At 39.0% G+C, this 144179-nt stretch overlaps 1 protein-coding gene and 1 pseudogene across 4 annotated transcripts; one reads left to right on the forward strand and one right to left on the reverse strand.

Moving 5' to 3' along the window:
- The first annotated feature begins 24028 nt into the window (after positions 1-24028).
- FTCDNL1 (formiminotransferase cyclodeaminase N-terminal like) lies at positions 24029-101480 on the forward strand. Of its 4 annotated transcripts, none has more exons than XM_045559952.1 (6): positions 24029-24248; positions 26028-26143; positions 28804-28899; positions 30093-30245; positions 50201-50386; positions 60961-61852. In XM_045559952.1, exons 2-6 carry the CDS (start codon positions 26035-26037, stop codon positions 61395-61397), a joined length of 981 nt encoding a protein of 326 aa, XP_045415908.1. In that variant the 5' UTR covers positions 24029-24248; positions 26028-26034; the 3' UTR covers positions 61398-61852. The 4 variants fall into 4 exon arrangements, with proteins under 4 accessions (XP_045415908.1, XP_045415909.1, XP_045415906.1 ...); XM_045559953.1 differs by lacking the exons at positions 24029-24248; positions 60961-61852 and adding exons at positions 24319-24363; positions 101132-101480; XM_045559950.1 differs by lacking the exon at positions 24029-24248 and adding an exon at positions 24319-24363.
- On the reverse strand, positions 55283-56558 carry LOC123643767 (annotated as a pseudogene).
- Positions 101481-144179: the final 42699 nt, after the last annotated feature.

Below are 144179 nucleotides of genomic sequence, written 5' to 3' on the forward strand. Positions count from 1 at the left end.
AGATGCTAGGAACATATTTCCTGGGAAATTAATTCTAGAGGATCAGCTTGAGTATAGTCTCATCAGTTGACATAGCAAGCAGAGCTCAACTGTGGTGGATTAAAGATGGCTGCAAATTCTTTTGACATTCCTCTCATTGAGAGATGGGGTCTGATTCTTCAGTCCTTGAATCTATACTGGACTTAGTGACTTGCTTGACCAATGGAATACAGTGGAAATAACATTTTGGAATTTCTGAGACTGTCATAAAAAGCCTAAGGGCTTCTTATGTTAGTTAGGATCTCCTGAAACACTCCATTTTGGAGCCCCGAGCAGCCAAGTGAGAAGTTTAACTACTCTATTGGCCTCTGAGAGAGTACATGGAGAGGGACACACCTCAGCCCAGCCTTTCTGCCATCCTCATGAAGACATCATACAGTGGGTTATGCTGTTTTGGAACCTCAGCCATTGGCTGAATACCAAATGACCTTCTCTAGTCAAAGCCATATATACGGAACAGAAGGATCATCCAATCAATCTCTGCTCAAATTTCTGACTCAAAAAAAATCATCCAATATAATAAAATGATGGTTGTTTTAAGCCACTGAGTTATGGGGGATTTATTATGCAGTAACAGATAATCTTAGACATAAACAGAATAAGCAGAAGTCCCAAAAAAGGCTCCATGGATTAGTTTATGACTTTGGCAGCATCATCTTGTAAGTAACATCTAATCTTGACCAAGGATTCAAATCTCTAACCAGTGATCTACAGAGCAGCTGGGATCTCTGATCTAGCCTGCCTATGATTTTTTTATATATAGTGAGGTAAAGTCAATTTGTAATGAAGTAAATCTATTCATAATATTTAGGTTGGTGCAAAAGTAATTTCAGTTTTGGACCATGAATTTTAAATCCTTATAACTAGGCTCAAACACATCTTTATTAATCAAAATAGGAACCATTACAATCAATACATTTTTGCCAACGAGAATTAAGTTTGTTTATTCCTGTAGCATAAAACTCTGAGCTTTGGGATTTGACAAACTCTTGGAAAGCATTTTCTACATCCTGCTGGTTGTGGAAGCGTTTTCCCTGCAAAGTTGTCAAGCTGCTTGAAGGAAGTGGTAGTCACTTGGCAAGAGGTCAGGTGAATTTGGCAGAGGAAACAAAACTTCATAGGCCCAATTCATTCAACTTTTGAAGCGTGGGTTGTGGGACGTGGGGTCGGGTGTTGTCATGGGGAAGAATTGGGCCTTTTCTGTTGACCAATGCTGGCTGCAGGTGCTGCAGTTTTCAGTTCATCTCGATGATTTGTTGGGCATACTTCTCAGATGTAATGGTTTTGCTGAGATTCAGAAAGCTGTAGTGAATCAGACCAGCAACAGACCACCAAACAGTGATCATGACCTTTTTTTGGTGCAAGTTTGGCTTTGGGAAGTGCTTTGAAGCTTCTTCTCAAGCCAACCACTGAGCTGTTTGTTCATCGCTGGTTGTTGTATAAAATCCACTTGTTGTTGGCACATCACAATCCAATCAAGAAATGGTTTGTTGTTGTTGCGTACAAGAGAAGACAACATTTCAAAATGATTTTTTTGATTTTCGGTCAGCTCACGAGGCACCCACTCATCAAGCTTTTTCACCTTTCCAATTTGCTTCAAATGCTGAATGACCATAGAATGGTTGACATTGAGTTCTTCGGCAACTTCTCCTGTAGTTGTAAGAGGATCAGCTTCGATGATTGCTCTCAGTTGGCTGTTGTCAACTTCCGATGGCCGGCCACTGCGCTCCTAATCATTAAGGCTCTTGTCTCCTTTGAAAACTTCTTGAACCATCACTGCAGTGTATGTTCATTAGCAGTTCCTGGGCCAAATGCATTGTTGATGTTGATGTGAGTTGTCTCCACTGCTTTATGACCCATTTTGAACTCAAATAAGAAAATCACTCAAATTTGCTTTTTTTTTTAACATCATTTCTGTAGTCTAAAATACATATAAAACAAACAGCAAGTAATGTCATTAGCAAAAAAACGTAAAGTAAGAAATGTGCATCAAAATGATATATAACATAACCACATTTATTTAAGAATGTATTCCAATATCAAACGGCAAATGTCAACAATGCTAAAACTGCAATTACTTTTGCACCAACCTAATAATAATGGTTAGGTTTAGGATTAAATTTTATAATCATTGCTGTTATTTTTGTTATTTTAAGCACTTGAAAAGTTAAAGAGGATTTGATACTAGCTTGTGATTTAAATCAGAAAAGTTTAAAATAATTTGATGTTACACTGAAGATTTTAATTTGAAATATATAAGAGAATTAAACTTGTAAATAGTGCTTGAATATTTAAGAGACCCCTGATTTAAAACATGAATGAATTCCATTCATTAGACTTGTAATAGTTATAAATCTTAGATTTTGCTTGTTTAATTATATTTGCCTTATTGTTTAAAATGGCTCAAATCATCATATATCTTAAATTTGTCAATATAGTTTATAATAATTAACATAATTTTTTATAAATGAGGAATTAGCTGTTTATGGAATTTTAATCTGTTGAATTTATGAATTAATTGAACATTAATAAAGAATAACTGAAAGTGATTTACAAAGGATTTTTATCCTGCAGAATATTGGTAATGATGAAAAAGTCAAACTACAGCAAGTGTTGAGGAGGATGAGACCATACTGCTTGAAGAATTGTAAAGTGGTAAAATCCTTTGGAACACAATTGACGTACCTCACAACCCAGTGATTTTGCTCCTAGATATTTACCGTAGGAAGATTGCTACATGTACAAAATAAAAGATATGTTCAAGAATGTTCATGGCAACCTTGTCCGTAATAGCAAAACAGAACAAAACAAAAACTGAAAGCAACCCAAGTGTCTATTGACAGGAGGATGGATATGTAAATGGTTGTTTATTTCCATTATGGAATATTATACAGCAGTGAAAAAGGAATGAACTATAACCAACCACGTGGAATAATTTAGGTGAATCTTGGAAATACAATGTTGGATAAAAAAAGCAAATTACAGACAAACATAAAGTATGACACCATATAAATTCAAAAGTAAAAAATTAATATGGTTTAGGAATATACACACACATTTGCAATAAAATTATTATGGAAAGCAAGAGAATTATAAATACAAAAATAAAATAGGTAGTTATTTTGGGAAAGAATGGCAGGGGAAGAGGATGTGATCAGGGAGGGGCTTAAAGGGCTTCAAAGTTAATATCCCTTTTTGAAAGCTAGGTAGTAGCTATATAGATGTTTATTATTCTTTCAGGGGTGGGGAACCTGTGGCCTTAAGCCTACATGTGGCCTTCTAGATCCTTAAATACAACCTTTTGACTGAATCCAAATTTTATAGAACAAATCCTTTTAATAAAAAGATTGAATAAATTGGATATTACCAAAAAGCACAACAGTTAAGTCCTGCAATCCTTTTCACCTTTAAAAGACCTTTAGGACATTTAAAATTCAGCTGGCATAATTGATAACTTTCTTTTTGGCTGTCCTTTCTCCTTTCCTCATTGGAGGCTCCTACCATAATATCTTTGATGAATTTTGGTTTTTTACAAAAGATAGAGCTTGTTGAATATAAGCAAGTTTTGCTTTTAAACTAAACTAAACAGCTACACAACTCTCCTGACAAAGGGAATACCAGGCATGGCTCCTTGCTTGAAATGGGGAGACAGACAAATATAGGGAGAACAAGCACAAATTGATAACTCAGATTAGCTTGCTAGACATGTTTTATTACACTTTTATAATTTTTCTTTTCACATTCAATTTTTTTTCAGGACTTTTACCATTTATATGATCTCCTCCTATCAGCTTATGATAAAACATTCAGTTTAAAACTCCACATCCTGTTTTAACAGCATTAATAAGCAGATTTTCTTCCCTTGCTGTTTTTTTTTAATTTGTTTAAAATTGGTCTATTCCTCAAAGTCAGTCTTTCATCTTGGCATCTGAGTAAATGAAAAAGCCTTAAGTTATCCCTAGTGACTTTATAATGAAATTTCCTAAAACAAAATCCTGTGTGTGTATTTGTTGGCTTAAAAGAAAAATCTCCCAACTACAAATTGCCCTTTGGGTTCTAGATTCTGTGCCCTTCCCTTCAGACGTTCTGCTTAGTTCTTTTTCTTCTTAGAATTTTCCTTTCTCATGGATCTTAACGGAATAATTAGGCATGATAAAAATTCCAGAATCCCCTTACCTTCCTTTTCCTGAACTTGACATTCAGTTTCCCTCTCATGTGTGTTTGTTCCTTTTCTCCTTGTACCTTTTGTTACTTTTCCTTTTGACTACTTCCCTTTTCTGAGTGTATAACAGTTCATTCCCAAATTCCCAAAATAAACATATGACATTTAGTATTTGTTTGCTTTTCTGCCCCATATTTTTGCTGTATCTTGTTTTACTTGTCTCCAGCCCTTTTCAGTTTGTTTGTTCATATCTTGCCTCATCCCAAACATATTTTGTGCCTTTTATGAAACATTTTCTCTTGATTTTACAACTTTTTAAACTTTGACTTTCTTTTTCTTGGCCATTACTTACAAAGTTTCACCTCAGACACAGCCACAAAAGCAATAGATTTGATTTCTGAATTGTCATTTAGTATTTTATGATAAAGAAGAATTATTTATCCACATTTTACAGGTGGCTAAAAGGAGGGGTATAGAAAGGAAGATACCTTACTTTAAACCGTATGTTAAATCTGTTAGAAAGACAAACTAGAGCAGAGAACTCCTGCTCCCTCACCTATCACAACTTGGTGACCCATCACCTGGATCCGGGGTTTATCTGCCTCAGAATTCGTCCTGGGTGTCATCCTGGGTGCTTTCCTACTCCAAACCCACAGAATTACAGATTTAAAAGATGGGGTCCAGGAATCTTCACTTTTTAATAACTCCTAAGGTTATTCTTAGGCACAGTACAGTTAACAACAACAACAACAAAAAAACCCCACTGATCTAGCTCTGCTTCCTAAGATAGTGAAGGAACTGATCCTTTTTGTGAATATAATATGTATCTGGTATTGTACTCCATTTTATTCTTACCTATACATGTATTAGTTGATTTAATTCTATGAAAACCTATTAATTACAAACAAAATTACAGTTTGTTTTTTCCTGCTCCCCTCAGCTTGTTTTCATTTTCTTTCCAATATAAAAGAGTGTATTTAACAATCCGTCTTAGACAATGTGATAGTCATGAAATCTTTGTGTGAGGAAGGTAAGAGGGACATTAATCTATAATGAAGAACCACAGTGAAGAGGGAAACAATCTTCCCTGGCACCCTTTAGTCATTTACAACATTTTACAAAACAATGTAGGTAAGGAAAAAGGCTAATCTATAATCAGAGACACAGAGGTTACAGCTTCATAGGTTATACCTGTCTAGGTTACGGGTGCCTGTCATGGGACTCAGGTCCCATAATCACATTTCTTTTAGGCTCAAAATAATTTGAAGTTCCAACAATTTAGATTTTTTTTTTTTTTTTTTTTTTGAGGCAGAGTCCCACTCTGTCACCTGGGCTAGAGTGCCATGGCATCAGTCTAGCTCACAGCTACCTCAAACTCCTGGGCTCAAGGAATCCTTCTGCCTCAGCCTCCCAAGTAGCTGGGACTACAGGCATGTGCCACCATGCCCCGCTAATTTTTTCTATATATTTTTAGTTGTCCAGGTAATTTCTTTCTATTTTTAGTAGAGACGGGGTCTCACTCTTGCTCAGGCTGGTTTCAAACGCCTGAGCTCAAACTATTCTCCTACCTCGGCCTCCCAGAGGGCTAGGATTACAGGCGTGAGCCACCGTGCCCGGCCCCATTACGAAAAGTTGGTACCTGATATGTAAATTCTGTCCTATGTTGTATTAATTTAATTTACTCCCCACCCCGCCCCCCACCCAAAGAACCAGTTTTCTATCCATTTGCAATTCATCTCAACATTTCTTTACTGCTTATAAATTTGTGCTGTTTGACTCCTTCTTTGAACTGGTTATAACATCTGCGTAATTCCTTCATATGGTATGAGTAAAGTAAAATCTTGAACTTGTTCATTTTTATATCTGTATGAGAGACATGATTTTACCTTTTCCTGAAAATTATCTTTTAACAGTAGGGAATGTATGATCAAACATAATGACAAAAGAACTTAAAATTATGAATATGCTACCTTTGTCATAGAATCATGATCACATACTAGTCATAATAATTGCAATGTAGTGTTCTGGATGGGGCACGCCCCCTTTCTTCTTCCTGCTAACTGGACTATGAATGCAATAACTGGATCTAGAGCAGCCACCTTGAATCATGAGTTGGAAATTGAATATTAAGGATGGTAAGAAGAGCCTGAGTCTAACTATGAATATATAATACCAGTCCTGAACTGTTTTCAGGATTTTATATGAGAAAAAAACTTCTATCATATTTAAACCCTATAATTTGGGGTTTTCTGTTCCTCACAGTTGAACTTAATCCTAAACAGTACTTATATTATAAAATTCTAATGGTAAATATTAATGTTGTAAAAGTTCATAAAGCCTAAGTTAATGATGAGACTGTGATATTTTGATGGCAATTAATATATATGTTATCCTTTTTATAGGTTCTCAGTTATAATTATTAAAAGTCTATTTTGTGGTTAGCAGTCCAACATAAAAATTGTTCAAATTTAAAATAAACTAAAGAAGATGAAAAGGACATAGGGCTACTAATAAAATATTATTTTTGATGCCATGGTAACATTTAAAGATAACTTTGCTATATCAAAAATAAAATTAAGGGTTTTACAGGATGAATAATATATTGAGACAACAGAAGGACTCTCTGTTCTCCCAAAGTTTCCAACCAGGTTTCTGACTATTGCAGCAAGCCAAATGTCCCATGTCGGTATAAAGCACTCTAGCAGATTTAGGATTGGAATGCAAAAATTACGTTGTAATACTGGATAAAACTGGGGCTAATGGGAGGAAATATGAACTCTTGGAGAAAGTTCAAGTGTGAACTAGTCATGGAATTTCAGTTTATCATTATAATAGATACTTAGAAGAAATGTCTCCTGAAGAATGAAGGTGAAACTCCTACATTCCCGGCCGGGCACAGTGGCTCACGCCTGTAATCCTAGCCCTCTGGGAGGCCAAGGTAGGAGAATAGTTTGAGCTCAAGCGTTTGAAACCAGCCTGAGCAAGAGTGAGACCCCGTCTCTACTAAAAATAGAAAGAAATTACCTGGACAACTAAAAGTATATATAGAAAAAATTAGCGGGGCATGGTGGCGCATGCCTGTAGTCCCAGCTACTCGGGAGGCTGAGGCAGGAGGATCGCTTGAGCCCAGGAGTTTGAGGTTGCTGTGAGCTAGGCTGACGCCACGGCACTCACTCTAGCCCGGGCAACAGAGTGAGACTCTGTCTCAAAAAAAAACCAAAAAAACAAAAAAAACTCCTACATTCCCTATACTAGAAGTTGACCCATTGTACCTAGTTCTATTGTGACAGAATTTATTTCTATCTTTTAAATGTTTTCCCCTCCATTACCTTTGCAGAGGGACAGCATCATAGGTATAGAAGCTGTTGTAGTTTTTAATCTCTTTACATTGTATGTTCAGTGAGTGGGGAAGTAAGAGGGGGTTGGATTTGGTAGTCTGTAGAGAACATGAAGAATCAAATAGGGTTTGGTTTAAAAGAAAATTTAGTGTTTCATAACTAAGATAACAAGTTTTAAAGAATACCTCTTTCTTGTCATTATTGTGGAATGCAAGATGCTTTGAAAAGGTCCAAGTAGGAAATAGAAAATTGGACTTTAGTGGACTAAATGGAGGACTAAACTTCTGCATTTAGAATAAATACTACTTATATTTTCCTAAACATTCAGCCTTTTTAAAAAATATGATTTTAATTTTATGAACTTAATAAGTTGAATTTCCCACCTTTTTTATTTAACATAAATTCACCCAGGAAAATAGAGGCAGTCTCTGAAGCTATTAGAGATACCACAAACCACCTCACAAAGATTCCATTTTAATATCTTCCCTAGAGTACAAATTTAGTGAAAGCTCAGTTTCTAATTTTCCTCCTATATAATGCCAGAAGACTAAACACTGACCCTGTTGAGATCTGATCCTTTAACTCAAAGATTTCTCACTTGAGATTTGGACCATTTAATAGTGTTTTAAGTACTTTAGCAAGACATTCTTACACTGCATTTCTAATCAGGGAAACATAAAACAAGATCTGTCCTTAAGCTGTTTTACTTTGCTTTATAATGGTCTCCATTTCCTTTCATACAGCATTATCTTGATAAATTGCTGTTTTTAAAGATCACTTTTTGCCTGGAAAGTATGCAGTAGATCAGGTACTGAGGGTTCTTGTTGAGGTTGAGATTTGGGGCAAATTTTGTATAACCCCATTATATGCTATATTAATATACCACACTATTCCTGATTTTGCTCTTTGTTTCTAATTTGTATACTGGATATTTTAGCAAATTTGGCTGGGTGGATTCTCCCAACAATAAAGCATACTCTTTAGCTAAAGTAGGACTAAAAGCATACAAGAATATTATTATACTCAAAAAAATCTGTAGAGTACCAAAACTCTGTAGGAAGAAAGAGAGAGAGAGAGAGAGGAAGAAAGGGAAGGGAGGGAAGGAAGGAAGGGAAGGAAGGAAGGAAGGGAAGGAAGGAAGGAGGGAGATAACAGTCCTGTAAGTCAAGTCACATACCTTGAATTCAAATGTTAATTATTCCCAGTGAAAATTACTGTGGTAATTGATTTATAGAGGTGTGTTAGAATTTGAATCACTTACCTACATTCAACCCTAGAAATCTAGCAGTAGCTTAAAGAAAACTTACATGGTAATTTGTCTGTACTGATTACACTTGGAGGAGCACTTTAAAAACACAACACATAAAACAAAATACAAAGCAGGCATATTGCTGTGGAGTACATGTTCCTTAGAGTGACAATAACAATTAGTATAAAAAGAGCAGCGTTGGCTCCATAGAGGACTACCATTTCCTCAAAAGCAAAGGAGCAATTTAGAGGAAAGCTATCAAAATTAGTCACCATATCAGTGAGTTATTGTTAAATAATGCCCTGACCTGACTTTGAAATAACACATGGGTATAGCAATGCTACTAATATGGGCAAATGGTAAAGAAAAATTTTCTGAATTCATCTTAATTTACCTGACATTTTCTTTTTGTCAAGTAAGTTTTTTTTTTACCACCAAGAAGTCAAGAAAACACCTGTCCCTCTGTTAATTTTTTTACAGTATTAGATTTATACCTCTGTAAAAGGATTTCAAAACTGCTTTGTAATTATCAAAAACAGATCTCAAATTCTTATTTAAAAATAAAGTTAATGTCATGCCCAAAGTTATGGAGAAATTTAGAAGTGGTGTTTAAAATAGAAATTTAGACTACTGACTTGAAATCCCATGCTCTGACCACCAGACCACACGCCTGCCCAAAGATACTTAAAATTTTTACTGAGTTATTCTTCTTTGTAATTAGATGCAGTGATTAGAGTGTCTTTTGCATTACTCTGCATTTTTCTTTTAAGTCAGGGTTGTAAGCCACATAGGGCACTGTCCCTTACAAAACTAAACAAGGGATTTTCAGTTTTGCAATACAATCTCCTGATATTTGTTTATAGGTTTCACACATCAAAAACAATGAAATCTGTAATTTTTCAAATTGCAATCTTCTCATTCTCTAAGTTATGTGCCTATGAGAATTTGCAATCTTTTGAAGAGAATGTAATCTTTATGCTTACAAAATGTAGGCTTTCATATTTGGGTGCAATTACAAATCAAGGCCTTTTTCCCCATAATAATCAGTTTCTCAAAGTTGTGGGTTTTTCTCATTTGAAAATAAATTAATGGGAATTTTAAAATATAATTCATCCAGCTATTTAATCTTTTGAATCTTTAAAATTGGAAACCATTTCTATTCTCAATCCCCAAAGGAGCAATGACAGAAGATGCTGTATATTATAGTATATTACAATTTAACTTTTTCATTGGGGAAATAAAAATGCACAGCTAAAACCAGTTGAATTTAAATTAAAAAAAGAAACCTTTCATGTGATTGCTTATTGTTTCAGGTTTTTTCATTACAGGTTTATTTCTATCAAGTATTTGTCAAGAAAGAAAGTCAATTTTGAGACAGCGAAAACTCAAAGTGCTACAGATGGCTTTCAAAGGAATTTGAATTAGACAGAATTCTATGTTGCAAAAAACAATGATATCTTTTATAGCTCTAAACATCAGCTTTTAAATTAGAGATTGATCTATAAAGGAGCTAATTTTGCATAATCATTATTCATTATAAGATAATAATACATGATAGTTACTAAATTATACAGTAATTTTATGTAGAGATTTATACATATTTTCTCAGTGCCATCATCTAATTACTTAGAAATTTCATTCTAAAAACCATGAGTTTTGAACATAGGGTTTTTTTTTTCCAATTTTACTTTATTTCCAGATGAAAACAAGGCCATTCCCATTTTCCCAGACCTACTTGGAGCAATCTACAGGTATGGAGGGGATTTGGGGGAGTGAGGTGTCAATAGACACACATAAAACTTGTTAACTCCCATATAAGAAGTGCGCACTTTAAAAAAAATTATCATTGTTTTACATCATATTTATCTGGTTCACTAGTTTGGCCTTTTTTTGAGGATATAAAGAGTTTCCCAGAGGGAAAATAAAGTGGCGTGAGGAACAACAATGCCTATACAAAGGAGGTAGTCTCCCAAGTAATAAGTCTTTGTCTCTTGATCACAACTCTAGAAATTAACTGGAGTGCAGGTTCTTTGTCTAATTTGCTCAGCACTGTACCTCCAGTGTCTAGAACAACTAATGAAGGAGTGAAAGAATGAATAATAATTCCCTTGGACACCTTTTAAATCAAGTTGCCATATTAACATTTATAGTCATGGGTACACTGAAGGTAATGCCACTGATCAGTGAATGGTGTAGCACAAATATACACTGAAGATATCTGAGAGAGCAGAGCCATGGCCGGGATCAGGGAGCTTGAGGGCAAATGGCTCTCTGACAATGTGACCTCCTGGATAACCTGAACTTTTCCAAAATAGACATAAGTCATGGAAAGACTAGTGATCTATTTACTTCTAAAACCTCCTCTTAAATTTATAGGTTAAATGTGATAGCTGGGCTTCTCTTTAAAATTATACTTTGATGGGCAGGGTGGAAATGACAGGAAAATTAGATGAGGCACAGATAAAATTGGCTACATGTTGATAATTGTTGAAGTTAGGTACATGGGATTGATCATACTCTTTACTTTTGTGTTTGAATAATAAAAGTCAACATACATTCCTCCACTTAAAAGCCTAACATAATATTTATACCGCCTAATGTGTAAATATAGGATAATCTTAGAAATTCCTTCTTATGATAAGTAGATTAAGAAAATTTTTAAAAAAATGTTTGTCTTCATGACAAGAAAAATTACTTTTACCTCTAGATGCAACAAATTATGATGAGCATTAATACTATATCATTGATAGCAGGTTTTTAATGATCTTAGAAATAACTAAGGAGCAATGCATATTACTTATCTTTATGGACAGCCTAAATGATCCTCAGCATGTCTTTATACTCAGTGGGACAAAGGCTGATTAAGTCAGGGAGAGTTAGAAAAGTGACCAAATAACCAAGGGATCCCTCAATAACCCACCTGCTGCCAAATCGTCTGCAAAAAAGATTTATCTGTGGCCCCCTCATCAGGTGGTGGAATTTATCAGTTTATAATGTTTTTATGTGATTCTCGTTGCTTGATCGCGAGTCAGATTTATTTATCAAGTAAAATTAATCTCAGATTCTAGCTTAACCCTTTCATGCTTTCCATTTCTCTTAAAGTCTAATTCTTTAACATGGGATACATGTATTTCCCTGCCTCTTTAGAGGACTTTTTCAGGTCGTTTATAGCTCAGTGATTTGTGACTTCATATATAAACATTAGTCTAATATATATTAATTGATGTAAAATGAGTTTGAATTCTCATTTTATCTTTAGGCACCATTAGAAGTGATATGATGCATTTAGAAAATAAGAATTAATCAGACAGTAAAGGAGGTGGTTTTTCTTGCCCAAGCCCCACACTTTCCCACTCAAAGGATAGCTTCAAGATTGATTTGTGAATGTTTGGCATGAAAGCTTAAAAGACAGCTATATGTTACAGGATCCTAGAAGCCAGGAATTATCTCTTTAATTCATACCTTTTTCATTTTCTTATAGCACCTAATAAATAATTCTGTTGCATTGTAGACCCCAATACCTTTCTTTGCAATTATTACCATCACTACCACCACACATCCTGACATGAAAAGAAATGATTCCAACCTTTAAATGTTAATCTGAAATTTTTAAAGGCACTATTGTTAATGAACTAAGAAACACTAAAACAAAGACCACAAAAACTTTACTGTAACAGAAAAAGCTCAAAATTTAGTGAGCTGTTCACTTGAAATTATACTTTAACTCTAGTACTCATACAGTTTATTTTGTAGTTTCCAGCTGACCCCTCCACCCCAAATTTATCTACTTACAAAAAGAGGAGCATATAATTCACATGTTAGAGGAGGAAGAAATCTAATTTTGACCTTGAATCAAATTGATGCCAAAGGGAGTTTATGGTTTTCTTTACTTTATAAGCTGTAATTGCAAATACAGTTTCCTTCATGTAAAAAACTATTCCACCCTAAAATTTTCAAACAAAAATAGTTTTCAGAAACATTGGCAAAAGACATCTTCAAAGGAAACTAACTAGTTTGAATTAAAAGGAAAGGGAGGAGAGAGATGGTGGATATTTTTAAAGGGATTATGTTTTCAATATTTTGGGCACAAGATGTCTAATTTCTACTTTTTAAGAGCATTTCTCATTTAAAATTTAAAGTAGATTAGTAATTTAGATGTGCTTAATTTGTAAATAAGATAAAAATAGAATGAATGTATATAAGATAATTCTAAGAAAAAAACAGTAATATGAAAATTCTTTCTTTAAATATTAAATAGAAACAAAGTTGTCATCAGTAAATGCCATAAAATACAAAATACAAGCGTTCATATTACAGAATTAATAAAGATGTAGTAGTGGTATGAAATCCAGTATGCAAAAGTATTTTGGCTGATTATTTTTATCAGAATATTTGACAGTATAGCTTCATGTTTTATTCCAATAAATAAATTATGATAGTTGCCACCAATGCTGTTTATTATGGTGTGTCTATAGGTTAAATTTAAAATCATGACTAACTTTGAGATTAACTGACTGACTAATCACCTTTGCCGCAACTATTGGCTCATGTTCAACATAGGACATGTTGGGATTCTAGTCTTATGAAGTTAGTACAGTATTTGCACAGGTGAGATGTTAGGGTGGGGCAAGAGGTTAACAGTAAATATAACTATCATCACTTCTTGTTGCAGCAGATTGCCATCTTTACACTAATTGTCTTATTCCTTGTAAATAGATAACCCTTTGTGTGTGTGTGTGTGTGTGTGTGTGTGTGTGTTTAAAACTCTCACACTCAACTACTTTTGATTACAGGGATTATTGAACATGGACTTTTATTACCAAAATCGTGTTTGACCAATGTAGCATGAAGGAACCCACTAAATTGGTCACAAAATGTTTTTGGTGTACCTTTGAATTAAATATATGAAATATGAAATGATACTTGCAGTAATGAAAACAGGAAATATCTGAATCACTGACAGTACCTAAATATTGGGCTGAGGAAGTGCATTTATCTGTTAAATAGCCATCCTGATGGCAAAGAGAAAGTTCACAGGTTCTTATTTGTTTCTAGAAGGAAATAATTAAATGCAATAAAAACAAAAGAGCTGGAAAAGATACCCAGAAAAGCATCAAATATCCCAGAAATGACTCTGTGTCAGGACAGTCTAAAACAATAGGTTTAGAATGCTAAATCCAATTTCCTAAAGTGATAGCCAAAAAAAAAAAAAAATCCTGCAAAAAAGAAATTGAATAACTAAAACAAAATAAACCAAACCCAAAACAAAAGCAATCAGAAAATAAAGGCAAAAACAGCTTTCAGAGTTGTTAAAATTACAACAGCCATTGTGAATATCCAACAAGACAATATACCATGTACCCAACATTCTTGTGATTGTGGAACACTTAAAGAGGTAGATGTCTTGCAGATCCTCTTTGGGAAAAGACTGGGGATGTATGATTACAGTCTGTAAAATAGGAAAGTTTCGAGAATTAGAACCTACATTTTTGAACAGTAGAATTAGGATATATCCTCTGAAATTTGAAGAAAATATTTACAAGTAAAATGAAGTCTTTCCATTGTGGTATATGTGGAAAATAAGTGGTCTTAAGAAAAGTTAAAACTTCACAGATAGTATTTCCACCTTTGCTTTCCAGCAGTGGAAGTTAAAGACGGTCTCATTAGATCCCTAAATTGTGCAGGGCGACACTACTCAAATTGTTCCTTGGTGCCACTGTCAGAAAGAGAATATTAGAGCTGGGCTACACTCCTACCCAGCAGAACAATTCGTAGAATTTTAATCTATTAAGCTGGAAAGGACATTGAAGAACACCCAGCCAGCTGCCTCATTTTACAGATATAGGAACTAAGATGCAGTGAGGCTGAGTCATTTGTCCAATGTTATGCACTTGTGACAGGCTGGAAATATGGCTTCTGGATCCCAAGTCTGAAGTTCTTTCCACTACGCAGATATTGAGTAATCAGGGACATCTCTATGTTCACTCAAAGCCAAGAACCACATTGTTCATAGCATGGATTGCCTCCTTACAGACGTAAGTGCATTAAAAGGAGCTAAATGTCATTACAAATATTGTTGTGATTGTTCGATCATGCTGACCTGATCCACCTGCTGGGGCTCTATTTTTAACCACATAGGCAGGCAAAGTAGTCCACTATCCTGTAACATCATAAAATGGTTACTTTGGGGTCAAAACAATTATGTCAAAGTTCCTGTAGGAAAAGTTCTCTTTTAACACCCTTGTATTCTTACCATTTCCCAAAGTTATGATATCTCATCTTAGAAAAGAATAGAGCTTAGACGCCCAAATGCTCTGGGCTGAACCCAGTTGGTAATTCTTGATGTTTACATGTGAAGAGATAAGGAGATAATCGAGGAACAAAATCTTTCAGTATATGGCTATGCTTAGTTTCTGTCATAGAGAAAAGATTGTTTATTGGGATGAAAAATAACAAATAAGAATTTTAATCAATTAAACATTTTGCCTATAAAATTAGATTTCAATTACATCTGTTAATAGAAATGCTTTTTCCATATCGATAATCCCATGCAGGCTCCTCATTACTGCCCTTAGCGTTTTATGCTCCTGGCATTTTGTCATGAATATTTTCTTTTAAGTCAGAAAGAAAAAACTCACATGTTTAAGAAAGAGGAAGTTACTTCAAATCCATTATGTTTGACATCATCACCTTTACATTTCACTCTCCTTTTAGATTTAGGTGTATATCAAATACATATTTAGGCTGAATGCCAAATGGCTAAGTATTAGATCAACATTTTTCAGAGGCTGACATCAGATATCATTATAGAATGAACTTTTTGGACATAAAAAGAAATGTGAAATGTAGTTGTAATTACATTTTTATAATAAAAAGTCTTAGCAATCAAATTTTAAAAGTTTGACATCATAGTACAGGAATGAATATTGTCAAACTGTATGCCTATTTCCTAATATAACAGCTTACAGATTCTTATTTGTTTTCTATATAAGATTACCAGCTTTCACAGTCTTCCCTAATTTTGCAACACTTTGCTCTTCCAGTACTTCCAGCACGTAACATTTTAATGCTAAGTTATATCTGTACATTCAAAATGAATATTCATGTGCTAAACCAGTACATAGGGATGACCTTCTTTGTTGGCATGCCCCTGCTTTGCACAGGATGGTAACCTACATGGGGCAGACAGAATGATCATGACATAGGTCTGTGGTTATTTGATTTTCCAAAGGCCGAAGGGGAAGCTGAAGTTGAAGCCAAATAGTAAATCTTGGCCCAATACCAAAATCGAAGTAAAACTTCACTATGTCCCTAATTCAGAGTTTGATAGAACATTTCAGTAAGCAAAACTTATTTTTTTATAGTTTCTCTATTCTCTTTTCCTTCTTTTCTGGGGAAATAACTAGATATTTTAAACTGAAATCAGTGAATTCCTCTAAGATCCACAAGATGGTGCTATGAAGTGGCATTTAGAAAATTTTAAAAAACCTTACTACTTCTAGGAGCAAATATGTAGGCAGGGTCAAGTAAGTATCATTTAATAATATTGACTACAAATAAATACTGTTTTTAAAAGGCAATGGTAAACCAGATTAATTGATGTAAGATACCTTTACTCCTAACATTGCTTTTAAATATTCTACTGCATTAATCATCCTCTGTTAACTCTCTTTTTGATCTCAGGGTTTAAAACTATTTTGTGAGAAGATTAAGAATTGAATTTGAATCTCAGCAGGGCTAAGTCATAACGGGAAAAGTACAGGGCTGAGATAGAGACCAGATTTCTAATCCCTGCCCTCCATCTGAACTGCTACATCCAGTCATCCTTCCCTCCATTCCAGTGATTCTCAACCAAGGGCAATTTTGCCCCTGGGGGGTATTTTGCAACATCTGAAGACATTTTTGCTTTTCTTACTTAGCTGCGTGGGTGGGGCTGAGGGGAGCAGCTGTTGGCATCTAGTGGGTAGAGGTCAGGGATGCTGCCAAACATCCTACAATACGCAGGACAGCTCCCCCCACAACAAACAATTATCTTGGCCAAGATATCAATAGTGCCAAGACTGAGAAACTCAACCTATTCATTCACTTCCTTATTGGTTTGTTTGTTCATTCATTAATTAATCCACTGATTCATTCACTTATGCATGTAGTTATCTACTGATCAGTCCATTAATTCATTTCTTTAACAAATTTTTTCAAAATATCTACCATGATTGAAGACTGGACTAAGCTCTAGACATAAAAAGATAAGGATTGTCCTATTGCTATTTAATCTGACAGGGAAGAGAAATGCTTGTGAAATAATAGAACAATAATATGACATGATCAGTGTTTCATTCCTAAGTGTAAGATATTTTGGGAGCAAGGAAATTATATAATGAATCCTGGGAAAGAGGGAGGAATTCAGGAAGACTTCTCAGAGATGGGGGTTGTTTATTGACTAGGTGGGTGAGGTCATAGAATGAAATTTTGAGCAAAGCACAAGCAAAGCCAGAGACATATTATAGTCAAAAGTGTGTTTGGTGAGCATGTGTTGTTACGGTATGAAATTAGAATGAGGAGGAGGGTTGGGAAAAGGAAATGGAGAAAACCTTTAAAAACTTGAACAGGGCTACTCTGGGAAGGGCCTTGGACTTCATCCCCAAGGAATTTAAAATTTAAAATAGCAGAGTGATACTAGACATGTGGCAATCACATAACCTCTTTAGGCCTGAGTTTCACACCCTTAAAGTGTTTGATGAGAAACATGTCAGGTTCCGTTTAGCTTTAAAACTATGTTTTATAATGATAAAGTTAATCTATTAGATATATTAAATATTGTGTATTATTAGATTTATATCAGCAAAAATCACATTATAAGGAAAATATTTTTAATATACAAAAATTGTGTTACCACAGATATTTACTTTCATTATAATAAACAAAATATCATGTATTTCTACTAATATATTTGGTGTTTTAAGGCTGGACACTCTTGAGGAGATCAAGTTATTCTGCAGAGTATACACAGTCTTCCAACTGGTTTATTACTATGTCAATAATGAATGGAGGTTGCACTCAGAATAAATTTTTAAAATATTTTTTCCTCAACTTTCTCTACTATTTGCACTTCTATCAATAAGTTTTAGACAATCTAATTAGATCCAACTAGTTTAAAATATGTTCTATAGTTTGAATAATTACTTCAAAAGTATTAGTGTTTTAGAGAAATAAAGCTTTGTAGAGTCCTTTTGTGTCTTACATTAATAAATAAAGAAAACTTAAAGATGAAAAATTGTGTGAATTTTATTTGAGTAAAATTAGTAGCAGTCAAATGCTTATTTGATATAATCTGATTCTGACCTGTAAAATGTATTTTCATTACATATTTTTCATTACACATTATTATATTTATAATTTAAATTCACCTTTAAAATATGGATGGCTGAAACCACTGCTGCAGACAGTTCTGTAGTCATTCAGAATTTAAGATCATAGATCAAATGGAATAACATGAGATATAAGTAAAAAAAAATTGAATGGAGGTGCAGAAAACAAAAATGGGCCCCATATCTAAATAAATACAGAGAACCTGGAAATCTCTCACAAGGAGCACTGCCATCCTTTTGCCCAAAATAGAGAAGTGAAAATACTAATGTTAACAGTGACAGAGGCACTGGGAAGGGCAGGGCTGTATTACAGTCTTGGGAACTGGTTAATGACACAGTAACTAAGCCACTTTCATCCTTGCTTGTTGTCTGAACTATAATTGTCTACCATATTTGATTGCATCTTTTTGAATTCTCCTTCCTCCTGCCCCCAAATCTTTATCCTTCTGGTTTCTGGACCACATTTCCTAGAGTATTAATTAAAGTCTTTGATGGATCATTTCAGATTTGACTAGCCATTCCTATTTATTTTCCTCCACAGAAATTATTACTAAAACCCATTCAACAATTTACAAAGTAATGTGGATTTTCCACAGTACTTGCATTTTAAGACTGCATCATGGGCCTTGTTTCAAGACAGAGGGTTAATTTGCAAAAGATAAGAACTTCCTTTGATGTTATAAAAAGGGTTTCAAGCCCAAGAAAAGTGGTGGAACTAATTTGTGGTTTTCAAAGTCACTTTAGGGTTCACGGAGGGAGCCGTGGAAGAAGCGGGGGCAAGGTGCATGGCTGCTGGGACACCTCAATTGCTCACCCCACTCCCTGCTTCCATCAGAAGCTCTGCTTCTCTCTCTGTGGCCTTGTTCCAGGTGGGACATCCTTTGAACAAAGAGCTATGAGGAGATGCCAGATGATCTCTAAGGTCCCTTCTGCCCTAGGAGTTCTTATCTTCAAATCTTTTCCAGGAGCACAGACCTTCAAGCTAAAAGAGTTGAATAATAACTGAGAGTCACAAGGCAGGATAAAGAAAACATTTTTAAAAAACAGTACCAAAAATTCATCTTTTCCACTTCCTAAGAAGTTAGACATTTTTTATTTAAACATAATTAAAAAGGTACATTTTAAAAAGTTAAATCCCTGCAAACACTGAAATACATAGTAAAAGACAAACCAACAGGAAAACTTCATTCAAACAGTCAATTTGAATGTCCTGCAGAGACAGGGGCTTGGAGATCTAACCAAGAGCAGACAGAACTGGGGCTCTTCAGAAGGGCTCCTTTCCAAAACAAGGTATGTCTCTGAACACCCACTGGAATTAGGACATGGCAAACATTAGATGAATGCTTCTGTTCAGGGTCTCTGATTCCTGCACATACAGGACTTTACCCTCTGGGTGTCAGTAAGAGTTGACATTCATTTGCATATACATACGGACATTAAAAACAACAACAACAATAATACAGAAGAGTCTACAAGTGCAGAGAGCATGACAGGCCACTACTGTACTGTCACAAAATGTGTCATCTTTGTTAATGGAAATTGGTAGTCACCACCCACTGGTTGGAATTTTTAAGTAAATATTTATTGATGAAACTCCTTAACACAACAAAAATTTATGTTACTTAGGGGAAAATGTCTCTAAACATTCATAATATTTTTCTGAATATAGTGATACATTTTGTATAATATGTATCATATAATAGCTTTAGAAATAATCTTAATGTAGTCCCATAAGTTAAAACAAATTTTCAACACAAATTCAAAGTCAGTTTTAGGAATTGCTTTTCATCTGCAACATAACTAATAGTTACGAAAAAACAGCTTTGGAGAGAGGCTCTAGGAAACATTTCATTTCATTTCATTCTATGCCTAGGTTCCATAATAAAGGATGACTTGCATGACTGTACAACCACATGGAAGGTATAAAAAGGCAAGGAATGAATTGAGGGGTGGGTGGATCATAGACTTTTAACTTTTGGCTAGTTACATGAGATATTCCAGCTGTGAAGGAGTAGAATGCATAACAAGTGATTCCAATTTAAACTGATAACTATGCTTACATTCTAGTCTACCGGTCTTTCACGATAAAGGCATCAGCAGACTAAAGAGAAAGAATCCAATCCATATTATGTAAAGGCAAGGATATTTCCAAAATATTAAGGTGAAAAATAAATTTTTAATTCTAGAAATTCTGTGGTCCTCCCCCTTCATTAAGACAAAAATGATTAGAGATCAATGTGTGTAATTAAGACACAGTTGTATGGACAAGGGAGGTGTTTCTGTTAGTTGCTGTAACTTCTTTCTGGACATCAAGCTCCTTTTCTTCACTTAAAATAAATTAATAGCATAGCTTCTGCCACTCCAAACTAAAAATGGCAACAGTGAAACCCATTTGCTGTTTTAGACAATGATTAATAGGATACATATTTCATAGTATCATGATACAAATAATTTAAAATTCACAAGTAATGAAAAACACTTCTTTACCTAACTTGTCCTAGAATGACAACTAAAGTCACTTTTTTAAATCCCTCGTTTATTAGACCACATTTATATGAAAGAAGAAATAAAATCTTTTCATGTTCCATGAGGAGGGAAGAGGGATGAAGGCAGAATGAAATTTGACATAGTGCAAAAACATAGTGGAAGTGAAATCTTCAAAGAAAAAAGTTGCATTAGGAATTAGTCTTTTTTGTTGTTGTTCTTTTACCTGTTTAGCCACTCAGTAAGGAATTAGTCTCTCTAAGAGTATTTCTCTACTCATGTTTTCCTGAACACAAATAAATGCTAGAAAATGAAAATAGAATATAGGTAAATAAAATTAATATAAATGTTCGTTAAAACATTTTGAAATCTCACAGCACAATAGGAAACCTAATTATCATATTCTGAAATGTATCAGGTAAATAGAGTTGATTCTTTTGTCTGTTCTAATAAGGGTTTGTCTTCTTTTGAACTAAGTTGGCCTTCTCCTATATATGGAAGTCTAGAAACTCTTGAACAGACTACAAATTATATGTCTCCGCTGGCCTCGAAATTTCTACCCTCCACGTTTCTGGTTTTGTTGCCCATTTTGGGGGCAGAAAAGAGGATGCAGGTTGGGCAGAGTGGTGCAGTTTCCTCTCAGCCCTACAATCAGAAACAGCCAGCACAGAGGGGAATGCAACCACAGGCCTGAGTGGAGGGCAAGTGCAGGGTGGGATCCTGTCTTTTTGATATTTTGTTTGCCACAAATTTCTTTTTTGCATTAATTTTAATTTTTAAAAATATTGCATCAGTGAGATTTTTGGCACCCACTTAAATTTTGCACCCAGGCGTGAGTACCTCACCTGTCTCACCCTAGGCCTGGCCCTAGTCAACCAGCACCCAGGCTGTGGGCTCAGGTCGATCTGAGGAGCCACAGCGGAGCACAACCTCTCCCTTTTCCCCTTCTCAGCTCAGATGGGGCAGAAAAGGCTCCTAGAACTAAGTTCTCCCTGCTTGCAAAAATGAAAGTTAAGGGTTAAGAAAAGTGTCCTCTTTGCCTAAAAGGGAACCAATCCATGTGTTAAGAAATAGCAGTTATCACCGATAGCACTGACCCTTGGGAACTTTAGCTGTTCTCTGTTCCAGTGCTTATTCGTTTCTGGACAGGAACCATAACGAGCAAAAGAACTAATGCCCTGAAGGTGGACTTAGCAGGAGAAACATGGAGTCAGAATAATACATTAACTCAAGAAGTATGAAAAATCTCTCCAAAGAATCCTAAGTTAAATAAAGATGAGAGACTTGATATACACACATTATAAATGTGACATAAACCTCTTTTAAATAATGAAATGGGCAGAATTACATGTGGTACTAAACTAACACCAACAGTACCTTTTCATTCTTGAAAAGAACAAAATAATACGTTCAGTCTATTGCTAAACTACTCACAGGCTGGGCTGGTATGTGTCTCCCTGTATTTTCCAAAAACGTATACTTACTGTCCTCAGGCAGGGGTAGCCACTGCACACCACGAAAAACACTGGGGCCCTGTTTTCTCTCCTGAATAGGGTGGAGAAAGGGATGCTTTCAGAAATATTATCTTACTCAATGCCCCAGTAGCCTGTAAGGGAGAGATGGTCTCACACAGAGGACTGGGAGACACTGGGGGAAAGCTTCCCTTCTGGCAATTGCTACAGCTAGAACCATGAAGCCCCTAGGTGTTGTGCTGTTTTCTCTGCAGGGTATGGTAAGACTAGATTTAATGTTACCATGCTGTCTCATTTTAGCAAGCAGTGTCAGCATATAATTGTTCGGAGAGGTGAAATACAGGGGCTTCAGTTCTTTGCCCTACCATGGAAGGAACTTTTGGGCACTGCAGTACTTTGTGGAAAATGGATGCTAAAGCTACAGGCAATAAAAGGTCTCAAAAGGAAAGATGAAAGTTAGAGACATCAATCTGGTTAAAAGGTCTCAAAATTATCCATTGAATGCTGACATTAGATGGGCGTTGGTCTTTAGGTATTAACATGGATATATATATATGTGTGTGTGTATATATATATATACTTTATGCATTTCTATGCAGGTTTAGTATAAAAACACCTAAATATATATTTAATTCCATAGGATCCCACAGCACTTTGGGGATTTAAACAGATAAGCCAACCTCAAAGGGACTGATTCTTGCAACTAAAACACAGACACCTCTGGGGTGAAATGTGGCAACAGTTTGACAGGCATAGCAGTAGCTTAGGCCAGAAAGGATTTATCCAATTAAAATTATGGGATGAATTTTGGCTGGCAGAATGTAATTACCAGCCTTGGAATGGATCCAGGATCCTGAGGTTAACACCCCTCCTCTTGCCAACCACCCTCCTACCTGCCAACACTCCGAGATGGAGAAGGCTGGATTTGACATAATCGCACATAATACTGTTGTGACATCTAAGTACAATGATGATGATGTGAGAAGCATCATGAACCTGATTTTTTTTAACACTCATTATGTTACTTATTTTTATGCCACATTAGGCTAGAAACCAAATGTCCACATAAATGTTAATTTCCTCAAATCTGTGTTTAAAAATTATAATTAGAAAATAAAAAATAGATTTAAAAATTAATTTATGCCGTCAAAGTAGTTATTTAGTGATTATTTCACTACAGGAACAAAATTGGATCAAAATGGTGACATTTAATCCTTGCTACATAAAAAAAAAAACAGGTCTTGATTTTTTGGAAGAGAAATGTGTTCTCAAGGTTGACTGGCCTAGAAAAAAAAAGGAAATGAGTAAGCCCGGTTCATAGTCGTTGTAAGTTTAACTACACGGGTACGTTCAAGTACTCCTTCTGGCCTGGGGTGGGTCCAGTTCATAGTCACAGGCACTCGCGGGCAGTGATTTCCCAGGAGGGAATTTACTAGAAGGGGGTGTGTGTGTCCCTCCTAAGGAAACCAGAGAAGAGCCCCCTGCTGGTGCATGATCAATGAGCAGAGACCTCATTAGCTTCTAATGCCCTTTAAAAAGTCATTCATTTGCAAGAGAGAATTGCGGAGAGTTCCGCGATAAAGAAGAGCAGACGGAAAGGCACTACTGAAAAGAACGAGCAGCTTTGGGGACGCGGGGCCCGCGGCGGCGGGACGGGGAGGCCGAGGCACGACCCGGGCGGTGCGCGGCCGGGGAGCGCGCCCGGGCGCCCGGGAGGCGGAGCCGGCAGCGCAGGCTGCGCGCAGGTCTCGCGCGGCCCCTGCGGCTCGGTGCCCGGGCCGCCCCGCCGCCCCTCGGCGCGCGCAAGTCGGTTCTGTCCGCAACCGTGGGCGGCAGGCGCGGCCGCCGGCTGGAGAGCCGGGCCCGGGCAGCGAGCGCCCGCCGCCCCTCGCTCCCTCCGCGGCCGGAGCCCGCGCGCCCCCGCCCCTGCCGCTCTCCGCGGCCTCCTGGGGCCCCGGGAGTCACTCGGGTTGCCCTTCGGCCCACGTGGCGCTGGGACACTCGGCCCGGGAACCGAGCCGGGACCGCGCAGGAGGCCACAGCGGCGGGTCCCGGCGCTGAGCACGGGCTCCCGCTGCCTCTGCGAATCTCCGTGCGGCCCCCACAGTGCCAGTGGGGGTGCGCGCGCCCGGGCAGGTGAACTGCTTCACTTTCTACTTGGCAGTTGGGGGACCGAGTTTCTTAGTCACTCCGGGCCGGGTAGAGGGGGGCGGGAGCAGTGTTCTTGTCTGTCACCGGAAGTCATGGAACGGTAATTGAAGGGATGGGCTGGGCGGACTAGTATATCACTGTCCTTAACCACGGAGTGGGGGGGCTTGCGTTTGGGTCCCTTTCTTAGAGGAAAGTGCTGACCAAACTTCTGGTACTGCAGCTCATTTCAGCTTTTGCTATGAAGGTGAATTTTCTAACACCATCTTTGTGTGATTTAGCTGTCCACAGGGAATCAAAATGTGGAATGAGAGGATGAAACTAATCCTTTCTTTTGCACTGTTAGGGGTTGCCATAAACACCATTTGTTAAAAAGCATAATTATGTTGGGAAAGTGCCTGATGAGACAATTAAGCTACATAAACACACTGAAAACAAATGAAAACCAGAAGACGCCCACACCCCTTGTGTAAAGCAATTTTTTGTTTACATAGAAATGAAAGGTCTGGGCTGCTTTATTACAACAATGTTATTAATGTCTAGAAAAACCTAATGGTTACATTTTTATGAATTTTCGGTGATAGATGATGGTCCCAATATGAAAACCTGCCTGCAAATCTGCACTAGCCACGAAGCCCTGAGCTCCATCTAGGTTCCGATGGTTAGGCCACCATTCCCAGCGAACACAAGCCAGCGGATTTATTCATGGATAGAATTATTATTTGCACCAGAGAACTTTTAGCTTAAACTCTGAAGTTTAAAGTTTGTCTCAGAGTTGCACACTATTCACTGCAGTATTCCCCACATGGGGAACATCACCTGACACAAAATGACTCTCATCAAATATTTGTTAAATGAATTTCATGAGGGCCACATTCATTTTAGTTATGATATTTAAAAGAGGCCAAAATTATGATGTCCTGATCTTGAAAAGGGGCATTATTTTCTTATTATTTTGAGATATTTTAATTCCTTTAAATCATACTATAATTTGAGGTACGTAAAAAATGCCATTCTCCAATACTAAAAAGCTTCAAAGCAACCTCCAAAACTTGTGCAACAGTCCATTTTCAACAAAAGAATCAGTCACATTTTTGGCATTATTGAGTAATATATTTCAGAGTATGTGCCATTTTTCAGTCCTGTGAAAAGATTTAAACTGATTTGGAAACTTTGGAGATCAAAGTACAAGGAGCAACTTAGACAATCAAACAGTTGTCGTTTAAAGCACCCAAATGGGTCTCTTTTATTTGTTCATATAATTAATGTCCGTGGCATGGCCTGTGGAGATACTTTTTCTTTTTGTCACAGAATAGTTTTTGTAAGAATCAGTACATTAAATAATCTCCCTCATTTCCCTTTTTCTGTATTTCTCCAGTAAGTCTAGTTTAACAAAAACAACAAAATGCCTATTAAACAGTACAGACCTCAAAAACAGGTGAGCTAAGGAAGATCATGCTTAAAATGGGATAGCATACTTCAATGAAAAGTTTCAGACATGACAGAATTCAGGCTGAGTAACTTGCCAGGTATTTTCCAGTGTTGTTACTATGTTCATATGTTCATATGTGCGTGGCCACATACACATGGTTTTCTATTTGAGTCAATCTGAGGATTTTTTCCTTAAGGTGTTTGCTAGGAATGACATAGTGAAGTGTTCATATTATGACTGCCTGGTTTCCAAAAAGTTATGATTTTTATGGTTAAAAAAAAGAAAAGAATCAACTACAGAGACTGAAATAAAGAATCATTTTTCTCCTATTCTAGAAAAATCATGTCCAGACTGGGGCTCCGTTTGGCTGCCTGTTTACTAAACATTTCAGAAGCCAGAAGAAAATACATTGTTGAGAACATAGCAAAAGCAGCTCTTCTTGACAAAAATGGTAGGAACAACAGACAATTGAAGCGAATATTGTAATGTTTTGATAACATAGTAATTTTTGTACTCTGCACAGCATATCTACAGAACACTTTTCTTTCTTTCTTCCTAGATTTTCCCCCTTGTTATAGCTTCTTCTGCACGACTCCAGGATGCTAGGATAGATCAGTTACTCAGATGTGCACATACGCTCTTTTCCAAATGCCTACGTACACTCAGCAGTGCAGCTCTGCGAGTCTCTGAGATGCACATTGTTCAGGATATTGACAGGCTCCTGAGGAGGATATATTTACATAAAAGTATAATGTTTCCCCCACGGGCCATTTATTTGATCATTAATAGAATGAGCGTAATTGTACCTTCTGCTATTTATTCAGCAGGTTAAATGAAAAATAAACTTGCCAAGTACCAACTACTTTTCAAAGCACTCCTGCCAGCAGAGCCCATGCTATCATTACGGTATTATTATTTCTACTCCATTTTCTCTGCATAAAGACCCTTAGGCAATTGCATTTAAGTGATGCCCATAAGATCACTCAGCAATTCAGTGACAGACTGGAACTCAAGCCTCCTTACTTCCTTGGCCAGTATTACTATGAGAGAGGCTACTCTCTCTTCACCCTTCTTAAAATGTTCATGTGATGGCACACAGCTTCGATATTATTTGTATTTACTTTCACACACACACACACACCAGTGCATTTACAGACTTAAAATTATTTAAATGGAATTGCTTTGTTATTAAATCAGTAGCTTCTTGGCAACAGGTGAGCATTAGGGTCACAGCCCTAAAGCATTTGAGATAGTATATTTTAATTTCTGATTGTCATTTTTGATGTGATTACTGCTTTTCATGACAAAGAAGTGTTTTCCCGCAACCTCTCTCTAACTATGAGCCCATTTAAGTTACTGTCTTGCAACTTGGTGAGAGCTGGAAATGGCTATGAAAGTTCCTGATAATGGCTGATAAGGAAACTTCTTTGGAGTCAGTATGCAGCTGTGCTTTTGCATGCTTTTTGTGGAAAGAGCCAGCTTGGGCTCTGCATTGTCAGAAACAGTACATCTAATGGGATTGAGTTGCCTGTCTCTGTGATTAAGTCAGTGTGCAGAGACATTTGTGGAAGACATACACTGATGGACGCCTGGGTCTCAACTCACAGTTTTTATCAGCTTATTAGTGGCAGCGGCTCAAATGGAATTATATTATAGCTATTATACTCCATTACAAATACCAAACAATTTACTTCTGCTGAGATTCACACTGACAGCTCCTCTTGCCAGCAGTAATTTTTTCCTACATGCATGCTTAAGAAATTGCAGGAGAGAGTGTTTCATTCTTTCAGCATTTGATTCAATTGAATCATATGAAACTGAGAATAAAAGCTTTTCAGAAGAAGATTTAGGATGAAAAAAAATTAAATGATATCTCTTTTCTTTCAGAAGCTAGAATATGTTGAGAAACTACATAAAATAGAAGGTTGCGTGATCTTCTTGCTTCATCTTTGATAGTTTTAAAAATGCAGAGAAGGTAGCACTACTTAAGAAAATGAACCTGTTGTTTTACAAATATTTTAAAGGCACTTATTTTTAAGTGAGTGGAATAAAACTATATAAACTATATATTTTTTCTAATTAAGCAATGTGAACACATTTAAATGGCTTAGAAAGGTCTTAGGTAAAGGAATTGAATTATAAATTTTAGACCTACACCAAGGGCAGGGCTCTATAGATGCTCGTTTGGCTATCAGTGAGTGACATATGTTTATCTTCTCACATTATTAAAATTAATAGTGTAGGGCTGCCGTAAGCTCTGTAGTTCCTGGTTGGAACTTATTTTTCCTTTCCTCTGAAAAGATTAATTGTTAAGCTGCCAGGGAGCAGGGGGACAAGGTATAATAGCATAGCTAAAGGTTTAATTACCGCCTGAAAACTTTTGTCCTTCACTTTGAATTTGGTTTTGTAGGCATAAGGAGGACTTTTAAGGAGCCTGAGCCGGGCTTGTAAACTTCAAAAATAACTTTGGGGTTATGTATGGCTGCCATACAAGGGAATGGCAGCTTTCTCCTCCAGGTTACACATATTCAAGTGAGTCACAAGCCACCAAAAGCTGGAAGTTGTTAACATCTGAAGGCTGTTGGTGGCCTCTGAAAAGGAGATGGTGGAGTCAACAGTTTCTAATGGACAGGTGCATGTGTCACAGAAACCTCTGCTGTAAGCACTAATTGGGCCGATTCTAGTTTTTCCAGATGTCAGATCTTGACCCAAATAGTCTGCTTTCTGGGTTTTGGAAGGAAATATTGACAAGGCCTAGGGGACGAGGTTGATAAGGAACAGAATTTAGAGTGATATGATTTGGCCATTGAAAATAGGGGCTACCATCTTAGACTAAGTTAAGAGCACTTTGGCAAATTCAGTACCAAGTCCGAGAGAAGGTCTCTTACAGACATCAAAGGCTTGTGTCTGAGCCGGGCCACCGGGTTGTATAGTATGACACTGTAAGAAGTGAGCATTACTACTCACAAATTCCGTGCTTATACAATGTTACTTCCAAAGGTACCCCAGTATTTTTTTTACTAAACTAAATTTAATTATATTAGAAGAAATAAAGTATTAAAGTTTTATCATAGAAAAACATGTTTTGTACTTTTGTTTTTTTCTTCACAGGGCAGAAACATCCTGAAGTGACAGTGCTCAATATATTTTCTGATCAAGACTATAACAGATCAGTCATTACAATAGCAGCTTCTGTTGATAAGTTGGGTAAGAATTTCAGTTTTTTTCTTTACATATATGTCCTTTTTTTGATGAAGAGTAGGCTTCAGGTAGAGCTGAATGTTCTATGATCATTGATTTCCTGTGTAAATCTAAATACTCCCCTCTATTAAGTAGTCTATTATAAAACTATATTTCATCATTTTTCTGAACATGTATATCTCAAATATTCTCCATTTCTTGTTTATTGCAATGAATCTTGGGGTCCAAGATTTAATAACATTCTTTAGCTGAAGATGATCACATATCCTTTGTGCATTAGAAAACATCTTCAGGCTTTCCCCTGTGCGGTAATAGTGTTAAAATCAGCCTCACCTTCCCTGACAAGGTGGCATGGAATGAAACATGCTAAACAGTGTGTTTTGTGTTGGGAGTCTGAGCTGTTGAGTTGGGCCATGGGTTGAGTTGAAGTGGGCTCCATGTCTCATAGGGATGTTGTAAGGTTGAGTAGAATAACTTAAATTAGAAGAATCAAAATTGTTTAAACAAAAACCTGTATTATCTTAATATCCAAATATTTTCAAATAAAGTTCTTTTCAACTTGGCAGATTGTTTTCTTTCAAAAAGTATGTTTTCTTGGACAAGAGAGGGAAAAGTTAACTGGTAACTCCATGTTATTTTGAATTAACATAAGATTAAAATCTGCTTTTATCTCTATTGGTAAAATGGTTATACTGTACTGCTAATAAAAACTCAGATTACTAACAGAAAACTCTTCTGTGTCTATAATATGTATTTACATATAATAAGTCAATGAAAAATCTAATTACTGGATAAGAGCAAAACTAATATGCTTTTAAAAATTTATGTTTGTGTGTATATTATAATTACTCATAAAGCATTCTGAAAATGACAAGGAATTTGATCAGATTAATTGGAGAAAATAGAAAAAAAATCTAAAATAACCAATTGTAAAAAACTAATAATGTAGTATAAGATCAATACACCTCGCATAATTTGCCCACTTTGGGGAGAAAAAAGCTGGAAGACATGAAGTTTTATGACTGTTGAGAGATGGGGCAAGGTGGGGGAAATGTTGGCTCTTTTTTATTGTTTGGGATGAAAAAATCTTCTTTACGGATTACAAAAGAAAAGCAACCAGTGGGACAACAAAATCACAGCTTTTTCTTTAGATGCAATTGAAAGCTTAGTGATTGTTTTTCACAATTTTACATTTTTAGGCAGTGCTGTTCTGGCTGCTTGCTTGGAGGCCTTCTGTGCTATTGATATGGAGGTTCAAGAGGGAATCCACCCTTGCCTGGGAGCCGTGGACCTCATTCCGATTTACCCGCTCTCGGGTGTTGGAGTGGAAGAGTGTGGAGTGGTGGCAAGAAGTAAGAGAAAGTTTGAGGTTGTGTGTTATTCCTTACTGGAAACTTTTTACAGACCAAAGCAGCTTGTGACAATCTAATCACTCCTCAACTCCCTGGGAAAAGTCAATCTTGAATTCTGTCAGCAATAAGTGTTCACGGGTGGCAGTGTCGCACTGTGTCTTTGGGACCCATCCTCCTACTTTCCACCCCATGACATTATGGAACGCTAAATGCTGTGAGATGTGGCAGAAAAAAAAAATTATCAATAGTCTTGTCCCTTACAAATTCACAGGAGAGCACTAGGCAACCACGGTAGTGTCTAATGAGTCCCTTGGACTCTTCAAGGCAGAACGAGGGTGTGTTTTGCCCATCTGTGTCCTATTTTCTTGAGCGGGGGTAATGATGAGGTTGAAAAACCACTTAAATGTTAACTCCTACCCTTTTTTCCTCTGATTTTTTTCTTTTTCCCCTATGTACAACTCTCTCTAAGATTTTCTTCAGAGCCGAACTGTCACATGCATGATTTCAGCCCCAGGGGTAAGGTTAATTTGGAAAATTTGAGCTGTGTCACTTGAGGTGTTTTTGAGTTAGGCAAATTGGGAGAAAAGAAAGACCTTTTGCCGGACCGACTCTCGCTGTACCGCGGTTAATTACGAGATGCAGAGGCTCTCAACCTTTGGGGAAAAGTCCGCCTTAGGATAATTGCATTCTTTTCTGCGTGACCTCAGAAACCCTCTATGATGTTGCCTCATTTCTAATTAATGGTGAATTGTCTAACATTTGGGATGTAGATTTGGACTTTTCGCTGAGCTACATCCAGCACCAGAAATAGGAAATGCGACTTGTTTCCAAAGGAGTTCCTCACGGCTTGTGCTGCATTTTAATGTGACCTGACAGTTGAGGGGTTATTTCCCAGGGAAACCTCGGCCCCACATTTGCTTTACTTTTTAATCCAAGAAAGAGTTAAAATACAGGATGGGGGGAAAATATGTTTCACACAAAAATGAAGAGTTCAGAATTGTCCAGACCAGAGTAATGATTTTAATTGTCTTCAAAACAATTACAGACAATTACATTAAATCTCAAATTAGCTGGTACACGAAGTTCTTCATTCCATCAGGACTCGTCCACCCCAGATGTGCGTCCTGGGTGGGAGACGGCTGCGAATCGCTGGGCCTGGACGCAGCGTTTCTGCCTTCCTTGCCCTTTGCTTCATTGGCAGCTACTATACCTCATGATTTAAACATGGACATTTCTAATTAAATGAGAGCTCAGCTGCATTCTTGAACTAATTTATAACATTTGATTTGAAATGTAATAGCTTCAATCTTCATCTGATTAAAAACAGTCATATACTGTACATGGTTACTATTTTGATGCTCCAACATGCAGTTTTTATTTTTACATTCCCTTTTCTACACAGCTGTTCATCTAATATCATCCAAATTTTTTTAAGTTTTTTTTTTTTTTTTTTGGTAACAGCATGCTCAGGCATTCTTATGAGGCAGAAGTATTCACATTCTAGGATCCCGCTGTTCTCAGAACAGTGAAAGGATGTTTTTCACTAGAATCAGGCTTTCCCAGGGAAACCAACTTTAGGATAATAATGTAGCTAACCTTCTTTGGAGGAAGGGCAGTGGATAGCATCCTGGTGACATAAAAGATAGTTAATACTTTGATAGATATGTGTAACTTATATATGCTTTGTATGTAAAAATGCTGAAGAATATATTTCAGAACTTTTGGTTATCAGTTATAAGCTTGCTTATTAAACCTTAAGGAAGGGGTTTTTAAGGTGGGTTCAAAATTGGTGTTCAGGGGATTTGTAAGTATTGTCAACATTTTTTACAAGGTTTTTTTTTTTGTAGAGACAGAGTCTCGCTCTGTCACTCAGGCTGGAATTCAGTGGCCTGGTCATAGCTCACTGCAATCTTGAATTCGTGGGCTCAAGTGATCTTCCTGCCTCAGCTTCTCAAAGCACTGGGATTACAGGCATGAGCCACTGTAGCCCGTGGAACTCTAGATATCTGCATATCACACTTACATTGGTACTTCTTAGTTTTTCAGTTTTAGGCATTGTCTATTGACTCCTCACTGCAGAAGATGAGAATTTACCTCCCTCTTACCCCTCCCCTCACCTCCAACACACACACACACACACACACACACATATACACTTTCCAATCCTCCCTCTCCATATATATTTATATCAAAATTTGGATCAATAGTGGTTATAACTATGTAAACACTACTCACAATGAATTATTTATTCATTTATAGAATGTTATTATTTTACCTTTTCTGCATAACTTTTTGTTTCTGCTGGAGTTAATCATTATCTTTTTGATTATGTTTGCTTAGTGTTTTATATACTTATCGCTGGTATAACCCTGGATTCTGTGTTAATAACTACATCTCTCCATGTATTCAGATAGAACACTCCATGCAGTGAGGGTTCTATTAATTTCATCTCTTAAATATCTTCTAGAACCCTCTAACCTGTTTCAGTTAGGACTGGTTGCCCTCAATGTGTTAAGGATAACTGTCACCATGGGATCTCCCTTTGCCATCATCTTGAGTGTTCCCTTCACCTTTCTCTGTGTTAGATGCCCTGGTCCTAAACCTGAATCCCATGTCTTCTCTCTCTCTTTTGTTTTCTTTCTTAGTTTATGTCCTTGTTTTGGTGGAATACATCCTCTAGTAGCTTTCTAAAAAAAAGTGAAGTATGTTTTTGAGACCTTGCCTCAAATGTCTGAAATGCCATTATTCTATCTTCACACTTAATTGTTAGTTTGGCTAGGTATAGAATTCAGAGTTCATAATAATCTTCTTTTATTTTGAAGACATTGTGTCATTGAATTCTTATTTCCGTGTTGCTATTGAGACTTCTGAAGCCATTATGATTACTGTTCCTCTGTACGTGATCTGTTATTTCTCTCTGAAAGCTTGTGAGATCTTCACTTTGTTTCCAGTGTTCTGAAATTTCTGTGATATGCTTTTGTATGAGTCTTTCATCCATTGTGCTGGATACCTGGTGGCCCTTTTAACCCTTGGAACTCTTGTCTTTCAGTGCTGGAAATTCTCTTGAATTATTCCACTGATGATTTCTACCGTTTTTCTCAATTCTTTCTGGAAACTCCATTATTTGGCTATTAGAACTCTTGTACTGGTCCTCTGTATTTCTTTTACTATTTTTTTATTTCAAAATTTTACGGGGGTACAAACCTTTAGGTTACACCCAAGTCAGAGCTACAGACGTGCCCATCCCAGACAGTGCGCTCTGCACCCGTTAGGTGTGTATATTCCCATCCCTTCCTCCCCGTCCCAACTGCCCGACACCCAATAAATGTTACTTCCATATGTGTTTCTTTTACTTTCTCTCTTATTTTCCATCACTATATTTTTATGATACTTTCTAGAAAATTTCTTTTATATCCCAAGCCTTCCATAAGTTTTTAAACTTTTTCTATATTAATTTCCAAGTGCTTTCATTTACTTTCTATATGTTCCTTTTATTTTATTTTTTAAAATAACATCCTGGTTTTATCTTGTGAAGGCATCATCAGTGGATAATTTTGGCATTCCTTCTTCCTGCAATGTCTCCTCCACCTCCTTGCCCCTCCACACTGTTGCTTTTTCCTGTTTATCTTAAAGGCTTTCCTCAGATATCTGATGATCCCTGGTTGGCTGCTTACTCTAAGAGGGGCTGCTAGAAGGCTGAATCGATACTCTGAATATGTAGGTGGGGTTTATCAGCTGTAGGGTGATCGGGCTGGGTCGTTTCTTTGGGGAACTCCACTTTAATATTTTTTGGTCTTTTCTCTTGAGCTGTTCAAGTTCCCCAGAGAAGGGCCTTCTAGTCTTCAGCCTGGAGTGTAGACACAGCTGCCAGTGGTTTAGAAGCTGACTGGCAGAAGAGGGCTAATTCCTTTCTTTTCATGACACATCACTGCCTTCAGCCGTGCCCAGTATTCCCCAGCCCAGACAGCTCGTGCTTTACCTCTTGCATCCTGCCAGGGTGGGCCAGGGCAGTATCTGTCTGTGTGGAGCAGGGAAGGGCTTTGAGTGCTGTTTAAACAGGTTTCCCATCAGTCTTCCTGTCGTGAGCTCCGCTCTACCTTCCCTCCCAAAGTGGGGCCATCAGTTCTGACCATGGTCAGGTGTCCGTGGTACAAGTCAGGCTGCTTCTCTGCTGTCCCTCTTGCTGCCTGGGGTCTTATTAAGTCACCCACCACTTGTATGTTGGCTCTCCCACTTCCAATATGATTGCCTCCTCCATTTCTGTTTGTTTGAGAAAATGCTTGAAAAGAAATCTCTTTACCATATTTTTCTTGGGGTTTGTGGAGGAAGTGAAACAAAAGTAAACATTTGGATCCACATTCCCATCTTTTCCTGGAAGTCCTTACTTCTCTAATTCTTAGTGATTTTTAATTATCTTGGATCCTTTCAAGAACAATGAATCCACCTAATTTGGAATTGTTGGTAAATTTACAGGAACACTCATTCTTCTTTTGTCTGACTTCTAACTCAACATTGGAGATATTTTGTCTGAATTTCTGGACTGCTATAAGTTTTTCTCAATTTCTCTGCAGGATTACTGTGGACCATAGTGCTTCTTATATGTTTTCCACATCTTCCTTACTCAGTGTTTTTATGTGCAGGAGCCGATGTCTCTGTGATATGACCCTTTTGCCTGTTCACATACAACCTTCCATGAGAAGGATTGAGTGAAGAAGGAGGGGAGGGGTCAGGGTGGAAGGTTCTTAGGCAAATTCTCCCAATGGCTTGCCAGTGAATATAACCTTACCTAACATGTAGGTTCTTAATATTTATCTTTAAGAGTCTGGAACACAGTTATGAATTTTGTAAATGATAACAGAAACTTGATTTTTATTTTATGTCATTGATCAAGTGAAACAATGTTTGCACAATGTCCTATAAATTGAAGTTATTATTTAGAGGACTGGAAAGATGAAATGCTAGCTACATAAGTTATAGGAATAAAAAAGTAGCTCTCACACAATTGATTTTTATTTTTTTGATTTATCTTAAAATATATAAAACATTAATGAATTTGATTGGAATTATCAGCCCTATAGATGTTTTTGAAAGTATTTTTGTGATTTGGAGGACGTGTGCCATGACAAATTCACACGGCAGTCAACACTTGTGTGGTAATCTTGAGACCCTTTGATTACCTTATTACAGATTGTCAAAACATGGGCTGATCTGGCAAATCAGGAGCAACTTTTCACTTTAAGAATTTCTACTCTGATTCTCCAGTTGCTATGGAGATTGTCTCATAAAACAGTATTGGATTTGGTTGAGATCAGTCAATTTAGATTCTGGGTCCTGATATAGTTCTTGCCACCATATCGGCACTCCCCTCATTGCCACAGCATGAAAACAATAGTCGATTTTACAAGTGTGTATAAGCATATTTAGACTTAGTATTTGGTTTGAGAATCATAGGATACTGCCACCATATAAAAAGCTGAAAAAACAAGGGATGGTGCATTGGGAAATTACTTAACATTAAGATTGATTTCCAGTGACTTTAGTACATTTTAACTATGAAGGAGGTCACCAGGTTGTTCCTGAGTGCATATTGCCACAGGCTTAATAAATGCAAGAGGATTTTAGCTACCACTGTAAAGCAGAGGTACTAATGAGGAAGGAGAGGCCAAATGGGAGAACCAGGATAAACTAACTTGATCTGCCATAACAAGCAGTTATGGATGAACCTAGCCATGTTTGGAAAAGCTGCATTCTTTTCTCTCACTTTGGCTCTGTAGCAACCTGAAATGTAAGCAAGTTAACACCCTGTGGGGCAGCCCTTGGCTAGTGGGGCCTGGAGTCGGTGGGTGAATGCTCTACTCCTCTTGCCCTGAGATGGACAGTTCTGAGGCCCATCCCAGCAGAACCGAACCCCAGTTGCTCGCAGCCGTGACCAGCTCGGTAACACAGCCTGCTATTGGCTTTTTCTCTTTCCCTGGCTCACTCTTGATACATACTGAATAGGGTTTATTGAAATATTGACAAGAATAAATGTTCTATAACAGTCTCCTAACTGGGACAAGTAGGTGGAGTGCTTGAAATCTTTCCTGCCTGACTCTATACTTCTTACAATTCTTTCCCAGTCTAGAAGCCACATACAAAATTTATAGTTCAAGACTGGGAGTCCCCCTTCCCCACCAACCACTTCAGCTAAAAAAAGGGTCTCTTGGAATACTCAGGCTTAAGCCTGGGTCATTGTGGGAGACATTAAACATTCACCTCTTACTAACAAAGCAGCCCAGGGAGGCCTTGAAGTTTAGGGGCTTTAGGTTATCTGATTGTCAGCAGATAGCTGTATCACCCAGAGGTTGATATTTTATATGATTGTTGATGGTTTTCTAGAGAATGTGGACCTGGTAGCAGATTTATAGCAGGTGACTGAATACCATGCACACTTTCTGAGCCCAGGCCCTCTAACCTTGGAGATGCTTTTCCTGAATTTCTTTTCTTTTTTATCCTTCCTTCCTAGCATTTACAGTGACATCCAGTGGCAAGGCCACTAGGAGCAATGAATGGGTGGAAGAGCCAAGTTCACTCTCTGTTGCTGTGGGGAGTGGGCTTTGAGTTGAAAGCTGTGTGTACCTCACCAGTATGTTGTCCAGCAGAGGGATTTCTGGCCATCTTCAAGGCTTTGCCATGTCCCATCTGAACTACTCTTTGAGGCACCCTCAGCTTCTGTATAGCCCCCCTGAAAGACAGAGAGAGAGAGGTCCTTAGCAAGGGGTGAGCAGTAGGAGGAAGTGAAAGGCCCAACACCAATCCCACCCACTCATTGTAAGTACATGTATTTGCCCATGAGTTTCTGCCCATTTTGCCCATGGTAAGAGAGCAGAGTAAGAGTTTAGGAGCTGAACAACCTGAGTTCAAATCCCAGATCTGCTACTTGTTTAGCAACTGACTTTAGAAAAAAATTTTAGTCTCTTTTTCAATCTTTTTAGTTTTTGTATCTATAAAATGGAAGAATAATATCATCCTGTCGGGATGGTTATGAGAAACAATGCCTGTGTGTAAAGCCCCTGGTACTCTGCCTCCTGCTAGCCGTTGTTTTTTGGTGATTCTCTATGGTCTTGCCCAGCAGGGTGCTGAGCATTTGGGGCCCAGCCTCCTCCCTTCCACCATAAAGAGAATGGATCCCTCTCCTCTGCTTTATGTATCAAGATTCCAAATACAGTGCTTTTGGAGAAAAGGGATTGCATGACAAGATGTTAGGAAACCACTTGAGCAGGAGCTGTCTAAAGTGTTTTCAGCTCTAAAATTCTAAGTTCTATAGCAAACACCTTCTCTATCAGTTCTTCATATGCAAAATGATATTCAGTACCTATTTCAGAGAAATATTATGAAGATAAATGGAGAGGTATTTGTGAACATCCAAACAGTACTGGAGTGCCTGTTATGTTTCCATTTCCTACAGTAAATGCTGTTGTGACCATCGGAGAGTATAATAAAGTACCTTCTCCCAACAAAGCTGGGGTCATAAAATCTGTACATGAAACGATTAGAGAGCATCATAGGACTGAATGAAGTAAGTTACTGACTACAATATAAGTTAGATATATTAGGTCACTCAGGAAAGTATAATTCTTTAAAGAATGATATTATGTCTGCACAAAGTGATAAATATATCAGCATATGCCCTGCAAAGAAATAACAAGCTTCTTGTATATATATCTCCATGAAAGTATATGTTATATATAAGGAAATAATAACTTTCTTGGATTGCTGGATATAAAATACATATGTAAAATATGCCTCAAACTCCTAATGTACCAAATACTTTCATGAATATATCTCCATGAAAGCATATGAAATATTAAATGTTTGGGGGCACATCATTCTTTTGTTTATAATAAGGATAGAGGATAGGTCCAATGTTTTCATTATATAGCTGAAAAACAGACCTAGACACATTAAGAAACTCTCTCTTAGTTTTCTATAAAGACAGCAGCAGAAAAAAGGATCCTCACAACCATTTATTTGTTATATTAGTCCTTGCCTGAAACTTTTTAAAATTAATTCTCTTTTTCAAAATTTTAAGCACTATAGGTAAGGTTAAAATTCACTTCTGATCCCCACGCACATTCCTGGTTCCCTGAATCACCCCTTGTCAAGTTATGGTTGAGTATAATGTGCCCCAATCCAGCATCTTCTACATGCTTTTACTTACATATAGATATGCTTTGGGAAAACACTTCTGAGACCATGCTTTCCTCTAAACTCCACAGCAGCCAGCACAGAAGAGGACTTTTGTGACCAAATGTGGGGTTTTTCCCCACACACTAAGCAGCAGACACCAGCTGGGTGTCCTCTAATTCAATTCTGATACTCTCGACCTGGAGAGATTGTCAGATCCCACAGGGGCTCAGTCCCCAAGACACCCCTACCCAAGATACCTGTCACAAGTCCAGATCTCCAGAGCTTCTGACCGACCCACCAGGTTCAACTTGGGGTTCCCGTGACCTTCTCTCTCTTTGGGTTCGGTTAATTTGCTGGAGCAGCTCGCAGAACTCAGGGAAACATGTTTGCTGATTTATTATAATGATTATACAAAGGATACAGATGAAGAGATGTGTAGGGCAAGCTATTGGGGGAGGGTTTCAGAACTTCCATGCCCTCCCTGGGGCGCCTCCCTCCAGGAACCTCGTTGTGTTCAGCCATCCTGAAGCTCTCCAAACCCATCCTCTTGGGTTGTTATGGAGGCTTCATTACATAGGCATGATTGCCAACTGTGTAGAAATGTGATTGGACAAAAAGCACATGATCTAAACCCAGCAAGGCCTGTCAGATTCTTCCTGGCCTCTTTATGTAGCATTCTTTCCTCCAGGGTATGGGGCAGGACCCTCTCTGGAATGAGAGTCTTTTGACCCACAGTCAATCAGATTAGAGCCCTGCCTTTGGCAGTGAAAGGAGGACAGGAGAAGGTCAGAAAGAGAGATTCTATCTCCTGAGGCCTAAAACACCTCAACATTGCAGCAAGGACTATGGGAGTATGAAACTCCATAGGAACTGTGGATGAAAACCGATATGTATATGATAGCACCACTATGTATACCCACAAATCCAATATAGTATTGCTTGTATGTATTTGTATTACAAATGCTATCATACTATAACTTTTTTAATCAGGAAGATGTCTCAGAAATATATCCATCTTATTACATATGGTTCTAGTTCAGGGGTGGGGAACCTGTGGCCTTCTGTGTCCTTAAGTGTGGCCTTTTGATTGAATCCAAATTTTTCAGAACAAATCCTTTTATTTTTATGAGTACAGTTTTGTTTGCCTTTTATATTTTTATTTTATTTTTAAAATGAATGTATTTAAAATGCCAAAGAATAAAATAAGTTTCAACAAAATAATCCTCCCAGATCCACTGGCACAATTAGCACATTAGTCAGTGATAAGGGCTAAACTGATCGCTGCTGTGTTCATGATTTAGTTCTGACTTCCCCTGCTTGACTGGCGCCACTACGGAATGAGGCTGGTTGTTGAGAGTTTATGAGAGCTGAGTGCGCCAGTCTGTTATCAGCTTTTGACAATGGTGCACTGTTTGTGTTTGAAGTGGAATTTGTGAATAGTTGCACAGCTCGACAGTATTTTTTAATTCTGTCTGCTTAACAGCTATGTTGTCAAAGAAGACCAAGAGAACACCGAAGGAAGAAAACAGATTTTTTAATGAGGATTGGGAATTGCAATAGTATCTTGTTTCTGCTAAAGATAAGATGATTTGCTTGCTTTGTGATACTGCAGTATCAACATTAAAGAAATTCAGTGCTCATCATATTAATTCAATGAGCATTATAACACTCATAAGCACCACAAATACTTTAAATTAGAAGGAGAGGCATGAAAGGTAGTATTGCAGAAATTAAAAGATGAAAAAGCAAAGACAATTCTTTAAAGCAGCAGTAAGACCTGGAAATAATGCCACTGAAGCAACTTACAAAGTAGCTTATATAGCTGGGGGGGAAAAGGAAGCCATTCAGTGACGTAGAAATTATGAAAGAATGCATTGTCAAAGGTGTAGGATGTTTAGACCCTGATACTGTCTCAAAGTATTAATACAAACAACAGCCTCTTTCAAGGAGAACCATAACAGATGGGCTGCATGATTTGGCCTTCAACTTAACAGAGCAACTTCATGCAATACTTCAAAAGGAAAATATACATTATTCAATTGCTTTCGATAAATCAAGTGATACTACTGACTCTGCACAGGTTTTATACTTCATTCAGGTCATAACAGAAGATTTTCTTTGCTACGAACAGTTACTCACTTTGGGCACTCTTGTGGACAGAACATGGGGAAGAGATATCTTCAACAACTTTCAAGATAAATGTTGAGAAGTTGGACTGAATTTGGTAAATTAAGTGAGTGTATGTACACATGATGCACCTTTCATGACAGGAAAACATGAAGGGTTTATTGCACAGATAAAAGTATTAACAGATCCAGATGCTCTCATTTCTTTTCATTGTATCTTGCATCAGCAACATCTCTGTGCTAAAGCTACTATTTTAAGTGACACTTTGCAACAAGTTGTAAGTATTGTTAACTATATTCATGCAAATGCAACATGGCCCGGTCAGTTTCGTAACATGCTAAAGTTGAAGGATGAGGTATTCAGTGTGGATTTGCCGTATCGCAAGGACAGGGGTTAGCCAAAATTTTATCGCTGCGAGAACAGATAAATTTTATGAAGAACAGAATCAACAATATGAATTATTGAAAGAATATTTCTGTAAAACTAAGTCTATATACGATCTGTGGCAAAAAAAATCCAAGCATATCAAAAAAAGCTATCTTTCTTAAAAACACTTTTTCAAAAGGAAATTTTGGATGAGCATTTTCTCCAGTTAGCAAAGGTCATTGATGAGCAGGATGATACATGTGAATCATTTGAAGAATATGCATCTGTTATAGAACTATTAATTGGAGAATACAATGATGTCACACTCAAACTAGCGTTTCAGCCTCACCTAGTTGATATCACCAAGGCACCTAAAGAACTGCAGATGGAATTGATGGAGCTCTCAGTAGATAACATTTTAAAGTCATTGTTTGATGCCAAGAAAGATTCAATTGAAATATAGAAAAATGCAGTAGAATACCCACGCCTTTGGCAACATGCCTAAAGAATGCTTTCTTGCTTTTCAACCACTTACTGCTGCAAAGGTACATTCTCCTACGTAACCCAAATCAAGATGCCCTTAAAGTTACAAATGGCTGATACCCATCTAGAGATCAACTGAAACTGCAGATTCCATGCTGCAACCAAATATTTAAATGCTTTCCAACAAAAAACAGACACAACAAAATCATTCAAAGGTTAGTTAACGTTAACAAATAGTTTTCATTTATTGAAATTATTGAGTATGTAGTAGATTTTTACAAAATAATGTACATTTTTAAGTATATCTAATTAAAGTTTCTTGAATGCACCCTTCTTTGATAACAGCTAAATTAATGCGGCCTTCCAACATGAAAAGGTTCCCCACCCCTGTTCTAGTTCATTCTTTTTATTATTTATCATAGTATGAATATTTCACATATTATCTAGTCCTCTGTTTGTGGGAATTTAGTTTGTTTCCAGTTTTTCCTACTGCAAATAATGTAATGATGAACACCCATGAATAGTCTCTCTTGTGCACAAATGCAAAGCTTTTTTCTAGAGCAAATATAAAGGAATGGAATTTTTAGGTTCAAACACTTAAAAATGTTTTTTTGCAGATTAATTTTACATGAAAATCAATCAAGTGCTTATCCTGACCTCATTTCCATAATAGATAACAAGTTTTTTTCTTTGCATTTTATTTTTTACTGCCGTGCCAATAATAAATTGACAACTCAGAGATGCAAGTGAAATTATTTTTTCTTAGCAAGGCCTGTTCATTTCAAATCATAGATGTTGGTATCAGCATATCATTATTTGTAAGCTTATTTGGCCTTCTGAAGTGAAACATGACAGAGTAAACAGTAGCATTCGGTGATGTACAGTAGAGTTTTGTTGTTGCCCCCTCCCAAATTGTTTTCTGCTACCTCAAGAAAGAACAGGCAACAGAACATGTCAGTTAAAATGCGATTTAGGAATTGCACTTGATCTCGTTTTTCAGCCTAATGTTTCTGTTCTTTCATCATAAAGATCAGCTGCATTTTATTTTTTCCAGTCCCTTAGAATAACAGCCAGTTCTAGTCAGCATGTTTAATGTACTTCTCAATGATGTTCTAGCACAATAAATTTTTGTATCTCGTGCCTGTGTACATATGGTAAAAATTTCTTCACGTTCTAGCCATGTGGGGGAGGAATATTGCGGTTGCTTTGTTAATGCAGTGTTTGTGTTGGAGCGGTTACGGCCCCACGCTTTAACTCAGCACTGGGCATAATGAGACGGCTTTGATGGTGGTGTAAGAGTCTAGAGGGATGGTCACAGCTTCACACTTCAAAGCCGAGCATATGGGGCGAATACTGGTTAGCTTTGTACTCTTTGGGGATGCTTGGGAGACAATTCTCAACAGCTCTGTTTAATGAAGACATTGGAAAAGAAATGTTCTATCTTTAAAATAATTTTGAATTGCAAAAAGAGAAATTTCTACCACCCCCCTTTCATAGACTAAACTGAGAATAATTTTTCCGAGTCTGCACTTAATTAGAGGCAGTGCAGCATCACACTGCTACACTGTATTTCCAATGCCACTCTTTTAAAATGTACTGTAGTGAGATTAATCAGCCAGTTTTAGTTTATGTGTATGAGTTTAGGCAAAAACTTTTAGGGCTATCTGTTTTATCATCTGGGATTTTTACGGCTTCTGGTGAAGAATTTTTCCCCCTTCTCATTAAAAAATACATAAGTTACAAAATCAACTAAACAAAAATCTTGGCTATATTAAGAGAGCTATACTAAAACTAGAAGATGCCTGTAAGATTTTAAGTCTAGCACCCAGTTTAATTTTTAGATTTTGTAATTTTTCACTTCTACTTGATTTGAGTATCAGGTGATAGGGGTTGGAAAATACTCTTTTTGATTGGTATGTGCTTATGAAAAGATTTCATAAATATCATTAGACTTCCGGTGTAAGAAGAATAATGACAAACCACATATTCATGTTGTAGGTCACTGGAAAGAGAATTTATTCCCAGAGAAAAGGGAATGACAGACTTAAGGTCTTTTTTCCAAGTTGTGCATTTTGGCTGGTATCAAACATGTAATAAAACTAATGAGTTATGTTCCTTGAGCTGCTGAAATGCAATTCTGTTAAACAGTTCAGTTTCAACTCCGTTTATATCAGTAGTCTAAATTGCTCCGGAAAGAAACTAAAGCAGAAGGGAAAAGGATGATATTAAATACCACTGTAGACATGAAGTGTGTGTTAGTGTAAAGTAGGCAGATACATTTAATTAAGCAGATTCTTAAGTACTGTCTTCATGTACTACTTTTAGAATTGTGTATTCCCAGTAAAATAGTACATTTCAGCCACAGCTCTGTCTGTTACAGGCCTAGAAAAGACATTTGTGTTAAGAATATGAAGCTTAAAGTTCTCATCGCACTGAGAAATGCCTCATTGCATTGATTCTGCTTTGCAAAGAGGAATATAACCAAACTCATAGACATCTCTGAAGTTGAGACTGAAAAGAAAATGCTAAATATATATGTATAGAAATGGCTAAAAATATTTTTCTAGTAAATAATGTCAGCCAAACATGAAGGATAGAGTATATTTTTTAAAAAAGTATTGCCATTAAATCAGCCCTTTCAGAATATGACTAGAGAAAATGGAAACATCCAAACTGCTAATAATGGTGGTGGGAGAAACTCAAAATGGAAGAAAACCTAAAAAAATAGGTCTTTTAGTAAAGAGTGATTAAGGGAGCTGCAAAAGTTTTGTTTTGCCTGTTTCAAAACTGCGTGATGGCATCATATACTCCTTCTGAACAGGTGATTCAGATGTAAGACCAACTGGCATGGGTATCTCTCAGATACCTACCTGCCATAGGCCCTCAGGTTGGAATCATTAAAAACACAAATGTTATTTCCTTGAGTACAAAGAGTATATTGTACTGTCTTCATCACTAAATATCATTTTGGCCTTTGTTGTCTATTCATTGTAATGAGAATAATATAATATTTCATTTTCTTGCTTCATTAGAGAACAAAAATCAAATTGACTTTTTCCACCATGAATTTATGTAGAAGAGATCATGGTCGAGAAGTGTTGTTAAAATATAGGGTGATTTCTAGTAAGTAGAAACACGCCAGTCCAGAAAGGTATCCAGAATTTTCAGAATTCTGATTCACTTCAATGGTCTAGGCTGGCAAAAGGTAAAAGAAGGTAGTATTTACTGAGTAACTACTATATACCAGACATTGGCTAGACTCTTTTCCTAGTTTATCTAATCTCTCTATCCATTCTATGGGGTAATTTCTTTTTTGTCTTTTCTTTTTTTTTATTAATTTCTGTTATTTTTCTCTCCTTTCATCTCCCTCTTCTTTCCTTTGGTTTTACTAAATAATTTTAAAGCAAATTTCAAAGATCATGTTATTTTATCCCTACATAATTAATATGTATCTCTAAGCAATATGGCTGTTTTCTTAGATAACCACAATACTGTTACCATACCCAACAAAATGATAATTCGTTGACACCATCTAACACCCATTATGTAATCTGTGCAAACGTCTTTCTTGTTTGAATCTAGATCTAGCTGGTTCACACATCACATTGATTGTTGTATCTCTAAGTCTCTTTTGATCTAACCCAGTCCTCCTTTCCCCACATTTTTCCTATCATTTACTTGTTGTAGAAGCTGGGTCAGTTGTCCTATAGAATTTCTATATTCTGAATCTGTTTGCTTCCTAATGGTATGATTTCATTTGTCTTTGTCCTTCACGTTTCCTGCAAACTCCGAGTTAGCTCTAGAGCCTTGATTGGTTTGAAGTTCAATTTTTTTTGGCAAGAATTCTTCAAAGGTGGGCTGTGTGTTTCATACTGCATCACATCAGGAGGCCGTGATGTCTGGGTATCTCACTTCTGGTGATACAAACATGAGTTGCCTTTGTCTGCCATTGTAAAGTTCCTAATTGACTTTTCATGAGGGTTTCATTCACTGATAGTCTTTGCCTAAAACAATTATATTTTTAGGGGTTGCACCATGGTGATTTTCTGATCCTATCATCACTCCCACATTTATTAGTTGAATTTTTTTCTATTGAAAACATTCTTTCTCTCATCAGCTTGGGCTAGTCTGGCTATCCTGAATACTTTTTATACAGGAAGGGGAAGATAAATGCTTTTGTAAAAAAATTTTTTGTTTGGATTGACAAATTTCTAGATAAGGAGTTGGTGCTTTAGAGGAACCTTCCCCCCGACCCCTGCCCCCATTTTACAGATAAAAAAGTTGAAACTCAGAAATGTCAAGTAAATTGTTCAAGATCCCCAATAGCTAGTAAGAAGCAGGAATGGTATTCAATTCTGCATCTTCTCTCCTCAAAAGTGTGTGTTTCCATGAGACCAAAATGGACCCCTGCCCTCAAAGTCCCAGTTGCAGACAGCTTGGGGTTGCTGCTACAAACATCTCCCAGTGTTTTTCCCTTTGAGACTAAGCTCCAAGAACCCTCCTTTGCAGGCATAACTTACGCCGTACTCCAGAACTGTAACTCCAAAGGGAGGTGTTGGTTTGGATAGGCAGAGAGCTGGACAAGGCCAGAAAACATGTCACGGTACTTAGTAGGAGAGGTTTTTAGGACAACAGTTTGTGCTTTAGGCTACTGCAGCAGCCAAAGTATGAGTCACTCCAAATTATGGTTGGAGCAGATACACAAGAACAGAATAGTCTGGAGAGTTGTCAGATGTTTAGAGGTTCAGATCTTACCTTTCCTAACAGTTCTCCTGTTTCCCTTGCCTCCCCCCACTACCATTTTAGATTTGAGGGGAGAATTTAGCTAACTGTCTAAACATTACTTTGCAATTCCCAAACCTCCATTGACTATGTCCCAGCCACCTGGCCTCAACCACCCCCCTGGAGCTACGGCCCTTTACTGCTGGCATACCTCATTTTATTGCACTCTGCTTTTTAGTGCACTTTGCAGATATTACATTTTTTACAAATTGAAGGTTTGTGGCAATCCTGCATTTAGCAAATCTGTAAAGGACATTTTTCCAACAATATGTGCTCACTTTGTGTCCCTGTCACATTTTGGTGATTCTTGTGATATTTCAAACTCATTATTATTATATCTGTTATGGTGACCTGTGATCAGTGATTTTTGATATTGCCACTGTAATTGTTTTAGGGTACCGCGAACTGCACCCATATAAGATGGCAAACTTAATTGATAAATGCCTGTTTTCTGACTGCTCTGCTGACCAGCCATTACCCTGTCTCTCTCCCTCTCCTTGGGCCTTCCTGGTCCCTGAGACACAACAGTATTGAAATTAGGCCGATTAATAACCCCACAGTAGTAGCCTCTAAGTGTTCAAGTGAAAGGAGGGGTCGCATGTCTCTCACTTTAAATAAAAAGCTAGAAATGATTAAGTTTAGTGAGGAAGGCATGTCAAAAGCTGAGACAGGCCTCTTGTGCCAATTAGCCAAGTTGTGAATGCAAAGGAAAAGTTCTTGAAGGAAATTCAAAGTGCTACTCCAGCGAGCACAGGAATGATAAGAAAGTGAAATGGCCTTATTGCTAATATGGAGAAACTTTGAGTGGTCTGGATAGAAGATCAAACCAGCCACAACATTCCCTTAAGCCAAAGCCTAATCTGGAGCAAGGTGAAAACTGAGAGAGGTGAGGAAACTGCAGAAGAAAAGTTTGAAGAAGCAGAGTTTGGTTCATGAGGTTTAAGGAAAGAAGCTGTTTCCATAACATGAAAGTGTAAGGTGAAGCAGCAAGTGCTGACATAGAAGCTGCAGCAAGTTATGTAGATGATTATGCAATTATGAGAAAATTGATGAAGGTGGCTGCACTAAAAACAGATTTTTGATGTAAATGAACCAGCCTTGTATTGGAAGAAGATGGCATCTAGGACTTCCATAGCTAAAGAGAAGTCAATACCTGGCTTCAAGGCTTCACAAGACAGGCTGACTCTCCTGTGAGAGGCTAATGTAGCTGATGACTTTAACTTGAAGCCAATGCTCATTTACTGTTCTGAAAATCCTAGAGCCCTTAAGAACTATACTAAATCTACTCTGTATTCTAGAAATGGAACAACAACGCTTGAATGACAGCATATCTGTTTACAAAAGGATTTATTATTATTATTATTATTATTATTATTATTATTTTGAGATAGAGTCTTGCTTTGTTGCCCAGGCTGGAGTGTAGTGGTGCCACCATAGCTCATTTTACCCTTGAACTGCTGGGCTCAAGTTATCCTCCCCTGCCTCAGCCTCCTGAGTAGCTAGGACTACAGGCACGTGCCACCATGCTCAGCTAATTAAAAAAATTTTTTTGTAGAGATGGGGTCTCACTATGTTACCCAGGCTGGTCTCAAACTCCTGGCCTCAAGCAATCTTCTCACCTTGACTTCCCAAAGTGCTGGAATTACAGTTGTAAGATACCAGGCCTGGCCATTTATTGAATATTTTAAGCCCACCGTTAGACCTACTGCTCAAAAAAAAAAAATTCCTTTCAAAATATTACTGCTCCTTGGTAATAAACCTGATCACCTACCAAGAGCTCTGATGGAGATGTATAAGGAGATTAATATTCATCTGTTCTGCAGCCCATAGATCAAGGAGTAATTTTGACTTTGAAGTCTTATTAAGAAATGCATGTGTGAGGTTGTAGCTGCCATAGATAGTGATTCCTCTGATGGATCAGGAAAAAGTCAATCGAAAACCATTTGGAATGAATTCACCATTCTAGATGCCGTTAACAGGAATTTGGAAGAAGTTGATTCCAACCCTATGGATGGCTTTGAGAGAGTTCACCACTTTTGTGGAGGAAGCAACTGCAGATGTGCTGGGAATAGCAAGAGAACTAGAATTAGAAGTGGAGCCTGAAGATGTGACTAAATTGCTGCAATTTCATGATAAAACTTGAACAGATGAGGAGTTGCTTCTTATAGATGAAATGAAGAAAGTGGTTTCTCAAGATGGAATCTACTCCTGGTGAAGATGCTGTGAGAATTGTTGAAATGACAACAGAGGATTTAGAATATTGCATAAACTGAGTTGATAAATCTGTGGCAGGCTTCGAGAGGATTGACTCCAATTTTGAAAGTAGTTCTACTGTGGGTAAAATGCTACCAAACAGCATCACATTCTAGAGAGAAATCTTTTGTGATAGGAAGAGTCAATCGATGCGGCAAGCTTCGTTGTTGTCTTATTTTAAGAAATTGCCACAGCCACCCCAGCATTCAGGCACCACCACCCTGATCGTCAGCAGCCATCAACATTGAGTCAAAACTCTCCATGGCAAAAAGATGATGACTCACTAAAGGCTCAGATGATCATTAGCATTTTTTAGCAATAAAGAATTTTTTATTTAGATATGTACTTTTTTTAGACATTGCACATTTGGTGTACTACAGTAGTGTAAACGTAACTTTTATATGCACTGAGAAACCAAAAAATTTGTGACTTGCTTTATTTGCTTTCTTGCTGTGGTCTGGAACCAAATCTGCACTATCTCTAAGGTATGCCAATATCTTAAAGTAGTGTTAATAAAGCAGAAATTACTTAGGAGATTTTCTTGGCTTCTTGGTGTCTACAACATCATGGGCTTCCAATGTTGGAGTCCCTACCTGACTCTGAGAAAGAACTTTTCCCAAGACTTTTTATGCCCGAGCCGTACAAAATCTTTTTTTGGTATCTTCCACCTTTCACTTCGTACATTAACATGGCAGCCTACATTAGAAACAGACCAATAACAAACACTGCATGGCAGCTGGGGAGGTCTCCTGTGCTTACTGTGGCCAGAGGCCCCATCTCAGCCCTGATGTTCCGTGTCGTACCTCTGAATACACAAGGCCCACAATCCCGCCATCCCAGGCCAGTACTGAAATTCCTTAAGCACCTACATTTTGTATATCAGACAGAAAAATGTATGCTATCTGTCTTTGCTTGCAGAGGACTATCCTTAGCCCCTTGAAAAGATGCCATAGCTACAAGCAGAGGTCTTGTGAAGAACTAATCACAAAAAAACCAGAAAAACAATTCTGCATGTTGCTTTGGAAGATAAAGTCAGGTCCAGAGAATCCAGATACAGAAAATGGCAGAGGAGAATGAAAAACTGTTGTCATTTAGAGTAACCTCCAATTATGTGTAAATATTAGGCTTCCTTACACAGCACCTGGCCCAGAGCTGTCCAGTAGGACTTTCTGTGATGGTGGAAATGTTCTTTGTCTGTGCTGTCCAATGTGCAAACCGTTATCCACGTGTGGTTATTGAGCACTTCAAGTGTGGCTGGTGCAACTGAAAACTTAATTTTTTAAAGGTTAATTTTAATCAGTTAAATTTTAGTAGCACATGTAGCTAGGGATTACCATGTTAGACAAGGCAGTTACTGGCCTTTGCAGTCTTAACTTTTTTATCTCCTAACAATATGTACAAGTTGGGGCTGTTTTAAAATTGTTCCAAAACTGAAGGCACCAATTTCATAGATCTTAGTGATAAATTTTCTTTGTGAAATTAGATTTGTAATGGGTTAGAAACTCAAGCCTCTTTGTATAAAGGCAAACTTTTATTATGAGACTAAACTTCAATGGAAAATTAATTGTGATCAAACTTTGATTTTTAAGATTTGTATACATTATGTGCTGTAGTGGTGATGGTCAAACCACAATGGGCAACTTAAGGTCACTGGACTATTACAATGCTAAATTTTATGTTAAGTATATTTTACCACAATAAAAAATGATACATTTTGTTTTATTCTATTGGGCCCGATTTTGATTTAATCTTGTTAAAATGTCCCACTGCTGTAGGCCTTGCTGAGAGCATGATCCTGCACGTGCCTGGCTGCAGCGTGTTTCTCTTCGGTGAAGCCGACCTGCCTGAGAAGCGCAGTCTCGTCCAGAGAAGGAAGCAGCTGGGCTGGTTCAGAAGGAGGGATTTCAGTGCTCTTGAGCCTGACCTGGGAGCTGCCCCTGCCCGGAGATGTGGTTTAACAGGTTCTGAGTATGGTCTTTGCTCTGCTCGGTTTCATTGTTTTCACTTGATAGGATGCTGAGGTCCCCTTCATGGGGTCACACCTTCATAATGCAGGCAAAGTTACAGCAGTGGCTTCTTCTTGAATCAGGTGATGGTTTCCTGTGGGCTCTTAGTCTCACCCAGGCTAACCCATAAGCCTAGAAACATCTGTCAGATATTTGACGAGGGCCCCCAAGAATGATTTTCAAAATATATAACAAACCCTGCAGCACGACCACTGGTGATGAGAATGCATGCAGCTCCTGCCGGGGACAGTATCCCGGGGCCCCATCTGTGCCAGGTGTGGCGTTGCATCCTGGGGTGTGATGGAGACACCTGGGGTGGGGGGACTTAGGAAGAGGTAGCTGGTAGGAACGAATTTCAGTTCTTGAACATCAAGTGTAGCCAAGTTGGTGCTTATGGCTGGAAATCAGTTTTTCTTACCCTAGAGAGAAGCTTTTCCAGACAATGAGCTTATAGAACAGAGAACAAATACCAGGGAGTGAAATTCTTCCTTCCCCTGGGTCTCACCAATGTTTGCCTCTTTCTGCCGCTCCTCTTTCTGTCCCCTGCCCCACCCCTTAGGGATTACTCAGGACAAGGTAGAACCCCATCCCCGTCACCTGCACTCCACCATTCTAGTGTCATTCTTCATTCTCAAATGTCTTCTGTAGGGGTCACAAATTAAACCACGTTAGATCACATTTCAGTGGACAGTGAATACCTTAGCAGTTACTAAAATACTAGATAGGCAAGGGGTGGGACATGGGTGAGCATAAGAAACATGGCACAGCTCTGCCAAAGCCCTTCAGGATATTTTTCACATAGGCCTTTGGTGGCTAAGCCCTGGTACAGAATTCTGATCTTAAGGGAAGAGTATCTGTAATCAAGTAGAGTGGTAGAGTAGTGCAATTAAAAAAAAAAGGCACAGGTTTTGAAGCTGTGCTCAAATCCTGGCCTTATTGTTCACTGGCTGTGTGACCTTGGGGAGCTAGTTAGTCTCATTAAGCCTCAATTCCCATGTCTATAATATGGACATAATAGTAATTTCCGCCTGATAATATTGTGAAGTTGAAATAATGCCTGTAAGGTACCCAACACAGTACTAAAGGGCTGCTTTTTTCTTCCCTATGAAGAGATTTATAAAAATGTTACTATAAATGTATTTCATTCAGTATTTTGTGATAGAAAAAAGGAAGAGACTGATTGCTCTCTGCCAATTTGAACCTCACATATTTTCCCATGATTTGTCTCACAAATGGAGAAGTGTAAGTTTTATGACTAAATGTTCAGAACTCTATTTCCTGGTTTCTAATTTGAGCCTTTCTAACTAAAGGGATTATGTTGCAAATGCAGTCAGCGCAGTGCCAGGTGGGCTGGCAGGACAGGCAAGCAGACAGGAAGGAGGGACAGGTACTTGGTATTAGAGCACAGAAGAACTGGTTTCAGCATTAGCTTAAGCAGACACTTGAATAACCTAATTCTCATTTCTGCAGTGTTGTCAGAATAAATGGGTGGATATTTGGGAAGAACTGTAACCTGATATAAAAGGCATTTCTGAGTTAAAGACCAAATGCCAGTCTTATCACTAATCCTGTTTAGTCTCCTAAGAACAAACTCGATATGTGGTTGTCTAAGCCACAGTGAACTTGGCGTCCCAATCTCCTCTCAGTCACCTCTGCTCCAGCATCACCAATTGATATTGTTCGATTTGAAATGGACAACCTGTTGGGATTTCTGATTTTTCTCTACTTTTATTCCACACAGAGATCTGCAATTTACATAGAGAATTTCATCAAAATCTGAAATCCCAAGTTTAAACTTTAAGATGCCAAAATTGACACAACAAATGTTTAAACACGGTATTTTAAAGGTAATATTTAATACCAGTGAAGATGTAGTTAGAGACACTCATATTGCTAATGGTATCGTAAATTGGTGTAGACTTTTTAGAAATGAGTTTGTGGCATGTACTAACATCTCTAAAAATGTATGTAATTGCTTTTCAAGAATTCTAGTTCTAGTGATAAATCCTAAGGAAATAATAAAAGGTAATGTACTTATGTACAATTATGTTTATCAAAGCATTATTTAGAATAGAAAATACTGGAAACAACAGGACTGTTTGCTATTGGGAATGATTCCATAAGCTATGGCATACCCAAGCATGATGTTTTAGAAGAATTTTTAGAGACATGAAAAATACAATGTAGAGAGAGTTTATAGTTAGTTAATTAATGCAACAAATATTTATTAAGTACCTACTTAACAGCCAGATGGTATAGTCCGTGGGCAAAATAGAACTTTTATGCCTTCAAAGAATTTATATTGTAATTGTGGGAGAGGTGAGGAGACAAGATAATAAATGACACGCTTAATAAATAAATGAATTATGTAGTTCATTAGAAAATGATAAGTGCTACAGCCAAAAGAAAAATTGAACAGGACAAAGGCATTACAAGGTCTGGAATGGGACTGCATTGTGATTTTAAATGGGATCATCGCAATTAGGCCGCATTGTAAGGGAAGTATTGGGGCATAGACTTGAAGGAGTGAGCCGTGAGCCACACAGAGATGGGGACAAGAGCTTTGGGCAAAGGGAATAGCCAATGTCAAGGCAAAAGGATACAAAGTAGTATAAATGATATGATCTCAATATTGTAAAATACATATGCTTATATTCTATTTATATCATATATTTAGAAAAAATTTTAATTCTGAAAGCTTCCAAATTATGTTAATATCTCTAAGCTCATGTTGTGATTATTTCCATCATCTTCCTCAAAGGGTAATTATTGAAGTTTCTTAGTGGTAAATTTTAAAAGCCAGGTTTTAGTGCATTCATTCAGATTAGATTTCCTGGAAAATGCATGATAAGAAAGGAAAAATAGCACAGTTTTTTCCCCATATGTGTTTTTTCACTAGTGTCTGCTGACAAAAGGTAAAAACCTTCGTTTGTGGAAGAAACATGAAAATTATGAGTTGCCGAGTTGAGGCAAACTGTTCATCCTGCATTTGGTGGGCTCAAAGCAGGTGCTAATAGCAGAAAAATAAAATATTTCAAGGAGGAGCGGTGAGTATGGGATGTGGATAAACAAGTAATCTCTAATATTCCGCAAACCAGGTAGTAGAGTTTAAGGCTCTTCAGTGAAATCTTAAGTTACCTTAATTTGCACATATTCTTCCTTAAAAAATTTTATGTAGAAAGGAGTAAATTGCTTTCATTTTTTGAAGTAATTTCTATTGAAGTTAATCTATAACACCTCTTTTATTAGGGTAGAAATGTTATTAATCTAATTTTCCAGTGAATTTGATTCCCAGCAATAGCGATTTCTTCCTTATTTTTAAATTTAATGGCTTTATATATTTTCCTAACTTTTTTTTTTGGTTATGTCAGTGTTTCCCAATATATTTTTCCATTCCTCCCACCAAAACAGAAAAGCCTCAATACTTTGTTGCTATGTTTATTTCTTTTCCTGCAAAAATTAAATAGAAATGATTGGTGCTATCAACTGAACACTATGGTCAACATTCCAGTGACAAATTAATTTACACAGTACCCGAGAGGAAGCAGAATCTATAAGGGAACAGGTTTCTGTTTTGAAGTTCCCGAAGAATATTATAAACAGAAGAGAAAAAAAAAGTGAGCTCAGAAATGATTAACACCCATAGTCAGTGCCAAACACACAAAATCTTTTAAGCCAAATTCCTTTTAAAAGTTTCTAGTTGGCCAGCTCGTGGGGAACATAAATAAGGGCAAAGCGGTAATAGTTGATACTTTTAGATCTATAAATAAATACTTGGTGCATATATATTTAAAACCCTAAACATTTATGGGATAATTTAAACACTGCTGTCTGATAGGTTGTACGAATGGCCTGCATATATGCATCGCTGTTTGAAAATGCAAGGGCAATTCTTTGAACTATAGTTTCATATGATGCCTCGGGAATCATAGATGGAGGTAATTGGTACGGCTTGGAGTCAGGGGCTTCTGTTTAGTTATTTAAATGGGTTACTGAGAGCTGCCCTGCTTACTTCTCTCTGCTGTAAATAAGAAAGTCATCATCAGGTACTTTTCGTGACATAAAATAATCCAATTTACTCCACACCCAAACTTTACCTGGTCTTTGAAAAATAATTTTTAGTTTTATAGTTTTAGAATGAGTCTTGTGTTAAAGAGCCTATTTTCATTATTTTCTGATGCTAGTAAGTCTAGTTGGGATGATGGAAAATGAAAGTCTCTGTGTGGAACTAAGTATGTAACCTATAATTGAAACGTGAGGGACTTAGACTTTGCTTAAAGTGAGGATGGGCCCTGTTGTATTATTGAAAAACGTGGGAGCGGGCAAGTCAAGCTGGGCTTGGCTTCATTGCGTGAGGTTGATGTGTACCTATGTCTGTCATTTTCTTTTGTGAATTATTGTTACTATGAAAGATTCAAAGTCAATAGAATGAGGTTCACAATTCTTTGCAGAGTGGGAAAACATCACTTAACTTTCTTTTCTGTGTATTCAACCACATACATGGGTGAGAGTCCTGCAGTCTTCCTGTCATAGGGGCATTGGACTTAGCAATTATGTTTGAGTTTTATGGCTTTAGTCATCAAATGTCCTATTTCAGCTGTGGCTTCTCTTTAGTGCATGTTCTAAAAAAATATGAAGTACCAATATGTGATGATAACTAATTGTTTTTGGTATAATAACTGTTTACATTTTTGAACCCAAGTTCTGAGTCCGGTGCCTTGCTCTGTTTGTTACTCTGAAGCAAATACTACATGTAGGCTAGGCTTTTACTTTATTTATTTTAGTTTATTCTTTGATGTCCAGTGATCTCTGAACTTCTTATTGGTATAAAGGCACGCTGCTGCTGCCGCCTCAACACCTGGTAACTTTGGTGGTGTTGGCCTCAGACACCACTTTGCCCTGCAGGTGGTGGTCTTTTGGATGATTTCCATGGAGTTGCTGCTGTCCGAGGCATCACTGGGACTGAAGTCCTCCCTGTCTTCCAGCAGGCAGCGGTAGGTGGCAATCTCGGCCTCCAGTTGACCTTGATGTTCAGCAGGGCCTCGTACTCCTGGGCCTGGTGCTGCCCCTCTGCCCAGGTCTGTGCCAGCTCCAACTCCAGGTGCAGCAGGACCCTGCTGAACTGCTCCATCTGCATGGCTTAGCAGGCCTCCACCTCCCTCGAGTTGTTCTCCAAGCTGACCTTCAGATTTCTCATGGAGTCCAGGCTGGTCTCCAAGGACTGGACTGTACATCTCAACCCTGAGAGCATCATCTCCACAGCTCCGATCTCAGTGGACTGTGAGGTGACTGCTGTGTCTTTCCTCAGTCCCCTGTGACCAGTCTTGTCTACTCCTCTCAGTTCTTCTGAGCCAGCTCATCATACTGGGCCTGTTTGTCTGCCACGATCTTGCTAAGGCCCTGAGATTTGAGGGCGCCCACCTCCACGGTCAACCCGGAGCTGGCAATCTGCACTGCAGGTGTTTTACTTCCTCCTCGTAGTTCTTCTTCATGACAAGCAGCTCCATCTTGAGAGCTTTGATCTCTGTCTCCAGCTGCAGCCAAGTGGCATTGCTGTCATCAGTGACCTTGTGGAGCTCGTAGATGTCGCTCTCCACAGACTGGCGCATGGCCAGCTCTGTCTCATACTTGACTCTAAAGTCATCAGCAGCAAGATGGGCATTGTCAATCTGCAGAATGATGCAGGCATTGTCCACAGAATTTGCAGAGATCTGATCCCTTAGGTCCTCGATGGTCTTGAAGTCATCTCCCCATCCGCCCCAGTCTCTGACCTGGGGTTCCTTCTTCTCTAGATAGACGTTCCTCGATTTTGCTCTCCAGTCTCCCGCTATCAGTCTCCAGGCTCCTTACTCTGTCCAGGTAGGAGACCAGGTGCTCGTTCAGATCTTGCATGGTCTCCTTCTCAGTCTGGATGCCACCCCATTCCCACCAGACCCCCGGCCATCCCTGCAACCAGGCCCCTGGACCCCCCGCTGCCCTGGGAGCTGGTGGAGTGGGACGCAGAGATCCAGGAGCCCGAGCCCGCAGTGCCTGCATAGACGCTGGCCACACTGCTGGCTGGGTGCCTGAATGGAGCCCAGGACCAGTAGTTGGTGGAGAAGGTGGTGGAGCAAGTGGCGAAGCTCATGCTGTCCCAGGAGGAAGGCGAGAGGACAGCCCACAGGGTCAGGACCAGGGTTTCACCTTATTTTAACCTTCTTCATGTTTTTATATCCAGCAACCTGCATGGTTCCTGGCACTCAGGTTTTTAGTAAAAAAGGTATTTAATGAAGGAGTTGAATTGGCTATGGAGAATCTATGTATTCAAACTGTAATGCAATCCACAAATTTGAAGTTGTCTCTTTAGATATAAAAATACTAAATATCCAAAAACACCACCTCAGCTCTCCCCTCATGCATGTTTTAATACTGGCCACCAAAGAGGAGCTTAATACCAGGTCTGTCTGGAAAGTATTCGGCTAAATTGTTACTGTGACAAGAACAGTTACATGGCTGGATACTTTCTGGACAGACCTCGTATAATAAATAGATTTTCTGAAGACATCCCTAAGCAACTTCTGATGTCCTAAAGTGAAAGTAAAATACATAGAATTTTTTCACCTTTGATTGAAAATGATGGTTCCTGGAACTATTTTTGAGAATAATTTTGATCTAAAGGAAAAGAATACATGTGTTTCTTCTGAGTGCTGCTTTTTCATTTTCCTAATGGGCTCTTCACTATTGTTTTGTCTGAATGCAGTTTTTTATTTGTGTTATTCCAGACGTGGTCCTACCACAAGCATCTTTAAACCAGACATTAATAGCATAGTTCACAGTCATTACTGCCAGTGCTCAAACACAAATATTGCATTTGTGTTTGCAAAAGCTACACATCAGATGTTAATTAAGTGCATTTGGTTTTTTTCTGCTTAAACAATCTGGCATAAAGAGTTTACATCTATATCAGTTCACCATAAGGTCTCAACAATATCTGAATCACCAGCCGTGCAGTATATGATAAATACAGTGTTTCCACACAAGAAAATAACAGAATTGTCAGGAAAACATCAGGCCTGTTATATTTCCCTGTGAAATAATAGCAACTGAATCTCAGTTTCTTTTTCTTTTTGATTAAAAAAAGTCTTTAACTAGGAGTAAACACCAATATTTAGAATGATAAATTTTTTATTAAAGAACACATGGAAAGTGAAATCATACCAAAGATTTTTTTCCTTGTTTTTAGCTTGCTTCAGGGCGTTGTGACAGTTGTGTTGGAATAAAATTGGAATTTCAGCCTTGCAGCGAGGGGATTGGTGCTGCCACCAGAGCAGCCGAGTGCCAATCTGCAGGAGGCAGGAGCCCAGCGAAACCGCAAACTGAGAAAGAAACTTTCACATCAGGTTTCTAATTTTAGAGCAAAAAATGGAATTACTTTAATTTATGACATTTAACTAGAAATACGATTTGCTGGGATTAATTATCTCTCATTTAAAATACCTTCTTAGTAGTTTAAATTAACATAAAAAATTAAATTCAGCATTTAAATAAGGTCAATGGGACTGCTGGATTTAAACACAGAATTTGATTCAGTATAATTGGATCACCATATTGGCTTTGACTTGGAACGGTTAAATGGAGGAAATTGGAAAAGCATAAATTTGGGCAGAAAGAGAAATTTTCTTTTCTTCTTTCTTTCTTTTTTTCCCCCCCAAGGGAGAAATGGGTCATGGCCTCATAACCACTCAGAGAAGAAACTACTACCCTGATTAGGTCAGAAACATCTCAGATTCATTAACTGTCTCTGTTTAATAACTGGTTGAGTAAGATACAGCAATAGAAGAAAATAAAATTATTACGTAACTAAAGTTTAATAGAAAAATTTTAAATATACATAATAAGGGCATATATTAAAAATGATTATTCTGTGTTAAGTGGTTCCTCCCTCCCTTCCTTCATTCATTCCTTTCTTTCTTTCTTTTCTTTCTGTTCTTTTTTGAGACAGAGTCTTGATCTGTTACCAGAGCTAAAGTGCAGTGGCATCATCATAGCTCACTGCAACCTCAAACTCCTGGGCTCAAGAGATCCTCCTGCCTCAGCCTCTTGAGTAACTGGGACTACAAGTGTGTGCCACAATGCCCAGCTAATTTTTTTTTTTTGGTACAGATGGGGGTCTTTCTCTGTTGCTCAGGCTGGTCTCAAAATCCTGGGCTCAAATGATTCTCCTGCCTTGGCCTCCCAAAGTGCTGGGATTTGGCCTCCCAAAGTGCTAGGATTACAAACGTGAGCCACCTCTTATTTTATTTAACAGAGCATATAAAAGTTCCTTCTGATGTTTAACTTTATTTTTTCTAGGAAAAAATAATTTTAAAGTATGCTTTTTAAGTAATTTTTAAAGACAGAGTTTCATTTTAATCAAGTAAATCAGTGTTGGGATGCTGTACACTATATATGTTGTATTCTTTATGGAACTCTGCTTAGGGCTTAACATCTAAACTTGGTCTATCTTTAATAATTTATTTTGGGGAATGAGTTTATTTATAACAAGAATGATCAACTTTAGAAATTCTAAAAATGGGGACCATTATTGGCTACATGGTCATTAAGAGATGCCTTGAAATTTTCTGGGTGGGGAATTCAGGAAAAGTCCTGTGGTTATAGAGATGGAATGACTCTTGCCATGGTAGTGTGCAGGGAGAGCCCTGGGTCCATATGAAGGGACTTCCTTTGAAAATGACTTGCTCCTCCAGGCTGATAAATTACCTGTGAATATCTGAATGTTGATTGGGCATATCAAAGGCATGGAATAGCAAAGCACAATAGTGAAGCACTATAGGCCCTTATGGATTTTGAATAGTTGTGCTGACTGCAAAGAGTATAGTGTATATACTCCTCAGCAAAACCTGAGTGTGATCCAACTATTTGTTGGAATGATGGTAACGATGTTGCCTCATCTTGAGCCAGAATAGGGTATGTATATCACATTTTAGGAAATGGGACTATTTGTAACATTACCTGTGGAGGGGTAGATGAGAGAGAAATTATGTTTGGATGTTTTCTGTTAATGAATGGCAACATGAATATTGACAAAAATAATTCCGACTGTGCTCTGTTAAATGTTAAAACCGATATAATTCTCAAAGATATTTAGAGTAAGTGATTGGTGCATGAGATTATGAGAAAGAGATGTATCGACTGTTAGGAAATTTAATTTTTATGAAATCAGCGTTATGGGGAAATACTGTAATCTGATTCATTCCTGCAGAATTCCCAGTAGGAAGAGGCCCAGCCTCAGGAGTTGAAATATTTCATTATGTACATGTGTGGGGAAAAGATGAAATGTGGTTTCCGTGTGCTGATTTTCTGTAAAACATCTATTAGCATGAGAGTAGCCAGGCTAAGCAACAAAGCCCCCAAACCACCATGGTCCAGGGAAAAGTGAACCCAGAAGGCACATCGCTGATGGATACTGACATCATGAGCAATAAGTTTGAAAGTAGCAAGAAAAGGCAATGACAGTAAAATAATGTTGAAATAGTAGCTGAGGAATGATCATATGCTGAAGATGAGGTCAGCCTTTGATTCCATCTATCCCTACTAACTTTGCTTTTAGAAAGGGCCAGTTCCCCCAAAATGAGGAAATTGCAAGCCTAAGCTTTTTATACCAATGCTAATTTAACCAAGTTGTCCATCTTATAATGTAAACTGTAATTAGAGCAGCGCTATTTATGTAACGCGAGCTACGCCATCCCTGAGGCAGGAAAAAGCGGGATATCTGCCCCTGAGCTCTAGAATAACAGGGCTCTGGAGTGGCGATGGCAGCCCCAGTCTCTTGAGAAGTGGAGGCTGGAAGAAAGAGCCTTCAACAGGTTGCACAAAAGAAGGGCGTGAGGTTTGTACGTCCACATGAGGGGACTCTTGTGTCTTGTTTGTCTCCAAATCCTGCCAAATTCAGATCATCATGAAACCCAAGAATCCCTTTGCTCCTCCCAATTCTAAGGCTGTTTGCAACTTTTTAGTGACCTCCTTCCCTAACCAAAACTGGTTTTGAGGTTCACCTTAATCTGTTATTAACCTAATTCAATAATGACAGATATTTGTTGGAGGGAGGAAGGGTAGGTACAGAGGTGTGATTTACTCCTGTCTCCGAGACCCTTAGGCCTGGTGCTGAATTCCAACCCTTGTAGAGATGGCCTTAGAAATGAACGCAAATCCAAGGCTTGTTGCTGCTGATGGCACTAAATTCTTAAGTGTGCTTGTTTCGTTTCTCTCTTGGTGTTTTGGGAAGTCTGGGCTCTTCTGAGCTCTTCTAGGAAAAAAAAATCCTTCAGATACTTTTATAGTAAATAAAATTATCTGATTATAGCTCAAATACCTCTATTACTTAAAAAAATGACCTTTACAAAATTCTGGAGTTGATGATGAGGAATATTTCTATTATTTTAAAACAAAACCAGGTAAAGGAAGCTCATCTGATTAAAATTGGCTAAAGATAGAATTTTCAGAATGAGGCTTTTGCTATACTGGATTAACATGCTCTTCTAATGATTTAGGTGTTGGTGCTAGCCCGTATGTGATGAACTGCAACGTGACCATAGATTCTCAAGACTTGTCTGTGGGAAGAGAGATCGCTAGTGTCATTCGGGGCTCCAGTGCAAATGGATTGAAGGGTGTCCAAGCGATGGCTTTTCCCCACGAAGGGAAAATTGAGATAGCTTGCAATGTGGAGAGTTTTGAAGACCAAGAAGCTACAGAAATCTCACAAGACTCTCAGTATATGACTTACAGTGTCCTTGGCAACCATTTTTCTTATGTGTCTCCTCATTACATAGAAGCTCAAGTTAAAAAGTTGGCCGGTGATCGGGGAATTGGTACCATAGGGGGAGCATTAGTTGGATTTACACCCCAAGAGTGCAAGAGCTGTGCTGAATATGCTATAAAGGAAAATATTGGGGAATTCTGGAAGCTTCGGGGAGGTGTTTTCATGTGATCCAATCTAAGGCTTCCTTGAAATTTTACAGAAAATTATTAGTCATTACAAGTTTCTTTTGGCCAGTGAAGATATAGGGAAGCTGCAAAGAGCTTGGTTGTAGCTGTGTATTAGAAAATTGGAAGCATTTTTTTTGTTTAGCAACAACAACAAATGTTCATAGATTATCCATAATCACCCTATGGTATTTCTCGTCATCATTAAAACTTTGAAAGAACCTAATCGGTATCAGTTACTAGTAACTTGTGAGCATTAGAAGCTCTCTTGAATCAGCTGGGTAAAATGGCTATGGTGGCTACCTTATTGTGGAAAAAAAAAAAACACCTAAACTGGAGTTGATTTGGTTTTCCTGAATGAAATCTTAAGTTCCACATTCAACTCTCATTTCTTTGAGTAAACATTCTTTTAAAGTATGCATTAAAAAAAATCAAGTACTTACTAAGTGACTAAAAAGTGGGGAAAATTATAAAATAAAAATCTCTTTTGAAGCATGATTGTTCTTTTTTTCCTTGCCACTTTTAGGATGACCTATTGTTCCTTAAGGGATAACACCATGAGCCAGATTTGTCTAACTCTTTAATGTTTATATAGGGAGGTGGCATGGTGGCAGTGGGCATGACTTCGAGGAAGTGTTTATTCTTTTTGGATTTAAATGGAAGGTCTAAAGGTTTAGGAAATATATTGCTTTTGAGCAAAGAGAAAGGTATCAGTGGGAGAAATTTTATTTGAAAGAAATCAAAATGTGTAGCTTCTTTGTGAACTAAAAGAATCTATTTGTTGATTCTGGCAATTTTATGTAAATTCTTTATTTATATTTATGTTGCTTTAGTACAAGATGCTTTCTAGCCATAAAACACAGAGAAATGAATTTTTCCACAAATTGTGCTTAGCAAGAAAGATTATGACCTTCTCTAATAAGAGCACATAATGTGAATTTATTTTAAGGAATTAAAAATAAAAAAGGTTGAACTCAATCTTTTTATAGGATCCAGTGATCTATCCTAGTATTTTTCTATTTATATTTGACTCTTGAATCCAATTGCATTTATTTTGTTCCAGAATTGCAATTCTGTGGGTGTTTTCTTTTCTCTGTCAATATAATCACAACGAAGATGGAAAAACTGATGGACTAGGTATGGTTTTCAGACTTAAGGAATTTAGTTGCTTTGGTGAAGAGAGAAAATGCTGTCCTGTTAGACCCAGTGAGTCAATTTCTCAGTGTCAGAGGGCAGAGAAGCAGGAGTGCCCAGGTCTTCCCTTGTTTCGGCAGAGGCCACGTGGCCTGGCGGAAAGAGCCCTGAATGATGGGCTGAAGAGCTTGGGTTCTGGTCCTTGCTTTTACCTTTCATGTAGCAATAGTTCCATTATCTATAATATAGTGAAAATAATTCCTACCTTGACTGAGGGCTGTATTTTGGGGATAATAAATGTCTGTAAGCTGTAATATAAAAATGAAATATGTTAATAGTCTTTTCAGATCTATTCTAGAGCTTTACTTCAGTTGTGGGCATCAGTGTTAAACAGATGAGAGTGGGTAAAAGCACATGATGCCACTGATTCATTTTGGGTTGCGGGAGGGGTCGATTCATTTGCCAGCAATGTGAATCCGCCTCTCCAGGTTCCTATCACTGCATTCCAGACTGCTGGCTTAGAGCAAGGCTGACTGAAATCCAGGCATCTACTAAATGGGTACAGTATTTCAGTTTTGGAAAATGAAAAAAGTCCTGGAGATGATGGTGGTGATGGTTGCACAACAGTGTGACTGTACTTAATGCCACTGAATTACACACTTAAAAATGGTTAAAATGGTAAATTTTATGTTATGTATATTTTACCACAATTAAAAAAGAACAAAAAGTATATATTTGTTCCACAAAAGTTGAGTAAAAAACAAACATCTGAATGAGATAATTTTACTAAGTCTGTATGTTCTAAATAAAATGTTGCAAATTTCTAATCTCCATTAATGTATACAAATATGTAAGACCTGTTTTACCCTTTTTAAATCTATTATGATGGATTCTGGTGCTACCTATGGTTTGGTTTAGAGTTGATCACATTTAGCCTTTGATCCAGCTATCTATTTAAATTAAAAACAATAATTTGCTATTTTTATTATAAATAAATAATTTTCAAAACCAGCACAATCTTCTTACCTCTCACTCATATTCTAATTCCCCCCTTTTTTCTATTGTCTTTCTCTCTTCCCCTTCTTCCTTGCTCCATCATGGGTCTTTAGAAAATCAGAACTAGCTGTAAATTGCTGAGGGTTTCCAGTGATGGATGCGGTACCAGCAGGTCTTTCTAGGCATGAGAGGGCAGAAGTGGCCGGGGTGGGTCTATAATAACCAAGAACAATTATCCCATTGGGTTGAGAAAAATCTGACAAAATGAACTAACAAACACCCTGACTTGTATTGACCTTTTCTCAGATTGGCCTCTTAGGAGCAGACCCACAGTTTGTGCAAATGTTTGTTCAGTATTTTTTTTTAAATCTTACCACAAAGTGGACATTGTATGGAATGTGGCTTCATAGCTCATTTAACCTCCATCTCCTGCCAGTTGACATTGCCCATGACTTACGCCAGTTGTCAATAGGCCAAAATCAATGTGGACAAACAGAATTTACTTTTTAATCATCTCTTTTGTGTTTTCATTCTACCCAACTTTCAACTTCAACTTTTAGTGTCTTAAAAGAGGGATAAGAAAAGCAGCAAGCTAGGCTATGATGGTGATAAGGTTTTGTGTGGGGGGCGGTGGGGAGTTGTCATTCGTTTCCAACCTCAATTTGGGCTTGACTCACGATAAATTAAAACTATTTAAACATAAGGGGGGGTGGGGTAAGTAAAATATAACTGTGAAATAAAACAAAATGGGGGGTAATATTTTCATTCCTTGGCATAATGAAAAGCCTTGCTCTGTAATTGGTTTGTACTGTCTTGGAAGTGGCGTCCGTGGTCAACAAAGGACCACTCTATGAGAGATCTGCAAGGAATTTATCATTCCCTCTGGCTGAGCCAAAGCAGGCTTGATATACAGTTTTGTTTCGTATAAATATTCTCATGTTACTGTTTACTCTGTGGGAATACGAGGCTCTCACTGACAGGGTACGTGCTCCACTGCCTTGCTTTTAAAGGCATTTATTTGACTCTGTTGTTTGTACTTGCCCAGAAACTTCAGAGAACAGCCCAGGAACTTGTTTGATAAGCATCCAGACCATGCTCCCGGAGTATGTTGTGCTCGGGGGGTTAGAAAAGCTTATTGTTTTAAGCAAGCCTGCACATGGCTTCCAAGGAGCCCATTTTTCATAGGTAAAACGATTAGGACACTGACAGTAATCTCTTAGAATGCTTCTCCAAGGTGTAAGCACATGTCCTGGTCAGCATGGCTCTGATTGAACTCACACTGTCTTTGGATTAGTTGGCCCCTTCTTTTGTCCCTATTTGCGGTCTTTTGAGACAAATTAGCATATTGTGAGTTGAGATGGGAGATACAGACCTAAATGTGAGATGGATTTCTCTTTCCATGTTTCTAGTGTATGCGGTGCCAGCCTACCGTCTCAGCCCCACACCCCCTGTCATTCTCTGCTCTCTGACACTGGGACTCTGCAAACCACGTTTCTTCTTTGCCCGTGAGTTCCCGGTTAGCTCTGCCAGCAGAGGGTGACAGGGGGCTGCGGGGCGGGAGGAGAGTGAGGGATGGCTCCTCCTGTTGACCTCCTGTTTCTGCCAGCCCCGCCTCAGCAGCGGCTCTTCCCCCCCCATGGTGGCTCTCGGTTCCAGGCTCACTTTCAGAGCTCGCCTCATCGTCCCTCTGAGGCCACAGTGTCAGCCAGGCAGTGCCACCTCCTCAGACGCCTGAGCCCCAGGGCTCTGAGGCCTCGCCTCTTCCCTTTGTTCCCTCAGCCGTGGGGGGCAGTGCTTCCTGCAGTGCCACCTCTGGGATCTCATGTTCTCTTTTTGCTTTTTTAGTTCTCCAACAACTGTTGACCAATTTTTGATGTGATCTCTCTTGAAATAGTTAATACTTAGTGTGGTCTCTGTTTTCCTCACTGGGCCTGGACTGGATCCTGTCGGAAACAAACCAGTCAACAGACCACAGGGGAACGGGGGGCTCGGGGGCACAGACCACAGGGGCACGGGGGGTGGGTCAGGGGCCACAGGCCACAGGGGCACGGGGGGCTCAGGGGCACAGAGAGGGCGTGGAGAAGAAGGCAGAAAATATTCAGTGTGGACCCAATTCCTGAGGAAAGTAGCCCATTGGTCGTTACTCTCTTTTTCTTCTCATTAGGACTTTATTCTCTTATCTGACTTCCTATTGTCAAATATTGTGTTTCCTTTGACATTCTTGCTATATTTCCATGAGTAGAGGTCCGAGTGTCGACTAGAGGAGAGGGCAGGAAATATGACAGTAAGGCATTGGGTGGAGTTTCCCAGTGAATGTCTTTCATGTGGTAGCTTATTCCATTTAAAATATAGATTCATATAATTATATAATTCAAAAAATTATAGTCTTTTCACTCTTATAATAGTTACTTGTCTTTCCTTTTGTAGCTGTCTTCACCTGCCACATAGATGATGCCTTTTGGCCCGTGGCAGCCCTGCAGCCAAACACCTTTCCCAAACCTTCTGTGAACCGTCTTAGTCACTTTTCTTAGGAAACCCCATCTGCAACCAGTCACTGTTCCCTAACTTCTGAGATGCCTATATCTCCATGAAGACAAACTGCTTTGGAAAAAGTAATAATTGATAGTGATATAGTCTAGCAATGACCCGCTGTCATAACACTGTATCATTACTAGTAAGTGTAAAGGCTTTTTGGTAACTGATTAGTATTACTCTCTGTCTATTCCAAAATTGTGTTTAATATTTATCTTCCTTTGTGGCATCCACTCTGATGGTTCATGAGGGTAAAAGATAAAGTAGGATATGGGAAAAGAAGTATTGAGTGAACCATTCTGGCATCATTATTTGTAGCTATCTTTTATCGAGTACTGACTTAGTGTTAGGTACTGTTACATGATTTTCACAACATGGATTGACCCACCCCTCTATGGCAGTTTTATAGGATGGCCCACCTCAGGATCCTGAGACTTCTTCCAGACCTTAGAACTCTCTCTAATCCTTCTGTACTCTTTCCTTTTTTAAAATTTCTTCCAGATCTGTCTTTTACACAATTATCACATACTGAGTTCTTGCCCATTTCTTTCTTACGATACCTGCAAGACCTATCAGCTCCTAGTTTTGTGACTTCTTCCCCTGGACTGTCGATGCCTTCTCTGCAGGACTGCTTTTTTTGCTGCTAGGCACGACCCTCTCTCATTAAGTGGGCAAGTGGAGGATGAACCCCATATCCCCAGATTTCTTTGAGTTGAGCCACAAGTTTGCTCCAACTAGTTGGGAAATGCCTGAAATCACTCCCACTATCCTGAAATAACCAAGTCAGCCAGAGGACTCAGAAGGGTCCCTATCAGTATTTAACTCAGGGAGGAAAATTGCCACCAGGTGAGGTCAACAGTGCTGCTAGGACCAGGATGGACTCGGAAGGGGCAGCCAACACTCCAGACCTTCTGGCTGGCAAACCAGCAGAGTCACTTGCTTTGAGTTCACATCCCCACATTTTGTGCAATTTCAGTTTTTGGATCTGACACATTGTGGCAGGGTTTTATTGATCTTCTTTTGTTTGTTTTGCTGACTAGACTATAAATTCCCTGAGGATAAAGCTTTATTCACATGTATTTATTGAGCACCTGCTGTATCTCAGCACGAGCAGATTTTACCCTTATGCTAATGACACTTTAGCTGTAGGTGCCTCACTTGCATGAAGCCCTTATAAACTGCGGGTAATATGTTCACAGGCCCCCGTAATATGCTCGCATGGCTGTATGGCTTTGTAAAATTTGCCAAAGTAAGGTATTTTAGGCACAATCTGTTGAAACTGCTGTCTCTTCCCACCTCTACTTCTTCAGTGTAGTTCCCCTCATGACAAGTGGCATTGGAGCAACCAGGGTTGGCTTCATGGGCTCGAAACCTGTGCAGCAGCATACGGTCCTGCACTTGGTTCCACATTCTGCTGTTGCTGTCATGAATAATTTTAAAGAAGGGGACACACATTTTCATTTTGCACTGGGCCTCAAAAGTTATGTAGCTGGTTCTGGGAGTGGCCATGGACATTTCTGGACCCAGAAGTTGAGTTGGGGATAATTAGGCTTTAGTGGGATATACTTATGTGGTTCATAGTCACTTCCACGTATAGTTAAGTCATTGTTAGATCTTCCAGCACGGAAACGGTTCCAGGAATGCTCCTCTCAGCACCTGTGATGGCTCAGCCAGTGCTGTGACACTCACAGCAGGGCCAGAGGGTTATCCCGAGTGAGTGAGTGCTCCGGTGCTCAGCATCACGGGTACGTGAGAAGTGGAGGAGAAACAAGGTCCGAAGATAGGGAGCCAGAAGCTAGTCTGGGGAAAATCTTTCTAGTCCTGGAAGCATAAAGTTCTAGGCAAAGGATATGATTTTTAATAATGTCCATCCTAAACAGAAGCTCTGTGCTGTAGAAATATATGAGTTGATTGTAGTATGTGCAATTATAAATATACCAGATTATTTCTTTTTTCATGATAATCGTATAAAATTGGATTTATCAGAACTCCTGTTTTTAGGGGCACAAATCTGGTAGAACTACAAAGAACAAAGATGTCTCTGTGGGAAGTTGCATATTGGGAAAGTTGCATCCCAAACATCAATGATTACAAACAGATTTTTATCATCCATTCTAGAAAAAAGAATGAATTAGCTTTATATTTCTTCATACAAAATGAAAGATCGTTTTTATTTGAATAGGTGATCAAAGAGTAGATAGCCACAAAAATGTGGAAAACATGTAAAGTGTTACATAGATGACGAATAAAAATGTTATTTTTCTAGAATTTACCACAATGATGGTTATCTCTGTATTTTAAAAAAGTGTAATTTATCATGACTTATTTTCTCAATCTCAATTCACATATAATCCTATTTTTGGATTATTTTTCTTAAAGATGGTACTCAAAATTGTATAAGCTCCAGGCTGCACAGAACCTAGGTCTGCACCTGTGTACTAAACACATGCCACGCACTTGACATATAGGTTATCTCATTGAATTCCCACGGCGCCCTCTGAGATGGGTATCGTTACCACTCTACAGGTACAGAAACGGAGGCTCAGAAAAGTAACTTTCTTGAGGTTATACATCTGGCAGGATTGGGTTTCTGTCTAGCTCTGTCCTTTCTGAAGCCTTTTCTTTCACCCATTGCTCTGTAGTTCTAGAGCAACGGAGATGTCATTTTTCTTAGAAAAATCTTTAAAGACCACCAGATTAGGTTGCTTGTTCCATCATGCCTGTCCTTTCTTTCATAGCTCGTATCACAATTAATTAGTAAAGGGAATTTCGTCCTTCTACTGTAACCTTCAAGGAGGGAGCTGTTTTATTGACAGCTTAGAGACTCAGTGTGTATATTCGGTGACTTAGTCCCTTTAGATCTACTAATTTTCAGAGGCACCTTGGAGCAGCTTCTTGCTTCAGACACTTTTTTCCCCCACCTTTTCTTCTGCTAGGCAAGGGAAGGTTCTGGAACTACAAACCATTCAGGCTCAGAATTAACAACCAGAAGTGTTAGGGTTGTGCAGTTGATAATACAGAGATGTTACCATTCGAACATTGACACCTTCCTATGGATTGCCTGGTACCTATTTCATGTACCAGATATCCACGGGGGTCAGACATTCATGCCATAAATGTATCTGTTTCATAGTTTTGTGCTTACGTAAACTGAGTCATCTTAGAATGGGAGAACACCTGCATTCAATTTTCCCTGGAATGTACAACTGAATTCTGCTATACTCCCCATTTCAGATGAGGTTTCTGGATGACACCATCTGGGAAATGTCACTTTGATTAAAGTAAATACGCAGCATAGTTAACACTGGGAGCCTATTTGAATTTCTCTAAGTAGCCACATCTTACAGAAGCAGAAGGCAGTCGGCTCTTTGGGTTGGGAGGAACGAGAGTGAAGCGTTCCACAGTTTGGTGTCAGTCGAATGGCAGTGTGTGGCCAACTAAGCTCTGAAGGATTTTGTGTATTTTCCTTTTCTTACCATTGGGCTATTTTTTTTTTCTTTTCCAGTTTATTTTGACATTAAGAAGAAAATATATAAAAATAAAAAACTCAGCTTTATGATTGCCAAGTTTTTCTTTCAAACTAAGAAAAGAAACCAGTTGTTGAAAAATATGATGAATGGTATCCTTTGTTTTATTTTCAGTATAGCACATGCGGGCACTGCCACTGGAATGAGGCCAGATTCCCCAGGCAGGAGGGAACTTCGGGCTGAAAGGAGGCCTACTGCTTTTGGAGGTCGGTGTGTCAGGATTTCCTCTCAGCTGTTGCAAATCTCTCTTTCCTCTCTGCAAGATTCCCTCACAGCCCCACCCTTCCTATCCTTCAGTCATTCCTTGTGTTTTCAGCACTTGCTGCTGACAAGGATGTCATCTATTTGTAAGAAAACGCCATTGGTACGACGTGGGGCTTTCAGCATTTATGTTGTGGTTTTCTCAACTTCCACGGCTACCGACTGACTTGACTGTGGGATCCTGTATGGTTGAGGGCGGCCGTCGGTTGTTAATGTGTAAGCAATCCCTGAGATTGTCAGCATTATGCCTCCTTATTGTTGTCTTGTCACCAAGTGGTTTGAGGAAACCAAGAGGCAGGGAGTCTGAGTTCCTTGTTCTGTAAGCCAACCTCAGGGCAGTCCCCTTGCGATCTCTCTCTCTCTCTGCCTCCCACACGCTGGAATTAAGAAGGAGTGGGTGGGAAGGGTCGCTCTACTCTTTCAAGGAAGTGAGGAAAATGTCTCAGATCACTTTAAAGCATCCACTTATTTCCTACACAGTTAATCTAAATTTGCTCTGAGGACACAGATAAGCCCTAACTCAGTGGAACCTGTAGCACTTCCTCAATGTGGAAGCTCCTTTTGGAAACTTTATGAACTTTGGCCGGGGTATTTACCTCATTTATTATAAATTTCGTTTGCAAGGGTGTTTTTCCCACTAGACTGTGAGCTTTTTGAGAACAGAGACTGTTTTATTCAACTTGGTGATTCCAGTGTCTGGCCTTAGAAGATCTTTGGTGAATAAATTAATGTACAAATAACTGAATTCGGAGCCCTGGTTTGGGGTCAGAGCTAGACAACGCTCCACGTGTAGATGCTTTGATCATTTATCAACTGGCTTGAGGCTTCATTGCATGAAGTTGACTTACATTTATGAGTTACAGTTAAAGGGAAGAACTGTATGGAACTTCTAGGGAACAGAAAGTCTGGCTTCAGCTTCTGTGTGAGGCTGGGGATGGGGGTGGAGACACCGGAATTCCTCATAAAGACAGATGAGAAATGACTCGAGAATGCAAACACCTGACTGACTTCCTTTGGAAACGCCAGCGGGAGAAAGTGAGTTTGAGCTCCTCACGTCTCTTCCTATTGTCTTGTTTTGTGGTAGCGGGGGGTGAGGGGAAGTGGGGACAGAGTCTCGCTCTGTTGCCCAGGCTAGAGTGTTGTGGCATCGGCCTAGCTCACAGCAACCTCAAACTCCTGGGCTCAAGCAATCCTCCTGCCTCAGCCTCCCGAGTAGCTGGGACTACAGGCATGCGCCACCATGCCCGGCTAATTTTTTCTATATACTTTTTGTTGTCCAGCTAATTTCTTTCTATTTTTAGTAGAGACAGGGGTCTCATTCTTGCTCAGGCTGGTCTCGAACTCCTGAGCTCAAACTATCCTCCCACCTCGGCCTCCCAGAGTGCTAGGATTACAGGCATGAGCTACTGCACCCAGCCTCTTCCTATTGTCTTTACCTTTAAATTCAGGCTGTCTTTTAAATGCCCCATGATCCACTTGTAAACTCTTTAAGCAAAAATGGTGCCAGGTTCTGTTTTGTGGCTACCAGATTGGAGCTCTTCTCTCCCGGCTTCGTTCAGCTAATTGAGCTGTGCTGGAAGGTTCAGTAATTTATTCTATGGTGTCTTTCTGTGCAAACAATTCCAGGCTGAGGGAAAGAGACTTAGCTGAATCTCTCAAACACTTGAAATGCAGAATTCATGTTTTGGAAAACACCAGTGAGTCAGTGTCCTCAAATGTAATCAATAAAAGAGTCTCCATCATCAGCTTTTCATTAACTGAGCTCAGAGATACCTCCTTTTATTGCCTTTTACATGTTTACAGTATCTCATTCTTTCCTTGATTCTGGATTTTCACACCATATGGCCACATCTTTAAGTCATTTTTCAGCTGCTCTATTAAATAGTAAAATGAGATTCAGAACAGATTTCTTTGATTTTAAAATAGCATTTTGGGTGTGTGACTTTTTTGTAAATAAAAAAAGAATTAAGGCACTCAAAAGCATGAAATTTCAGGTATTTCTACCCAGACAGTGTAATATGTAGCTTTCTACTTACTTAGAATAAATATATGTTTATCTCGTGGAATTTCACCTGCAGTATAAATTGATTCATTCATTCTGCATATTGAAATTCATTTCTACTTAAATAAGATTTAGCCTCCACTATTGCTAATGAACATATATTGGAAATGAAATTGAAAGTATGTCTTTATAACTATTCAATATTATACTGTATTTCTCATTAGAAATGATTGCTATAGCTTATGAGTATACGTACTACATATCAATAATGCTCTATGTGGGATCTGTTTGTGTTTCACTTTTTTTTTTCCTGGAATACTTAGTAGTAGTCAGTTCCTTGAGAAGCTGCAAAGGAGACAGTGTTACTGCTAACATTTGGATCTCGCATCTTAGAGTTGGCTGATGAGGGCTTAAAGCATATAATACAATTTACTTTATAAAGAGTTAGACATTTAAAAGGCTATTAAATATTTACTGCTTGTTTTCTGAGCCAGAAAGGGCATTTTGGTGTAGGTTGATTGGGATTTTTTTTTTTTTTTTTTTTTAAGGATAGTACTTAGAAGGAAACTGCTGCATGAGCAAATTTTGGAATATGAGTAAATTTTCCATTGATCCAGACCTAAGCAGCAGGGACTGTGTCAATCACAATTAATCAGCTACGAGTATGTGATTTGAAATCTTCAATTATCCATTAAAATCTGGACATTGACGTGAAGAAGCGACTGACCTAGAGTTGATTGTTTAAAGTTAAAACCAAGTGCACTCAACATCCAGAAGGTCAATAGTCTCCTTAATTGTAATTCAATAAAGTCAATTTTAAGTGGTATACAATTTGTAAGTGTTGTAAATACAGTTTATATATTTTGACTGCAACTATGGCACTGTTTGCTAGAGAAATATGCTTCAGTTGAGGATAAGTCCATTGAATGTGTATATTTTGATTACTATCAATATTTTAAAGTTCATTATTTAATGTGATACGTAGGAAAATAGCAATTTGGAGCAACCATTCCTAAATAATTCAGGTAAAGTTCTGCTTTTTCTTGAATTATCCAGGTATTATTCATTGTTTTTATTGTCACCATGACAAACTTACACAAGATTTTTAAGTGACAGTAACTAAAGAGTAAAAGCTTATTATAATCTTGTTTAAATTTTAAAACCACGATCAATTCTGCACATTCTATTGTATCTTTTTAATAACATAGATCTCTAAAAGACATAGATGAAATCTCCCAACCTGTTCTCTACCATTTCTAGAATGTAAAGGTTGTCTCCAAGGCCAAAATTAAGAGGGCTGCAAAAAAGCATCATCCCTCAGCGTTTGCTAGGTACCTAGCAGTTAGTGGTGGTAGAAAATCATATAGAGATGGTGCTTTTGTGGAAGAGCTTGAAGTGAAGATAGATGGCACTTATCCAAACAAGTAAAAGAAGTATGTAGGACAATATGAAATAGTCCACCGACAGATCAGAGGGACAAACATTCCTCCAACTCTCCATTGTCATTTTCACCCTGAAGGTCAGCACAGAGGGCCCCCTCCTGGAAGGAGATTCACCACGGGTTTTGGAAGAAGTGCCAGCCTTCTGGTGTTTCCAGATCATTAGCTGCTAGGCGGCAGTTTATTCTTTTGAGAAAATTATTTGTTCATTAAACATTTATTGATCTACTACGTGCCAGTCAGTGTTCTAAGAAATAGAGTTATGAACAAGACAAAGCCCCTGCCTTTAGGGAGCTTGCTTTCTAGTGATAGGAGATAGGCAGTTTACAAATAAACAAACAAATAAAAAAATTTTCAGGTGATGCTAAGTACCACGTAGAAATAATAAAGCAGAATAAGGAGGACATTTTTGTAAGATGATCAGAAGAGGCCTCATTAATAAGATGCTCCTTGAGCAGACAGAAAAGTGGAAAAAACTGAGTGTGCTTGTACTGGAAGAAAGGCAAAGTGGCCGGGGCTGCTGGAATAAACCCAGTAAAACTCTTCCTTCTAGTCCCCCCATATCCAGCTGTCATGTTTGACATTGCACACATGAGTATGAGACAACTTGCAAGATTATTTAGATCAAAGGACCCCCTTGTTCTCCAGTCAATACCATACTGGAAAAACAGTTTTATCAGCTACTGTTTATTGAGTGCCTTGTATGTCAGGCATTGGGCTGGGCATTTTGCAACAGTCTAGGTTGAAATTTTTATTATTTCTCTTTCTCTAAGAAGGAAACTAATGCTAAACTAAAATTAAGTGACTTGCTTAGGCCCACATGGGTTTGAATAGTGGAGCCAGAATGTGACCCTGGGTCAATCTTGATTATAAATTTCCTGTATGCTGTTGCCTCTCCCAGGAGGGTGAGGTGTTTGGGAGGACAACATGAATGGGTTATCAAAACATCCTCAAAATGTGACAAATATTAATGTTTTTAGTTAAATGAGAAAGGCTGACTTGTCTGCTTGGAAAAGTCTGAATAACAAATGGCTCCTAGCCTCTGGTTGGGTTCACTGAAGGCTAGCAGGTTTTCCACCATAGAGAAATGGAAACGTGACCTATTATCTAGTAAGTCTGGAATCTTTAGCCTACTGATCCATGTAGTCCATGACTCCGTTCTCCCTTCAAGGGAGAAACATTTGCTTTGGCCACAATGCCTTTTATTTTTAAACTTTTTTGGGGAATACTGTCTCTTCTATGCAAATATTGCCAGCCTACTATTATGAATAACAACTATCCAGTTCCTTTAAGGAGCATTGGAAATATATTAAATATTTTTCAGCTCTCAAATTTTCTACCAGTCTTTACTAAAATAGATAGTATTAATATGAATATGATTAATATCATTACTACTCATCCAGAACTATAAAATTTTCAAGGTGTCTGTATTTTCAATGATGAAATTTAGGGTATTTCTATCCAGCTGAGACATGTCAGAGTCCACTGGGGTGCTGACTCATTTGAACATCCACGTGTGGAAAAGTGATCTTCAACTGGGTTAATTAGAAATGCAGATCATACTCTTTATGTCACTCCCTTCTATAAAGTTTTGGTCCTACACTTTGAACTAACCTTGTAGAGAAAAAAAATGATAATGAAGTGAAGTATGCATATAATGAGTATCTGGTAAAATAATAGCTCTGGAAAGAAACTAAAGTTTAATGCAACACAGGAATTTTCTCTGCTTCTTTAGCGGATTGACATTACAGCTGGTTTTAGGTCTTGGCCCCAGTGGCTGTGAGTTCTTGATGTCAATGCCATATGTTTAGGAGGGAGTATCAGTCCAGTAGCCACTGGGCGCTTCCCTTCATTCATGTGTGCTATGCCTTGATTCTAGTACTGGACTGTTCTTTTTTTTTTTTTAATGAAAATGTCTGTATAAAAATTGGCTTAGATTTTTAATTGTCTTTTTGATTAAATAATGCTTAGCTTTGAAGAATAGACAAGATTTTGTGGTAAATATTCACAAGACCAAAATGTATAAATGCACTGCACCAAACTTCAAAATATTTTTATCCCCTCTTTGTTTTCCACTTTGGTTTTGGCAACTTTTTATTGATGATGAATATTCATATATATTTTATGCTTTTTTCACTTGCTTCTCAAGTAATACCCCTCTCCCCCATCTATTCTCAGGCAATTTGAAACTAACGCTCAGAGGATTTCTTTTGAGGAATAGATAAGAATTATGCCTTGAGTTTTTTTAATCCTTTATTCATATATCACCTACTTTTTATTATTTTTAACCTGTGTATTATTTCCACTTCCAGTGGTCTCATTATGTTTCTAAGGGAACTTTGATTACAAATGTCTTGATGTGCTATTGTTGTTTTTAAAAATCTTTGTAAAACTTATCTTTATTGTCTGTCTTAAGTGGTATGTGTACAAAACCAATTTGACATTTCCTAATCCCCTATAGGCATATTACCATAAAGCAGTATTGGAAATCAAAAAAATAGATAAATAAAGCAATGCATGGACACAAGAAGGAGATAGATCTCTATGCTGGGCATAAGCAAACTGTAGCCATAAGAGATAGGAGGGAAATACAGATTAGTGAGAAGATGAGAATATTGAAGAATGCAATAACACGGGCAGGAGCATGGCAGTGGGAAATAAGCGATGTGTCGGTGGGCACTGGTAGGCAGGTGTGTAGTCAAGCACTGAAGGTGCAGAAAGGATCGGCTCTTGGTTTTTGCCCTCAAGGAGCTCAAGGCGAGCAGGGAGAGGAATATACAAACCTGCTGTAGAACCAGCGGTAAGTGAGGACAGAAGGTAAGAGCAAGAAGTCCTCTGCTGGAGGGAGTCAGGGAAGGTTCCTCAAAGGAGGAAGTAACATTTGAAGAATGAGGCAGGAAACACCACATTTGGTTGGATGGAAGTGAGATCTCTGGTGAGAAATAATCTTCAATGTGCTTTATTCTTTCTTAAATTATTTTATCAATGTACTTTACAATATAGTATCAATTATTTCTAAATTTACTGAAAGACCTACTACTTTATGAGATCTTGTTGCACAATTGCTTTGGGCTTTATATTTCAAATATGTGTGAAATTTGATTCATTAAGTGTGATAGAAAATTATAATTTTTCCAAAATTTCATCTTGCACCATTTTTAGGTTTTCCTTTCCAAAAAATTTACTGTGAACTTTTTTTTAATACATAAAATTGAATGGAGGAAAAAGGTGAAATTCATATGGAAAATACTCCACATTATTTACCTACATATTATTATCTTCTAAAGGAGGTAACATAGCTAATTCTTTTAGTACCATTATGGAAATTAACTCATATAAGCAATATGATTTTTAAAAGGTGATAGTATATACAAATATAGTATATACTATAGTATATACTATATACAAATAAGTACATATACATACTAATAGATATACATATATATACACATATATGTATATTTGAAAGGTATACATTATATTTGTTTATAGTCTCTCTCATCACTTTGTACTGAGGCATCAACAATTTTTCTTTATAATATCAGCCCTTTGGAAACCACAATCATCAAAGTAAACAAAAATAGATGGCCTTGACTGCATAATATTATATGGATTTAACATAAATTTTATATTATGTACAATGACACTATTAAATGTGTTAATACAACACATAAAATGACCAATTCTCTTTAAATTTTAGTGTTTAGCATATTTGTTTTGATGGTACGTGTGGGAGCTGTGAGAACAGCTCTGCAAAAATACTTTGCAAGTTACCATAGTGACTAAATTGTAGTGCTTTATGATGTTGTCTTTCCCCTGGGTCTTAATTCAGTTGCATGTTTTTTTAATCACAATCCAATAGTCGGCATTTAAATTTTCTTATTTAAAAAATTGTATGCACACATACAGGTTTATAACTTTATACAAATGTATAATTTGATCATATTATACATTCTTCAAGTAAAAAGTAAAATATTACTTTTCTCTTTCTCTTTTTGCTAGGTTCCCATGTCTCTTTTTTCTCCTTCTTCCTCCCTCCATCCCAGTGACCTATGTTAATGAATGTTATGTATACTTTTATTTTTATATTCTTATTGTTTTCATACAATTACATACTAACCTGTATATGCAAGTAGAAAAATGAAGCAGGATTTTTATAAGTGGAATTTCAGGGAAATCCTTCCAAATTAATTGATATACAGTAGTAGTTTCTATTTATTCGTTTTGATGGCTATTTAATATTTCATGTTATAAATGGGCCATAATTCATTTAATCACCTTGTTTCCATTTTTCTACTATGAATAATGAATACTTCAATAAACATCATTATATGTGTGTCCTCATTGCTGGTGGTGTGTTTATTTCTATAGGATAGGTTTTAAGGAGTTAAGCTTGCAGGATCAAAGAGCATATTATGCATTTTAAATTTTTGTACAAGTTACCATATTACTTTCCAAAATGGCTGTAGCACATCACATTTATACCTAGCAATATTTTGTGAGTATCTTTTTCCCATGTCTCTGCCAGCAATAGGAATTATATATCAATATAATTCTCTTTAAATTTTGCCACTCTGTTAGGTGTGAAGTAAAATTTAATTGTTACCTAAATTTGCATTTTTCCAATGAGGAGTGAATTTGCTAGTTGACGATTTGGATGTGTTTAAAGAATATGTTTGTTGAAAAACTAAATTTATTTAAGAGTTACCTAGTCATACCCTTGTTCATTTATTAGATTTTTATCTTTTTCTTATAAAATGGTGAGATCTCTGTATATTACAAATATATCCCTTTGTATATCATCTCTGATGTGATTTTTTTCTATAGCCATTGTTTCTCACTTGCCTTTCAAGTGCCTTATGGTATATAGAGTTTTAATTTTTTTAAACACAGTCCTTCAAAAGTGTTTTAATATAAAAATACTCTTCCTGCTGTCTTAGAAATAAAACCTTGAATTTCAAATCATAATGGCATTACATTTATATAATACATTTTTATGAAATTAAGTATTCTCAACCAATAACCTGGTATGTCCTTCTACTTCCCAGATCTTATTTTATGTCTTCAGTGGTGTTATAGTTCTTTTCATACAGTTCCTGTATCTTTCTTGGAAATTTTATTCTAAGTATTTTATTGCTTGTTGCTACTGTAAATGTAGTTTCCTATTTTCCATCTTTAGATAGATGGAGAAAAGATACTGATATTTACATATTTATCTTATATCCAGCTACATTGCCAATTTTGTTAATTTTAAAGTTTTTTTTTTTAATTAAACTTGAATTTCTTGTGGGCTTCCTGAGCATGGATTCATATTACCAACAGAAAAGACATAGTTTTACATCTCCTTTTCCAATTTTTATTCCAGCTATTTTATTTTCTCCAAAATCAGAGATAATATTAAATTACAATGAAAATACTGGGCATACCTGCTAAATTCTTAATTTTAATTAAGATGGTTGTGATATTTTGCTTTTTAGGAAAATATATACACTTGATTTTTATAAATAGTCTGTGTTGTAAGTTACATTTTTCTCTTGCTGTTAGAGTTTTTATAATTAGAGATGACTGCTGAATTATATCAAATCACATTTTGGCATTTATTAATATTTTCAATGATTTTTTCTTTTTTAATGCATTTATGTAAAGGATTATGTTGATAGATTTCTTACCATTAAACCATCTTGTATTCTTGGAATAAACTACTCTTGGTCATGTGATACTATTCCTTTGGCATTTTATTCTATTTTTGCTGATGTTTTGTTTGGTATTTGTACCTATACTCATAGTGAGATTGAGCTATAGTTTCTTTTTTTCTTCTTTTATTTTCTTTCATAGGTTTTGATGTTAATGTAATGCTTGCTATATGAGATACATTCAAGAGCTTTCGGTTTTTTTTCCTAGAGTCTGGAATAATTTAAATTGACTTTCTTTTTCTTTTCTTTTCTTTTATTTATTTATTTATTTCTGGAGATAGGATCTTGCTCTGTGACCCAGGCTGGAGTGCAATGGGCTGATCATAGCTCACTGCAGCCTCAAACTCCTAGGCTAAAGCAATTCTCCTGCTTCAGACTCCCAAGTAGCTGGGACTATAGGCACATGTCACCATGGCCTGCTAATTTTTCTTATTTTTTGTACAGAAGATATTGTCCAGACTAGTATTGAACTCCTGGCCACAAGCGATCCTTCTGCCTCAGCCTCCCAAAGTGCTGGAATTACAGGCATGAGCCACCACATCCAACCTCTGTTGACTTTTTCAAAATGATAGTTATTTTCTATGGAAATTGCCATATTCAAGTTTTTATTTAGGTCAACTCTGGTGATTTATATTCAGCTAGGAAATCATCCATTTCCTCTAGATTTTCAAATTTGTTTTTAATGACATTACACATACAATTTTCATAATTTATAATCTCTATATCTGTGGTTATTATGCATCCTTTTTTTCCTTTTTTAGTGATTTCTCCTTTATCTTTAATCAGGCTTTTGAGTCTTTTTTTTAAAAAAAACAATCATTTTATAGTCTTTTCAAGAATGAACTTTTTATAACGTATTTATCCTTTCCAATTTTTATATTCTGTTTTCTTAATTTCACCTTTTGTCGTTATTAATTCTTGCTTCCTAGTTCTTTTAGATTTATTTTGTGTATATTTTCCTATTTTTTTAAGAGGGAGTGCTTAATCCTTTAATTTTTAGCCTTTTTTCCTGTAATAGCAACTAATTTAAAGCCGTAAGTTTTCCTCTCAAAGACCTTGCTATATTTCATAGGTTTTATTATTGAAACAGTTCCTAATTTGTCTTTTTATTTCATCTTTAGGTTTTATTTAAGGTTCGTTTAAGAGAATCTTTTAAATTTCCAAGTTGTTAAGATGATTTTGGTCATACTTTTATTATTTATTTTTAATTTTATTCTATTATGATCATAGAGTATACCCTGTTAAAATTTCTAATTAAAAAAACTATTTCCTTAGAATTCCTCTCTTTCCCTTCCCTTCCATTAGAATATAGATCTACCAGCCCCTGCTTCATGCCAAAGGCACAGATGCCCTGGGGAGGGTAGAGCAACAAGATACAAAGAACCTGGTCCCTAAAGAGCCACATGGAAAAAGTTGCATCTCTATTAGGACTGCTCACTTTAACATGATTTTGTGAAAGAAAACTAAACATATATCTTCTTATATTATTTTTGTTTTCCCTGCTATAGCATCTTAGCCCTTATGTTTACTCATATAAGCCTAATCTGCAAGCTCATGTTCACATCACCTTTTCCTGTTTTGGCTATTATTTTTTCAATGCAGAAATCCAGTTTCCTGCATGGAATACAAATACGCAAATGCCCACAATTCCAATATTGCATTTAGTGGAAATGGCACTATCGCTATAGGGATACAAAGCAAAATTATGTCCTTGGAAAAATATAAATGTGTTCTCATATATTTGTATATTTTATGTTTTTGTTTAAACATGAAAATATTAAAATTGGCTGTGAGTGTGTACTCTGTTTTATTCAGTCTAAGATGCCATTGACTCTAGGGTTAGAGTCAAAAGATTGTAGATTATAGTTGATATTCATTTTTTTCTCACATAATATTATCCTCTGTGACATCAAGAGTCTTAGAGATGTAGAATATTTTTAAAGGATGCTTCACTGTTGTCTCTGTTTTATTCCAAACATCTGGCACCAGTTCTACAAGTTTTGGTAATAAGGGCCCAGCCACTTTGCCCCATTCCAGCTCCATCCTGGCCAGAGCTCCGGCAGAGCTGGATGAGGTCTTTGCTGTGACTGCGTCTGAGTTCAGTTTCTCTGCCCAGCCCTGCTTTCTCACCCCCAGCTGCTCCCGAGAGCACGTCCTGCACACTGATCTCAGCCACAGTGTTCTCCAGGGAACTCGATGGCTTGCTATTTTCTTGCTTTTATGGTACTCAGGTCTGTCTGTTGGCACATGGTAAGTGGTGGCAGCCCTGCAGGTAGCAAAAGGGAAGTGTCTCCCCCCTTGCTGGCCGTTGCCTTCTGCTGAGCCCTCTGGAGGAAGGAAGCCTCTTAATTATGTTGCCTCTTTGTTCTTGTGGGTCAGGCAGGATACAGCCTGGCTGTTGAGCTCCTCTTAAGGGCAAGGACAACCCTGCCCACTTAGGACTAATGTCAGCCATTTCTCTCTCAAGCACATCCGCTTGAAGCTGAAGTCAACCATCTCAGCACGGTTCCCCGCTACTACCTGGCGTGCACAAGTCACACGTGGCCATGGTTTTCCAGGATTGAGTGTCCTTGTATCCTTGCTGTCGGACCCCTGACACTGCTCTCCAAGATCAGTGCAGCCTTTGGGGCAGATTGCTTTGAGGGGTTCCCTCCTCTTAGGGTGTAGCAGAGCCCTTGGGTTTGACAAAGGCAGATGAGTTGAAATCGTGACTGCATATGTAAGAGACAGAGGGGGAGCTGCAGTCGGTCTCCTATTTTCAGTTTTACATTTTGTTTTCTGTTTCCCTACTAGCTCTTGGGACGGCTTGTTTACACCGGTCTGTGTGCAGATCTCTGTACCACATAACTACATTAGGCCTAGATAATTGGCAAGAATACTTACAGAATTGTCCAGTAAATTGGGAAAGTTTAGTTCCCTTGGCACACTGAATAACTCTTCTAGAATATGTTTTACTTCAACTTGATATTCTAGACTTAAAATTTTACTTGAGCAAATATTAATAAAGTCGTTTGCTGGCTGATTTAGCCAATTTATAAAAAAAAATAGTTTCTGTGTGTGATCTGAATATAGTAGTGGATATTTCATTTGGCTTTCTCTTGACTTAAATAATAAGAAAAACAGGGCTTTTTGTTAAGTCTTCATTTTACTGCCAATCTTTGCATTTAGGAACTTGGAGAGGTACCTTTTAAGACTGAGCAAACGTTTCAATGATAGTCTGATGAAAAAGCACATGACCAAGGGCTCCGCATTAGCAGAAAAGTTCTCGTGATGATTTACTTTGTGCTCATGTTCGCTGAGAGAGGCTACCCTGAGCCATTACTCATGTGCTTTATAGAGCATCGCAGTCAGTAAATATCGTTTGCCTGTCACAAGAATTTGCAATTATACTAGAATGTCATCATTTCAGGAAACTATAAAGCAATGAACATGTTTATTTTCAGCCACAAAGGAAAAAAATATCATGAGAACCAGATTTTGTTGGCAGTTGGAGGCATTTATTAGAAAATCTGTAATTTTTTTTTTTGTAATCCCACACTCAGTGGGCATCCCCTTTAATGGAGGTATGTCAAGTCTGGAGAATTATATGGTACATTCTGAACTTGCTTTGCTGGGAAAATAGGACTCATGACTTAATTTATAGGCTTGTTGAGTTCACCGGCCTCCTGGCTCCCTGGAAGGAGGAATTAAAGTCTCCTATTGGCTTAAAGGGACCTAAAGTGCTCTCAGGTGCCCTTAGGCCCTTGGAATGGAGGGCACCGAATTTTGGCATTTGTAGTTTAAGGGTTTCCTGCAAAATGAGACTACTTCAGAGATTTCTGGGTAATCCCACTGGGTGGAGATTATCTCCATTTTTCTGTGTTTCTACCACATTCCCAATTTTTAATTCCTCACCACTTAGAAATGTACTTGTTTTCATGTGTTTGCTCTTTCAAATGTGCTGTCAAGATGGAGAGGGCAAGAATCATTGAGGTGTTAGGGAGATGAAACCTGGCTCCTCTCTGCACCTAAAAATGTACCTGCTGGCTACATTCCACTTGCTGGCCGTGACGTGCTGGATCATTCTCCATTGTGTGTGGTGGTGGCTTCCACTGGGATGGGGAAGATGTCTGAGACTTCCTGTTTAAGTGGCAGGTGTCTGCAGGTAAACCTACTTTGGTTAATATTTCTTCCTCTTGGTTCTCTACTTGTCATTGTATTAGTATTTTCTTAATCATTAGACTGAGTGAAATCTGTATTCCCTTTTGTGACAGTCTGACCCCCTATTTTGATACTTGATTGCTGACATCTTTCAGCCTGCATCGCTCCTTCTTCCCTTGCACCCCACATCTAGACATCCAGGAAAGGAAGGCTTGGTTGCTCCTCCTTTGGTGTTGGAGGGAGGTTCAGACCATGCAAGCCCCTGTCTGTGACCTACATAGAACCATGGAGATGGTTAATTGAACACAGCAAGATAGTCGGACAGTCATCAAGAGAATCACTCAATCTATACAATTAAAAGAAATCAAGGAAGCTAAGAGTAGGTATTCTCCCCACAAGTCACAGTCCCTTACTAGTGTCCAGGCATGAGCCCATTCTCAGACCTGGAAGCCACTGACTGAAGAAGAGGCCAGGTCTCCAGCACAAGGACCTGCAACACTGTGGCAAGTATATATGGCAATGGCTCCTCCAAATTTCCCCCAAAGGGACCTATGACCATTTATTCAGGTAGCTGCACACTGGGCAAGGTGTAGCACTCAGACATTTGTGACTACTGGTGAATGCTCACAAGGTGGCATTGATACCTGGGGAGCTGAAGGGTATCATGGCCTCCCTGTTAGGCAGGGGCCTCTGGGGACTGGTGATAAAATGGGGTCCTGGCCCAGGCCCAGCTCTTGGTGGATCCACTGGGCCCATGGACCCACCCCCCAGTGGCCATTTCTAGTCCTCAAATGTGTATTTGGTATGTAAATACTTGGTCATTAGTGAAACTTCCCACATTGATCCTTCAGCTTGAGTGTTAAGAGCTGCCATAGTGGGGAAGCATTTTAAACAGTCCAACCAACCAAGACAATATTGTCTTGTGACAATATTGTTACAACCAAGACAATAAATAGAAAGCAATATTGCGTCTAGAGAAAAATGGCAGCAATTAGTGCCATCCTTAAGACCTAAGGAACTCAGGGACAGTAGTCCTCATCATATCCCTATCAAATTAATCAGTTTCTGGCCCCCTCAAAAACTGACAAACCAAACAAAAATACCCAAAACAAAAACAAAAAATTCAGACAGATCTTAGAGGATGACAGTGGACTTTTGCAAATTCAACCAGGGAGTAGCTCCAATTGCAGATACTGTGCCAGAGCAGTATCTTACCTAGCAGAGGAACACATCCAATTATTGATATTATTATGAAGTGTGCAGCCAGAGGTCTGACAAATGTGTTCTTTCCCATCTTTATCAGAAAGGAGGAGTGGAAGCAGTTCATATTCGTGTGGAACAGACTATAGCATACATAGAGGCATTAGCCCTTCCCCTCTCTGTCTTGATATAATCTGAAGGGGCCTGGGCCACCTGACTGTCCTGAATACTATCACATTGACCCATCATATTGATGACATCAAGTTAATCAGACCAGATAACCAAGAAGAAGCAGGTGTTTGGGAGGCCTTGGTGAGACACGTGTGCTTCAGAGGCTGGGACATAAACCTTACGATGATTCAGAGCATGGGGTTGCAGGGAGGATTAGAGTCCATAGGTGTAAATATAGACACAGTGTCTGGCGGTGCGTCACTCTTGTTGATATTTACTCAGCCCTATGTGCCACAAGTTTTCAATTGCATGCCATTCTGAGTAACGTGATGAAATCTCCCATCACTCCAGTTTGTCATGCCCAGGATGGGATTCCTCCCTTTGTCCAGCATCTGCACGTTGTGTATGCTACCTGCCAATTAGTCACTTAGTAGCTGCCTTGTTATCAGATCGACTGTAGAGGTATCATGGTGCTTGTGTTCAAGTAACCCTTATTTTACTTAACAGTGGCTCCAAAGCACAAGCATAGTGAGGCTGGCTAATTTATTGTTCTCATTTATTATCTGTTATTGTTAATCTGTTTGCCTAATTTATAAATTAAACTTTATAATATGTATGTATAGGAAAAAACATAGTACATATAATGCTTGGTACTATTCAAAGTTTTAGGCATCCACTGGGGTCTTGGAACATATCCTCCATGAATAAGGAAGGACTCCTATATTCTAATTCTACTGTTTTAATTGTAGGTAGTATTCTCTTAAAATCCAAATGACGTAAAACACTGGTTCTCTACAAGAAAATTACAACATTGCTTGCTATCAATGGGTAGTGCAGAAATGTTCTTTTGCCCAGAGTTTATAAAGAATTTTTTCATTTAGTATGCTAAATGACCATGCATAATACATTTAAATTATGACATATACTTTTCTCATTTACCGTTTGTTTTTGTTCTTTTATACCATGAGAAATTAATGAGGCTGACAGTCTTAAACTGTGCTTTATATATTTAAGATAATTATGATTAAGGGCCTTTTACACATGTGTATTTATCATGAATCCTTGTTCAAAGAACTATTTTTCATGGTTCAAGAAGCAAAATTAATTTAAATCGGCAGCAAATGCACAGTTCTCAATTCCATGAGTCAACTGGATGCTGCTGACATTTTTATGTGGAGCCTCCTTTAATGTAATAAAAAGTGTTGCACTAAATGATGTGTCTGATAGAGGACGGAGTGGAACACCCATTGTCTGAAACCCACACAGCGATGTTCTGGGTCATGTCGTGGGTTCATGGTCATGCCATGAGCCAAGCATAGCACTCCATTGTCTTCATGTTCCCTATTTTCCTATAGTTAACTTGTGCTAACTTAACTGAATGTTGCAACCAAGTGCTAATTTTTACATTCAGATCTTGTAAAACTTAAGGTGATGAATCTACTAATGCACATGCCTATCATTCTCCATCAGAGCAGGAAACAAATTCACTTTGACATGTTCAGAATCCCTAACATGTGCCAGTAAGAGGATTGAGAGGAAGCTGGCTTCATCACTGTACTGTGTGTGCTGCGAGCTTGCATTTGATCTAAATATTCAGAACTCCAGGGTTCAGGCTCCAAAGGGGCTGGATTCCACCACAGAGTAGAATTCATGGCTCTGTACAGTTCTCTCTGTGTATCTGCCGACAGCCAGGTGCTCCTTATAGGACAGAGTGTGTGATTATGAATATTTTAAATATGAGTAGTTGATCCCTTTTCTATTCAGCATGTAGCTGTGAGTGAAGCTGCAGATGATGGCCAGAATACTCTTTGTGTTAGCTTGAATTTATCTGAGAATATTGAAGTGAAGAGCCAAAGGGCTCTATTCTTTCTTTCCCAGATACGCAGGAAAGAATAGAATCCAGTCTTTGTCTGGGTGGTTAATTTTTAAAGTGGTATGTGCAGGAACAATGCATGAATAACTAGCGGCTCTGGGGGACTCAGGAAAATTGTATTTCGCTAGGAGAAACAAATATATGCTGTTTTGAAAGGGAAGAAATATACTAAGGATTCAGATATGATGAGGTACATTTTTTGATAATAAAACATTGAGTTTTAATAAAAGCCATTCTAACTGGGGTAAGGTGATATCTCATTGTGGTTTTAATTTGCATTTCCCTGATGGTTACTGACATCATTGAGTATTTTTTTTCATATGTTTATTGGCCATTTGTCTATCTTCTTTTGAAAAGTTTCTGTTCTTGTCTTTTGCTCACTTTTTAATGGGGTTGTTTGATTTTTTTCTTGCTGATTTGCTTGAGTTCTTTGTAGATTCTAGTTATTAGCACTTTATCAGACGTATATCTTGTGAATATTTTCTCCTATTCTGCAGGTTGTTTATTCATTCTGTTGATAGATGTTGGCATGGATGCAGAGAGGAAGTAATACTTATACACTGTTGGTGAGACTGTAAATTAGTACAGCCTCTATGGAAAACAGCATGGAGATTGCTCAAAGAACTAAAAGTAGACCAACCATTCGATCGAGCAATCCTACTACTGGGTATTTACCCAAAGGAAAAGAACTCATTTTATCAAAAAGGCACATGCACTCGAATGTTTATTGCAGCACAATTCACAATTGCAAAGATATGGAATCAACCCAAATGCCTATCAATTCATGAGTGGATTAACAAAATGTGGTATATCTATACCATGGAATACTACTCAGCCATGAAGAAGGATGACTTAATGCCTTTTGCAACAATCTGGATGGAACTGGAGACTATTATTCTAAGAGAAGTATCACAAGAATGGAAAAACAAACGCCACATGTACTTGCTATTAAATTGGAACTAACTGATGAGCACACATGTGCATAGAGTTGTATAACTCAATGGCAATTGGGGGGAGGATGGGCAAAAAACTACCTAATGGGTACAATGAACACTATCTGGGTGACGGGCACACTTATAACCCTGATTCAAGCATTACAAAAATGATCCTTGTAACCGAAAACATTTGTATCCCCATAATACTTGGAAATAAATAAACTAAAAAAAAAAGTTGAGATACTAAAAACCAGCATCAGAAGCAACAAAAAATTTATTTAAAAAATTTCAGCTTTGAGCCCCAGATTTGCCACTCACTGTCTATTAGACTGCTGGAAGAGTTTGGGGGTGTGTTGAAGAGCCTGGAGAATACCCCCTAATGTTCCTGGCTGCCCACCCATCCAGATCTTCCCTTTTCTGGAGGGACAAACTTAAACCACTCGTCCCTTCTCATTCCTACCCCCAATTTCAGGAGCCAAGTGTGTGCTAAGGTGATAAGGAATGCTGGAGCCACAGCAAATAATGATAAAAGTAGAATCCTTGTTTTCCCTGGTATGCCTCCAATGCCCCATGGCACACCTTGCCGTCCATTTAGAACTTGACCTCTCTGGGCTTGTCCTAGCACACCAGATACCTGCCATTACTCTTTAATTGCTGTGCCTTCCTTCCTCAAGTTGTTCTTTCTGATTTTCAAATCAGAAAAAAAAACTAATTTCTGAAGGGAGAGATGGAGAAATGTCAATACAAAGTTTACTTTTTTCATGGTTTTGCTATAGGCCAGTAAAACTAAGTGGGGTTGTAGATTCTTCCTTCAGAAAGGCATTAGGATGACTCTACAGAGGCTCTTGTTTGTCTGGAAAGTGGTAAATGTAATATTTGAAGACACAAAATGATGTAGAAGACCTCTTTACTCCTTGCCGTCCCTCTAATCTGATAATGACTTGTGGTGGGAAACATGGTATTCTTATGGCAGCATAAGAACGTTGTATTAAGAATTTCTATACATGCAAATATGAGAACAAAATAACTACCTTTTATGCAGGATTGACCTTTGTTTTTATTAAGAGTTTACAACTTCCAGAATATATCCTGGAATCAGTGTAATTCATTGCCATGTTTTACGTCTCTTTCCATCTCGTACTGTGTTGAGAATATGTATGATGAGGCACAAAACCCTTCACTGTCTGTATCACACGCAGCTTACCAAGCCTAGGAAATGGGCCAAGTGCTAAATATATATGTTTCAGGTTATACTGGACTCTGTTAATGTTGTCAATGAATTGAGAGATTACTTACTTTGTAAATGTTCTTTAAATTCAATTTGCAAAGTGCTTAGCTGAAGGTTTTAAAAGTCAGATTGGGAAAAAGTTAATTGTCCTCCTGCTATAACAAAATACCTTGGACTGGGCAATGTATAAATAATAGAAATATATTTTTCACAGTTTTGGAGGCTGAGAAGCCCAAGATCAAGGCACCACCAGATTTGGTGTCTGGCAAGGGTTCGCTCTTGGCTTCCAAGGTGGTGCCTTGTTGCTGTGTCCTCTAGTGGTGACGGGTACTGTGTTCTCTCATAGTAGAAGGGACAGAAGAGACAGAAGAACCAAGCAGCAATTAGAAGCCTCTCTTCTAAGGGCATTAATCCCATTCGTGAGGGCAGACACCTCATGGCCCAATCACCCCCCCAAGGCCCCACCTCTTAACACCATTGCCTTGAGGTTTATGTTCCAACATATGAATTTTGGAGGGATATATATATTTAAACCAAAGCATTAATGAATGCAATTCTTTTATTGTCCTACAAAATTGAATTAATAGCAACAGGTGAAAGTTAACTCAAATCAAGCTGTCTCAAATACAGTAGGGTGACAACTACAGGAATTCAAGTAGAGGCTGACTCACTGCTTGGGTGTTATGACATGAGAGGATTCATATGTTGAATGAAAAGGCCAGGCTCCAAGGGCTCTGAGTCCTGAGTTCCGGGACTACCTGAAAACTGAAACGGATAAGCCCACTCATAACTACTCATGGAAAACATGGTATCCAGGGTAGAAAAGACTGATTTTTCCATGAATATTTTTGTTTTTTAAAAGATTATTTGGCAATTTACTTTGACATTTTTATAGAAAATCATTTTGATTTTTATAAACTTCTTACTTCTGACCCTTGTGTTAAATCCTCTTGATTTAATATAACTCTTTGACATTGGGATTTTTTGATCATTAAATGCTGTTTATATCAAAATGATTTTATCTGGAAACTTAGTACCAAGCCACAATATTGCTTTGTTTTTCTTCCATCCCCCCACCTCAGTAACCACAAATGTCATATATTTTTAAGGCCTTTTCTTATTTTGCTCCCCATGCATTTCAGTAAATCATTATTGTCTAGACACCAAGAGGAAGTCAGAAAACATTGCTGGAAACTGAAATTCTTTAGGGATTTTTATTCAATAATACAGCAATTAAATAGGATATATTATTGAACAATAGAAAGTACTTTCTTTACAAGCTGCACACTTAGCAGACACATTAACCATCAAGCCAATGTTTAAGTTCAGGGCCACACATGCTAAAAAAGCACTGTTTTGTACATGGTTACACTACCTGTCTTTGGAAAATACTTAACATTTTAAGTAGAAAATGAAATATTGGATTTTATATTAATATTAAAGCTATAATTAATATGGCATGTTGTGATTATCTATATATTTCTGATACCTAAATTATATATCAGGACAAAATTATTAAAGTCTAATCACAATCCTGCTCATTTAATCAAAAGACACAGGCCTAAAAGATAGATTCCTTATGAAATTCAAATCTGCCGTAGGCAAGGCAAATCATGCCAAAGGGCAGTGGGTTTCTGTTCACAGGCTAATGTTGTAAAGTCGTGGTGATAGCTAACACCTGACAGATTTAAGTTAGGTGATGTTTACAAATGTTTATTTGTGGAGGATACACGTTATTTCAAAATTTGTGCACAGTGTGAAGCTATGTTAACATTGTTAAATGTGCACTATTCTAAAATCACACCATGCAATGCTGTGTGCGATGTTCAATTTAAATTTGCGCTTATATAATGTCACCTTATTGCATCAACAGCACCTCCAGCTATTTGACATTTTAAGGCGGGTTTCATGTAGGCCCTTCCCAGGTTGTCTATACCTTGCTGAGCTGATGGGGGTAAGTGAGGGGTTTGAGGAACCAGCAGAGATAGTGAAGCTCGACTGACTTAGGTAAGAAAAGACTTGTTGCCACTGGGGGTGGGGTGGGGAGGTGGGGTATGCCTATGTGTGTGGACCTGGAGGTAGAAAGAGAACAGAGGGGGACGGAGACTGCAAAAGAGACCCAGAGAGAATGCATGGTGTTGAGGCAGGAGAACCTCGGCAGGTGGATGGGATTAAAAAAAGAAGACAAAAAGATGCCACGTGGTTGCAGTTTCAGGATAGGATTTCTTTTTTGCCTCCTCTTCAAGAGATGAAATAAAAACACATTATTACTACTTTTTAATAGACTTTATTTTTTAGGGCAGTTTTAGGTTTACAGCTAAATTGAGCCATTAATACAGAGAGCTCCCAGATACCTCTTGCTGTCCCCCACGAAAGCCTCCCCCCACGATCCACATTCCCCCCTCAGACTGGTACCTTTGTTACAGTTAAGCGGCCTGCATTGACAAGCCATCACACAAATCCTTATGTTACGGTTCACTCTTAGTGTTGTACAGTCTATGAGGTTTGACAAATGTCAGTGACAAGTATCTACCATTGTAGTATCATACAGAATAATTTCACTAACCTAAAAATCCTCTGTGCTCTGCCTGTTCCTCCCTGATCATGTTATGTTTTGATGTTTAATATTTTGGGACTGAATTTCTCCTTGCTGATCTTGAAACAAGAGAAAGAGGGGTAGATGATCAGGTCTGAGGTGTGGGCTGTTTAACCACGAGTGACACATGCTGTCAGGCACTCAGACCACTCACAGATCTATATTTAGATGACAAGAGAAAGCTTCACCCTGGCTGGGTATCCAGGGCTGGGCCTGGGCAGTCCAAATGCCCAGGTCAACGCGGTGGGGAAGTCAGAGCAGAGGCAGTACTGGTGGGTATGGCACAGGGTCTTTGAAGGCCCCACATGTGCACAGAGTCATCACAACAGAAAGCACATCTGGATTCCAGGTGGCACATGCCCAGGTGCGCCGTGGACTTTTTGACATCCAGGGTAAATTCTACTCCAGTAAAGTAAATGGCAGAGAGACTTCTCTGGACCCTAGTAAGAGACAGCTTCCAATAACTCTCAATGCTTTTGACAAAAGAGTCCTGACCCCGCACATACCCAGAAAGTAGGCTTATAAGGTAGGAAATAGAGTGAATCTGGCCAAATAATCAATCTATTTTATGCATATTAGACATGTTAGAAGGTGATGGAAATGAAGGCCCCGAGGGAGCTGAATCATGAAAGTTAGCAAAACACAAGACTTTGGTGATGATCTAAGTGGCAGTGTGGCACAGTGGCTGACAGATGGCCCCGGAGCCAGGCTGCCTGGGTTCAGAGCCCAGGTCTGCCGCTTTGTCTCTGCCTGACTTTGGGCAGTTTACTTAACTTCTCTGTGCCTCAATTTTTTCATCTGCAGAATGGGGATAATAACAGAGCTTGCCTCAAAGTGTTTTTGTGAGCATTAAACCAAGTAATGTTTTAGGAATTTAGTAATGTTTTAGTAATTTTGCCATGTTTTAGTAATGTTTATCTTATTAGACATTGCCAGGTACAGAGTGTGTGCCATACAGTATTTGTTAAATAAATATTCCAACCTTGTCGTTTTACAGATGAAAAAACTTCTTCAGACATAATTTATTTCAAATTTTCATAGGGATTTCTCCAGTCTGACCATAAAACGTTATAGTTATGAAGTCATTGGTGTCAGACATTTTGAGATTTTTCTTCTTGGCATTGAATGGGGGATTCTTGACTATGAAATGGTCTCTGCAGTCGAATCTTCAGGTTGCTCCATCGCTGGGCAGGACTACCAAAAACAGGAGGGAGGCCAGGCAGATCCAGGTAGGGAACAGAGGTGGGTAAGTGGAGTGCTGGGAAAAGGCAAGCAGGAGGCTGGGAGAAGGCTGAGGAAGGCTTCATTATTTCTTTGATAAAGATCCCCAGTGAGCCTCCAATTGATGTGGCTAAAAAATATTTAAAGCAGGGAGCCTTCTGTTCCCTCCCACCCCTGTAATATTGTATCAGATTTGTTTTGTAAGAATGCAAATCACCCACATTGCAGAGGCTCTGCAAAACTCGGCACAAACTGCAAGTCATGCAAGGGGAGAGGACAGTATGAACATTCCAAACCCCAGATGGAGCATCCAGCAATTGGCCTGGCTTTCTGGAATCTACCTCATTAGTAAGGGTGAAGCCCTGGAAATCACTGGAGTGTTGTCATCTCTGCATGATGTCTCTATAATTGTGCTGACTTAGAACATAGCAGTACTTTTTGTTTGAAGGACAGTGAGGTATTATTACTTAGAATTAGATGTGTTGAAAGCTAGGCATAGAAAGAATATACCTCAAATTAATGAAGGCTATATATGACAAACCCACAGTCAACATCATACTGGAAGGGGAAAAGCTGAAAGCATTCCCACTAAGAACTGGACCAAGGCAAGGATGACCACTGTCACCTCTCCTGTTCAACATAGTACTGGAAGTCCTAGCCAGAACAATCAGCAAGAGAAGGAAATAAAAGGCATTCAATGGAAAAGAAGAAGTCAAATTATCCCTGTTTACTGATGATATGATCTTTTATCTTGAAAGATGGCAACAAAAAACTCTTAGATTTGATAAACAAATTCAATAAAGTTTCAGAATACACAATCAATGTATAAAAATCAGTAGCATTTCTATACATCAATAGCAATCAAGCTGAGACTCAAATCAAGAATCCTATTCCATTTACAGTAGCTAAAAGAATAAAATACCGAGGAATATATTTAACCCAGGAGGTGAAAGATCTCTACAAAGAAAACTACAAAACACTGATGAAAGAAATTGTAGACAATACAAACAAATAGAAAAACATCTGTGCTTGTGGGTCAGAAGATTTAATATTGTTAAAATGACCATACTGCCCAGTAATCTACAGATTCAAGGCAATCTTTATTAAAATACCAACATGATTTTTCACAGAATTAGAAAAACAGTCCTAAAATTCATATGGAACCAAAAAAAAAAAAAAACCCTAAATAGCCAATGCAATCCTAAGCAAAAAGAACAAAGCTAGAGGCATCACATTACCTGATTTCAAATTATACTACAATGCTATCATAACCAAAATAGCATGGTATTGATATGAAAAGAGACACATAGATCAATGGAGCAGAACAGACAATCCAGAAAAAAGCCACATGTCTGTAGCCAACTTATCTTTGATAAAGTTGACAAGAACATACACTAGGGAAAGGACACCCTTTTCAATAAATGGTCCTGGGAAAGTTGGATAGCCACATGCAGAAGAATGAAACTAGATCACTATCTCTCACCATATACAGAAATCAACTCAAGATGGAGTAAGGACTTAAGTGTAAGACCTGAAACTATAAAAATACTGGAAGAAAACCTAGGGAAAACTCTTCCGGACATTGATCTAGGCAAAGAATTCATGATTAAGACCTCAAAAACACAGGCAACAAAAACAAAAATAGACAAATGAGACTTAATTAAACTAAAAAGGTCTTGTGCAGCAAAAGAAATAATCAGTAAACAGACAGCCTGCAGAATGGGAGACAATATTTGCAAACTATTCATCTCACAGGGGACTAATATCTAGAATTTACAAGGAACTCAAGCAACTTAATTAAAAAACCCAAATAATCCCACTAAAAAGTGGGCAAAGAACATGAATAGACATTTTTCAAAATAAAACATACAAATGGCATGTGAAAAAATGCTCAACATCACTAATCAAAGAAATGCAAATTAAAATCACAATAAGATATCATCTTACACAAGTCAGAATAAATGTTATTAAAAAGACAAAAAATAACAGATGTTGGTGAGGATGCGGAAAAAGGAATGCTTATACACTGTTGTTGGGAATGTAAATTAGTAAAACCTCTATGGAAAACAGTACAGAAATTTCTTAAAGAAAAAAAAATAGAACTACCATTTGATCCAGCAATCCCACTACTGGGTATCTACCCAAAGGAAAATAAATCATTATATCAAAAAGATAACTGCACTCATATATTTATTGCGGCACTATTCAGAATAGCAAGCATATGGAATCAACCTAAATGTCCATCAATGCATGACTGGATAAAGAAAATGTGGTATATATACACAATGAAATACTATTCAACCATAAAAAGGAATGAAATCATGTCTTTTGCAGCAACATGAATGCAACTGGAGGCCATTATCTTAAGTGAAACAACTCAGACACAGAAAAACGAATATCACCTGTTCTCACTTAGAAGTGGAAGCTAAATAATGTGTACACATGGACATAGAGTACAGATAGACAGTGGAGACTGGGATGGATGGGAAGGTAGATGATGAGAAATGACTCAATGGGTGCAATGTACGATATCTGAGTGATGTATATACTGTCCCTGACCTTACCACTATGCAATATATCCATGTAACAAAATTACACTTTTGCCCTGTAAATTTATAAAAATTTTTTAAAAGGCAAAAATAAGCAATCTTTCTTAAAAAAAAACAAAACTAGATATGTTGAGAAATGGTCTCTTTTACTCCTTCACTTTTCCTGCACCCCCTTTTTAACTGGCTGCATTGAATACCCATCTCATGACATTTATGTGACTTTTCTAAATGACAATAAAAAGCAGAAAATATTAAGGTTGAGCCCAAATATGTGCTTATGTTAAAACTAAAACTGGCATTTTATAGGAATGATATTATACTTGAAAGTTTTCAGAATATTGTTACATTATTTCATTTGATTGTTATATATAACATATAAGATGAAATATGTTATATACAATTGTATGATAAATATAATTGTACATATAATATATATAACATAGGCAAATTTTTTTTTTATCATCATTGTACAGATGAGGTACCTGATAGTCAAAGAGTGTATAATACCACACAATAAAGGGTAACATTGCAAAAACTCATTCATTCATTTACTTAGTCATTTACTTGTCAAATATCTATTTTTGCTACTTCATTGGGCCAGACACTATTCTAAATTCTGGAGAGATAGCAGAGAACAAGACTGAAAAAATTCTAGTTCTCCTGGAGCTTATATTTTAGTAGGGGAAAGGTAAGCATTAAACAAATAAAGGAAAGATAACGTGAGATAGTAAAACAATGTTAAGAAGAAAATAGATTGCCTTTGATCGGGTGGTGAGAGAGGCCTCTCTGAGAAGATGACAAGTGATCTGAGGCTTGAGAACAGTTGGAACCAGACATGCGAAGACCTTGGGACTGAGCACTCCACAGGAAGGGAAGAGAAGGTGCAAAATCCTGAAGACAGGACTCAGGAAGCCAGTGTCGCCATAGTGTCGTGCATGAGGATGTCGGGGTTTGGGATTTTACCCTACATACAAACTCATAAATTAGCCTGTTACTATTTCATGGATGCTGGGAGAAGACATGAGACTCCTGGGTCAGATTCATAGCACAGAAAGCAATATTGAGCATCATGTTTTCATCAGTTTCCTTTGTTCCCCAAGTCCTACGGCGGCAACACAGACTGGCCAGGTGGATGCTGTGTATTCAGAGAGATTGTGTCCAGCTGAGGAACACTGAGCTCAAGAACCCACTGACTGAGCAAGTGGTAAGCAAGACTGCTCTTTTTGTCCTGGAGAGAGACATTATCTCATCCAACTGGCCTGGGTCAAGGGCGGCCAGGACCTTGCATTTTCAGTGTGCCCAATGTGAACAAGCAGGATGCTTAGGTCCATGGCCAGCTGTCTCTTCTAACAGAAAGGCAGAGCATGCAGAGAGGCAGGCTTGGGTTGTGAAGGACCTAGTGTGGCTCTGGCCAGGATTCATTCAGGGATGGCACGGGACTTCATTTACCAGTTGCTGGCTTTACACCAGTATTCATGGATATCTACAGGCTTCTCACTCTGTGCCGTGAGCAGGTAGGGTACTGGCAGGACACTGATGGCACAAAGGATTAACAGAAGAAGAGAGTAGTGGAGGGACTACTTGCAGAGGTGTGGGCTGGGTCAAAGGCACAAATAAGAGAGTCCCCAGAGAGCTTAGAGCCTCGGAAGAGGACTGCCAGGAAGCCACTGCCAGCAAGACAGTGAGGGAGCAGGACAGGGTGGAGAGGTAATGCCCCAACCTCTCTTTCTCCTCCAAATACTAATCTCTCCTGCCCTTATTCCCATTGGACAAACCCAATCGAAGCCCAAAGACAAGGGCTGCTGGGAGGTCAGTGTCCAGGGGCCAGAGCAAGGCAGGGAAAGATGCAGAATGGATCTGGGTGGCTCACGGAAAATAACCAGCACACAGTATCATTGTATAAGACAAATAGAAAATTAATCCATATCCAAAATTGTTAAATTCTAATAGAGGATATATTGCATTCATACTTATAAAATAATATTTTTTCATATAGTCTTTAAATTCACTTTAAAGGTATACAATAAAAGCATTTAACTCTGTTTTTTCATAATTAATTTCCTTATAAAATTGGGTACCTTCATCCACTTGTATACAAGGTGCTAAAGGCATTTGTTGTGTTTATACTCAGGAAGGAGCCCTTGCCTAAGGGACAGGAAAACTGGACTCTAGTCCCAAATTTATCATTAATTGGTTATAAAATAACAGGGTTGTCGTTGGAAACTGGTGCTCTTTCCAGCTCCTTGTTGTGTTTGAATACTGCATTTGCTCAAGAAAGCAGGACTTTCTTATGTGGAAAAATTGAACTTTCTAATTAGCTTTGCCTTGTTCTTTGCTTTTTAGTAGAATGGGTTTTTTCTTTGTAGTTCTTATTTAATCAAAGTTCTTTCTTATCTATCCCTCTCACCCTGAATTCTGGTTTATTCAGATTTTTCTGTATCTTGGTCAAAACAAATCCAGATTCATACCTGATACAAGATACTTCTTTTTCTTAATTTTTTTTAGATGATACATAACATTGAAGATATATGGAGTAATGCACACAAATCCCTACTTTTTCTGTTAGAATCACAACATGATACTATCATCACAGCTCTCTGACACGACACCATCTATTAATATATGCCCAGTACAATTACAAACTCACTGCATGTGTGGTTCTGGAAGAAAGCATTCTGCCAGGGCAGGTGGTCATGTGATTTATGTTCACACACTGATGCTACTGAAATCAGGGACATGAAGATTCACTTAAATTCAAGCCCCTGGAAAATTTTAAGGGGCAACTTATTTTATTAGGTCTGTAAACTTTTTCTTTAAATATAGTTTCTTACAAGATGTCTGTAATGACTGCCAAATAAATAAATAAATACAGTAAAAAAATACGTAGCTTCCTACAGCCATAGCAATATTTAAAGACAAGAAATATCATGCAAGTCATTTGTCCTAAGATGACTTTACTAACTAGCTCTTCAAAGGATATACGTATGTGTGTGTATATACGGATATATGCTTCTGTTTATTGCTTTGGTCAGATTTGTTAAGTTACCTGATTTTCACACCAAGTCTCTGGCAAGAATCATAGCATGATAAAATGGAATAAAAAATTTGGGGTTAACTGGCCCAGTTTCTTTGGCAAGTGAGAAAGGTGAAGTCCAGTGGAGCAGGGACTTGCCCAAGGCAGCACAGTTGGTGGTCTTGAACCCAAATCTCTGACTCTCACGTAGTGCTCTTTCTTAAAATGGAAAAAAAAAAAAAGAGGGAGGAAGCCATAGATTTCCTGGGGGAGGGGCCTGAGTGCCAGACCCTGGCGCCTTCATCAACAAGGAGGATGACTGGGGTGACCGAGGCCGCCCTCCTGGACTCTAACCTGGGAGGCCCCTACCCAAGGAGGCAGCAGCGGGCGGGTTGACCTCAAAGGAAGAGCGGAGCCCCCAGACCCGCCCCTGCCGGAGAAGACACCGTGAAGACCCCCAGCCCGGCCGCCTAGGAAGCCGGGGAAGCCGAGACCAAGGGGCACAGCTAAGGGGCTTGGTGGGGAAGGGGAGCAGGGTGGGAGTTGCAGTTGGGGGATGTGGTGGGGCTTGACCAGAGGGGGCTTTGCCTTAAAAAAAAATTAAGGAGATGGTGGATGGTGGGTCTGAAAAAAAAGAAAGGTTTCACAGATAACACCTGTATGAGTTCTTGTTACAAAAAATCAAATGACAAAGAAAATGCCACCATGTCCGTTGACCACCATTCCAATCCCAGTGTTTCCCCCAGAATTAAGCACTGTTGTCAGTTGATGTGTGTACTTGGAGTCCAGACTTTTTGCTGAATGCCGCACATATACATAGATACATACTTCCATGTAGAAATACATATAGAGAAATATGTGTGTTTAGAAATATATGGTATTGTTCTGTCTTTTTTAACATAAGTAGGCCAGGCATGGTGGCTCACGCCTGTAATACCAGCACTATGGGAAGCTGAAGTGGAAGGATCACTTGAGGCCAGGAGTTTGAGACCAGACTGGGCAACATAGCCAGACCTTGTCCTTGTCTCTACAAAAAAAGTGTTAAAATTATAAAATAAAAAAAGAATAGACATAAATATTATACTGTACACTTTTGTTCTTCAATATTTTTTCTGGATCAGCACCTTTCTACCCCATTCTTTTAAACTACTGGTTAACTTTTCCTAATACGAATAAGCCATGGTATGTAATGGACAGTTAGGTTGTTTCCATTTTCCCTCCATTACAACGTTACGACACGGTGCTTCTCAAAATTCAGCGAGCATCAGAATCACCCGAAGGCTTGTTAAAATAGATTCCTGGGACCCATCCCCGAATACTCTGATTCAGTAGTTCTGGGGTGGGACTCCTCACCCCATTTCTAACATTTCTAACAAGCTTTCAGAGAATGCTAATCCCAGGGGTCCAAGGACCTCACTTTGATGAGTACTGCTGTAATGAATATCAATATGTTGGCGTCTTGTAACATTTGTGAACGTTCCTGCACAGGAGTGAGGGGAGGGAAGAATTTGCTGAGTTAGAGGGCATGTGCCTTTTAAATTTATGAACACTGAGAAATCATCCTCCAAAGTGGCTATACAGCTTACATTCCCCCTGCAGCGTGTGAAGTATGAGAGTACCTGTTTCCCCAATTTTTTTGTGAGAATGGTCTCTTGCTTTTCCCTGATCACCAGTGAGGTTCATAATCATTTCATAAGTATGCAGCCCATCTGAATCTCCTCTTCTATGAATTATATATTCATACCTTAAGCATATTTTTAAAATAGATCATTGATTTGTTTGTTTTTCTCATTGATTTATAGCAATTTTAAAATGAATATATTGAATATTAATTCCTTGCCTGTTTTATATGTCTGAAAATGGTATTTTTTTTCTAGTTCTCTTTCCTCTATATAACACAGTTATTACTGTACTCCTAATTTTGTAATGTTACCTGAATGGCACTGGTCCCTCTGAGGATCATAAAAATTCTGGAATGAAACATTATTTTCCTTTTGGACCCTCAGTTCAGATCCTGTGCCTGTACTGCTGAATGCTGGCTAGTAGTCAGCACATTGTGGAGAACCTGAGAAAGGGAATAGGGTGCACACTCCCCCAATCCCTAATAGCCGAAGGAAGGTCCCTCATGGAGGAATACCCTGAACTAATTTAAGGGAGTAAGACTCACATATGTAGTTGAAATAAAGCAACCTCTATTTTGTCAAAAAAAGAATTTCTGTAAGCTCCTGAGTAAAAGTTCTTCTAAACCACTTTGACATAGGATTATTCTCTTTTGACATATTATAAACATTAAAGAAAATTTAATGCCCATCTGGACAGTTAGTTTTTGCCAATTGCTACCACCACCAGCTGCAAAACTACACTGCCTACAAGCCATCCAGCTGCCATGCATGCTCCGTGCCAAGAGAGAGCAAGCTGCCAACGCTGCTTCAAGTGGCTGGGCTGGTTTGCAGCCAGGATTTGAGGGAGGATGTGCTGTGAAACACAGTAGTCAGGACTCGGATTTTCAATGAATGTTATTTGTGTTTGCTTTTTTTTTCTGGTCATCTACTGTGGGAGGCTGCTGAGGACACCATCCCTTTCCTGGAAATGGCAGCAAAACATGTTGATCCTTCTTCCTCTGCCTTTTATGTACTTGCTGGCATCCTTTGCGTTCACATTCTGCTGCCACACAGGCATTAGCTGGAACCGCCTGGAGCTGCAGAAAATGGTGTCATCTCTCCAAGGCTGGGTTTCCCCAGCTCCTAATCTCTCTCCCCATCTCTGACAGCACCCCTCTCCTTGGAGGTTTTTTTTTTTTTTTTTCTTATTTGTTTGGCATTTATTTTCTCACGAAATAGCAAAGAGAAACTGCTTCCTCAGCTAGCGTTTTCCTAGAAGTGTTCTCATATTTGTGTACTTGGGTTCCAAGCACTCCTGTGGTGTGGACGTTTCCCCTTAACAAAGAAGAGGTTCTCCTTCCTTCCTTTTAGGAGCAAATCATTTTCCAGTTCATGAGATAAATTCTCCATTGACATCTTTAGTAGGTTGTATCAGTGTTTGCCAAATATTCCGTTTTATTTCCCCGTCATGTTCTCTGCGGGAGGATTGATTATTCATCCCCTTCTCAGGAGAAGCCATGGGACTCACTTTGGCCAATAAAATGTGGCCAGAGCAATGTGTGTGACTTCCATGCAGTAGTTTCAAGAGCCAAGTTTTGGGTTGAAATGTTTCTTTTCTCTCTGCCAGAAGAACAGTGATGTGGAGATGGAGACTGCTCCGCCAGCCTGGGTTCCGGAATGAAGAGGACATGGAGCAGGCACAGCTGACCGGTGATGGACATTTGGCATAATAAACATCAGTCTGGGCTGTTGAAACCACTGAGATATTAGGAATTATTTGTTACTGCAGCATAACCTAACCTATAGTGACTGATACAATATCCTTTCATTTATAAATCTACAATAAAATATTCTAAGAAACGTATCGAGATTATGTAGTAGAACATGGAATAGGAAATCCTAGACAGTTACCCTTAAAACTAGGCAGTGCTGCTTGCCTGCTAATGTGTATTTGGCCAGGTTAACATATTAAACTTTCACCTGCCCACTTTAAATGCCAGATTGTTTCCTGTTCTCTATACTACAATTTCATGTCAAGGACACCTAATATCACCCAAATGAAATGCCTACTTAGAGAAGCAAATTTACCATAAAAGGCAAGAATAAGAGATTTTTCTTTTAGTCACTGTTCTAACACATTCACTATCCTCTTCATTTTGGTATGTATTTGAGAGTTGATGCCGTACAACTGTTTTTCCAAATTGGTCAAGTCTAATTTTATTTTCACACATGTAAAAAGATCAGCTCACTTTTTGAATAGCAGACCCTCTTATTTTATAAATTATTATCCCTTAATAACAACAGAAGCTATAAATAATATTTATACCGTGCCAACTGTTAACAAAGATCTATTCAAAGTGCTTTACCTCTTTTTACATGCTTAATCCTCAGAGCAAACGTGTGATGTATTATCATCCCTCATTTATAAGTCAGGAAATGGTGGCACACAAAAGTTCAGTAACTTACCAAGTTCCCACCATTAGGGAGTGGCAAAGCTTGGATTTGAACCCAGGCAGTCTAGCTTACTGCTTCTGCAATGATTGTACCAATGATAATGATAAAAGTAACAATAGCAGCAGCGAACACCATGAAGTATTAAGTAACAGTCACATGCAGGTACAATGTACCATGTTATGTCCATCATTTGTGATCCCTGAAATATGTTTTACAATAATTTAGGAAATTGAGGCTTGAAGACATGATGTGACTTGCCCAGTGTCACATCAGTGGTGAACCTGAAGTTCAAGGCCAGATGTATCTAACCTTAAAGTCTGATCTCTCTTCACTTGGCCATGCTGGCTTTCACGTCCTCTCTACCTTAAAGCAGGGTGACAGAGTGAAGGGGTTGCTTTTAGCTGAGCAGATTTTTATGGCTTTATGTATCAAATACAGTAAGTAGCATAATAATGAGGTCCCTATTTCTGGAAATGTAGATTCTGAGCAGGAAAGATAGAAACCCACTTATCAATGACGTGAGGAAAGTGTACATGCATCACATGGGAGTATGGACCAGGTGCCCAGGAACGTCCCCTCTTGCCCCAAGCTTCTATGAGGTGACAGCCCTGCCGTATTTCTGTAGGAGGGCTGCGATCATTCCTGCTCTTTTAGAGACGTGAAATTGAGGTTAGAGTGGCAAAGTGCCTCAGGCTGCCTGACTCTGATGTTAGTTGTGGGGCTGGTAGTAAAACTTGGGTCCTTTTCCTCAGAGATCACACTCTATATGATGGATTTCACAGTTTGGACCATCTGGGAATGTCTTTTGCAGAGATTTCCAAAATCTGACTGGAATTTTCTACCATTGAAAGTGTTGAAACTGTTATTAAAAAGAAATATTAGAAAAATACATAGAGTTTTAAGTTGTGCATGTGTTTTAATTTTTAATTGATGGCAGCTAAGGATGGGGCTACAGAAGTACATGGACTCAGTTTGTGAATCACTACGTGTCTGGACTGCAGAGAGCAGTCACGACGTTCCTAAGTCCCCAGCCTGTGGACAGGGTTGTGGGAAGAGTCCACCCTTGTTCCTTTACCCCTACACCTCTAAGATGGGAAGGGATGGAAAAATTTTAAGGCTCTGGAGGATTCCTAAGAAACAGTTTGTATTAGTTATGATATAGCTTAAAATAATGGCTTAAATAAGATAGAAGTTCTTTATTTCTTATATACTAGCTCAGGCATCAGCCCTCTGGCCTGGAGTGGTGGCTTCTTCCATCTGCACAGCCACCAACACTGGCATGTGGCCTTTTTCTCTTCCTGCAGCATAGCTTACCACTATTTCCACAGTTCAGCCCGTGGAAAAGGAGAAAGGGGCGAGGGGAAGGAATGCCGCCTCCCTCCGGGGCATGATCTGGAAGTTTCACACATTCCTTCCACTCATCCCCTTGGCCATAACTTGGCCACATGGCTCCACTCAACTCCAAAAAGGGCTGGGAAATGGAGTCTGTATTCTGTGTCCAAGTGCCCAGCTAAAAACTATTATTTACAGAAGAAGGGGAGAACGAATTTTGGGGGACAGTTTTCAGGCTCTGCCACACCTCTGCTCCCTCGTCTGCTTTCTCTCTCCTCCTCCACAGGCAGGTCCCAGGCCCTGCTCTAGCGTAACCTCGCCCGGGGCACTGTTGCCCGTGGGGCTGTTTTGATATCCCTTTTATAAAGGCCCGTTCATCTTGGAGGAGTGGTATCTCCAAGGAAACACTGTCCTGAAACCAAGAGTAATTAATAAATAACTCAAATCCTTAACTTAACTTTTTTGGATAAATATAGAAAGATCCCATCATAATCCACAGTGAGTTTTAAATTCCCTTTTTCCTCCTCCCTGGTTTTCTATCCACGAAGGCTGCTCCAGAGCTTCTTTCCGGCAACTCCTTTCCCCACAAATAATCTCTGAGTGTTCATCCTTAAATGGCTTCCTCTCTCTCCTGTTTTTTTATTTATATATCTCAACTTAATCTATCTCCCTGTAAGTGAGCATCTCTCCTCTTGAAAGGCGACAAGCCGAAGGGGAGAAGGTAATCACAGATTCCTCGTATCTGGCTGGAGAGGCGGGTAGCAGAGAATACACCGTTGTGACTCAGGCGATCACGTCTGGCCCATCACACTGGTCTTCCAATCTGTGTTCCACACAGGGGTGGCCAAAAGCATTTTAAATATATAAATCAGGATAACATCATTCCTCTGCTTAATGCACTTCATTGGCTTCTCACGGTACTTGGAGGAAAAGCACCATGCTCTGCAGGGCAGCCGGGCTGCTGTGCCCCGCCGGCGCCCAAGGCCTCAAGCCCTCTGCCTCTCACCCCTTCTGCTCCTCGGAGACCTTCCCACCTCCGGCCTCACACCTGCTGCCTCCTCTCCTGAGGTGCTCTCCCGAACTCGGGCAGCTCCTGTGGGCTTTTCAGTTTCTCTAAAATGTCTTTCCAGAGATGGCTTTCCTGACCTCTCATCCCGTAATGAGACGGTTATTTCCTCTAACGGGACACAGCAGATACCACCACATACGTGTATCTGTCTTTATTGGTGCAATTCCTGAGCCCTTCACTACAGTGTAAGCTCCAGGAAGGCAAGGCCCCGTTTCACTCCGCACTGTGCACCCGTGCCCTCAGCACTGTTAGGGAGGATGAGATGCTTCCTATAAGCTTCTTATTAGCTTGGCCATTTCTCTGTTTTAAGCACAGGATGCAGAGCCGGCACCCCAGTCTGGACTGGTTAGCAAATGCTCATCTCACTCTCCCTGCTTCTTTTCCGTCTGCTTTCTGCTCTGCTCTGCTCTGCAGCCGAGGACATGCTGCTCGGTGACCAGCTACTCGTCAGGAGATGCTGCTGTGTCAGAGGGAAACCAAGGCTCACCCTTTCTCAAAGCTTGGTAGGTCCCAACCACTCAGACATGCTAAGCTTTTGGATGGAGTGGTGTTGTAGTCAACACTGTCATTGGCGTATGTGTTAGGGTTCTTCAGATAAACAGAACATGTATACATATATGCATATAGAGGTACATACACACATATACATATATACACACATATGTACATAGAGAGAGAAATATTAACGTTAAGGAATTGGCTCACGTGGTTATGGAGGCTGGCAAGTCCAAAATCTGCAGGGTGGGCTAGCAGGCTGGAGACCCAGGGAAGAGCTGCCGCCGCATTGGAAGGCCGCCTGCTGGCAGAATCCCCTCCTGCTCAGGGAGGTCGGTCTGTTGTTCTCCCAGGCCTTGCCTTCCACTGATTGGACGAGGCCCACCCACACTGCGCAGGGCAGTCTGCTTTGCTCACAGTCCACCCATTTACACGTTCATCTTATCCAAAAACACCCTGGCAGAAACATTCAGAATAATGTTTGGCCACATATCTGGGCACTGTGGCCCAGCCAAGTTGACACATAAAATTAACCATCACAGTGTATAAACTCGTTCCTCTGGGGCAAGAAAAAAGTTCCAGTGTTCTTTTGAAAACAAGAATGGTCCCCAAACAAAGACGCTAAGTAGCTAAGCAGTGTGGCTGGGAAAGCTGGGGGTGGGGAGGGAGGCGGAGGGCACCCTCGGCCCTGGGGAGGGCTGGCTGTGCCGAGAAGTCGGGGAGTCACTGGAAAAGGCGGAGAGGAGACAGGTGAGGGGGAGTCACAGGGCAGGCGGAACGGTGGGTCTCCACACCCCCGCGGGTGCAGGGGTTGCCCTTTGCTCTCGCCTGTCTGTGGACAGACTCCCCTGTCCCCTCCTCCACATTTAGTGATCCACCCGTGGCTCCCTGCCACTAGGTTTATTTGGAAGCAATAGATAAATGTCAGCACTTAGAAGCCATGAAACGTCCTAACTGGGCCCCCTAGACTAATAAACATAAAAAAAAAATCCTGATTCAGGCAGCCTGATGGGCTCATTGGTGAGAGGGAGATAAAGTTTCCCTTCAGGACATTTATAATTTACATAATAAAAAGCTTTTCACCTTCCAGTCAAGGAGCAAAATTAATTACCGTGGCCCTGTTACCTCATGGAACATTTTTTGCTTAAACTGGCAGGAACAGTTTGCGAACTCTTCAATGAGGGTGGGGGCGGGGGTGTGAGTAGCTGCAGGGAGGGAGGGGGGAGGCGGCCCTACAGCTCGCTTTGAACAGCCTGGGGTGGGCCGTGGGGGTGGGCTGTGCTCTGCCTTCCACGGAGTCTGCGGCCTGACCTGTCCTTTCAATCTATTCAGCACCAAATAATGCACTAATGATAATGGACTCAGGCAATCTAAGGCCCCATAATCACCTCCCCTCGGACAGATGTTGAATGGACAGTCACCAGAAGGGTTGTCTCGATCATAGCCTTCAGTCATGTCTTGTCCTCTTCTCTTCTGGGCACCATTTCAAACAGCAAATAGGAAAGCTGGTGTTCCCGCACCCCTGGTTCTGAAGATATATGGACAGCCCCAAAGTCCTTTCATTAGGAAACTGTATTTGATATCCATGAAGGGCTCTCGTTCCAAATTCATCGAGCTCTTCAGAAAGCTGACAGCATTAGGCTAATATCATTAATTCTCACCACACTCCTGTGAGGGAAGCAGGTGGCCCACATTATTTTGGCTATTTTGCAGATGGAGAGATAGAGGCGCAGGGAGGTTAAGTGTTGCATCCACTTTCCGCTGATGAGCTGGGAATAGTAAGCAGTTGCAGGTCCGCAAGGTTGTGGGGCCTCTCGGCAGGCGAGAAAGGCTCAGCTGAGCATCTCTGGAAAGCAGGTGCGGGCTGTGAACGTGAGGATGGGAAGTCAAAGCCTCCTGCCTTTTATAAAAGGGAACCATTGTGCTTTAATATTCATTGTTAGTTTATAGCACTTATAACGTAACACAGGATTACAAAGGAAATAGCAAAGGATGCATGGCAAAAATTATGCGTTCCTTCTCCTTTAAGTCTGGTTTCCTTTCTTCGATAATCAGAATATTGGCAGACAAGTTGCTTTTATTCAAAAGTTCAGAACTTTGAGGGGCGAGCAGGATGTGTGGACAGAGCCCGACCCGGGGAAAAGCCATCCTCGTTGGAGTCCTCAGGGCCCCTCCCCAGTGTTGCTGCTCACTGTGGCTTGTGAGCCCCTCCTCTGATTTGCATTTGTGGGTCCTTGCTGGAAGCTGGTGTCCTTGCAGCTGCAGAACACCCATATTTCTTGCTCTGCAGTCAAGGATTAAATTAAGGTCTCCAGAGAACCAGTTTTGTAGGAGAAAGGGGCAAAAATCAGTTCAGGCAAATTGGAAACAACTTTTTTCACCCTGACTTTGGGCGTGTTGCATATTGTAAATAAATTGACCAGTGGGAATGACACGATCCAGCTATAGAGCAACTGGGATTTGTGATGTCTTTTTGATCTGAATATAAGACAAAAGCTGTAGATAGTTTAATTATGGTTCTATTAATACATTGAAAAATATCATTTGCTGCTTCTGGTGGAAACCATACCGTGGCCATTTGTGTGCTCAGAGACAGTATAACATGTCGGGGAGAACTTGGGCCGTATTCAGAGCCCAGGGACAGAGCTCAGCCGGAGTCTGCAGGGTACTGGGGCAGCTTTCTCATCTGTAGAGTGAGCGTCATAAAAGCATGTGCCTTCTACAGTTTTTGTGAGGACTAAATGAATCAGTTCACATAAACCACTTAAGCTAGCACCTGGTGCATAGTAAACACTCCAATAAATGTTAACATTTTTTATTCATAATAGTTGGCATATACTCTTTTTTATGGGGAGAACTTATTTCATGGGTAATTTGATCAACAAATAGCTAGTCTCATTTGCATGTTGAGATGACCAAAATAACTAGTTCAGTTGTGCCATAGTCTGGTGATTGCTGGTAGTTTAGTGGCTACATTGGATTGATTGTATAGTAATAAGATATTGCTACAAACTGTTTGCAATACAGTCTACTTAGAACAGTTAGCTCATAGAGACCTGGCTACCATGATTTCCTTTACCCATTTGTTTATTCACACACATCTATTTATTAAAAAACCATTAAACATCTGCTATGGGGAACAAGACACATGAGATCTTCCTCCCCCCTTAGGAAGTCCTAGGCTGGGGAAAAGACAGACAAGTAACACATGCCAAGTCACTGGGAGAAAGGCCAAGTGTGCCCCAGGTGATGAGGAAGTCCCCTCCATTAGGAGGAAGTGTCTGAGCTGAGGCTTGATGGAGAGGGGGGAGTTCGCCAGGAAGGGAAGGGCACATGAGGCAGAGGAAAGGCAGGCACAGCCCATAGGGGGCAGGAGGGAGTCTGGCCAGGTGGGGAGCTTGGGGTGGCTGTAGCAGGATGCAAGTAGGGGGAAGGGCCAGCCCCTGCAAGGCCTCCGGTGCCCTGGAGAGTTTGGACTCAATCCCTAGGCCAGAGGGCTTGGGGACAGTGGGGAGAAGGGGAGCTGAGCAGGAACAGGGAAGAGGGACTGCCTCAGAATGAACCAGAGACCTTTCCAGCTCCTCTCAAGTTCTCACATCATGTCAGAATCCAGAGGGATTAAGGGTGCAAAGTACAAACATTTCTTGGGGAGATTCTATTAAATTCCTTTCCCTCCACTCCTTGACTCTTGAGAACAACCTTTCTTGGCAACGGACGACACGGAAGGATTTAAGCAGGGCAGGGACACCCTCAGAGGGGCATTTCAGAACTCTCACTAATAGTATGGATAATGGGCCTCCTCACAGATTAGGGACAGAGTAAGGTGTGACTGATGGTACAGATTCAGGCAGAGAGGCTCACCTGTGAACTAAATAGGAAGTATTTAGGAAATGACCTCTCTTTGTGGCCTCTTGGACATAGGGGTGTGGGAAGAGGCAGTTTCATCTGGTAGCCTTAACAAAGGTAGGAATACAGGGGAGGAAGCAGCTTACTTTTTTATTTTGAGGTGCTAGTAAGACTTCCCCATGGAGACACTTTGGTAGCAGTTCAAAAAAGCAGATGTGTAGTTTAGGAGACAGTTCTGTCTTAAAAACTAGTAGTCTTGTTCTATAGTCCTAACTCACCTATCTGAATATCAGAGATGACTTCATTAAAAATTTTTTTTTACAACTCATTCGTTAGCATTTATAAAAGAATGATAATGTACAGGATGGGAAGTATGAGTTTTCTTTCCCTACATGGAAGATATTCTAAGTATTCTCAGATCTTCTATATTGGATTAATTTTTTTTCAAATATTAGACTGCTGTTCTTCCTCTTTCGAATTCTTGCTTAACATTTCAAAAGTTGACTTGGTTCCATTTTGCAAGTTAAAGATCCACGGGTAAAGAGGGCTGAAGAATATAGAGACATTGAGAAAGTAAATGACAGGATTAAATAAAGGAGGGGGGAGAGAAAAAGATAATGATTAGCAATCCAAAATTAAATGAAACAGAAAATAGAGGTTTCCAGGCCAAGAAGGGTCTTGGGAAAAGGGAAGAGAAGAGAGACTGAGTGTACTCGTGTTGATGTTCTTTTCTTGTATAAATTTTAAATCAAATTTGGCTTTGGATTTCTGGCAATGCAGAATGAGCTGGAAAATGGAGACTTCTTGCTTGCTACTTTTAGCTCTCACCATTCTGCTGGTTCAGACAACTTCTCGCTGGGTTCAGTGGCAATGAAATGCAAATCATAAATGATGAGAGCTGGCCTCCGGGGAAAAGGGGGCCTGGATGGGATCCAAGGTCTGCAACACAGAGAAAAGACATATTTCTTTGTCACACACAGTAGACTCTCCCTGAGGGTTTCAGCGATGGGAATAAAATGATTGGGAGGGGGTGGGGGAGTGGGAGTGGAAATGATTACAACGTTCTTCTCTCATATGAAAAACCAAACAAAAACAAACCCTCTGTGAGTGTGAACACAGACTAGCGCGAAGGCCTCGCGACCCCTCTTCACAGCACACTCCATGTACCATAGTTAGGACCCCAGGCTGCAGAAACTCGCACCTCTACGGCCACGCGATACCCTCCCAGACACGTATTCATCACGCCCCTTGACCTGTGGTGGGGAAGCTGTCACGGAAGTTTGAGATTGTTTTTCAAACATTTTCAGTTCAGGAAAATTCAGAATACATTTTCCCAAGCACTTGCCCTCCGAATATTTAAACCCATGCGTATTCTGAGGGAAATTTAATCCACATGTTTCTGATTCATTTACACTTAATTCATCAAATTGTTGTTTTGTAAGAGTCATTTGATGTCTGAGAAGCTTCATGAGGGTTTTTTGTTTTGTTTTGTTTTTATAAACCTTATTTGAAACAGGATATTGCTTATGCCAACAAAATGCAGAAGAACGTCAATCTGAATCTGAATTCATAACCGAGAGGCTTAAGGTGGTGGGAGGCGAGAGGGAGGGAAGAGGGGTTAAGAAGAACCTTGGTTTGGCAGAACACAAGGAACATTCTCTCATCTTTAGGTGCAATGTTGGGGAGGAGTCTTTTCATGTAATTTCCCAAAGAAAAATAAATGCAAAGAACACCTTGTCTATGAGCAGTCTTAGCCATCTGCTTGTGATGCTCAGACGAGGATGTTTTCCATTGTTTCATTCATGAGGGGTTGGGACTTCTTGCTGATTCTTAACAGGACCTGAACCCTGAGTGGAAAGATTGTAATTGATTTTCAAAACTAGCCTGAAGGTCAGGCATGGTGGCATGCTCCTGTAATCCCATCTACTTGGGAGGCTGACGCAAGAGGATGGCTTGAGCTCAGGAGTTCGAGACCAGTCTGAGCAACATAGTGAGACCCTGTTTCAAAAATAAAAATACCAAAAAACCCAGCTTGATGTTAGGTGGCCAAACACCAGTGATTTTTAACAAAGCTTATTGCCTTTAATGCCTGGCTAGCTCTATCCAGATACAAGTTGCTGACCTCCTCACAGCCCAAGAACAAGGGCTTGAATGTCTCTGTCTAGCTGGCACCGTGGCATGGATATTCAGCTTTGCCTGGATGATCAGATTGGCTTGACTCTGTATGACCAGTCCCAGAGTGGATTCTGACTTGTTCCTCCTTGGCAAAAGGCCATGTAGAGGCAACTTCTCTATGATAATTTTCTTGGAATGAAACCCTATTCTATCTTGACCCAAACACATTCTCTCCCATCCCCCACTAGCACTGTTGTCACTGCTGTGGTTTTGGAGAGGATGAGCTTCCAGGATGACAAAACCATCAGAGGAAATATGAAAGAAGGCAAGATACAAAGAGATGATTAACCACAGCCTAGAGAAATTCTCCTGCTTTAATGTAATATCTTGGTGCTCTGACAGTTGTCTACTGATTTTGGTAGAGGAAAAAAATACATTGTCTTCAAACACATTTATAAATATGATAAAGGTCATTTCTGGGTTGCTTGACTTTAAAGATTTTTATGCCGTGTAAAATCTGATCCACATTGCTGAATCATTTATATTTAATATGTACATTTTACACATAAGTATAAGTTGGCTTTTAAATGTTTTCAGAAAATAGTGCTTTGAATCCAGGATAGCAATTTGATTGAGACTTGCTATAGTTGAAAATAAAATAATTACAGGGTAAATTCAGTGTTACTTGGATAGGAGTTCATGCCTGTAACTCCTACCCAAGGTCTCTGATCAGCGTGCAATATGCATTTCACTGTCATGACCTTGGTTGATTTTGTCTGAACCAGTGTGATGGAGTTATAAGAAATCAGCCAAGAAGGGTCCCCGTGGAGACGTTATGGGGAATTTTGTTTGTGTTTTTACTGCCAGTTCAGGGCTTAAGTGGAAACTAAGAATGTGAAGCACTTGTGCTTTGCTTTCTGTTGGTTAATCTGTACTCCAGACTTCAGAAATCCCAGTTCCTGCCCCTTGCCTTGAGACGATGCGTGTGAGTGCTGTGGGAAAAGGCAGATTCGATTATCTTCTGTCCTTCGACATCTCTATGTGTAAAATGGACTAATGACAATGTTATTCACTTTCTTAAGGAGAGGGGAAAGCAGATACCAAAATGGTTAAAAACAGAAACCTGTCATAGAGTAGGAAAAGACATATTGTGAAAAATAAGTAGCCGTGTTAAAAGAAGGTAAAATAAAACAGAATTCTTGCTTGATTAAAAGATATTTAATTAGACGGGCTTACAATAAAATGTAAGCTCCATAGAGATTTTGCTTAGTTTGTTCACTGCAATATCCCAAGTCCCTGGAACGGTGCCTGGCACACATTAGGCATTTGATAAATATTTGTTGAATTAAAGAATAGATGGATAAATATCAGCGAAACTAGGCACAGCAGTGGAGTGATAATCTGCTTTCTTTTTTCCTCCTCAGGCAGAGCAAGGGACTGACATGTGGGGACATGGCCGGCAGGTGGACACCCACCTGCTGTACAAAATTCGGGAGCCTGGTCCCCCGGTGGCCATGCCGTGGGGTACGTCTGGTGACGCTGCTTGCTGGGGGGCCAGCATGAAGTCACCAGAAGTTCTCTAAGGACAAAATGGAGAAGCCCAGACAATTAAGCTTTTCACTCTTAAAAACATTGGGGTGATAAAGAAATAAGTAATGTGAGGATAATTTAGAAATTCTGCTTCAATTTTTAAACTCTGAAGTAATAAAAACAAGTGAGCCTGATTTCACTGAAAAAACATGGAATTTACTTTAGGGGCTATCACAGTGTTGGCTTTAGTGGGTATGTTAGTCTATTCTGGCTGCCGTAATGAAACACCACGGAATAGGTGGCTTAAACAACAGAAATTGATTTTCTTACAGTTCTGGAAGCTGGAAGTCCAAGATCAAGGTGTTGGCAGGTTTGGTTTCTCCCAAGGCCTCTTTTCCTGGCTTGCAGATGGCTACCTTCTTGCTGTACCCTCACATGACCTTTGCTGTGTGTGTGTGTGTGTGTGTGTGTGTGCGCGCGTGTGTGTGTGTGTGAAGAGAGGGAGAGAGAGAGAGAGAAAGAGAGATCTCTGGTATCTCTTCCTCTTCTTATAAGGAACTAGTCCCATTAGATTAGGGCCCTACCCTCTGAGCTCATTTAATCTTAATTATCTCCCTAAAGGCCCTATCTTTAAATATAGTCACTTTGAGGGTTACGGCTTCCACATATAAATTTTGATAGAGACACAGTTCAGTCTGTAATAGGGGGTTAAACAGTCCATTCTCAGGTTCAAGTGGAGATGTCAGCCCTGAGGGAGTATTTCCATGGCCTTGCCAGGCATTTTCCTGAAGCAGGGATAGTCATTCAAAATGTAAGATTTTCTCATGTGTTAAGGGGGTGGTTGCTCTATGATCCCTGGCTCCTATTTAAAGCACCATTATCACTATCGAATCGTGGCATTAATCACGCCACAAGATATATATAAAGCCTAAGGCCTGCTTTATGGTTGCAAAGCCTAGGCAATAGGCATGTTCAGTAGGAAGAGAGCCAGACTATCTCTTCATATATTTTTAAGAGCAAACTATATACTGGAAATATAGTACGGAGGCTTTCAAATTCTTATGCAAACCAGTGAAAGTGCAAATTATTTACCAGTCAGGTCAGCATTCTTGGGGGAATTACTATTCTCTTCAATTTTGAAAATACCACTCTCGAAATCCAGAGTCAGAAAGTTCCTCAGAGAAATCTATATCTTCATTTTATTAACGAGGACACATAGACCTAGTGAAGTTAAGAGACTTAATTAATGTTTTGCAGCCAGCTGGGCGGAGGCAGGAGGCAGGCCTAGGTTCCTTTCACAGGGCAGGAGGGCTTGTACAAAATGCCTGGAGCCCTTGCCTGCAGGTCAGGGAGGGCCTCCTCCACTTGATCCACACATTTGTTTTTGGTCCTCATTTAATCCATCAGTGACAAAAATGTTCAATGAATATGTGCTCCGGCTCAACAACAATAGACACAAGCATGACATTCTGTCTGAAGAGATATACAGTCTGGTTTTGGATGATGAGGCTAACGTTCAAAAAAAGAATACAGGAGCATATACAATCACAGAAGCAGCTAAAATCCTAGCAGGCTTTTAAAGACTGCTTGGTTTCATTGGAGTCTTTTGAGGGGCTTTGAAGTCAGATCTGGATTCGAGCTCAACTTTGGTATTAACTGGGTGATCTTCGGCAATCGCTGGGCTCCCTGAGCCTCAATGTCCCCATCTGTAAAGAGAAGAGCCTAGGGCTGGGGACAGGTACGTTTTGCCTCCTGGGGCAGTCATGGTGGTTATTGTCCTCACACAACTACCTTCCTGACTGCTATTAAAACAGCTGCCACTGACATTCCTGGCTCCTTAGCCCCCACCAATAGAACAGCAGGTTTACTTGGAGATTAGCCTCTGCTGGCCCTTGAGGCAACCCCTGAAGGCTGCTTCATTTTTATAGAATAAAGAACATTTCCAATCTTCTTTATAATACTCTTATTTTCCCCAAGAACCTGACAGGTGGGTTTTTGTGAGACCTGTTTGTAGTTCCTTTGTGATCTTCCTACATTGCACCATAAATAAGTATAATTCTTCCTCTTCCTTGGTGAATGGAGGAAATCTTACACCTTGTTTTTCTACTTCCATTGTAGTGAACTTTTTCCATGTTTGAATAGACACATGAGCATTTTGTAACACAGGAACTAAGAGAACCTTTGGGTACAAATTGCAGCTCTGCATCCACCCATTGTGTGCCCTTGAGCAAATTACTTAATTTCTGTGTGCCTTACTTCTTTATCTATAAAATGGATATAATCACATATTCACATCTTATGGTTGTTGTGATCATTAAACATGATATTATGTGAAAAATAGTTACTGTAGCACCCGGCACATAGTAAACACTCAATAAATAGTAGCTGCTGTTATTATAAATATCATCAAGACTTTAAAGAGGACAGAAGATTGCTTTGTGTAGGGCTACTTTTTTTTTTTTTTTTTTGAGACAGAGTCTTGCTGTGTTGCCCAGGCTAGAGTGAGTGCCGTGGCATCAGCCTAGCTCACAGCAACCTCAAACTCCTGGGCTTAAGCGATCCTACTGCCTCAGCCTCCCCAGTAGCTGGGACTACAGGCATGCGCCACCATGCCTGGATAATTTTTTCTATATATATATTTTGGTTGTCCAGATAATTTCTTTCTATTTTTTTTAGTAGAGACGGGGTCTCGCTCTTGCTGAGGCTGGTCTCGAACTCCTGACCTCGAGCGATCCTCCTGCCTCGGCCTCCCAGAGTGCTAGGATTACAGGCGTGAGCCGGCCTGTGTAGGGCTACTTTAAATAAAGAAGGAAATCTCAGAACAAAATTCCCCAGGCATTGATCCATGAATGGTCCAGGCATTACGATGAGCCCTGAAGAATAGAGTTACTTTGGGTCTCTGAAAGAGCTAATGGGGAAACAAACAGAGGGGAAAAAAAGCACACATGGTAAGGTAAGTGGAGGGAGGTACCCACAAGGGCCAGGGCCAGAAGGAGCAGCCTCTAAATCTTCCTGGGGGAAGTTACGGTAGGAGGATCTTTATCCAGGAGGAAGAGTTGACTTGAAGCTTGAAAGAATGGTTAGGAGCTGGCCAGGTGAGGAAGGAGGTCCAAGAATCCTCCAGGCAGAAGGACTGGCATATTTAAAGAAGTCGAGGCATGAGAGAACAAGACACATTCTGGAAATAGCAAATAGCTGGGTCTACTGTAGGGCACATGGACGAGAATGGTAGGACATGAAGCTGGAGCGGATGGGCAAGTATTGGTTTATGAAAGGGCTACATGCCGTGCTACAGAGTCTAGATTTTATCCTGCCAACCAACATTCCCTCACTGTGTGCCCCAGATCCCTGTGTTCCCCAGATCCCTCCCTGAATAGGTGTTCCATTAATAAAAACAGTCTGGGTTCCAATACATTTGAGAAATGTTTGACACAACAAAATGAAATAGTTTTTCTTACTGTAGGATTTTCAGAACATTAATATGCCAAGAGGAGAAGACAAAATGAAGCTTTCTCAAAATTAATTAGATTTTAAAATACTTTTTCTATTGAGCACTTGTTAACATCTACTTCCGGAGGACAATGAAGACTTTTGAGGAGTGGAGTGACATATCATTATATTTTATTTAGGGTTAGAAGACAATTCTGTCTGTAAAGTGGAGATGGAATAGAGAATGTTTATGAGGGGAAGGTGTTTTTGAAGGAATATAGTATTTGTTCTTTAAATATAATAATTATTCTGAAATGAGTAATATAAACATGTCACTTAATTAAAAGGGACTGCTAATTAAAAATAAAACACTGAATTAGTTCTTATTTACAAAGCATAGTGGTGCTTTGCTGGCCAGTGGTACTTCCTATAGAGAACTCATCAATGAATTGGGTGCATACTGAATAGAATTTTTTGATTACCCAGTGTAGCACACACTGCTATATATATTTTTATAGGTTGATATGCTGACTATGGAAAGCAGAGCTATCTGTCAACTCTAAAGATGCATAAGATAGGATGAACACAGGGGCTGTTCCACCTATTAACTGCATGAACATGAGCAAATTAGTTAATCTTTTTAATTCCAAGTTTTCTAACTTGTAAAAGAGAAGTAGTAATTCCTGCCTCAGGGAGTTGTGTTGATAGGATGGCCTTAAAGTTCTTTGGAAACTATAAAAGTCTGTGTTATCAGAAAAAAACCCTAAACTCTGTACAATAATTTAAAGAGGTTTATTCTGCACTGAATGTGTGTGACCAGCCCAGAGCACATGGCCTCAAAATGTCCTGAGAAAATGTGCCCGTAGTAGCTGGGTTGCAGTGTGGTTTTATACATTCATGGAGATGGGAATTACAGGTAAGCCCCTAAGTCAACACGTGGAGGGCGTACATTGGGTGCTTTAATTTAAGATAAGGATGGCTGTTAATCAGAGACACGCCACCCGACATTTACCTAAACTCAAGTATTCTGTTAAGTGAATTGATGGCCTGTAGGTGTTGTTTAAGCTTTGCCTTGTGTAGCCTTAGGCTTGTTAATGGTTTAGCATCTTATTGTTACAAAGGCTATCTCCAAGAAGGGGGCAGGGGATTATGAAGCATGTCTAACCTTCCTTCTCATGGCCAGCAACTCAGCTTTAGGGGTTTTCTGGGGTCCTATTGGCTAAAAGTGGGTTCATTCAGTCAGCAAGGAGCTTATGATTTTCATTCTAGTTCACAACTGCCTAAGTGAATAGTTGTCAGACCCTGCAGAGAGCTGGTCCACAGTGGGCCCTGGGTAGTATTTACGGAATGAATGATTCTGTGAAAGTAGATCTTTGCGCTGTCTTTTAGTAGCAAGTAAAAGGGCGTTTGCTCAATGTGCACAACTGGAATTTTAAAATCGTGAGTTGTTACCTGTTAGCTCTCTCCTGGGCTGTCAGCTCCCTGTCAGATGAATCTGAGCTGTGCTTTCCAAGGTTCCCTGAACAATCTCGACTCCCCCCTCCCAATTTTCCTAACTAAAAGAGGCTTCAGGAGGTTCAATTAGATGCATTGCTTTTGAGGGTGCACAAGCAGGCAGCTCTTTGTTTCCAAGTGACTTCACTTGATGGCACTCCCTGCCCCTGCCAGTCCTGCTCTTGGAATTCACCTTAGGAAGAGGGAAGGGAGTGGGGGTGAGGGGAGGGCACATCATGAAGTGTCCCTGTCGTGTTCTAACACCTCCTTAGAATGGGGCCCCAGCCCTGGGCTTCAGACCTCGGGGCAGCTCTGTCCTGAGGCAGAAAACAAGGCGGTTTGGAGGCTTTTGAGAGCTCTCTGAGAACTCTAATTCCGCTTGAGTTCTTCCTCTACCTTTTGGTGGTGTGAAGGGCTACAGTCAAACTATAAACCATCAAAACCTGTAGCGTTTTCTCTTCCCCACGCCCTACTCCATCTGCAAAGCCCCCAGTCAGCGCGTGGCTGCCTTTGTCTCTCTCGTCCTTTCATGTAAGTGGATCTTTGCCCGTGATGACAGTTCATGAAAATGACTGAGGAACAATAATAAAATAAACCAAGTTGTGTCACCGTGCAATAGAGTCTTTGCAGTTATAATTCTTCTGAACTGACAGCTAAGAACCGAAGAAAGGTGAAAGAATCAAAATTAATTTCCGCGTCATACAGTGGTGGTCCCCCCCACCCGAATGTTCTTCTTGGGGTGATGCGCGCGCTCGCCAGCAGGGGGCAGTGTTCATCTTCAAATGACGCGAGCCCGCAGGCCCCGCTCTCAGAGCCCGCGAACTCCCGTGTCCAGGGATCCCAGGCCTTCCGGAGCAAACGCTGGAGATTCTTCCTAAACACAGATTTCCTGATTACAAATCTTATGGTTTCGTAACTCTAGATTTGCTCTGAGTTCTGACATTAAAACAAAAGCACTTCCATAAAACGGAATGACGGGGACTTTATGGCAGCACTCAGCGTTATCTTCATTGTGAATAATGTTTTCATCATTGCGGGTTGTTGGGATGGTCACAGAGTAACTGAAAATCACTCTAGTATTAGCATAGCAGCTACACTGGGGTTTTTTTTTTTGTTTTGGTTTGGTTTTCATTGTTGTAGTCACCCTGAGGCTGTTCCAATAAGCAAGGGACAGATGAAACAACTTGCTACCAATCAGCCAAACCTTTCAGCTGAAAACTCTTTAGTCTTTCGAATAAGCATATTCTACCTTCCCAGAACAGAAATGTGTTCTCCCTGAGTGGCGACTTAGATTTTCAATGAAAGGACTAGAATCATGCTGCGTTGCAAGTCAACTTTTAGCCAGTTGAGTAATGTATGATAAGCCCCAAATACTCTAGGTGTTACCCATAAAACCTCACCTGAAAGTAAAAAAAAAAAAAAAATGGCATCACACATGTGCAAGCAGCCCTGCAGCTTTAGCCTCCCGTTAGTAACAACATCCTCGCTCCAAAGCCGTATGGGGTAGATAAAGAGGGGAGGCTGTCCCCTCCCCAGGTGGCCTTGCTGCTAGAACCAGCATTCAAGAATGTGGGTGAAGTCAGAAGATTAAAAGAGCCACAGCTGCTTCAAACTCTGAAATCTTACTTAAAACACAGTCTTGGTTTTATTTCAATGAGAAACACACATTTCAAGGAAACATTTAAAATTATTTTTTTCCCAAATTCTTGGAGAATTTTGCTTTATTCTTCCTTCTAAGACATGGTTTCTAGTAATTTCCCCATATAATTTGTGCTTCCTGTGACTGATAGTTTATTGCAATGCCTGACACATTTTATGGTGCTATTACAAAATTTAACTGAAATATACGAGAATGGTGTGTTTACAAAGATTGTGCAATCCTCTGTGTTAATAGAAACAAAGTTCCTTTGGAAGAGTTAAGTGGGTCTTAAGCTATAGTACTGAGAGAGAGAGAGGAAGAGAGACATACAGAGAAAAAGGGAAAATTTAGCTCTTAAATCCTTCACCTTTGCCTTTCTCAATTACCATCATTTATAGTTGAATCCGGTGTTCACACTAAGGTGGCTGTGTGTTGAAACTGGCTTCCTTAAGAGTTAAGGAATTTAAAGCGCTGAGATTTTGGACTTTGGGAAACACAAAATGAATCATTTGACCTTGAATTGTATATCACAATCCCCTGTTTCAGCATAAAGGCTGCATATGTACATGTTTAATGAATAAGACCCTTAAGGTTTGCAAAAAAAAAAAAAAAAAAAAGCAACACCCTAGATTTATATATTCCATTAAACATGATCTTCACAGGCTAATTAGTTAGTAATTTCACCCTTGCTTGTAATATAAACCATTTTATGCTCAATAATAATAAAATCTATGTAAACCAGGCTCTTTATTAATAAACATTATGTGCTTCTGGCTTTCAAATAAAATAATGCTTTACGTGCTTTTCTCTCCATCATGCCTAGACTAATCACACAGTAAAAATCAAACAACTAAAACAGTGGTTTTTATCTCATGCTGTAGAAAAACAATACAGAGACCCTGTCAAGAGCTTCTGAATGAGCCATGAACCAGAGAAGGCTGGGAGGGAGGACAGAAATCCAAATCTTTATTTCAGCGTTTGATATCAAGACACTTTTAAGCCCTTAAGGGGACTAAAAATACATTTTTGAATAATAAGCTGACATCGTGGAGTCACAGACGAGGGCCAAGACCCTGGATCTCCCTTGCTCATCGCCTCCCTCCGACCTGTGAGGACCGAGTGAAGCAGTTCGTGGAGGAGCTCTGAGAGCCTGCGCTGTGAGGCCACGGTGGCTCCCGAGTGGACAGTAACACAGGAAACCTTATGTTTCAGCTACTGGTATCGTATAAATATCTTCTGCTAGAAAGGCTCCTATCTGTGGTACGTGCGTTACTCCAGCTACCAGTAGTACAGCACACCCACGGAGGGCCAGCTACACAATTTGCAGGGATCACTGCAACATGTAAATTCGAAGCCCTTTGTTCAAAAGTTATTAAAAATTTCAAGATGATGCCAAAGAGCATTAAACCAAGTATGGGGCCTTCTAAGTCAGCACGGGCCCTGTTAGCATAGGTGACAGGCCTGTGAAGCTGCTCTGTGCCCAGGAGACACAGTGGCTCCAGGCCCGCCACACAAAATTTATTTTTCCTACATATTTCACCTCCCCCAAAGAGTGTATGTTTTAGCCAACCCAAGAAGAGCTCTGGTCATTTCGGAGCCACTGCGAAAGTTTTCAACAGGATAATTCCAGATAACCCTTCTGCTGATATTATATCTAGTATCTTATCTATGAGTATTTGGAGAACTCTGAAAAAAGAATATTGACAAATGAACAGATCTTTTCTAGGAGATATCTCAAATTTAAAAGCATTCAAGGCACTGGGAAATTCTGGTTCCACTATGAAGACTCCTGTCTAAAGTTTCTTTTTGTTAGATAATAATATCAAAAACAGTGGCTCACATTTATTGTTTAATATGTATTAACCTATTAATCCACCAGACAACCCAATCCTTTAAGATAGGTAGTATATGCCCAAGTTGTAGATTGGAGGCAGAGAGCAGTTAGGTAAATTGTTCAAGGTCACAAAGATGGTAAGTGACAGAGATGAGATTTGGTCCCAGGTAATCTTGTTTCCAGAGTTCATGCTCTTAACCACATCACAGCTCTCAGGCAAGGTGAAAGTGCTGTTCTGGAAATTTATTCCATGACCATTCTGGCACTATGGCTCAGCAATCTAGCAGCCAGTTCGCTTCTGCCATTCACTCCTGTTTCCGTGTGTCCACTGTGGTCTCCTTCATGCCATCATGGGGCCCCCAGGATGATTGCTTTGAACTGAATTAATCTTTTCAATCAAATAACCATTCAACTCAGTCAGGTAACCGGTTCAGCTGCCTGTTGGTTTGACTTGGTTGTTTGGTGTCTGAACTCAGTGAATGAGCAGCTGAGTTTCAGTGAATGGGGCAATGTAGACACAGCCTTGGATTGAAGTGATGCCACTACTGTGATGCTGAATGACACTCGTCAAGTTCTTCATGTAAAAATCAACACTGCCAGGCTTGACTCCGTGGGAAGGGGATTCAATTCTTCTCTAATTGAATCTAAGCAATTTAAAATATTGTTATTCCTCTCTGATGGTAGCTAAATGGATCGAATAATGCATTGAGTAGCAATGCAGAGGTAAACACAAAATAAGGACACCAGGCCTACTGCTATTTCTTTCTACCTTTAAGGGAGAATGCTGCTGAGAACAGTACTTGAGAAGATTTTCTTCTGTCCAGAAATCCAAGGTTAGCGTCCACATTGTGAGTTCTAATGAGCAAGTCAGGCATCCCCCACGATTCTGGAAGAACAAGTTGGAGGCCAGAGTGCAAACCAGTGTTTGTTTAAGGCTGACTAAGGCGGGTAAATGACTCAAGGAGTCTCATGGGAAGAAACATTGATGGGCAGATTGAAAACCTGAGGAATGTTTTTAAGAGGCAGGTTGATAGTCTCTTTGCTCTGTAAAGATCTGAGGATGATTCCACTTACCTTGCATGTATCTCTTCATCACTTTAAATATTTACAGATAAATGCTTAAGTGCCTGGAAGCGTGGGGAGCTCTGCTTACCAAAAAGCCCCTTTTAAGAGGCAGTTCAGGCTGGATTTGGTGGACCTACGAAGATGTCCTCTGTCTCATTTACGTCCGATAGCTGCAAAGCTAATCAGGGTTGGCGCTGGCTATTCTAGATGACTTTGCTGGGAAGAATATTGTACAACATTCTGAATGAATTCAGATTTGTGAAAGCACAGACTATTAGAGGGTAGTGTACATAACCAAATGGTAGATGTGTCCACTGTTGTATGTAAGTCTTTCTTTCAGAGAAAAATAGATGCCGGTTATTCTGGGTCTGCTTTATTCATTCATAAATATTCAACAGATATTTATTGAGTGCCTTTTTTTTATTTGCCTGGTGCTATGCTAGGAATTGTAACAGAGCCATGAATATGGCAGACAAGAGCTCTGCCTTCAAAAAGATACAATCTTAGTGAGAGAAGAAGCAACTATAGTATCTGGGTACTATGTACACATTGACCATCAAATGTGAGAAGACAAACAAATCTTCCGCTTGTGCATTCTCTGCCCATTGCTAGAAAGGAAGCATTTACCTGTGGGACAAAGGCACATGCTTCCTGCCCACCACTAAAGATATGTCTAGGGAAAAACCAAGGAAGCATGGAATAGGATCCTATAATAATCTAAGTTGTAAACTTTAATTTGTTATACACACGTTAAAAAAGCAGAGTAATATTCACCATTGTATAAATCAAACCAACCGTTTACCCTGTAAAATATTTTTATGTACGATGGATCTCATAAAGCTGAACACTTAGTCTATTTCGCTAATGGCGTTGCACTTGTACCGAAGTGCAGCATAAACGATGTGGCCTGTGAAGATTTTCTCCTACCTTTGCCAGCATTTGGGAAATTGAATAGTCAAAATCAGGATTATGTTATTCAGACCTAGAGTTAATTGTCCTTTAAAAATCCAGGCTTTCATAGAGTTGTGTTGGCAACCACTAGAATAACCTTTTTTTAGGACTGATTTCTCTGAGAAATAATGTCTTCTCAGAAGTTAGTGGTTTGGTTTGTTGGACTATCAAAGGAGCTTAAAAAAATTCTAGTCTTCTAGAACCTTGATATAAGTTCTAAGACACCTTTCTAGTTAGTACCTGGGAGAATGAATGACCAAGCAGAGCTTTTTATATTGGCCTCATTTCTCCAACTCTCACTCAGACCTTTGGGGTTTGGCAAATCTCTTTAGCACATTTTGCCAGGCACTTCCCCCATAATTTTTTAAACCCATGTGTGTTTCAAGAGAAATTTAATCTACATGTCTCTGGTTCATTTACACTTAGCTCATCAGAATGTTATTTTGCTGGAGTTCTTTCATTGTCTGGGAGACCGGTGAATCCTCCAGCAAACTCTAAACTTTTTCGATCACAATTTCTGAGAATAAACAAAATCTGAACTTTCTAATTCCATTTTCTCAGGAACCAATGGTTCTAGGTGCTGTCTGAAATAACAGAGTGTTCACAGCCTTTGATGCTGGTGTGTCATCCAAATTTGTCAGGCCCAGAGCAATAGTAAGAGAAAGAACTTGATTTAAAGATAACTTTTAAGATAAGTATCAACTCTAAAGAAAGAGTTTCTGAAAATGGGATATTTAGAGAAGTTTAATAATCTCTAAATATCCTACCTACTATAAAATGATCAGTAATCAATTTAAAATATTCATTAAATCAACTCAAAATTGATTCATTTGAAATTCATTTGAAATCCTTGAATTAAAGAAAGTAAAAAAGTAAGAAACTTTTTCCTCTATCTAATGGTACCTTAAATTTGCTTCTGAGAATCACTACAAAAGTACACATTGCATGTTTTATAAAGCAAAATGGTTCCTCTGTCTCTTAAAAAGCGACTTCAGCATCTACTTGCAATGCTGAATGAGCAACTAGAGACTCTGGCTCAGAGTCAGCCTGCTTTCCACTCCCTCACTTTTGTATGACTTGAAGATAATTTATAAGCACCCTCTAGAATCTTACCTCGTGTAAAATTGGGAAAACCAGGCTTGCACTACTTATTTGAATATATTTTTCAGGATAAAATGAAATAATAAATAAAAAGCACTTTAAAATCTTTATGTGGGAAACATATTTCCCTAATGGTACATTTCCAACTATTTTTGGTGAAACTTTTTTCCCCTTCTCATCACGTCTGGTAACAGCTTGTGGCCTGGCACTGGTCTGTGGCCCACACTCAGTGCAGTTTTGGTGTACAGAGCAGGTAAGACCCACCTGTTAGTGTCCCAAGGATGTTCTCCTTTCAGCACCTGGCACACATGGTTCCTAACACCATGTCACGTTGTGGTTTTCAGCTGCCATCTCTCTCCCTGCTTTCCTAGATACAGTAGCTCCATGGATGAGACATATTTCTGAGTATTTCACATTTAGATTTTCAGGGATGCTCTTTTGGGCTTCATGCCTTGGCATCATCTTCGATTCTGCCAGCTCTCTTACCCCAGTTCCCATAGCTTAACTTCTCAGGCATCTCTCCTCTCCTCTCTATTCCTGTTGCTACCCTTCTGGGCAGGTTTTCTTGCTTAGACCATTACAGCCTCTGTCCAGCTAAGCTACTCTTCACATTGTGTCTAACATTCCTCAGCTACATCCCTGATAATATCAGTCCTTTGCTCACAGACCTTTGGAGGCTCCCTGTTGTCTGTCAGATGAGTACTGCCTGTCTTCCTCTTTCCTGTCTTTGAGCCTCTTCTCATGCTATCTGCTCAGCCTAAAATATTCCCCAGCTGGACATTTGCAACCTCTCCATCTTTCCAGGCTTATGCCAAACACCGTCTTCCCTGTGAAGCCTCTGTCGGGGGACGTGCTCTGTCCATTCCTGTGACAGTCTGTACCCCTCACCAGACATAGATGCACTCCAGCTCTCTGGTGCTTTGTGGGTTAAATTTAACAACTTCCCTCTGCTCTTCCCCACCTCCAACTCCAACTCAATTGTGAACAATTTGAAAGGAGGGCTCACACTAATCTTTTAAATAAAAAAGAATTATTATTAGTTACCAAATAGCATAAGTTTCCTTTGCCATAAAAAGAAAGTTCAAGTAATATGGAGAAAATTAATGGTAACCTTGATCATTTCTCCTAATCTCAGTCTCTTGGGTAACCATGATCATGTGTCATGTGTTTGGTGGTTTAGGGTGCATTATTTGACTAATTTTCCCTTTTTATGTATTTGCTTATATGACTGTTGAAATATCTTTATTTTGTGTACACAAGTCAAGAGCTATATAAGTGTTAGCTATTATCACTTTTGTCTGCAACTCATTCTTGTCATTCAGCGATATGCTTTGGAGATCGATATGTCTTGAGATCTGCTCCCATCATTACGCATAGATCTACCTCAGTTTGTAACTGCCCCAGAGCATTCCAGGAATGGATGTAACCAAGTCCATTTAACTGTTACCCTGTCAATGGACACCAGAATTGTTTATAAGAACCTTCTCGTTATTACAAATATCAGTGTCTCTCTTTTCTAGAACTTAGCACAATGCTTTGCACATATGAGTACTTGATAAATACTTGTGGGATTGACCAAATCGAGGAGTTCCAAGTTCTTTTGAGTTGTTAACTTTTTTAAGAGATTAGGAGTGAGAATCCTTTGAGATGGCCTGCAGAAATTTCCTGGAGGACAACTCATATTTAGACTTCACAGTTACACGGCGAGATGTGAAGAATATGAAGGAGGCTTTCAAGGAGCTGAATGAAGATTAGAGAAGTAGAAATGAAGGCCTAGGAAGAAAGGCTAAAGTGAGGCTGAGAGTGAACTGGATGATATTCTTCCTGTGTGAAGATCAATGTTTTCTCTATACAGAGATAGAGGCAGGAGAGGACTGTGAACTTGTTAAACTGGGTTAGCATGAGGATTGTTAGACCTAGGATAATTGTGAATTCCTGCTCCTGGAGACTTTGGAAAGCAAATTTGTTTCTCGTCCTTAGGAAGCAGTGTCATAGTAGTCTTATCTAATTGCAAGGAGCTAGATTAGATGACTTCTGAGGGATCTTTCCTAAAGGAGAACTTAACAGCTCTTAGTGCTCTCTTTAAACATTGGGCTTGTGCTATTGTGATTGATTCAGCAGACTCCAAATTCCTAGGGGGACAACTGTGATGTTAATGATCAGTGAAATGTGAGAGTGCCTTCAGGTTTACTTGCGTTGTTCCTAACTTCAGATTTTTCCACCTTTACCTCTTTTTCCCTGGAAATAAATCCTTTCAGGTAGGTTGGTACTTGAAGTCTGCCATTTACTTCTTCCATCTTTGTTTAGGCTACAGTGCCATCAGCATCAGTGGCTTGAGTAATGGATGGAATTCGAATACAGGCCAATCTTAGAAATATAAATGCATGTGTCAGACCCATGTCTTAAAGACTGTTAAGGTATGTTCTCTGTATATTCAGGTTTTGTTTCCCAAACATCAGTTACTCCAGCATCTCATTCAGAGCAGCTGACTATGGGAATGAAGCTCTTCTCTCCGTGGCCCTGGTGGTTTGCCTTAGCCCTCGGTATTGCATAATTGACCCACACTTCTGACAACAGCTGCTACTTCATGCTTTTCTCTTCTTGGTCCTTCTCTGATTATCTGGAGGGACAAGCTGCATGCTGGGGTTTGCACTTTCAGCACTTGTGAGTCTAAGGCTGGCAGAAACCTGGGAGATCAGCACTGGATTAATCAATCATGTCCTGGTGTTCATTTATTGTCATTATTGCAGCTCATAAGCTTTGATTTAGCTCAAATTTTCTCTTAAGGAAGAAAGCAACTTGTGGCTCCATATTGTTAAATGAGGGACTCAGTACACCCTCCACGTGCTCAAAGCATAGCTCAGATTCAGTGGTGATCAAGGCGGTGACCCCTCCTGTCTATGATACCTTCTCTTCCTTGTGCACGCTTCCCTCTCCCGCTTTTCCTTGTCTAAATAGCAGCCCTGGAACACATTTTACTTATAGATTTTATAAGTTAAAGTGGTAAAGTTTGTAAAGAATTTTCCCCCAGAAGCAATGTTACCAGAGAGGTTTTGATTCCTAGTAAATGTATAACTTTAAAAAAAATATCTTAAAGCATCGTTTTGATAGATCATAAACAATTTATAGTAGAGCCAAGGAAGAGGGGATTAGAATCTTGATGGCTGGCATCAAAATTCTTCCCTGGCTGAAAACTGTCCATAAAAGGAAACCTGTCTAATAAGATTTCAGGGTAAAAAGTGAGCCCCTAAGGGCAGGGCTTGCTGAAAGGAGGAAAGAAAATAGATAGTGAAATTGTTCTACTAAGAAATAGATAGGTATGGGATGGAAATGAGTGCCAAGCCAGGAATGTGGCTGAGGAACCCAAGAACAGGAATTTTTAACTCAGGGGTTTGTCTTTATTTATTTATTTATTTATTCAAGACAGGGTCTCACTCTGTTGCCTGGGCTAGAGTGCAGTGGCGTCATCATAGCTCACTGCAACCTCATATTCCTGGGTTCAAGTGATTCTCCTGCCTCAGCTTCCTGAGTAACTGGGACTACAGGTGCACACCACCAGGCTTGGCTAATTTTTATATTTTTTTGTAGAGATGGGGTCTCACTATGTTGCTTAAGCTGGTCACAAACTCCTGACCTCAAGTGATCCTCCTGCTTCAGCCTCCCAAAGTGCTAGATTACACCATTAGCCAGTACGTCTGGCCAGGTTTGCCTTCATATGTTCAACCCCCTCATTATTGATAATTCAATAAAATCTGTTATTTAAGTAAGAGCCTTGTGACAGTGGTTATGTTTAATTGAGGAACTAGGCCAAATTCTGTTTCTGGATCAAAGACAAGGGAAAGAGTCAAGAGGCAGACAGTGAGATAATTCCTGAACTGAATTAGTTCAGTGGAATTTGTTGTCCATTTCTCTTGCACCCTTCTGGAATTTGCTGAAGCCCTGGAAAGGGATAAGACTTTTCCAGGCAGAGAATTGGGGTTCAGGCAAACCACATCTGTATTTTACAGAGAAGGAAGATCTCAACTGACATCCAGGTTAGGGGTGTTTGTACTGTGTAGTACAAAGCTTTCTGAAATGGATAAGATCTAATTAGAAGAGTAATATAGTATAGTGGGTAGAGTGGTGCTACCCCACTCCTCCTAAAAAGAAAGCTATATCTATTTAAAACCTGTGAATGTGACCTTAGTTGAAAAAAAGGGTCTTTGTAGATGTAATTTAAGTTAGGAATCTCAAGATCAGAACATCTTGGATTAGGTTGGTCCCTAAATCCAATGGCAAGTGTCCTTATATGGAAAGAGAAGGGGAGAGGACACAGAGAAAAAGACCATGTGAAGACAAAAGCAGAGACTGGAGTTGTGCTGCCATAGGCAGGGAACCCCAGAGCCACAAAAGCTGGGAGAGGCAAGGAAGGATTATCCCTCAGAGCTTTGGAGAGATGGTGGCCCTGCCAACACCTGATTGCAGACTTCTGGCCTCCAGGATGGGAGAGAACAGATTGCTGCTGTGTTAAGCTACCTAGTTTATGGCAATTTGTTGTGGCAGCCCTAGGAAACTAATACACATAGTAACCCCCAGCCAAATCCAATTTCATGTTATCCTAGGACATTCTTCTCCTTATCAGTCTTGCTTAATTTTTACTGCAGGGAGCCAAGAGCTGAAGAACAGTTTCTAAGGGGTCACAGAATTCAAAATTCTTTGGAAATATTTTGTTAGGCTCTTTTTGTAGGAAAATTAAGTGTTTTTTTTTTTTCTCTATCAATGATTCCAAGGATGATGGTGTTGTCACTACCTTTGTCACCCAGTAAGTAGCACGTTGGAGAGTCAGTTGTGGATCTTCTGGCTGCATTTGTGATTCGGATCTTGTTCTTCGAACATGACTGGGCAAGGATGTTTGCACACTGTTGATGACAAGTGCTGGAAGTAATAACATGGGTTTAATCAGTCAAGCCCTGGAAGTGAAGATTGTTCTTGGAATAGCTCTAAGTCAAGCCTTGCCTTCCTGCCCCTCATCACCTCACAGGAAGGAGCTGGTGCTACTCAGTCATGGTCTGCGTTACCACTGACACTTAAGTTCCCTCTGAGGGGACAGGTCTTATGAAGACTTAGAAATAGTCCTTGTTCATTCTATATTTTTTCATGGAACAAAAACAGCAAAGGCCTTGCCATTTGTGAGGAATCAACAAATCTCTTCCTTATGCTGTGAGCATTTGCTGCCGGGAGAGTCTATCGCTTCTCAGCAGTTCTAAAGAAACATTGGAGAAAGTTAAAAACAACAAAGAAGCAAGGATGGAAGTTTGGGAAGCAAAGGTACAGAATAAGGATGAACATTAAAATTACTGAAATAAATACTGAACTAATAAACAAATGTAATCATAACTTCATAAAAACACCCTTGTGTTGATGGGAAGCTGAAGTATCAGTGATACACACGAGACACACTGTCATGTCTTTGGTGGCTGAGGTGGTGATGGATGTCTTCTGCAGCTTCTAAACCTTTTTGTGTTCCAAAGCCTGCAAAAAGGAGACAGAGATGCTTGAATGAATGAATGAGATTGTATCAAGGACTCAAGCTATGTTCATATTCTCTGTTGCTCTTTGAGATCCTGACAGAATAATTTTTTTCTTTTTGCCTATTTCTGCATTCCTGGCAATGTTCCGCATGGGGGAGATTGCCCACGAAGACAGATATTAGTCACTCTGACACCTAACACTCCAAGAAATGAAACAGAACAGCTCTGAGGTGAAGAAAACTACGGGAGTCCGAGCTTTGCCAAGCCCTTAATTAGGGTCGGAGTAACCTTAGCCATTTCCCTTCTATGTCTCTTTTGAACCATAGCTACCAACTTGTTGCTTTTTTTCAATAGGATTTAATACTTACATTTATCCAGGAATTATCCAGGAAACTGCTAATTTTATTTGTCTTCTCAGCCTGTTATTTCAGGTTAAATCTATAAAGGCAAATTATTAGGGCTGTAACCCTAATCTCACCAATTTTCTCAGGCCTCATGGTAAATAGTATTATAGTAAAGTCCTATTTAAGCAGCTCCTAAATAATCAGAAGCCTCCATTAATCTGAAGTGTTTTTACTACACTCCATTGTTTTGGGAGGGAATGGGGCAAAGTAATGGAATTCATTAAACAACTTCATCACTGAGAGTTAAAGAGAAGTAAAAACACCTTTCAGGATATGCCCTCAACATTTTATGCCTTATAGATGATACAATCCTATGCAGAATCATTGAGAATTAGGGCTAGAAAAGGCCTTACAAAATATTATGTAGTTCAACTATCTTTCTTACTAATAATAAACGTGGAAACAGGGGGCACGATGTCAACTGCAATGTCTGAAGTCTCCAGCTCATCAGTGGCAGAGCTGGACATGGAACATCAGCCTCTCAATGCCCAAGTTGACTGTTTTATCCAGTGCAATGGCTTGCAGCTGTTTCTAGATCATCATGTGCCAAAAAAAAAAAAAAAATCACTATCTTCCTTATACTTCTTAGTAAAGCAGGAAGATTAATTAATATGTTATTGAAAGGACAATGAAAACAGAGAGAGTTTTCTACTCAATCTTGAACAAAAGAGAACTATCTATTTTCCAGACTATGCTAAACCTGCTGCTGCTTTGCTTTAAAACCTGCTATTTGTGTTTCTTGCCTTTTTTTTTTCTTTAGTAGAGGCAGTATAGTTCAGGATCCTGTGTTACATGTGGGATAAATTTCTAAAGACTTCAGGTAACTCAGGACTAATATTCCTATTGGATGAAATGTGAAGTGAAGACAGCACATTTTGAGAGAGCATTAATCTGCTACTCTGGGGGCTCATTCCTATTCCCTTATTCGGATAGACACTTCGCCAGCTCTTTTCCATTGTACTTGCACCATTGGCTCTCCTTACTAGCTGTGTTACCTTGAGCAAGTAACTTAACCTCTCTGTGCCTCAGTTTCCTCATCTATAAAGGTGATGATACTATGTACCTCTTGTGGTTGCTTTCCCTTGTAGGGATGATTAAATGAGATACTTGCTTGTGTACCATGTGGGATTGGGTTTGGCTGCATATATACAGCATATATACAACACAAAATAACAATGGCCCAAACACGGTATTTCTTGCTTGGATTAAAAAAGGTTTGAAGGCAGTCGTGCAGGGCTGGTTTGACAGCTTCAACAGGACCCAGAGGTGTGTTTCTGCTCTGCTGTCCCTGTCCCTGCACCCATGGCCCTTCCTGCCCTCTGGTGGTCACATCCTCTGCAGCCTCCCAGCATCCCTGTGCCAGCTTGGGGTACCTAGCGCTCCTCAGCCAAGTGTTATCTCACCTGGGGAGTTTCTTTCTCTTGTTAATGTGGGAACGTCCATTTGGAAAGAAGGAGAATGCAATTTACACTTAAGTATTGCTGGTCGATAGACTTACTGGATTTGCATTTGTGCTGCTCAGTTCACAAGAATGTTGAGAATTAATAGTGGGTGTGTTTTGAGAAGAGAGGATCATTCCTGTCCCCTTCAATGCCATGACATAAAGATTGCCTACAGTGTCAAACTACTTAGTAAAGTTTGCTTCTGTGGTTTTGCAAATCTCTATTTCAGACATTTAGCATCAAATATTTGGAAAATCAAGGTTAAAATAAGGGGCACCAAAAATGAGATTATTTTAAAATGTTTTTTTTTTTAAAAAAGAGAGACTTTTAAAATCTTTTCACAATCTACATGGTAACGTGCATGTTTAGAGGATGTTGTTTACGTTTTTTATGTAGGAAATGTGAAGTTTGGGAAGGAGAATAATTTTTTTTTTTTTTTGAGATAGAGTCTGGGCTCTGTTGCCCTGGGTAAGAGTGCAGTGCCGTTATCATAGCTCACTGCAACCTCCAACTACTGGGCTCAAGTGATCCTCTTGCCTCAGCCTCCCAAGTAGGGAAGACTACAGGTGGACACCAACCCAGCTAATATTTTCTATTTTGGGTAGAGACAGGGTCATGCTTTTGCTCAGGCTGGCCTCCCAACTCCTGACCTCAAGCGATCCTCCTGCTTTGGACTCCCAGAGTGCTAGGAATACAGGCGTGAGCCACTGTGCTTGGCCAAATTTATTTTTAATAGTTAAATGCCTACGTGGGATTTTTTAGTATCTTAAAACATACTATATTTAATAGTTGACTCTTGAACAACACTGGGGGATTAGAGGTGCCGACCCCTGTGCAGTCAAAAGTATGAGTATAACTCTTGATTTCCCCAGAACTTAACTACTAATAGGCTACTGTTGACTAGAAGTTTTACTGATAACATAAACAGTAGGTAAACACATATTTTGTAGGTTATATGTATCATATATTGTAGTCTTACAATAAAGTAAGCCAGAGAAAAGAAAATGTAATTTCTAAGAAAAGCATAAAGAAGAGAAAATACATTTACAGCACTGCATTGTATTTATTGATACCATAAGTTTGCACCATCTGTTTACAAGATAAATTATCCGTCTGAAGCAGGGGGCAACCGCAGCAGCAGATCTCAATCTACGGTACTTATCAAACAATTCAACTTTTTCTTGGAATGTCATGACTTTTCTCTGCTTCTTGGGAGCACTTCCAGCATCACTAGTGGCACTTTGTGTGGGTCTCATGGTGTTATTCATGGTTTATTGCACTAAACATGATGAAAAATACACAAGCTCACTTTTTACTGCGATATTCAATTTACTGGAAAGACGGAGCTGCTCACTCAGAGATGATGAGCGTCACATGGTGGCGTTTTAAGCAGATACTGGCAACACTTGAGCTCACCACAATAGCAACAGGAGGTGGCTACAAAATTATGACAGTAGTACAGTATGTACTACAGTTAATTTTATGCATTTATGATTTAATACTGCGTCTTTATATCTGTTTACATTTCTCTCAACTGTGAACGGTGTCATGTAGGCACCGTCTGTGCTTGTGTGTGTGAATTTTGATAAATTTTAACTTTTTAATAGATTTGTGTATATTTTATGGTAGTAAATGATAAAATAGACTAGTATCTACATATATTTTATGCATTCATGATATATATTTTTCTTAATTTTTTTGATATTTCTAGGCTACATGGTTTATCTTTGAGTTTTTTCAAATGGTTGCAAATCTCTGAAAACTTTTCCAATATATTTATTGAAAAAAATCTGTTTATAAGTGGACCTGCATGGTTCAAGCCCATGTTGTTCGAGGGTCAACTGTATATTAGAAAGAGTTTAGGTAAAAATGATTCAGAAATTTTAAGAGGAACTTTGACCCAATAATATTTGAACTAAGTATTTTTTTTCTGGTGAAGTTACTGAATCCTGACATGATTTGGTACCATGATCCACTCCATGAGGAGTAGGAGGGCTTTTATATCAGTCCAGGTTATCTTGGTTGTCAAAGGCCTGCTTTGTTTCCACAACAGGACATATATTCAGATGACAGATGCTAACCGGAAGTAGAAAGTTCTCTTCAGTGTGGGGAACAGGCTCTATAAATTACATGCTTGCTGTAATTAGAGAAAAGAGTACATTTTCCTTTTTTCCTTCTGATTATAAATGCAATGTAATATCACTATAAATGAATAATAAAGGGCAGTATGAGAAATAAATATTCATATTTTGTTTTAATAAACTTGGTAGTACATACAGTGTTATATCTATCTTAGTCATCATTTTTTCTTGTGAAGATATTTTAAAAATTCCTTCTTTGAAAAGTACAATAAAAGTAAAGCATACAGTTAAAAGGTAAACTGACACAATAAAATTTCACTGGAGCAGTGATTCATGAATCAGGCAGCTCCAAACAGGAAGTTGAGGGAACACAAGGGGAAGACTATGGGATGAACTGGGAAGTAAAGCAAAGAAAATATTTGATTGGTTACAGTTATATAGTTGCTTTATTTGGAAAGTCCCTAGTTATATAAGTTAGTTGGTGGCTTCTGATTTGTTGAGCTTAAGTTTCATTTTTTAAAATATAGGCATTTATAAGAAATAGCCCAAGTGAAGTTCTGCTTATGTTTGCAGGTCAAGCAAGGTTAAGGTCATTTATGAGGCCTAACTGGCTTTGTCTGCTCGGGGATTCTTCAAGCCTGGTCTCGGTTTTAATTTACTTTAACAATACTCATGGATGTGAAAATTCACACAGCACTGAAATGTGTAAAATGAAAAACCAATGTGTCCCTTTGTGTTCCCAACCTACAGTTCAATTCTGACAGAAGTAACATTTTAAAATTCTTTCCTTTCTCACCTTTTTGGTTTTTACCTTCATAATTCTAAAGAATTATATACATTTTTATTTCTTTCTTTATCAATTTTAACTATATTTTTTTCCAGCTCTGAAAGATAAGAATTTTCCCTTACTTACATTCTCTCTTCTCAATGCCTTTCAATTTCTGTTAATTTAAACTTTATCTTTTGGTTCTCTTATTATTTACTTTGCCATTTAAGAAAAAATACTTAGGCCTTTTTGTTTGGTCTGTCAAATTTGGACTTTGTTATAATTTCTTTAAGAAGTTAACCTCCTTCATTTGCCTTCATCTCCCCTCTGCCTGCTTTGCTTTCTTCCCCCAGCTTCTTAGTTAAACCATCACTTTTACCCCTTTATAATTTGTAACATTTACATCTCATTCTATTATCAAAATTGTCTATTTTATTCACGTCTGATGTTAATAGGAGATAAACATTGTTGATGGTTACTTTTGGACATATTGTTTTTTGAGCCAGATGTGTAGCTGTCATCTTGGAATTATTTCTTCATTGAACCCTTGAGTTCTTCACTGTTCCTTAATTCTCATGGCTTTCCCCTTTTTTGGATTCCTTCTTTGTGTTGCTGGAGCCCATCCTCAATATTTTCAGAAAGTGGGCATGGGATGTAAATCATATGAATCATTGCATACATGAACATTTTTGTCCTCAAAATTACTGCTCTGAATTTTGTAGGATTCTAAATTCAAAAAAGTTTCCCTTCAGACTTTTGAAAGCATGGCTGTATTTATTTCTAGAATCAAGTTATTCTGAAGTCCAAAGCCAATCTGATTCTCATTCCCTTTTCAGGATACCCCATGCTTTGGCTTTTGTCTTGTGTGCAGGATCAATAATCATGTGCTTGAGTAAGTTTCTTTAGTATCTAATCAATCTAATAATGGTATTACAACCAAGACATATTCAGATTATTGTCAATATCTTGATCTTTACTTTCAAATATAAGCAAGTATTTTAGGTATAACTTTTAGTAAGAAAAACCATCTCCTTATATTTGAAATTCTATCAAAGTATAAATGTGTATTTATTATTACAAGACTAAAACGGAGCACTATAATTAACAATGATTATAAGAATATCAATTTTATGAATTAAAAACAATTAAGAACTTTCAAATATTTTCATAAACAGGAAAATAGATTGACAGTTAATATGACTACTAGAAGAGGGTCTTTCAGCTAGATTATCCCCTCTCTGTCTCCTCAACTCAGGCAAATCTTGGCTCTACTTGGCTCTACTTTCCCTGAACCATGTCTTGGAAACTCTGTCCAGGTTGTAAGCTGGGTCAGTTGGAGACTCACCTCATTTTTTTCTCCCACTTCTTAGGTATCATTGTCCTTTGTTCCTTGATGTCTAATGTCTTGAAAAATATTTCATATATTTTGTCTGGTGTTTTAGATTTTCAAGCAGAAGGATAAATGTGGTCTCTATTATTCGATCTTGACCAAAGGTGACAGTAGTATAAACTTAAATTTTTATGTGAAGGAAAATCTCCTAAATCAAGTAAAATAGCACTCATGGTGAATTAACTTCAAGATCCAGCCCTAATAAAAAATAAAAAAGAGGGTGACAAAAAGGAGAAAAATGAAAAACTCTAAACACATTTGTTCTCACTATACTACAAAACTACATTAAAGAATGATTTAAGAAGCAGTTCTCTATTATTTTGAATCTATGGAAACTGTTATAGTTTGAATTGTGTCCCCAAAAAAGATATTTTGAAGTCCTAACCTCCAGTGCCTCCGAATGTGACCTTATTTGGAAATCATGTCTTTGCAGATGTAATTAGTTAAGATGAGGTCATACTGCAGTAGGGCGGGCCCTTAATCTAATATGACTTGGTGTCCTTATAAGAAGACAAAGTGAAAACACAGAGACACAGAGGGGAGAACGCCATGTGATGACAGAGGCAGAGACTGGAGTGATGCAGCTGCAAGCAGAGGCACGCCAAGGATTGGTAGCGGCCACCAGAAGCTAGGAAGAGTCAAAGAAGTATTCTCCCTAGAGGCTCAGAGAGAGCATGGAACTGCTGACACCTCAATTTCAGACTTCTAGCTTCCAGAGCTGTGAGAGAACAAATCTACATTGATCGAGGCCACCTAGTTTAATGGCACTTTGTTATGGTGGCCCTGGGAATTTAATACAGAGACTATACATTTTTTAAAAAGTTATTAAAATAATTCTTATAGTTTGTGAACCCTTTTCAGTTTTTGAAGCTGAAGGATAACAGTATATTCTAGGCATAAGGCATCTTCTAGAAAACATGCTACTCAAAATATTTTTCTGAAGTACATATTTTTTGCATATAAAAAGATTGGTGGTATTATTAAAAGTGTCAGTTGAAGTGAATGCCTATTTAATATCCCAAATGGTGTGGTGACAGCAGAGCCAAGTTAGTAGTTGACAGTTCTGAAAAATTGTGTATCTTGCCCTATTAAAATTGGACTAATAAAAAATTGGAAAATTAACCAATTTTGAATAAAATTTCAGATTTGTTCTTGTATCCTAAGGTTCATTCTATGATGATTTTTAGCTTTGACTAGATATTGATTTTTATTTGTGGCCATTTGTTTTTTTGATCAATATGTGTATTCAGAGTATCTCTTCTATGAAGTTAGAGGTAAGTCTACCTCTAAATCTGCCTAGAGTCCTTTCAGATCCTCCTGTCTGGGCTATGTCCCTGAGCATCTTACTCTGTGGCTTCTGCTTGGGTAGTGAGGAACACAGGCAAGCCATCAGATGGTCGAGGTATTTATTCCCTTAGTTCCCCTCCTGTAGACTTGTCTTGGGCTAGCCGAGGATTGGCCAAGTGTCCCTGCTTCTCTCAAGGTGACCTTCTCATTATGACTCTCTAATTCCAGGATGTGGAAACCCAGAATTTGGAAGCTCATCCCTTCTCTGGCCCCTTCCAGCCAGTGGTGGTGACAGCTCTACTGTTACTAGTTCTAGGGGACTGCACTACACTTTGTAGTTTTCTATACCCTTTTTCAACGGTCCCAGTAAAAGCCCTCCTGGAATAATCCTAATTTTGCTTTTGCCATCTATTTCCCGCTAGGCCTATGACTGATACAGACCAGTTGGTAAATCTCACTTCCAGTGTTGCCAAAACAGTATAACCCTGTACAACCAAAGACCATGATGGAATGTAGAGCTCCAACAACTCAACATCAAAGCCCACACCAAAGACTACTGAGGAAAAAACTATTTAAAAAAATTCTACTTCTGATTTTTCAAGTGACTATTAATAAAAGTTTTTCTAATAAAGCAAAAAAGCCAAATTATGCAAAGAATTCATTTCGTTTTTCAATCCCCTCCCTGCCCCCTCACACCCTCCATAAGATAGTCACCTTCTGTCATTACACATATGGACCTATATTCTTAACACTTAGCAGAGCCTCATCCTTTAGGAAAGAGTTGTAAATGACTTTTTTGCTTCTTATATTAAAAACTCTGAGTGTGAATTCAGGTTGCCACCTGACTGTCCTCTTCTTGTATTTTTAGTAATGTGCCCATACCTCATTCAGTCTGGCTGTATTTTGGCACTCTGTACTCAAAGCTGTCATCAGAAGGCTGCACCCTATTTAAGTCTACTGTGGCTGTTTTCTTTTAAAATCCCTTATTAATATCTATTTCTTAATGTGACATGTACTGTTATTTTGGTATGACTTCCAAAGTCTTAAGCAACTCTTTTCCTGGGAAATCTTCCCAGATTTTTTTGATGAGTGTATTTTACTTAATCTCTGTGGCACTTTGTAGAACGCAGTGGTTACTTCTTGTCTTATTGTAAGGTCATTATTCCCACCCTAATCGCTCATATGGAGCAGGGTGGTTTGCTCTAAAGTAAAGGGGAGACTTCACTGGAAAGAGACTATTTTTGAGAATTTCCCTTACAGATGATTCAAGCCCATGGAATGCTAGGGCTTTAGGGGCCTTAGCATTAATCTAATTTAAAAAGCTATTTAATACATTCATAAATGAAGAAACCAAATGAAGCCTGAGTACTTGCTGAAGTATGCACAACCAATTAATGGAAGAATTAACACAAGAACAAAAGTCTCAAAATTTCGGGTCTAGTGCCTTTTCTATCACACCATACTTTTTTTTTTTTTTTTGAAATGCAGATTCCTTTAAAAATTTTTTATTTTAACTTTTTAATTTTTTTTTATTTCAGAATATTACAGGGGTACAAATGTTTCGGTTACATGGCTTGCTTCTGTACTGCTTGAGTCAAAGTTATAAGTGTGTCCATTACCCAGATAGTGTACATTGTACCCATTAGGTATGATTTCCTCATCCCCCCCTCCCCCCTCCCACCTGCACGATTTCCGTTGAGTTTCACTTCCATCTGTGTATAGGAGTGCTGATCGGTTAGTTCCAATTTGGTAGTGAGTATATGTGGTGTTTGTTTTTCCATTCTTGCAATACTTCACTAAGGAGAATGGGCCATCCAGATTGTTGCAAAAGGTATTAATTCATTTTTTATGGCTGAGTAGTACTCCATGGTGTACACATAACACATTTTATTAATCCACTCATAAACTGATGGGCACTTGGGTTGATTCCACATCTTTGTGATTGTAAATTATGCTGTGATAAACATTCTAGTGCAAGTGTCTTTTTGATAAAATGACTTTTTTCCTTTGCGTAAATACCCAGTAGTGGGATTTTTGGATCAAATGATAGGTCCACTTTAGTTCTCTGAGGAATCTCCATACTATTTTCCATAGATGTTTCTTTTAAAAAAATTTATATAGTTGATTCTCTTTAATTTGCAGTAGTTATGCTCTATAAAGTCACTGTGAACACTGAATTACTGACAATTGAACTATTGTTTCTGGGGGGGAATACAGGATTAGAGTCCTGGTCCCAACATTTTTGTCAACCAGTTTATAACCTTGTTGTATGTTTTTTTATGTTTAAAAACATATTATTTTATATGTATACTGTTGATTCATTAATGTTGAACTCATAACCAACAGCACTACAACTCACACCTGAATGAAGTTTATCTAACACACATATTTTCTCCATAAGGCACACCCCAGTCTTCTCGCTCTTAGGAACTCCAGAGAGCACTTCAGCACTATGCTTGGGGGCCATTTTAACACATTGACTGCCACACTAGAAAAAAAATTTTCCTTGGGGACACAGTATTTTATTAGGAAAATAGAATAAAAACTTCAAAAACAAAATGATCCTTTTTAATTTAATGAAAAATTTGTTATTTTTTATTATTTACTGTGCGTGAATTTTATGCAGCTTGAAAAATAGTTCACGTGGCTCCCCAAGGTAAAGAGACGTGTGAGTTACATGTGCTTCACGAGTCCCTGGGCTCAAAACTAGTGGAATTAAATACAACTCACGTGGCAGTTAACATGTTAAACAGCAAAATCACCCTCCAAAAAGGATGAAAATGTAAAAAATGTGGCACTAAGTAGACTGTGAAAAGGACTCTCATTTATATCAGAGCTAAAACAAGAAGGCAGGGTATAGCTTTGATCACCTCAGCTGGGAACAGACACTTTGGGTTACTCAAATTTTTGCCACTCTGCACATGTTTGTGAATGATGCAAAAGTGCCATGAGGTTTGATTTTGGGGTTTCAAATAAATTTTAGCAAGTAGGCAAATGTGCAAATATGGAATCTGAGGATAATGATCAATTGTATATATTTAATATTAATAGAAAAGATCAACAAATATATGAATGGGACAAATTATGGGTGCAAAAGAGGTATTATGACAATACTGGAACCCTTTAGTATAGAACTATTAATAAATAGAATTTTTCTTAAAGCACGCCTGTCTTTAAAAAACTTTTCCTACTTCCTGTATTCTTCTCCAGGTACTTTGCTCCTCTTCATAGAAAAAAATTGAACCTATCTCTGCTTCACACTTCTGTTCCCTCCCCATTTCGCTGAAAGTACTCGTTGGATTACCAACTATCACCATCTTGCCTAAGTCAGTGTTCAATTCTCATTTTTCATCTTACTTAAACTCTAACAGCATTTGATCATCCCAGCCCTCAGAAACACCCTCCTCACTTGGTTTTCCATGTAACATGCTCTCCTGGTTTTCTCCTACCATATGGGCACTCCTCAGTCTCCTTTGTAGATTTTCCTCTTCTTCCCGCCCCCATCTCTACATAACAAAATTCCCCAGTGGTCAATCTTTTCCTCTAGTCCCTATAGTCACTCTCTAGTAGCACAGGTAGAAATTATGTATCTATATTTTTAAATTTTATTCTGGGGAAAATGGAGGGGCTGCTGTTGGCTAGAGCTAGCTGCACTGGGTTTGAGTTGAAAGACACATAATCTCCATATGTAATCAGTTCTGGAGAAACAAATGTACTATACGACTCCCAGATTTATAGCTTCAGACTAGACTTCTCTGAGCTCCAGATACAAATATTCAATTGCCCAGTCAGTAAATTTCTGTACCCACTCATGATGGAGTAATGGATGAATTCACCTTCTACCTTTAAATATAAGAAAACTGGGCAGAGGGCAGGGCTTATGGCTCTAATCCCAGTGCTTTGGGAGGGTGAGGTGGGGGGATCACTAGAGGCCAGTAGTTCAAGTCCAGCCTAGGTAATATAGTGAGGCCCTGTCTCTACAAAAAATAAATAAATTTAGCTGGGTGTGGTAGTATGCACCTGTAATCCTAGCTACGTGGGAGGCTGAGGCAAGAGGATTGCTTGAGCCCCGGAGTTTGAGATTACAATGACCTATAATCATGTCACTGCACTTCAGCCTGGGTGCAGTGACAGAGTGAAGTGAGACTCGGTCTCTACAAAAACAAAAACAATGCCCACATAACAATAAGAGAACTGGACAAAGATAGGGAGCAGATATTTTCAAATTTTTGAAGATAGGGAGCATAGTTCTGTGACTCTAAAGAGAAGGAAACAATTACAGTTTGCTTTACAATGGCCCCAGCCTTGGAGGAATAGCAGCAGATCCCAAGTAGAGTGTGGCATCTTTGATTTCTCTGAGTCTTGGGAAACAAAGATTGGTGTTCAGGGTATCTAAGGGACCTGGAAGTTCTAAAGCAGAGTTTCAGAGAGGAAAGAGCTACACAGAGAAAGAGCTCCAGAAATGCACATAAGGATCCCATTGTGTTTTTACTAAATGCTAAGACATGCACACATAAGGTTAAACTTCATAAAGTCAGACAAAGACCAACCAGGGAGCTGAATGGTTTCTAAGCTCACAGAAGTCTTCTGAGGAGAACTGTTCAGGCTTTCAGTAGCCAGAGTGGAGAACTCTTGCTGAATACATCAAGAATTTAATAATTGAGACACCAGAAGGTTATGCCTTCATAGTGGGGGCTAAATTTTTCCTGGAATAAAAGCTACTATAGACCCACCTAACAAAGACTGAAAAACGAGACTTGAAAGAATTCACCTCATCCAAAAGTAACTTAACTGCCTAACAAAACACAGGGCAATACTCTTTGAAGATAGACAATAAAATCCAGGCAGTTAACAATGTAAAATCTACATGTCTAGCATCCAATAAAAATATTAAATATTTCAAGAAGCAGAAAAATATGACTAATAACCATATTGAAAATATGTTAATAGAAATAAGCCCAGAAATTATAGCAGTGATGGTATTAGCAGACATGCACATTAAAACAGCTATTTAAAGGCACATAGTGAGGAAAGAAATCAACGATATAAAAAAGTGGAACTTCTGGAGGTGGAAATCGCAGTATCTTAAATGAAAAATTATCTGGATGTGATTAACATCAGACTAGACAATGCAGAAGAAAAGACTAGTACATTTGAAGACATAGTAGTAGATGTATCCAAAATGACATACAGAGAGAAAGAGGACTGGGACAAAAAACATCCCAGAATCTCAGTAATATGAGAACATTAAACAGTGTAACATACATGTAGTTGGCATCTAAGAGGAAGAGGAGAGAGGAACAGAAAAAAATATTTGGCACAATCATGGTCAAACATTTTCAAAATTTGATAAAAACTATAAAGCCACAGATTCAGAATACTCAACAAACTCCAAGCAGTACAAACACTAAAAAAAATACATCAAGACATATCACAATCAAACTTCTAAAAAGCAAAGAGAAAGAAAATTTTAAAGCATTGAGGAAAAAAATGATGCATTGTGTATAGAGGAACAAATATATAAATTACTTCAGACTTTTTTTCACGGTACCTTCAAAGTGTTGAAATTGTTGACATAGAATTCTGTATTTATTTAGGAATTTTTTTTGAAATGAAGGAGAAATAAAGACTTTCAATTAAATAAAAGCTGAGATTTTTTTTTGCCAGCATACCTGCTATACATTCTTTTTTGAGAGAAAACTTTACCAAATATGACCAAACCCAAATTATCAACATCAGGAATGAAAGAAGGAACATCACTACAGATCCAACACACATTAGAAAAGGAATAGGAGAATGTTATGCCCAACTTTATGCCAAAAAATCCAATGACTTAGATGAAATGGACAAATTCCTTGAAAGACACAAATTATAAAAACTTAAGAAATAGAAAATATGAATAGTTTTATATACATGTATATACAAGTATATATGTGTGTGTGTACATGTGTTGATATTAAAAACAATGAAATTGCCAGGCCCAGTTGGCTTCACTGGTGAATTTTATCAAACATACAAGGAAGAATTACTGATACTACACAAATTATTTCTGAAAAGTGAGGAGGAGGGAAGATATTCCAACTCTATGCCCTGTGTTTTGTCTTTGCTAGGGTCTGGTAATGTTCCAGAAGCACTTTACCAGGAGGCATCAAATAACCAAGTGTCTACTGTCATCTGGGTTATATTGAACCAGCCAAGTGATAAAGTCAAACATGCCCAGCAGTAGTCTATCATAAGATAGAAATGTTATGTCTAATATAAAGCCCAAATATGATCAGAGGGCATACATAAGCTTGCCATGGACACAGCCCAGACCCCCATGTCACCAAGCACAGAGTTCCTCTTCCCTAGCTTGCAACCGTAGCCATCTGGGGCTTGTTCCATATAATCAGCTAAAGAAGGTGGGAAAAGCCTGCCCTTGTTTACAGAGAGGAACAACTAAAGAATGGATGGAAGCTGCATTGTAGCCACATTTGGGGTGGCCTTAAAGCTTAGTGAGAAGAGAAAACCTCAATGTATCCAGTGTGTGAGTGGTGCACCTGGCCATCACTTTATGGAAGGAGATATGGCCCAAGGTGAGAATATATCCACATTCCTGGGCAGTAACTAATGGTCTAGCCATCTGATCAGGGACCTGTAAAGGAAAGGTTGGAAGATAAGAGCTCTAGGACAAAGGCATGTGGATGAACATATGGGATAGACATGAAATATGAAGATTTTTGTATCATACATTAATAAAAAGGCTCAGTTAGCAGATAAAATGGCTTCACCAGTTGGCAGTAAACTGTTTTTAATATCAGCCTCCCCTTAACTGGCGTGATTGGAGCATTAACAGAGGGACTACGGTGGCAGAGGTGGAGGCTATGCATGGTGTTACCAGCATAAACTCCTGCTTCCAGGGCCAATCTAACTATCTCTACCTTTGAATGTCCAACTCTATTTACTTACTGAGATTTTGTGATTCCCCTGTCTTCATCTCTGGGTTCTGCAGCATTCTGATACCCAAAGATGGTATACTCTTACCAGGGGACACAGCAAAAGCACATTGAACTACAGTTGTCCCTAGTGCACTCTAGACTTCTTGTGTCCAGGCAATAGCAAGCAAGAAGAGGAATCACTCTTTTGGTGGGGTAATTGACACTAATCAGGAGGAAGACTTAGGGCAGCTTTTACACAATGGGGACAGGGAAGAAAACATGTGGAGATCAGGTGATCCACTTGAACATCTCCCTTACTCTGTTGTAACTGTGAATGGACATGTTTAGCAATCCCAGCCTGAGAAAGGTATTATTACCAAGGGCCCAGACCCCTCAAACATGAATATTTGGTTCATACTACCTGGTTGGCCACCAAGACTTCCTGTCTTTCTTTCACAGATGTCAGACATGAGCAGATATGAAGTCTCAACTGACTACTCCACTTCCTTCCCCTTTATTCTTCA

The sequence above is a fragment of the Lemur catta genome, chromosome 8 (genome assembly GCF_020740605.2).
Source record: "Lemur catta isolate mLemCat1 chromosome 8, mLemCat1.pri, whole genome shotgun sequence".
In the NCBI taxonomy this organism is placed as follows: domain Eukaryota; kingdom Metazoa; phylum Chordata; class Mammalia; order Primates; family Lemuridae; genus Lemur; species Lemur catta.

What these genes read in the sequence shown, in the direction of transcription:
- FTCDNL1 (XM_045559950.1), top strand. An exon ending in AGCTTCTGTTGATAAGTTGG is followed by an intron (nt 28,900 to 30,092) that starts GTAAGAATTTCA and finishes TTACATTTTTAG; the next exon opens with GCAGTGCTGTTCTGGCTGCT. An exon ending in CCGGAGATGTGGTTTAACAG is followed by an intron (nt 50,387 to 60,960) that starts GTTCTGAGTATG and finishes CTAATGATTTAG; the next exon opens with GTGTTGGTGCTAGCCCGTAT.